Here is a 144,179-nt window from a genome sequence, read left to right as displayed (position 1 = left end):
TGTAAATTTAAATTTAAAAATTAATTCCATTTAATACGGAAATTTAACATTTCTCTAGCTGTTGAAAACTGTTATGCCTGACTCATTTTGCAACCTTGTCTTATTGTACATGAGAATTCAGCTCTATTACTTTTGAAAGAAAAGAACAGAACACTGTATGTAGCATCATAATGATTAATGATGCATTTCCTCTACTGTGATTAATGGTGTAGAAAAGTGATTCTATTCAGTCAAGTGTGATTCTTATCTTACATTTAAATACATTTAAAATCAGAAATACATAAACAATTCAGCCATTTTCTTGGTTTCTAAAAACCAAACTCCAGGAAACAAAACTTACCCAGTTGATGAAATTCCAAGTGCAGCTTTTATTATGAATGGAGGTGCTGCTGCTTGAGTCTTTGTTCATGAAAATTATTAGAACATCAAGAACACTTGATTTCTGGCTCATTCTGACACTTAAATGAGATTCTGCTGCAGTTCCCTTGGTTAAACAAAATGAAACAGGTTTTGTTGTTGTTGTTTTTTTCCTGGCTAACTACTGTGACAAAAGATGCCTATCATAATAAGAGAACATTTCTGTTGTATCTCTCAAATACATTCTATTGATGAATCATTGCTTTGAAACCCAGCCTGCTTTAACAATTATGTATAGAATTGACTTTGTATTTACCTGATTTGCAACTTCCCAGAGCATTTTCCAATTCGAATAACATCTTTTTGAAGTGACACAACACTATGTATGGTTTTGTATAGTAATGACTGTTGAGGGTCGAGGGGAAGGCCAGGCCTTCTCCCCTCCCTGTAAAGTGAAGGGAAGAAAAATTGAAAGGAAAAAAAACCCACAGCCGAATTAGCAAAGGGATTGTGTGCTGTATTTACAAAGCAGTTTAGGGAATGCAGGTTTATATACAGAATTTACAATATTTACAATATATACACAGAAATACACAACAAAGTAACACAGAGATTCCCTTCCCCCCCGTCTGGAGGAAGGGTTTCCCCCTGTATCCCCTTCTCTCCCCTTTTTCCCCAAAGACGGTTAGAAAGAGAGAAAAAGGAATAATTTGTTAATTAAAAGCAGAAATATGGTTAGAGCAAATGTGTTAGCAGAGGCCTTATCTTTTTCCAAGGTCAGTCTGGCCAAAAGCCCAGAAGCTGTGAGCTATGGGAAGGAGAAAGTGCAAGACTGAGACTAGTCTCACTGGGAATCAAAGTTGCTTTCTACCAATCCACCAATGAAATTAGTTTAGACCTGTCTTGTTTATAAAACATTCGGCCATGGTGTCCTTTTGTTAAAGGCACCGCCTCAAACGGTCACAATGAGTCATGAGCCCAACACATGCAAGATTTGTCATAATTTTCATATATTTCTTATGAAATATGGTAAATATTTTTCACATGATAAAAACTTGAAGAAAGATTTTATGTAAAAGATAATTTTCCTGATAAAGATTAGGTAGTCCTTATAGAAGGTTTTAGGGAAGAGGAAGGAAAAAGGCTAAGGTTCAACAAAACCCAGAAAGTTGCTGCTTACTTAGTTTGCTACTCCTCTTACTTACATTGATGTTAACAAAACAGGAAATACAACAATGAGAAGAAACTGAATGTCAAGTTTATAATACAATATTAAAATATACTTTGTAATGCAAGCACACACTGCTTACTTCTCTAGGATCCTACAAAGATGTAAGCCTATGTTTGTGCCAACAATCAGGTCCAGCTGAACCATCCACTCAGGACTACCACACTAGCTAAATACAATTAAAATTTACACCGTAAGCCTTTATTTTTCCAGCATGTCTTCTTTTTAGAAAACTTAATTTTACAGTATATATAAGAATCATAGAATCAACCAGGTTGAAAAGTCCTCAGAGATCAAGTCCAACCTATTACCCAATATGTAACACCTCATAACAACTAAATCATGGCTTAAAGTGCCATGTCCAATCCTTTTTTTAACACCTCCAGGGATGGGGACTCCACCACCTCCCTGGGCAGCCCATTCCACTGGCCAATTACTCTTTCTGTGAGGAACTTTCTCCTCATCTTGATCCTAAACCTTCCCCTGGCACAGCTTGAGACTGTGTCCTCTTGTTCTGTTTCTGGTTGCCTGAAGGAAGAGACCACCTGGCTACAACCTCCTTTCAGGTAGTTGTAGAGAGCAATAAGGTCTCCCCTGAGCCACCTCTTCTGCAGCCTAAACAATCCCAGCTCCCTCAGCCTCTCCTCACAGGTCTTGTGCTCGAGACTTCTCATCAGCCTTGTTGCCCTTCTCTGGACACATTCCAGTAACTCATATTTCCTAAACTGAGGGGCCCAGAAATGGATACAGGACTCAAGGTGCAGCCTAACCAATGCAGAGTACATGGGCAGAATGACTTCCCTGCTTCTGCTGGCCACACTATTCCTGATACAGGCCAAGATGCCATTGGCTTTCTTGGCCACCTGGGCAAACTGCTGGCTCATGATCAGCCTACTATCGACCAGTACCCCCAGGTCCCTCTCTGCCTGGCTGCTCTCCAGTCATGTTGACCCCAGCTTGCAGAGTTACAGTATCACAGTATCACCAAGGTTGGAAGAGACCTCAAAGATCAAGTCCAACCTGTCACCACAGACCTCATGACTAGACCATGGCACCAAGTGCCACATCCAATCCCCTCTTGAACACCTCCAGGGATGGTGACTCCACCACCTCCCTGGGCAGCCCATTCCATGACAAATTAATCTCTCTGTGAAGAACTTTCTCCTCACCTCGAGCCTAAACTTCCCCTGGCGCAGCTTGAGACTGTGTCTCCTTGTTCTGGTGCTGGTTACTAGAGAGAAGAGACCAACCCCTTCCTGGCTACAATCACCTTTCAGGTAGTTGTAGAGAACAAGGAGGTCACCCCTGAGCCTCCCCCTCTCCAGGCTAAACAATCCCAGCTCCCTCAGCCTCTACTCACAGGGCTTGTGCCCTGTGAGTTGTATGGGGTTGTTGTGCCCAAAGTGCAGAACCCGGTATCTGGACTTGTTAAATGCCATCCTGTTGGACTCTGCCCATCTGTCCAGCCTGTCAAGGTCCCTCTGTCCTCCTACTCTCTAACAGATCAACACCTGCCCCCATCTTGGTGTCATCTGAAAACTTACTGATGATGGATTCAATCCCCTTGTCCAGATCATCGATAAGGATATTGAACTGGATGGGGTCCAACACTGATCCCTGGGGGACACCACTAGTGACTGGCTGCCAGCTGGATGTGGCACCATTCACCACCACTCTCTGGGCTCAGCCCTCTAGCCAGTTCCTAACCCAGAACAGAGTGCTCTTGTCCAAGCCATGAGCTGACAGCTTGGCCAGGAGTTTGCTGTGGGGAATGGTATCAAAGGCCTTGCTGATGTCCAGGTAGACTACATCCACAGCCCTCCCCACATCCATCAGGAGGGTCACCTGATCATAGAAGCAGATCAGGTTGGTCAGGCAGGATCTGCCCTTCCTAAATCCATGCTGGCTGGGCCTTATCCCTTGGCCATCCTGCAGGTGTGCACAGTGATTGCCCCCAAGATGATCTGCTCCATAATCTTTTCTGGCACTGAAGGTCAGGCTGACAGATCTGTAGTTTCCAGGTTCTTCCATCTGGCCCTTGTTGTGGATGGGCATCACATTGGTCAGTTTCCAGTCATCTGGGACCTCTCCAGTGAGCCAGGACTGGTGGTAAATGATGGAGAGAGGCTTGGCCATCTCATCTGCCAGCTCTCTCATCACCCTAGGATGGATCCCATCAGGTCCCATGGACTTCTGAGTATCCAATTGGCTGAGCAGGTGTCTAACTGCTTCCTCGTGGATTACAGGGAGACTATTCTGCTCCCTGACCCCATCTACCAGTTCAGGAGGCCAGTTGTCCTAAAGCCCTCCTGTCTTACTGTTGAAAATTGAGGCAAAGAAGGTATTTAGTACCTCTGCCTTTTCCTCATCTCTAGTTACAATATTCCCCTCCCACTCCAATATAGAGTGGAGGTTCTTCTTGCTCCTCTTTTAAGCATTAACATATTTATAAAAATGCTTTGTATTGTCTTTCACAGAAGTGGCCAGTTTAAGTTCTAACTGGGCTTTTGCCTCTCTAATTTTTCTCCTACATGATCTAACAACATCTTTAAACATACCTCCAGTTACCTCCCCCACTTTCCAAAGGTGATACACCCGCTTTTTTTCCCTTAATTCCTTCAAGAGCTGCTTGCCCATCCAGGCCAGTTGCTTCCCCCTGGCAGCTCATCTTTCAGCACGTGGGCACAGCCTGTTCCTGTACCTTCAAGAGTTCCTGCTTGAAGTTGGTCCAACTGTCCTGGGCCCTTTTGTTCTTATGGGCTGCTACCCAGGGTACTCTCTAAATTAGTTGCTTAAATAATCTGAAGTTTGCCCTCTGGAACTTCAAGGTAAGGGTTTTGTTGTTGCTTCTCCTTATTTCCCTGCATATTCAAAACTCCACTGTCTCATGGTTGCTGCACCCTAGACATCCTACCATCACTTCTCCCACCAGCCCTTCTCTATTTGAGAACATCAGGTCAAGCAGGGCCTCACCCCTGCTAGGCTTACATAACAGCTGCGTCAAGAAGCTATCCTTCATACACTCTAAGAAGCTTCTGGACTGTCTCTTCTCTCCTGTGTTAAGTTCCCAGCAGATATCTGGCAGGTTAAAGTCACCCACAAGAGCAAGGGCTGGCAATCTTGAGACAACCTCCAGCTGCTTGTAGAATACTTTATCTACCTCTTCATCCTGGTTGTGCTCTATAACAGACTCCAACCAGGATGCCAGGATGTCAACCTAATTCTTCATTATTGAGTAACCATCAATTCCAAAATGCATAAAAAAGCTGGAAGCAAGAGGAGGGAGTGAATTTATAGCCAGAGCAGTGCAGAAAAAGAGAAAAGCGGTTTCAATAGACTGAAGAACCTGTTTCATGGATTTCCCCTCCCCAAAGGGAGGCATTCATCAGAGCCATTGTGTAATAAACACTCTAGGTTTAAAAGTTCAAACTTCCACAGACATTTTGTGTTTGTGCAGTCAAGCGGAATGCTTCCAGAAGAATCTGGACCCAGAAAAAAATAAATCCAGGTTGAAGGCCTTGGTGGAGTGAGATGGTGGAATACAGGAACAGATGAAGGACTTTATCAATCACATGGAGATTTTTAGGCAGTTGTAAACCTCATCTTTATAGGGCATGAAGTTACATACTAATGTATGGCTCGAAAAAATCATCTTTTTCAGCTACAAGCACAGCACAGTAGAAAAAGATTTGAGTAGGGTATAAGTTTCTTATATCCAACTATTTGAGACATTTTAAGAACAAAAGTAACCATCCTGCAGTAAGTATCCATAAAAGCCCTGGGCTACTTTTTAATTCCCTAATGGTCTCATCTAGGACAAAATCTTTGTATTGCCTTTAGTGTAGCTTTAGGCTTTTCCATTGGACCAAGATTGATTATCTGTTTACAAGTGAGTTGTAAGACAAGTAAATATACTGCAGATCGCACCTGGGTTAACATTATGGAGGTGGTTACAGAAGCTGATAAATAATTTTTCATACTGAAGTGCAATACACCATGCACTCCAGAAGCATAATTGATAATGTATTAATATGTAAGTCTTGGAAGTGAACTAGCAGGAGATTTACAGGCTGAAGCTACTTTTCTGCGGCAGCATGAGACACCTTGCAGAACAGCTGTTGCAAACACAATAAACACTAGAGAAGTCAATATTGACTGATGGGGATCAACATACTCAGTTTCAAAAGGATGTGAAATACTGAAAAGAAATTGTTTGGGTTAAGAAATAAGTGGTGGAAGCTTTCCCATACACACAACAAATAAATAAAATTAATTGACAACACGGTTGTATGCATCCAGAATGCTGGTATTTGAATTTCATCCAGTAATGCTCTAGTGACATGCTTATGTTTTAATAAGCACATAATGTTCTTGTTCTCACTGATTTTGTTTAGTTTCTGGGCAGATATGACATTGCTATCTTTAATTCTTGGACAGCATTCACTTATTTTCAGAGGTTATATAAAATACTATATACACACATTTCAAAACAAATAGTATTAATCAAAATGCTTTTTTTTTTTTTTTTTCCCTACAGTGTAGCACTGGGTCATATCAAATTAGCATGCAGAGGCTGTACAAACTTTCAACAAGTATATTCAGAGTGAAAAATTACCTATTTTATCATGTCACTGTTCCCTCACCAGCTTTACTGAAATTGAAGAGTAACTTTAGAAAGATGCGTTTGCAATCTACCTTTGGTCAGTTCTCATTTTGTAATAATAATAAGGTATGAGGAATCTCGGAATTGGTCTATCATTTAAGCATTGAATGACTTGTACAATTTTTCTGATGTTATACCAAGGGAAATTTAAAGTTAAGAACTCAGTAAGTAGTCTAGAAACTAATGGTAAAGAAAAGTTTACTCAGTTTAGTTTAACTGTCAGAAGCTGGGCTAAGGAAAGGAAACTGGTGATAATCAATCAATTGATTGCACTTGTTTTTGGACTATGTCTATATTAGTAAATAAATATACTGAGGACCATGCTCAGGCTTTGAGGCCAAATGGCAGAGTCTAAGTATACACTACCAACACTTTTAGTTTCCAAAATGCAATGTCTGTGTGAAAACCTCACTTTAGGAAAGGTTGCTTGGTCATTCTGTGATTTGAGGTGTGCCCTGATTTTTTAACATCTCCAGGGACAATTGCTCCACCACGTTCCTGGGCAACATATATCAATTCCTGATGACTCTTTCAGCGGACACATTTTTCCTAATACACAATCTAAACTTCCCCTGCTACAATTTCAGGCTATTTCCTTTAACTCTAGCACATGATACTAGAGAGAAGAGACCAACATGCACCTCAACACAGTCTCCTTTCATATATTTGTAGAGATCAGTGAATTCTCCCCTGAGCCTCCTCTCCTCCAGACTAAACCCAGTTTCCTCAGCTGCTCCTTGTAAGACTTGTTCTCCAGACCCTTCACCAGCCTTGTTGCCCTCCTCTGGACCTGCTGCAGCAACCCAATGTCTGTCTTGTAGTGAGGGGCCGCAAACTGAACACAGTGTTCAAGGTGCAACCTCACCTGGGGTGAGTACAGGGGCAAAATTACTTCTCTAGTTCTGCCCATATTGTTAGTACAATGTCTCATTCCAAGGCCTAGCAATGCTTTCTGGTACTGATTAAAATAATAAAGTGGAACTAACTTTGTATACCAGATACTAAAGGAGGAAGTATTATTTGGAAGAGTCTTCTGTCTATTCCCAACTCTGTCACTCCAGCACTGACAATTGGTACCTTCAGTTCCAGTCCCACTTCAAATTAGGCACCAGGAAGTCTGTATCTAAATGCCTCATTTTTCTGAAGGTGCAGTGAATTGAAGCCTGCCTAGAAATGGACATCTGAACATCCTGAAAGACCAAACTAAGTTAATTAATGTGGCTAATTGTACAATAAAGCTAATGAAAAAGGAGATTTGTAAAGAGCACAACTTCTGAGAAATGTAGAAATCAAATATTTTTTAGGCCAAAAATGAACATGAGAACATCTAGATTGTAATCATGAACTGAGTTTGCCTAGAACACTCTGCTGAGGGCCTTCAAACAGGTAGTGTGTACAACTCTAACAGTGCTCAACTTGCAAAGCCACCAAGTACCTAGTTTACACATACTTAACATTTTTTATGTGAGGATCACAAGACAGATTTTCCAGGTCTCCTGTAATGTGCTTTCATGTATTTTTGGAAACGAGAGGAGAAAAAAAGAGTTCCCGCTGTGAGCTTTACAACAAATTGAAGAGCCTCTTCTGGTTTCACTCAGCTGTATAATGAGATGATCCTGCGTCTAATCACAGAAGAAGAAAGAATGAAATGTACCTACGTCCTGTTATGCAAGATGCTTCATGGATGATCAGATACGTGAAAACAGCTAAATCTGCTTTCATCTGCTACAATAAGCTGTTGTTAATATATATTTGAAATTATTTCCCAGTATTTTGTACACCGATGAATGTTTAATTATTAGGCAGATGTGTTCTGATTTTGTACAAAATCATCCTATAGGAATAAAAATTGTTTGTACTACAGCTTTTGTTATTGTTTTCTTCAAATTTTTCAAATTATTGTATGAAGACTGCCAATTTATTTCAGTAGTAAACAGTCTTATTCATGATTTCAAGCTTATTTTCTCTATATATTATGGATCATGCAATTTTCTCAATTATATAGGAACCAACTCATGAAGTTCAGTGAAATTATATCCACAAAGCCAAAAAGATATTTCTATAGGTATGCTCATACAATTAATGCTCCTGGAAACTGCTAGGGACAACCAACTATCGCCCAGTAGATTACAAAAAAAGACATATAATTAAAAATACTTCATTAAGTGCAAGAAAACCCCCAAGGCAAACAAACAAACAAACAAAAAATAAACACCACACACCAAAGAATCCACTATTTTTGTTTTGTTTTGTTTTTCCATAAAGTTGAGTAATTTTTTTAACTGATTTGAATCAAAAACTTTTAATGAGAAAACAGGTGAGTCCTGAACCAACAGGCAATGCAATTAAGCTAATGCAGTTGAGAGCAGGCATTACCAAAGCACCACAATGTGAGAGCTGCAGCTAACACAGACAAATCACTATTTTAACAGTATGAAACCAGTTATAAACTGTCAACATGTCACTTAATATGCTTTTGCATGTCTAACATTTTTTCAGATTGATTACACAAATGAGTGAAAATAATGATAATAAATGAAATACATATGCACTGGAAATTTTATGTCTTTGACAGAAAATCAAGACAAACATTTCATTTTCTGTATCTTTAAAAAATGAGTTGTAGACAGAGTAAGTTTGACAGCTACAGAAGAAGTCATTATCCTCATTATTATTGGTTTGCTGGATAACACCATAATATCCTACAACACTTTACAGAGATTTTAAGATGTGACACACACTGCCACAAATTATTTCCCATCTAAACAAAGGCTAAAGGAAATACACCCAAGAAAGACAAAAGAATAGAGTGGAAATAACATGTATAATATCTGTGTAGTATGCCCAGAAAGGTTTGAAAAAACAAGGTGGCATTAAGGGTCAGATGGAGGCACCTGGAAACTACAGGCCTGTCAGCCTGACCTCAGTGCCAGGGAAAATTACGGAGCAGAACATCTTGGGGGCAATCACTATGCACCTGAAAAATGGCCAAGGGCTCAGGCCCAGCCAACATGGATTTAGGAAGGGCAGACCATGCCTGACCAACCTGATTTCCTTCTATGATCAAGTGACCTGCCTTGTGGATGTGGGGAAGGCTGTGGATGTAGTCTACCTGGACATCAGCAAGGCCTTTGACACCATTGCCCACAGCAAACTCCTGGCCAAGCTGTCAGCTCATGGCTTGGACAGGAGCACTCTGTTCTGGGTTAGCAACTGGCTGGAGGGCTGAGCCCAGAGAGTGGTGGTGAATGGTGCCACATCCAGCTGGCAGCCAGTCACTAGTGGTGTCCCCCAGGGATCAATTTTGGGCCCCATCATCTTTAATATCTTCATAGACGATCTGGATGAGGCGGTTGAGTCCATCATCAGTAAATTTGCGGATGACACTAAGTTGGGAGCAGGTGCTGATCAGTTAGAGAGTAGAAAGGCTCTCCAGAGGGATCTTGACAGGCTGGACAGATGGGCAGAGTCCAACAGGATGGTATTCAACAAGTCCAAGTACCGGGTGTTGCACTTTGGGCACAGCAATCCCATGCAGTGCTACAGGCTGGGGTCGGAGTGGCTGGAGAGTGGCCAAACAGAGAGGGACCTGGGGGTACTGGTTCACAGTTGGCTGAACATGAGCCAGAAGTGTGCCCAGGTGGCCCAGAAGGCCAATGGCATCCTGGCATGCATCAAGAATAGTGTGGCCAGCAGGAGCAGGGAAGCCACTGTGCCCCTGTACTCAACACTGGTTAGGCCACACCTTGAGTCCTGTGTCCAGTTCTGGGCCCCTCAATTTAAGAAGGACATTGATTCTCTTGAACCTGTCCAGAGATGGGCAACGAGGCTGGTGAGAGGCCTCGAGCACAAGCCCTACAAGGAGAGGCTGAGAGAGGTGGGATTGTTTGGCCTGGAGAAGAGGAGACTCAGGGGAGACCTTATTGCTGTCTACAACTACCTGAAGGGAGGTTGGTCTCTTCTCCCAGGCAACCAGTACCAGAATGAGAGGGCACACTCTCAAGCTGTGCCAGGAAAAGTTTAGGCTGGAGGTGAGGAGAAAGTTCTTCACTGAGAGAGTTGTTAGCCATTGGAATCGGCTGCCCAGGGAGGTGGTTGAGTCACTGTCCCTGGAGGTGTTCAAGAGGGGATTGGATGTGGCACTTGGTGCCTTGGTCTAGTAGGCATGAAGCGTTGGATGACAGGTTGGACTTGATGATCTTTGAGGTCTTTTCCAACCTTGTTGATTCTATGATTCTATGATTCTGTTCTATGACTCAGTGCTACTAAAGAAAAAAGGGACCTCATCTCTGGTGTGCAATGACATAAATGGGTGAGGAAAGAAGACCCCATGAAAGTCATAAAGAGTTCAAGTATAGCAACCCACAACGACAAAGCAGTGAAGGAGCATCCTGAAGCGCTGACTTGAAGGTCATATGGGAGATCCTATAAATAACTGCTGCATACAATGTGTCTGTAATGTTGAAACCAGCATGACTGCATGAAAACCTTTGGGGAATCCCTCCCAGCCTAAATTGTCCTGTGATTTGGGTAGCCTATCTAATAAAGTCTGCCAGCCTGGTCTGTCGTATCTCAAAATCTTGGGAAGGCAATGTGATGTCGTTTTATTCTCTATTTGGGAGTTCCTATGTAGCTTGCTCTCTTGCCACAATGTGGTTTTAATATTTCTGAAAAGCTGACCTGTTTGTGAGTAGACCTCAAAAGGTTGGCAGTTTTATGTGACTTTTATAGTCTCCTAAAAATGCAGTTAGATACTGTCACAAAAAGAGAAAACACTATTTGCTCATTAATAGACATATGTCTGGAAGGAGAAAGAAGTGGATGACAGAAAGAAAAGAAGAGAGTAAGCATAAATCAGTTTTGGAAAAGACAATGTAACTTTGAAGGCTATGTGAATGATTCTTAATCATCTCAGCCTCTCATAATAAGCAAAAGCCTTGTGTACAATTGCAAGACTACAAATACGATATGGAAATCTCTTTTCATCATCTCTGCGCTGCAACGTATCTGTAGGTCTGTGAGGTTTTTAATAGCTGCACTTATAGCAAAGCAAATTAATCTCCATTTTACAGCTAAAGGGAGTTGAATTTTAGCAATAATTTGTTCATTAGCTCTGCACTGAAGCCTGCCTTTGCCTTATGCTGCCCTCCCTGGGAATTTTTATTGTTGTGGTATTTATTTGGTCATAATTATCTCATCTCTACCTACATCAGCCTGTCAGGGAGAGTGCTAGTTTTTCCTCACTGATTTGTAATTCTATTACATAGCCCATCAGCAGGTTGTTTCTGATTACTGCAAGCAGTACACTCTTCTGGTAGCAGCTGCTAGTATTTGCCCCTGCTTTATTAAACAACAAGTATTTGTTGCTTGTCCATAATAATGTGGAGCTAATAATGTTGTCCCAGGCTGATTCTGGGGACATTATATTCTCCCTGTTCCCTTTCTTTATTCGTACAACAGCAGCCAGGTAGTTAACCAACTATTTAATTTATCCATCATCTTGACAAGTCACAGGAACAGAGAAGGCTCAGCAGACATGGCAAGAGCGGCCCTGAGGAGCAAAGACTTCATTAAAAACCCTCCAGTGGGGTTCACAGCCTGTAACCAGCAGGGATTTCAGAGTACCTGGGGGAAGTCATGGCTCATGCTAAGCAGAGAAATGTTGGTGTGCAGGGAGACCTTTTAGACCAGGATATCTCAAGATTTCTCTAACGTTTTGAGAGACGGAGTACCAGGTAAAACAATTTGTCATTTTCTTTTAGGACTCAAAAGACTGAAGGAAAATTTTAGAGATTTATCAGATACTTGTAAGCTCCTTTTGAAGGCTTTTTGTTTGTTTGTTTGTTTTTTCTTTTCTTTCCTTTTTCTTGATTAATGCCATTTTTTTTGACTTTTGGAGGACCTCACCCGCAATCAGAGAATTACAGAATCAAAGAAAATTAGAGGCTGGAAGGGACTTTGAAAGATCATCTAGCCTAGCTACCTTGCCAGAGCAGGCCACCCTGTAAAGCCTAGGAAACATAAACAAAAGTAAACACAAGTGCTATCAGTCTCTCACTCACATGACCTTGCCTGGGTGTTTGAAGATACAGGAAGGAGGCAATCAACCAGACTGAGTGAGGGGACATGTTTTCTGTAGACAGCAATTTATTTCCTCAGGCCTGTAATGTTACTGTTGCACACACTCATGTGAGCACTGAGGCCTCCCCTCACAGCCCCATCCCACTTCCCTCACCACACAGAGAAAAACTTCATTTTATTTAAGATATCAGTGGTGGTCAGAGGAATAGTACTAGTGGACAGGATTTTATCTCCATGTATTTATTCACAGCTGCTGTTACCATCTTTGAAAATTATTTTTACCAGTTGCAAATTCCTGATTTTCAAAATATATCTGTTCATTCTCCAGATGTCTGCAGATGAGGGATTCAAGCTAAACTACTGACATAATTTCTAAGTGTCTTTCCTCCTAGGATGAAGAAGCTTTTCAAGTTACATTCTTCAAAGCTATTTTTAAAAGTTATGCTTCAATAATATTCAAGTCAGTGGAACTGAAGCAAGTATTGACTTGAAAAGACTCAATACTGGGAATATTACAGTTGTTTTCCAGCCAAGCATCCCATTCCTTTCTCTTCCTCATCTTGTCTGCCCTCTAGTCCAGGAGCAGCTTGTCCAGAAGAATGATTTATACAGAGGTCAAAATACATTTTTAGCAAGATTTACTTTATATTATTTTTCCGAGTTTTAACTTCCAGGAGTTCAAATGTCAAGATTTTAAAGAAGAAAATTGTTAGTCAGATTTGTACAGTCTTTCTTTCATAAAGGAGGTAAAGTCTGGAAAAATCCATTACGTTAGTTTTATTGTATATTGCTGAAAGTGCTTCAAGCATCTTTCACATCACAACCTAAAGTATTCTTCCTTTTGGACTGTGGCAAAAACTCTCAGAAGCAGGAGACACTTGTGAGATCTATGAAACTGAAGTTCATCAGGACTTGAAAATAGGAAAATGTACTCTTCTTGGGAAAACATACTAGTCTTCTATCAGTGCTGGAAAGAAATGAGCAACCAGGACAAGAGACTTTTCCAAATGTTTTAAGTAACAACTTCAAATTTTGTTGCTCTCTTCAACAGAGAGCCAGAAGTTATGAATACATGGAGAAACTCAAGAAAGCACATGAAAAACAATAGTGGTCTTCACTTTCTGTTTCGTTTGGTAGATTTGCCTCTGATGTCTACTTCTATATCATCGGTTCCTAGATTGAGGGGAAAGATGAAACTGATATGGCTGCAAAAAAATAGTTAATAACAATGGCTGACTGCTGAATTTATTAGAGTGTTGAGACCTAAGCAATACCTGAAGTCATACTCAGCACTTAGAAGAATACCAACTTCCTGCCTCAAAATCCTATTTTAGCATAGCCCCAGAAAACCTTGTCTTACATAGGAGGATTCTTGGACAAGTAGAAATCAGCACTTCATATTTTGAGCACTGGCTGTGTAACAACAGTAAGTTTGGAGACATATTCTGTAAAGCTATGGAGGTTTATACCCAGAAGCAGTGGGATGAAATTAGAGCAGGAAAACTGCACATCACAGAAGGTTTATTACATTGAGACATGGATTCCTATGGGAAATGGGGGAAGGTCTACTCTGGTAGACTTGGTGCTGAAGTGAACTAAACTTGAATCTTCTAGGACATGCTTTTGATTTTAAGGAATGTAAAATTACCAGGTCTTTGGACTGGATGACTGAATATGCCTCTGCAATATCTAATTGCAATACCTGTATGAAACAGCCCATTGAAGGAATGAGAAAAGGTAAGTAAGGACAAAGGAGAAAGTGCATGAAAGTGCATTGAAAAATGGAAATCTCTCATCTAAAACTTCCAGACTTTATGTAGAGATGTGTCAATGGGGTATCTAAGTTTTTTCCACCCAGACTGAAAAGTTTTCCTTATTGTAAACTAGCAAAGGCCAGGTATCTCCAAATGAATTAACTTCCTGAACATCTTACAAGAAAATTAAGGATTTTAATGTTTTGCTGCACCACTTTGTTGTATTATATGATCACCAGAACTGCAACATACCTTGAGGTACTTCTGGTACTCATTAACAAGAGCTCTTAAAATAGAGTCTAGAGCCAGCACTTTCGTCACATTTCTTCAAGTGTCATGCTAAATATTCACTAAACAATTAATTCAGCAATTGGCATCATGTCACAAAGAGTTATGAATATACAATGAAATGCTGGCAAAGCAGTAATCTGGATTTAAACATCTCACTGTAAATATTTCTGAAAATAGAATTCTTTATGAAATAAATAAGAGTATGAAAAAGTGGAAGGATTGTTATTGTGAATGTGTGTCTGTTACACAGAGTCTGAAAATACTCTTAATAATCTTAAAATGCAGGAAATGTTATTTGCATATTTTTGTGTTGCAGTCATCTATATATCTATGGGCTGAACCATCCAGTCTTCCCAAAATGGGTATATGGTAACAACATTGGAAACATTTGCCTGGGAGTGTTTCATAGAAGGAAGTTCACAGAAAATCTACAACCAGGACCCCAGACTCTTCATATTGTGTTGGGTCTTATTCCAAGGCCTAAAGTCTAATCTGCTCTTCACACACTTTATGAAACCATGAAACTTTGAAACATGTATATCACTTGAGCTTTAAACACTGCAATTTCTGGAGAGTGGGAGGTAAGAAAGATAAAAGGTGCATAAAAGCCTTATCGGTCAGACAGCTGGTTCAAGTAGAGAAACTGCCTTCTCTACAGTCTAGCTTCACAGTCTCTGAAACTATTTGTAAGGATAGGGTTTTACAAAAATCTCACCTTTTCTTTTTCTTTTTTTTTTTTTTTTTTCCCACCTGTTCCTCACCATTTGATAATTGTTGTCGTCAGGCTCCTTGGCTCAGATTCCCCACACCTCTTATCTCTAGGCATCTGATTTTGTGTTCTTTGCAAAGACTCCAGGCTCCCAGTATAGCCAGTTTAAAAAAAATGAGCTTCTTCAGAGGCTATTCAGTACTTGGGAAATGATTTCCCCTCCAGTGAGCTTGGGTGAATGCCCATCTTACTTTGGCCATGGCAAAAGCTGAGAGAAATTAAATCAGAGATGAAAATAATTCTTCTCTCTCCCTCTACTCTGGCTTTGTTTGTGCTGTGTGAGATTTGGAGTTCCCTTGTATCTCCTCACAGAATGTCCTCTTAAGTAAAAACAGAAGGACTGGGAAGACAATTTATAGGCTGCTGCATTTCACCTGCAGCATCATTATTTTGAAATGTTTGAAACGTGAAGCCTAAAATAAAACAGATACAAAGTCCTGCAAAAATCTGAGCCACCATTGCTGGTAAATGTTGCAATACCTGGTATGACCTGTCTCATTCTAGGTAAGTATTTTGATGAGACTTGGGTAAAGCGTTGGAAGGTGATGTGATAAAAGTAGCATCCAGAGAGCTATGTAGCAAATCACAGAATCACAGGATGTTAGGGGTGGAAGGGACCTCTGGAGATCATCTAGTCCAACCCCCCCTGCCAGAGCAGGACCGTAGAATCTAGCACAGGTCTGTCCTGATGGGACAAAGCCTCAGATATGCCCTGAACCAGACAATGGAGCAGGATCCAGAAGCTCTGTTTTTTCAGGAGATTGCCCATGTTGCCCAGGCTTGTCTGAGCATGCCCTGTGGTCCAAGTGGGCCAAGTATGTATGCCTTTGGCCGCATTTGGAGAAAAATTTATTCCATAAGTTAAAATATCAGGTTTCTATCTCCTAATTTTTGTGGCTACTGGCCATCGTTGCCTTGGGAAATCTATAAATACTAGCCCAAAGATTTCTTTGGGTTACCTTCTTGTCCAAGATCTGGGAGAGAAGCCACAAGAAGCCTTGCTTGCCTTGCAATTTGGAATCCGAGCTGTGCCTCAGTTTATGCAGAAAGTGCCCCTTGCAGGAAAGCATAAAAAATAAAAGCCCAGGAGCAGACAAGCATGTCTTGCTGGGCTGAGGGATGAACCCTGGAGGAGCCAAGACCCTGGGACCATCTTGTCTTATTGGAAGAAGCAATAAGAACCGCTGCAAAGATTGCAGCTGAAGAACCTCTCCATAACAGGTAAAACTACAAAGCTGATGAGCCCTGCAAGCTTCAGCAGCAACCACTTTTCTACAAAGTTTTAAGCTACAAAGCCCTCAGAGACAAAAGCCTTCCCCATGTCTGTGCTACAGCAACAAGCTGCAAAAGCCAGCACAAATGAAACTGTATTCTTTCCACTTTCACCTGTTTAATGCCATTTTGGTTTTGTTTAAATCCACATGCGTGCTGTGTGGTACCATAATCTGTGGATTATAAACATAGTAACTGAATACACTGGACTAAAGAGCAATTTGCAGATAGTAACCTATTAAATATGATTTTTATAAGCATCTGTTAAAAGGTCTGTTGCCCTAGAGAATTCTAGAGCCCCCCCTCCCCCTCACCCCCTCCCATCCCCAGTTGTGGGCAAAGCCAGCATGTTGCCAAATTTTTTTTCTTTTCAGTTTAAATCACTGTTTGTTGGTTTTTGAGGTTTCTTGCTAATATTTTTTAAATTGTTACATGTTCCTGATGGTGAGATATCTGTTCCACAACCGAGTATTTTGAACCAGTAAATAGGTTTTATTAGTATTTTCCACATTATTTTTTTATTGATAAAGTTATTAATTTTTTTATCAACTGTTCCACCTATTACATATTTTTATTAGCTGTTCCATCTATTAAATATTAATAACCATAATCACAAGAAGGTCAAACAGGAATGCATCCAGATGGGTCCTGAAAGTCTCCAGAGAAGGAGACTCCACAACCTATCTGGAGAGCCTGTTCCAGTGCTCTGTAACCCTTACAGGGAAGAAGTTTCTCCTCATGTTGAGATGGAACCTCCTGTGCTGTAGTTTATATCTATTACCCCTTGTCCTATCACAGGGTGCCACTGAAAAGAGCCCATCTCTTCCCTCTTGACACCCAGCCCTCAAATATTTATAAACATTTATTAAATCCCTTCTCAGTCTTCTCTTCTCCAGACTAAACAGTCCCAGGTCTCTCAGCCTGTCCTCACAGGGCATGTGCTCCAGTCCCTTAATCATCCTGGTAACTCTCCAATGGACTGTCTTCAGCATATCCTTGTCCCTCTTCAACTGGGAAGCCCAAAACTGAATGCAATATTCCAGGTGAGCTCTCAACAAGGCAGAGTAGAGGGCAATGAGAACCTCTCTCGATCTGCTGAACACACTCCTCTTAATGCACCCCAGGATCCCATTGACCTTCTTGGCCACAAGATCCTATTGCTGTCCCATGAATAACTTGTTATCCACCAGGACTCCCAGGTCTTTCTCCACAGGGCTGCTGCCCAGCAGATCACCTCTCAACCTGTATTGGTACAGTTTATTATTCCTTCCCAGATGCAGGACTCTGCACTTATCCTTGTTGAACCTCATTAGGTTCCTCTCTGCCCAGCTCTCCAGTCTGTCCAAGTCTTGCTGAATGGCCACACAGCCTTCAGGCATATCAGCCAAGCCTCCCAGTTTCGTATCATCAGCAAACTTGCTGAGCAGACACTGTCTGCCTGTCCCCTCATCAATGTCATTGATGAAGATGTTGAACAGAACTGGACCCAGCACTGATCCCTGGGGAACTCTACTAGTTACAGCTCTCCAGCTGGACTTGGCACCATTGACCACTACTCTTTGGACTCTATTTTGTAACCATTTCCTAATCCATCTTGCTGTCTGTTCTTCTATCCCACACTTCCGGAGCTTACTCAGAAGGGTGATATGGGAGACAGTGTCAAAGGCCTTGCTAAGGTCAAGGTAGACTACATCCACTGGTCTCCTCACATCTACCCATTCTGTTTACTACATCACAGAAGGCTATCAGTAAAGCAGAATTTCCCCTTGGTAAATCCATTCTGACTGTTCCTGATCATCTTCTCTTCCAAGTACCTAGAGATGACCTCCAGGATGAGCTGCTCCATCATTTTTTCCAGGGATGGAGGTGAGGCTGACTGGTCTGTAGTTTCCTGGAACCTTGTTCTTACACTCTTTGAAGACTGGAGTGACATTGGCTTCCCTTCAGGCACCTCTCCTGTTTGCCAGGATTTGGCAAAAATGATGGAGAGTGGTAGAGCAACACCAGCAGCCAGCTCTCTCAACACTCTTGAGTGCATTGCATCAGGGCCCACAGACTTGTGATTATTCAATTTATGTAACTGATCCCTAATTGAGTCTTCATTGACTAGCAGAGAGTCTTCCCTCTTTCAGTCTTCTCTTTCATCCAGAGTCTGGAATTCATAGGGGTGTTCAGTCTTAGGAATAAAGACTGAAGCAAAGAAGGCATTCAGCAGCTCTGCCTTCTCTGCATCCTCAGTTATCAGGGCTGCCTCCTCATTCAGCAGTGGGGTGACACCTTCCCTACTTTTCCTTTTTCTACTGATATATTTGAAGAAACCCTTCTTGTTCTCTTTAACTTCTTTTGCCACTTTTAGTTCCAAGAGGGCTTTGGCTTTCCTTGTTGCCTTCCTACATGCCCTGGCAACTCCTCTATAGTTCTCCCAAGTGACAAGTCCCTTCTTGACGACCTGTAAGTATCTTTCTTCCATGAGATTTCCTTCAGAAGGTCCTTGCTAATCCATGCAGGTCTCCTGGCACATCTACCCCTTTTCTTACTCAAGGAAACACACCTATCTAGGGCTCTGAGGACATGGCATTTAAAAATTGACCAATTTTCCTCCAACCCTCCAGAGTGTTAGCCCATGGGATTCCTGCAAGTATATCTCTGAAGAGTACAAAGTTAGCCTTGCAGAAGTCCAGGGTGTGGTAGTTTTAGGCTATGCCTTTAAAAATATTCACAGATCTTGAACAGAAAGCAGTAGAATGAAAATAAATCACCATTGGGTGTAAAAAGGAAAATAATGATAGTTCTAAACAATCCCATTGGAAAGTTAATGGATTTAAGATTTAGTTAGGAAAACAATCTCTCTCTGTGCTTCTTTGGCTTTGGCTGATGCTTCTGGCTTTACTGACCTTGGCTGCATCACTTTTGTCGTGACTGGTATTAACAACTTCTCTGCTCTTTGTCTTGTCCTTTTTGTGTACAGCAGGTAGGGGAGGAGGTAGGGAAGGGAGAAGCTATTAGCTCCAGTGGTCTTTGGCCAGGGGGGTCCTTGTGCTGTTTATTAATTGTAAATATCTGTAAATATTTTCAATACTGTATATTTTGTACATATTCATTGCATTTCATTGTAAATTGTAGTTTTGCTTGTAAATACAGCTTTCATTTGCTTTCAACTGAGCTGGTCTGGCAAATTTGATGTTGTAGCCAGGGGGGGCGGAATTTTCAACCCACCAGAGAGGTTTGTAAATGCCTCAATTGATGAGAACTGGTGACAAATCTTCCAAAAATGTTTTCAGAAATCTGCAAGGCCTGTTTATAGTAGCTATGAAGTAGTATAATCTGGTGCTGGAAAGCTAGCAAAGATTTCAAGGGCACTTTGTATTTCCAGCAAGATAAAATCTCTAGGTACTCTTGTTTGTTAGCTGACTGAAAGAGATTCACAGTAACCCTTTTCCCTGTCTTTTTTTCCCCTCCACATTAAACTGCCATCATGACAATGGCAACTGGAAAGGAAAAGATTGCACTAGTGGGATTTGTTACTGTCCAGCCAAGAGGTAGATGTCAACTTTCCTTCATTTCAAGCTTGTTTTGACTTGCTTCAAACAGAGACAAGGGTCAAAAAAATCACATAAAACAAAGCAAAATCTCTAAACAACACGAGCTGACAGCCACTGCTATCATTCTTCTCATCATTTCACAGTATACTTCAACAAGTCTTTTCCTGGGTGTGGTGGGTTAACACCCATTCTGAAAACAAAAAAACCAAAGCAGGGTGGAGGGCTTGCAGGTACTTTGCACTCCCTGCAGGGCCTTTTCCCCCTCCCAGGGAAGCTGAGTCTGTTCCACTCCCCCCTCCCTGCCCAGCTAGGGTATAAAAAGCAGGGCATTGCAGCTATTAGTGCCTTTTGGCTCCTGCCTCTCCTGGATGAGAGCTACTGCAGCTGCCCTCCTGCTCCTCTGACACGTGGTCGGACCTGATCCTTCTCCCTGCTGCTTCCGTGCCTCTTCAGAGGGAGACTGATTTTGTATTATTCTTTTTTTGTCCCCCTCCTATCCATCCTTGTTTCTTGCCCTTGTAAACCTTAACTGTTATTGTTATATATATATATATTGTTTAAAGAAAACTCTTTACCTGTCTACTTCCAAGCCAACTCCAAATTATTGTTTGGTGGATTTGCTCCTTCCTGTTTTTTTCCCTCTAGTTGAGAGGGAGGAGAGGGAAGTGGGAGAAGAGATTCTCAGCCGGGCAACGTGCAAGATGGTGTGCTTAATCCTTTCCTGGTTAACTGACCTACACGAGACTATAAAGTATTTGGGATTACAGCCTGCATTGATACCATTTCTTTCATCCTGCTCTATCAATCTGATAGCAACTTTGCTCATGACCCTTCTGTTGATGACAGATGAGTTTCACAGGTATCCCATTTTCACTGGGCTCCTTGTAGCTTTCAGAAATCCTGTTGTGCTGAGTGTTTATGCTTAACAAGAGGTGCTATGGTAACAACCTTATTCATACTTACATATTTATTCATATGATAGAAAGTTGAAGGAGTAGTAATTTCTTAAGAATAACACATCTTAGGCTAATAATTACAATTGGCTATGAATAGCAATAGTTAAATGAAATGGTCCACAATAGCAAATAGTTGTATTGCAGGAAGGAAATGCAAGAGGGTAGCAGGGCAGACAGGAGGGAGTATGACCCAGTATTTGGAGAGCAAGGTAATCCACACAGGGTGTCTTGTGCAGTTGGCCCAAGTCACTTTTAAGATAGCATGACATTGGGACAACGGGAGAACACCTCTCAGCACTAATATTTGCTCGACTCACCATCTTATCAAGAGAGAAAGTATCAATGCTGAGACCATTCGCTTTCTGTGGCTTTTCACTCTCCTTCTAGAACTATCTAAAGAATTAAACAATCTATATGAATCCTAACTCCCTGTTCCTAACAGCATAGGGATGACAGAAAATCTTCAGAGAAAAAATGTGAGAAAGAAAACTGAGTAAAAAATAAATTACCCCTGCATTTTTTTAATTCTATCTCCTTCTCACTACAGAAATAGGTGTTACTTGTTTTGAAAAGTCAGATAAATGGTGCATACTTCATTTTTTTTTTAATCCACTCTGCAAGCTAGCTATGAAATAGATGTAGAATATTTATCTATATATGGTTCAGGTGTGAATGCTTGTTCTAAAATGACTTTCTCCCTCCACTTTTGGTATGTAGCAATCAGAAAGAAATGATACATTTTACTAGATATGAAATTCTAATTAAAGGAGGTAGCAAAAGGGTCAGTTAACAAATACATCAAAGTGCTTCATGCAAATTTGTTTTCTATCCCTGACAAGTGTTAGACATTAATTTATGCCTATGGTAAATGATCTATGTAAAAGTATTTCTTCATGCATTATAGACAAATAAAGATGCTGCTGAGGTTGTGTTTTTCAAAATTAATTCTATTTTAGTGAACTTTCCATCACATTTACTCTTCTCAATATGACAATGCCTGAATCTAAGCCACAAATCATAGCACATCATGCTGAGTGCTGTCAGACAGAGAAGTTAAGATGGTTCCTGACCTATTACTTTATTATTTTGCAACCTGAATAGACAAACTGTTTCCTTGACTGTTTAGAAAATGGAAAATGTCTTCATTTTGATCATTAAAATAGACTGACATCTTGATTTATACTTACTCTCTGGCATTGAGGAATGACTGCAGGAAGTGAAAGCCCCAAAAATGTTGGAGGAGACAAGAAGAACCACTTCCTTGTTAATTACAGAAGGAAAGCAAAAAAGATTTTTTCAGAAGTACTAGGAAAAATAGAGTCATAGAATCATGGAATCAATAAGGTTGGAAAAGACCTCAGAGATCATCAAGTCCAGCCTTTCACCCAACACCTCATGACTAGCTACACCATGATTTCAAGTGCCACGTCCAATCCCCTCTTGAACACCTCCAGGGATGGTGACTTCACCACCTCCCTGGACAGCCCATTCCAATGGCCAATTACTCTTTTTGTGAAGAACTTTCTCCTTGCCTCAAGCCTAAACTTCCCCTGGTGCAGCTTGAGACTGTGTCCTCCTGTTCTGGTGCTGGTTTCCTGGGAGCAGACCAATGCCCAGCTGTCTATAACCTCCTTTCAGGTAGTTGTAGAGATCAACAAAGTCTCCCCTGATCCTCCTTTTGTTCAGGCTAAACAACTACAGCTCCTTTAGCCTCTCCTCATAGGGCTTATGCTCAAGACCTCTCACCTCTCTTCCCATGGGACTGGATGTGTGGGAAGGACCCTTGGAGGGCCCAAATCCAGCTTTGTGGAACCTACTTATATTTTCAAACACAGAAGCCTTGCAACAGGAATCTCCTTCAGGCCAAAATGAAGCAGAGCACATCAGTGCACCACTGCACCACCACTCACAGATTTCCTCAGTAAAACTGGACACTGCATCAAGATGCCCAAACATCTTTGATACTTCCCTTTGTAATTGTCAATGTTTTCCTGTGGTTTTTTTTTTTTTTTTTTTCCCAAGCTTTGTTCATAAACAGTGATATTTTTCCTTCTAAAGCAAGTTTTTCAGGGTCACTAGCATGCTGGGTATCAAGACACAGAATTTCTGTCAGTTCTTGGCATGTCCAGGTCCTCCCTGTTTTTAGGGCAATGTTAGGTTGTGATTAATGCAGCTGATAAGCTGTATTGAAGAGCTGTGCATTTTGGTAGTGATTGGATACATTTTAAACTCAGAATATGAGCTCTATCCTGGTTAATGACATTATTTCCAATTATTTGAGCTGGGATATAATTTCAAATAAATTGTCTATATCCAGTATCCAGAAAAGGAAATGTCTACACTACCTAGTAACACAGGAAAATTCGGAGAAGTATAGTGTTTTCCTTCCACTGCTGTGTAATTTTTCTACAGCAAAACTTTGCACATAACCTCCAGTGTCACTTTAAACAAAATAAGATTCACTCTGACACCTTTTCTAGTTGTCTACAATGCATAAATCTGTTGTGGTTGCTTTTTGGTTAATGCCACTCTAAAGTCAAGGCCCCTACAAAGAATTAGAAGTTACAAATTATTCTTATTACTTAAACTACTGTTTTGGAGACCTGTGATTTGTGGCCCTTTGGTGCTTGATGAGAGCACCCACAGCATTGGAGATGATACATGTTATGCAGTAAAAATAGATGGTTCAATAACACTGTGGTCTTTTGGAGAAAATATAGTCACAAAACACCTGCTTCTCTCTGTTTCCAGATGATTTTGCAGACATCTACAGTGTCTACATAAAACTAGTAATAGCTGTAGCCTGGAATTTTTCAAAACTGATGTATTTTTTCCACTGGCAAATGTTGATTCACTTAAAGGTTCTTTCTACAGAAATATGACTTACTGGACAAAAATATGTCAGAGAGCATTCCTAGGTCCAGTATGATAAATAAACATTGGACAATCTTGATGAAAAGGTAGTAGCCTCAATGCAGACACTGCAATATTTTGTTCCATAACTTGGTGCTGCAGAAAAAGTTAAATATAGTTATTCAACATATAACCTACTGCTAGGGAAAGCCTTAATAACCAAGCTAATGACAACAGCCTCTACCCATCAAAAGTTCCTGGAACAAAAACTCATGACAGCCTCTTGCCATCTTAGGTAAACAAAATATAATGTTGTTTTTTTTTTTTTTTTTTTTTTTTTTTTTTTTTTTTAATTCTATCCAGTGCTAACTAGGTTGGAACAAGGAGCTGTGTTTGGTGCCAAGATATGAAAGAAAAACCTCTGTCAAGGATACCAGACAAGAGAAGACCTAAAATACCTAGGAAAATGCCAAAAAAGGGCCCAACTCACGGTACCTAAAACAAGGCAAAAGCCCCAAAAACTGTAATTAGCAAGTCAAATTAAAAAAAAAAAAAAGAGAAATAAAACCATTCAACGCACAGAATTTGTCACAGTGTAAGCTACAAGCCTGAAATGCAAAAATCAGATTTCTTGCTCTGTTATATTATATGGTGTCTTTGGTTCCTAGGAACTGGACCTGAAGTCCCAAGCATCTTAGATGAACATTCTGAGTACCTAATTTACTGGTCAATTTTCAGCATATCTTCAGAAAAGGTGTGAATTTTTATAATATTTTTCTGCTGGCCATGTACTTTTATTTCCCGTGAATGGTGACCTCACACAATCTCACATAACCAAATTACATGCCACATACAGTTTCTCATTCATTTCCACCTTGTTACTTGGACTGAAATTAGAGCAGCCATTTAACTGACAGCTTCTTCCCCCCAGGTTTTTGATATGAAGGTTTTTAAGTTCTTCTCTATTATTACACTTTTTTTCCAGTTATTAAAGTTACCACAGAAGTGTTGCATAATTGAAACAGGATTGTATTTGAGAGCTATGTTGGAAAACGCTCTTATTGGATGTTGTCCATAGCATATAAAATTGAAAAATCAGGATGATAAAATTAAGCTCTTCTAAAAAGAGAATTGTTCATTTAAGTAACAGTGACTTATCCATATGCCTCAAGTCAGAATATTTACATAAATGTGAAGACTTTCAAAATGAACACTGCCTAAAATTCACAGAATCACAGAAGCACAGAATATAACTGGTTGGAAGACACATTCAAGATTGTCCAGTCCAGTCTTCAACCCAGCACTGAAGGGTCAACACTAAACCAGGTCCCTAAGTGCCAGGTCCACATTGTGCTTCAACACCAGGGTTGATGACTCCACCACGGCCCTGGGCAGACCATTCCAATGTTTGATAACCCCTTCAGTGAAGAAATATTTCCTAATATCCAACCTAAATAAACCTCTTCTGATACAGCTTGTAACCATTTCCTCTACTTCCATCACTTGCCACCAAGGAGAAGCGGCTGGCCTCCTTCTTGTTCAAACCTCCCTTCCAGCAGTTGTAGAGAGTGATAAAGTCTCACCTCAGCCTCCTCTTCTCCAGACTGAACAACCCCAGCTCCTCCAGATGCTCCTTGTAGGAAGTGTAATACAAAATTGACTTGGTAAGACTAGTCCTGTTTAATAATTGCATGTCCTTAGAATCAGTCCTCCATATATTGAATTTCATGAGGATCAGATGAAGGAAAGGAATGTAGATATTAATGGAACAATAGTTTAAAGCAACTGCAGTCACCTGGTTTCTGCAGCATTATACTTTAATTACATTTAATCTGACAATAGAGAAAGGAGACCTTGAATCAGAGAAACTGTACTGTAGATATAATGATTGATTGTTGAGTTCCACAGCTTAATGAAAATATCGATGCTCCAATATGGCTATCTGTGCATAAGCACAGCCATAGAATTAGTACTTCTGAAAAGGTTACTTTCTTTGCAAGAAGTTTGTTTTAACTCAGATGGGGTATCATAATCAACAATCCTCCTCAGCTGTGCATGGTGAAGTAGAATGGTTTGCTGTTGCTTATCTAGTGTTGCAACATCTATTTTGCTTATCATACAATTTGAATGTGATTCCAGATGCAAACTGTTGCATGTCACAGATGGCTGAAATTGAATATTTCACTAACAGTTCCAGTAAGACTCTTGATTTAAATAATCAATTTTACTTTTATTCCAATGGGCTTTGGAAGCAAACGTGGTCATTTGCTATGTCTTGACTAGGTTGCAGTGTCTTCTACATATAGGGTTGTATCTTGATTACTTTGGAGCATGCCCCTTTATACTGAGACTTCACTTACTCTTCCAAAAGGAGAAAAAGGACCTGTCAGTGACACAATGAAATTAGAGAATGAATCCCTGACAGAAAATCCCTTGGAATCAATCCAAAGGCTTGTTAACCTCAAAGAGCTTCAGTTTGGTCCTAACTAAACATAGAAACCTGTTCATTGCTCAAAAAATTAAGAGAGTGAGGGGGAACTCGAGTTTCCTACAATTTAAGTAATTAATTGTGTTGTGATTCATTACTGTCTTTCTAGCCTTTAAAGACAGAAATAAGCAGGATGTCATCAGGAAAAAGATCATCACAGTCACATGTGTAAGTCATCTCTAAAAATTGGAACACTTTTTCTTTCCCTAATCAGTTCTATGTATTTCACACATTGTTATTTGGTTAGTTTCATTGAACATCACTGTTGATTAAATGAAGGAATACACTTCACAATGCAACACATTGTGAATTCTATCAATGATTGATAGCTGTCATGAATCTTAAAACCTGTATATGAAATTATTTGCAAACAAAAGCATAACTGTACTGTATGAGTACAATGTACCTTCTATTGTCACTTACACTTGTGCGTCATAAAAACTGACTGAAAAATGTGGGCTCACAAACTGCTGCACTGGTGTAGTGAAGGATGCTTATGATCAGGGTTGTGCCCCAAACATTTGGGTAGGATATATTTCTCTGTGTGTTAACCCTCCTTTGTTCCCCCTCCTTTCTGGAGGCAGTAGGGGGGATCCTGGCACCACTGAGTCCAGGTAAACAGCCTACCTGGGCGTGGTCTCACCCCTGTAGTACAAGAGGCAGGCTATATGTTTGTTTCCCTGGGTATAGCATATACTCAGGCCATATTTGGTAGGTGCCAGTTCATTGGTTAATGTTTGCGTTAGCAACAGATGCTTATTGGACCAGTATTCACTGGGGCAAATGGTAAATAGGGGTCGTTTGGTAAATGAGCCCCCCCCACCTCGGTGTTGGAGCCTGTGTGTGTGCGTGCGTGCCAGCCAGTGTTTCGGGAGGCCTCGTGGTCCTTTTGCCACCATCACCTAGCTGCGTGCGGTGCCACGAACAGCACTCCGTGGGATCAACCGCTGCGTGATCCATCGTAGGACAAAACCTGGTAGACCATGTGAACCAGTGTTGCTGACCTGCCACTGCCCCCCCCTCCGAGCGAGGAACCTTTGTATCCTGGGAGAGAACAGCAGAGCCAAGCGGTGCGGCCACGCGGCCGGCGCCATTTCCTGTCTCCTTATTATGGCACATCCGTGCCACGTTGTCTGGACTACAAACATTATTAAGGAAAGACTCCACGAAGTTCTCAGCTTGTGAGTAAGCCAAGCCCTTTTTGTAGAGCTTCAGTTAGGATAGCGTTTATATTGCTCCGGGTGAAGGGTTGCTGGTCACTGACCAACCCCTCCCCCGCCACTCTCTGACTCAGTTTAGATTATAAGTTCTGTGAATCATTTTGATTTAAATGCCCATACATAACATTCTGTAAAGATAGTTCCACTAACCGAATATTGATACCTGTGAAGGGTGACTGTAAATACCCCGTTACAGAGTTTGTACATATATATAAATAAACTTATATTTTCATTGATGGATCTGCCGCGCATTTCTGAGGGCATATCCACTACAACTGGGTATGTCATTGTTGTAGAACTCTAAAATATAAAAGCCTGGAAGCTCTTAAATCATGGTACTGCTAAATTAAGTTCTCCTCACTTCAGGGACACTCTCTCTTTTTTTTCTTTTTTTTTCCCCACACTCCCTGCCCCCCCCCCCCCCCCAATTTATGGATCTATTTTCAATGTATTTGCTAATGCTATTTAATATTTAATTTGTACTTCATTATACTCTCACAGCTGGAGTTCATCAGCTACCCTTACTTGGAGTGAGGTAGTAATGTTAACACATGGCATGCATTTAAAGAAACACTCCTGTAGCTTTGTTACTGGAATGTAATTACTAACAAATGGTAAGACCAGTTTTATTTCTGCTAAAATATAATTTGGGCTCAATTACATGATACCAAGATGATCAGGTCATTAAGTTCACTACTCTATTGATTCTAGTTTTAGCTGAGCTCTGTTCATTTTTTATTTGAGCTCATTTGCTTTGGCTTGAACTTTGACTGTGTCATTTGATTGAAAGTTAGCTTCCATGGAAATTGTTAAGAGGATGAGGTCTTACACTCCTGCATACATCTCTGAAATCAATTTGATGCTAACTTTCACATGTTTGTTTGGTTTTTTTCTCTTTTAGGGTACTGTTCCACAGCCACAGTGTTCAGAAGAGCACAGGAGTCTCGAGCACTTTGCTCTTCTAACCTGTATTTATGCCTATGGCCTGAAATGGACCTGCTGTCAGAAGGAAAGATTCAAAAAGTAGTCGTATACACGAGACAGTGGGAATGGAAAGGCTGAGCTGTTTTTCAGTTGGGGGTTCCATTTGAGGAAGGATCCTGTGGACTGACCGCTGATAGAGCAACATCTCTGGAGCAGGGGCTGGCACACAACAGCTGGCCACTCCTGGCATAATTCAGCTAAGGGCAACTTTCCTGATGCTGATGTGGTGTTCTGCCCCAGGGCTTCAAAGGCTTTGGGACTGCATTGACATGGGGTGCCTATATGAAGAACCACCACAACTTCCAGTACAGTTCAAAAGCTCTTGGGAAGAGTGGAAAGACAAGGGTTAACTGGGGAGACAAAGCCTTGGTGCTCTTGCCATTTCCAGCCTGGTATATTGAAACCTGCTGGAAAGGATCCTGAAGCCACCAAGTGCAGTTTCTGTGTTGGGGTATGGCATTGCTGAGAATGGGATGAATAAAAAAAATCATTAAACAGAGCATCTATTACAAGGTACAAAATTATCATATTATATGGTCTGGAACTGCTGCCATTGCACACTAGAGTCTTTGTCAGTTGAAAACAAATGTATTTTCCAGATAGCCTTTTTAGGCAAAAAGATTCTTACATGAACTACATACATTTTTACTGTGGAAAGGAGTAGTGATTCTCAGAAGGAGGACCTTCTTTTGACTGCAGAACTCTTCATCTTTTCTGTAAAAGGTGCAAATGACTGCCTGGTTGAAATAATTATATGCAATGTCTTTCCTATCACCATAAAATATGACCATTGGTGATACATGTGCCAGATATAAATGTATAAATAAACACTTCCTGAATAAATCACTCAGTGATCACCTGAAATTTGCCCTTCGTCATGGCAATGACAGGCTGGTTATGAAACTGCAACCCAGAGGGAATACTGTGGCTGTGTGAATCCCTTCAGTTCTTCAGAGTGAACTTATCATACCTTCATATCTGTGAAGGAAGTGCCAGCATCCTTTGCTAAAGACCAGAAGACCTAAGCTGTCCTTCTCATCCTTGTTCATCTAACATTGAAGGTGCTAGCATTCATCTAAACTTTAGCCTTCAAAATGTCATAGACTCCAGTGATTGCAAGAAGAGGTAAGTGCAACATGGGTTATTCTTGTATGGCAATGGGTGGGAGTTGAGGCATAGGAAGGTCCATGTAAGCGTGAGGAAAACTTTTTTCATTGTGAGGGTGACAGAATGCTGGAACAGGCTGCCTGAAGGGGTGTGGAGTCTCCCTCTCTGGAGATACTCAAAACCCTCCTGGATGCATTCCAGTGTGATCTGTTGTAAGTAATCCTGCTCTGGCAAGGGAGGTGGACTAGATGATCTTTCAAGATCCCTTCCAACCCTTCTGTGTTTCTGTGACTCTGTATTAAAGGTGGAGATAGAAGGAAAAGCCTATCTGTCTTGCCATAGTGGTGCTACCTGTAAGAAAAAAAATATATTCAAGACTGGAGGGAGAGGAGTCATGCAACAACATGATGCTATTACTGTTGGTTGCCTTTGCTGCTGCAATGTGATGCTGAGGTCTTTAAGGAAGAGAGGACAAGGGATTTATTGCTTCCAGTTTCTTGCTGAGCACTCTTAGTCTGCTATATAGATTGATAGATCAATTATTAAACTGCAACACAGAAAGAAATTCTCTGTTATAAACTGTGAAAAATTGAGGGAATCACCCCCACACTCTCCCTTCACCTCATTCAATACTTTGAACAAAAGGATATAGCTACTAGCTCCAGGGGTCTATTCTTTCCATCCAGGGCTGGCAAAGAAACCTGACTCCCAGAGAGTACTAGAATTCCATCTTTTTCCTTATCATTTCATACTTGCTACTGCCTACTGATCACGATGACTGCAAGACTGCTGCAGAAGTCTTGCTGCTGTATTTCTTCTGGCCTCTCCATCTCTCCCCTTGCATGGCACAGGCCCTTGTGGCATACCGTCCAGAGTAGCTTGCAATTTGTGAGCATACTCACAGTCCTCTTTCAAGGCTCCAGTGCATTTCTGTGCCTAGCTCTAAAGCTTCATATCATACCATTTGCCAGACAACATCCAGAAGCACTTCTCTGTAAAAGTGATGCTTATGTTGGTACCACCAAAGGTTATGGGATTGCATAGAGATTTACCCTTGTAGAGAAAACTCAGATTTTTTATGTTCGGCAGATTAAATAAATACAGAGAGAGAAAGAAGGGAAAGTGAGCAAGCATTGACAAAAACACCATAAAAAATATATTCCAATCAAGGGATGCACCTAAGTCAAGTATAGAAAAGAACCTCTCCCTAGAGCAAGCCAAGAGTAGCTGCATGATTTCCCTACTGAAAGTTTCTTGTTTCTCATGGAGAGCAACATGTAATGAGCCATATTTCTCATCTACTCCTAGCCTTAGGAATCCTATTGATCTCATCAGTGTTAAATTAACCTTGATAGTTGTGATGGGTTATGCCCATCCTGAAAGCAGGGCAGGGGAGGGCTTGTGAGAGCTTTGCCCTCCCTGGAGGGGGTTTTCCCCTGGGAAACTGAGTTAGTCTGTTCCACTCCCCCTCCCTGTCCAGCAAACCTATAAAAAGGAAGGCACTGCAGCCATTTGGATCTCTTTTGGCTTCTGCCTTGCCTGGATGAGAGGACTGCTGCTGGCTTCCTGCTTCTCTGCCATGTGGTCAGACCTGGTCCTCCTCCCTGCTACATCCATGCCTTTATGAAGGACTTCAAAGGACTGGTTTTGTATTCATATTTTCCCCATCCATCCTTGTTTCTTACCCTTGTGAACCCTTCCTGGTTTATATATATATATGTGTGTGTGTGTATGTATGTAGGTATATATGTATATATTGTTTAAAGAAAAATTTTACCTCTCTACTTCAAACTGACTTCAAATTATTTCTTGGTAGATTTGCTCCTTCCCTTTCTTTTTTCTCTTGATCAGGAAAGAGGATGCGGGAGCGGGTTGTGAGAGACTAAATCTTCTCTCTCCTGATGTGACTCAACAAAGATAAAATCACCTTTGCTGCTGGCCCAGACAATGGACCCGGGACCACTGCCATTTATACCTTCGGGAATATGCATAAGACAAGATCATCCCCACCCATCAGGTACCCCAGAAAGGGAGGATGGTGAGACAATGGATTCACCACCTGACCCCTGATGTGTATTGGGTGTGTGGGCAGGTAAATGGAGAAGGAGGAGGTGGAGGACCCCCCTTCCTGCCAGACCCCTGTCCAAACACAAAGGAATACACAGGAAGATCTCCTGTGGAACAATACCTGGACACTTATCTAAGGACTATTTCCTGGGGGACAAGACTTGAACACATACCTAAGGGCTAAAACCTGTATAAAAAGACCTAGGCAGCTACTGGCTCAGAAGAAGAAAAACACAGGAGAAGGACAATGCCACTGAGAAGGAAAACAGGAGGGAAGGAAAAGCCAGGGGCAATGCTGCTCTGAAGAAAAACGGTGAGAATACCACAAGAGAAAAGAATGACAGAGACATCATCATGGAGTCTGGAAGAAGCAGACCAAGAGGAACCCTCTCTCTGTGTCCTAAGTTCTGCCTGCTGCAACTCATGGAGCTGGAGAGGCTGCCCAGAGGACAGCATCTCCTCTACAGCCTAATATCACAGTATCACAGTATCACAGTATAACAAAGGTTGGAAAGGACCTCGAGGATCATCAAGTCCAACCTATCAACACGTACCTCATGACTAGACCATGGCACCAAGTGCCACGTCCAATCCCCTCTTGAACACCTCCAGGGAGGGTGACTCAACCACCTCCCTGGGCAGCCCGTTCCAATGACGAATGACTCGCTCGGTGAAGAACTTCCTCCTCACCTCGAGTCTAAACCTCCCCTGGCACAGCTTGAGACTGTGTCCCCTTGTTCTGGTGCTGGTTGCCTGGGAGAAGAGGCCAACCCCTTCCTGGCTACAACCACATTTCAGGTAGTTGTAGAGGGCAATAAGGTCACCCCTGAGCCTCCTCTTCTCCAGGCTAAACAATCCCAGCTCCCTGAGCCTCTCTTCATAGGGCTTGTGTTCAAGGCCTCTCACCAGCCTTGTTGCCCTTCTCTGGACACGTTCAAGTGTCTCGATGTCCTTCTTAAACTGAGGGGCCCAGAACTGGACACAGTACTCAAGGTGTGGCCTAACCAATGCAGAGTACAGGGGCACTATGACCTCCCTGCTCCTGCTGGCCACACTATTCCTAATGCAGGCCAGGATGCCATTGGCCCTCCTGGCCACCTGGGCACACTGCTGGCTCATATTCAGGTGGCTGTCGATCAGCACACCCAGATCCCTCTCTGTTTGGGAGCTCTCCAGCCACTCTGAACCCAGCCTGTAGCTCTGCATGGGGTTGCCATAGCCAACGTGCAGCACTCGGCACTTGGACTTGTTGAATGTCATCCCATTGGACTCTGCCCATCTGTCCAGTTGGTCGAGGTCCCTCTGCAGAGCCTTTCCACCCTCTAACCGCCTAACATCTGCCCCTAGCTTGGTGTCATCTGCAAACTTGCTGATGAAACTGATGAAGTAGCATTAATAATGCTAATATAAAGCTGACCAATGTGTGGGAATAAAGAGACATCTGCAGCAAAAGTAGAGATGGAAATATGGTAGTGGATTTTTTTTCTCACATTGGTCTTAACACAGTTTTAACTGTGGAGGGGCAATTGAGATATTAACTCCATAATACTTGAAGAGTTTGTGATGCTGTTGGTCCATTTTCTATCTTCTACTGGTGGAACTGAAAGGCAAAGGAAGGCTGTTTCAAAGTTTTTGCATCTGAGCTCCCCATCTTCTGTTGTCCAATGACTTAAAAGAATTTTATTGGAGAAGGAAATATAAGTAGTTTATAAGATTTCCAGGTATGGTAATACAGTGGGTTTGAGGTGAGCTGCAGTCTTTTTTTGATCCCATACCACCTGTTTCACATATCAGTCAGGTTTTCATCAATGCAGATTTATTATGCACATTACAGGAAGGAGGAAGCCTTGGATACTGGAAGGCTACAGATACCAGAAGGATGTAGATTAAGTGAAGATATCCTTGGAAATGGCTTAGAGTAGAAAGGGGAAAGAGAAGGATCCCTAATGCTACTTCCCAGAATCACAGGTAGATGTTGGAAGGGTCCTCTGAAGATCATCTATTCCTGCTGAAGCAGGATCACCTAGAGCAGGATCACCTGGAGTAAATCACACTTCCAGGCAAGTTTTGAATGCCTCCACAGACTGTCTAGAGAGTCTCTCCTAGTGCTCTGTCACCCTCAAAATGAAGATTTTTTTTTACCTTTAAGATAGAAATCCTCCAGACTGGTAGACAAAGGAAAAGAATGAAAATTAGTGAAAAAAAATGAGAAAGACAGGTAAAGGGACAGACCTAATTTAATCCTTAAGCCCAAAACTTACAATGATTCTTCTCTGAAAATTTTGATATTGTGAAATTTGTTGGTATCATCGTCTGTGATTTTAATCTGTCTTTCACCTGATTCAGATCGTTATCTCTGTCCTTATGGGAATCTCCTTCACCCTGCCATAAGCAGTATTTATGGGAAAGGAGCTAGTCAATGCACCACAGAAACAAAAGTGTTCCTGAGTGAAAACATTCTTGTTTTTGTCTATTCACATGCATCTCCTGGATAATGAGTACATACATACAACAGTGCAAGTCCACGACCAGAGCTGTCTTGCTGCCCTGGGGGCATCATCTTTCCTCATGTCCTCATCCTAGTTACCTGCACCAGCCCTGAAAAATCAGCAGAAATACTAGATTGCTCCAGACTAAGATTCCTGCAGTGTTTAGCTTTCCCTGTAATGAGAGCATTATTGAACATACTGGCATCCAAAGAGATGTATGAACAGTAGTATCATGGAATGGAATGGAATGGAATGGAATGGAATGGAATGGAATGGAATAGAATAGAATAGAATAGAATAGAATAGAATAGAATAGAATAGAATAGAATAGAATAGAATAGAATTAACCAGGTTGGAAAAGTCCTTCGAAATCGTGTCGAACCCACCATCCAACACCATATAGTCAACTAAACCATGGCACCAAGCACCCTGTCAAGTCTCCTCCTGAACATCTCCAGTGATGGCAATTCCACCACCTCCCCAGGCAGCCCATTCCAATGACAAATCGCTCCTTCTATAAAGAATTTCTTCCTAACATCCAGCCTAAACCTCCCCTGGTGCAGCTTGAGACTGTGTCCTCTTGTTCTGGTGCTGGTTGCCTGGGAGAAGAGACCAACCCCCACCTGGATACAACCACCTTTCGGGTAGTTGTAGAGAGCAATAAGGTCTCCCTTGAGCCTCCTCTTCTCCAGGCTAAACAATCCCAGCTCCCTCAGTCTCTCCTCATAGGGCTTGTGCTCCAAACCCCTCACCAGCTTTGTTGACCTTCTCTGGACACATTCCAGCAACTCAACATCTTTCCTAAACTGAGGGGCCCAGAACTAGACACAGTACTGAATCTGTGACCTAACCAGCACTGAGTACAGGGCCACAATGACCTCCCTGCTCCTGCTGGCCACACTGTTCCTGAAACAGGCCAGGATGCCATTGGCCTTCTTGGCCACCTGGGCACATTGCTGGCTCATGTTTAGGCAGCTGTCAATCAGCACCTCCAGGTCCCTCTCTGGGAGCTCTCCAGCCACTCTGACCCCAGCCTGTAGCTCTGCATGGGATTGCTGTGGCCAAAGTGCAGCACCCAGTACTTGGACTTGTTGAATGACATCCCGTTGGACTCTGGCCATCTGTCCAGTCAGTGGAGGTCGCTCTGCAGAGCCCTTCTACACTCTAACTGACTAACATCTGCTCCCAATTTGGTGTCATCTGCAAATTTGCTGATGACTGACTCAATCCCCTCATCCAGATCATCAATGAAGATGTTAAAGAGGATGGGGCCCAGCACTGATCCCTGGCGGACGCCACTGGTGACTGGCCGCCAGCTGGATGTGGCACCGTTCACCACCACTCTCTGGGCCCGGCCCTCCAGCCAGTTCCTAACCCAGCACAGAGTGCTCCTGTCCAAGACACGAGCTGACAGCTTAGACAGGAGTTTGCTGTGGGGGATGGTGTCAAAGGCCTTGCTGAAGTCCAGGTAGACCACATCCACAGGCCTCCCCAGGCCTCCCCATGTCCACCAGATGGGTCACCTGATCATAGAAGGAGATGAGGTTGGAGAGGCAGGACCTTCCCTTCCTAAATCCATGCTGGCTGGACCTGATCCCTTGGCCATCTTTCAGGTGCGCAGTTATTGTCACCAGGATAATCTACTCCATCATTTTCCCTGGCACTGAGGTCAGGCTGACTGGCCTGTAGTTTCTGGGTTCCTCCATCCAACCCCCCATCCAACCCTTCTTGTGGATGGGGACCACATTGGCCAGTTTCCAGCCATCTGGTCCCTCACCGGTGAGCCAGGACTGGAGGAAAATGATGGAGAGCGGCTTGGCCAGCTCATCTGCCAGCTCTGAATCAGTACCCCCAGGTCCCTTTCTGCCTGGCTGCTCTCCAGCCATAGAAGGAGATCAGCTTGGTCAGGCAGGACCTGCCCTTCCTGAATCCATGCTGGCTGGGCCTTATCCATTAGCCATCATGTAAGTGTTGTGTGATTGCATTCAAGATGGCCTGTTCCATAATCTTTCCTGGCACTGAGGTCGGGATGACAGGTCTGTCATTCCCTGGTTCCTTCTTCTGGCCCTTCTTGTGGATGGGCATCATGTTGGCCAGCTTCCAGTCATCTGGGACCTCTCCAGTGTGCCAGGAGTGTTGAAAAATGATGGACAGCAGCTTGGCCAGCTTACCTTCAAGCTCTCTCAGCACCCTAGGTTGGATTCCATCTGGTCCCATGGATTTGTGGCAATCCAAGCAGCTAAGAAGATCTCTAGCTACTTCCTCCTGGATCACAGGGGAGCTATACTGCTCCCTGACTCCATCTGCCAGCTCAGGAGGCCAGTTGTCTTGGAGACACTCTATCCTGCTATTAAAATTTGAGGCAAAGAAGGTGTTAAGTACCTCTGCCTTTTCCTCATCTTTGGTTACTATGTTCTGCTCTGTGTCCTCCAAGGAGTGGAGGTTGTCCTTGCCCCTCCTCTTGTTATTAATATATTTATAGAAGGATTTTTTGTTGTCCTTCACAGCAGAGGCCAGTCTAAGCTCTAAATGGGCTTTTGCCTCTCTAATTTTTTCCTACATGACCTAGCAACATCCTTAAACATTCTATGGGTTACCTCACCTTTTTTCCAAAGATGGTACACCCTCTTTTTTTCCCTTAGTACTTTTAGAAGTTTGTTGCCCAACCAAGCTTTCTGTCTGCCCCGGTGGCTCATCTTCTGGTACACTGGCACAGCCTCTTCCTGCACCTTTAAGATTTCTTTCTTGAAGTAGGTGCAGCCCTACTGGGCCCGTTTGTTTTTAAGAGCTGTTCCCCAAGGTACCTTCTGAGCTAGTTCCTTACTTATGTCTACTTGGCTAGTTCCCTACTTATCTTCTGAGCTAGTTCCTTATCTTGGTACTTTTCCAGCTAAACACTATCCACCATCCATTAGCAACTGTTAGTTTAGGTATACAAGTGAGCTAGTAGTTAAGCTCTCTTTCCAGCTAGCTTTCCATCAAATTGTTAATATGGGCATGGACAGCCCACTCCTTGTCTGTGGAAGCCAGTGGAAGGAAGGCCTCAAATCACTCACACTGTAAACAGTAGGTTACTGTATCACTTTAGCTTTGTGAGGCACTAAAACATGAAACATGAGCCATATTGCACAGATGTTTTTTAACTCACTTCTTTGATTGATCAAGACCTACCTAATGAGCATAAATATGTATGGCTGACATATTTATAGTTTGAGCTCATAGTGATAGTCCCAGCAGACCTCTGGAGCACTGTTTGCTATTATTCTGGAAACCCCCTAACACTACCTGTGGTTAAATGACAACATGACTGCTTGACCACCTGCACTGGCAGCTGATTTGCATGATCTAGATAACAATGCTAATCTGTGTTATTTCACCTATAGGGCTACTTATCTGCCTGACCTGAAAACAAAGAGAGAAAACCAGTTCAGGTTGGTGAGGTAGGACCTGCCCTTCCTAAATCCATGCTGGCTGGGCCTGATACCCTGGCCATCCTTCAGGTGCACAGTGATTGCCCTCAAGATGATCTGCTCCATAATTTTCCCTGGCACTGAGGTGAGGCTGACTGGCCTGTAATTCCCTGGTTTGTCCAACCAGCTCTTCTTGTGGATAGGCATCATGTTGGCCAGCTTCCAGTCATCTGGGACCTCACCAGTGAGCCAGAACTGGAGGAAAATGATGGAGAGTGGCTTGGCCAGCTCATCTGCCAGCTCTCTCAGGACACTAGGATGGATCCCATCTGGTCCCATGGACTTGTGAGTATCCAAGTGGCTCAGCAAGTCCTGAACTAATTCCTCGTGGATTTCAGGGGGACTACACTGCTTCCTGACCCCATCAACCATTTCAGGAGGCCAGTTATCCTGGAGTCCTCCTGCCTTACTGTTGAAAATGGAGGCAAAGAAGGTATTTAGAACCTCAGCCTTTTCCTCATCTTCAGTTACAACATTACCCTCCAGGTACAATAAAGAGTGCAGGTTCTTCTTGCCCTCTTTTTAGCATTAATATATTTATGAAAATGCTTTCTATTATCTTTCACAGAGGTGGCCAGCTTAAGTTCTAACTGGGCTTTTGCCTTTCTAATTTTTCTCCTACATGATCTAACAACATCCTTAAGTATATCACTAGTTGCCTACTCCCCTTTCCAAAGGCGATACACCCTCTTTTTTTCCCTTAATTTGTTCAGGAGCTGCTTGCTCATCCAGGCTGGTCGCCTTCCCCACCAGCTCATCTTTCAGCATGTGGGAACTGCCAGTTCCTGTGCCTTCAAGAGCTCCTGGTTGAAGTATGTCCAACCATCCTGGACCCCTTTGCTCTTAAGGGCTGCTGCCCAGGGTACTTTCCGAATCAGTTTCTTAAACAAGTTTAAGTTTGCCTTCCGGAAGTCCAAAGTGAGGGCTCTGTTAGTGCTCCTCCCTATCTCCCTGCATATTGAAAACTTCACTATTTCATATTCGCTGCATCCTAGACAGCCTCCTACCATCACATCTCCCACCAGCCCTTCTCTAGCTGAGAATAGCAGGTCAAGCAGAGTGTGGTGGTTTAGGTTGGGTGCTGGCTGTGATGCCACTACACTGGCCACACCTGGGATGATCCAAAGGGGCCCCAGCCCAGTGGGTGGTCATAGGAAGCCAGATATTTTCATTCCCATAAATGCCCTGCCCCCCTATAAAACATCAGTGTGGGGTCCTCTCTTTCTCTTTCCTCCCTCACCACTGCCTAGGTAAAATGGCATGAGCTGTCTCCCTTGGGCCTGCCCAGGCCCAAGGCTGGGTTGAGGGGGGGAAGAAAGAGCCCTGGGGGGGGTGTTGGGTGTAACTCCCAGGTGGGGGATGGGACATTCCTGGGTATGTTCTGGGATCTCTCTCTTTTTGTCACAGTGCTTGTGGTTTTCTGTAAAACTTTCATTGTTTTTCCATTTAAACTTTCCATAATTTTTGCAATCCATTTTGTCTGAGTCTTTCTTATGCCTGTAGTAGGAAAATTGGTCTCTCAACCCAGGACATACAGCCTGACCCCTGGTAGGTTCACTTAATAGCTGTATCAGGAAGCTGTCCTCCATATACTCTAGGAACCTTCTGGACTGCCTCCTTTCTGCTGAATTAAGTTCCCAGCAGATGTCTGGGAAGTTAAAGACACCCACAAGGACAAGAGCTGATGATCTTGAGACAGCCTCCAGTTGCTTGTAGAATATTTCATCTGCCTCCTCATCCTGGTTGGGTGGACTCCAATCAGGATGTCAGTCTTGTTAAGTCTCCCTCTGATTTTAACCCACAGGCACTCATTCCTTTCATCCACAACCTCGAGTTCTAAGGCTTCAAGAGATTCCCTAACATACAGGGCCACCCCTCCTCCTATTCTCCCTCACCTGTCTCTCCTAAAGAGCCTGTAACCCCCAGTACAGTATTCCAATTATGCTAATCTTCCCACCATGTTTCTGTAATAGCAATTATATCATAGTCTTCCTGGTGAACCAAGACTCCGAGTTCTTCTTGTTTGATACCCATACTGCATGCATTGGTGTACATGCACTTCAGCTGGGCTCTTGATTTCTCAATTACCCCCATTTTATGTCCCACTCTCTCCTCCCCAGAGAGACTGATTTCCTCACCCACCCCCTTCAGACCTAGTTTAAAGCCCTCCTAATGAGTCCTGACAACTCCAATGCTAGTACCCTCTTGCCCTTTCTAGATAATTTCATCCCATCAAGGTCCAGCAGGTCGGGTGCAGTAAAAGTTACCCCTTGGTCAAAGAACTGAAAATTCTTTATTAGAATAAACCAAACCAGGTTGGAAGAGACCTTCAAGATCATCGTGTCCAACCCATCAACCAATCCAACCCACCCAAACAGCTAACCCATGGCACCAAGCACCCCATCAAGTCTCCTTCTGAACACCTTCAATGACGGCGACTCCACCACCTCCCCGGGCAACCCATTCCATAGCGCAATCACTCTTTCTGTATAGAACTTCTTCCTAATATCTAACCTGAACCTCCCCTGGTGCAGCCTGAGACTGTGTCCTCTTGTTCTGGTACTGGGTGCCTGGGAGAAGAGACCATCATCAGCCTGTCTACAACCTCCTTTCAGGTAGTTGTAGAGAGTGATAAGGTCACCCCTGAGTCTCCTCTTCTCCAGGCTAAGCAGCCCCAGCTCCCTCAGCCTCTCCTCATAGGGCTTGTGTTCCAAACCCCTCACCAACTTTGTTGCTCTTCTCTGGACTCGTTCCAGCAAGTCAACATCTTTCCTAAACTGAGGGGCCCAGAACTGGACACAGTACTCGAGGTGTGGCCTAACCAGTGCAGTGTACAGGGGCAGAATGACATCCCTGCTCCTGCTGGCCACACTGTTCTTGATGCAGGCCAGGATACCATTGGCCCTCTTGGCTGCCTGGGCACACTGCAGGCTCATGTTAAGCCTACCATCAACCAGCACCCCCAGGTCCCTCTCTGCCTGGCTGCTCTCCAGCCACTCTGACCCCAGCCTGTAGCACTGCATGGGGTTGTTGTGGCCAATGTGCAGAACCCGGCATTTGGATGTGTTAAATCTCATGCCGTTGGACTCTGCCCATCTGTCCAGCCTGTTGAGGTCTCTCTGCAAAGCCTCTCTACCCTCCAGCAGATCAACTCTTGCCCCCAGCTTGGTGTCGTCAGCAAATTTACTGATGATGGACTCAATGCCCTCATCCAGATCATCAATAAAGATGTTAAAGAGCACAGGGCCCAGCACTGATCCTTGGGGCACACCACTAGTGACTGGCTGCCAGCTGGATGTGGCACCATTCACCACCACTCTCTGGGCTCGGCCCTCCAGCCAGTTCCTAACCCATCGCAGTGTGCTCCCGTCCAAGCCATGGGCTGACAGCTTGGCCAGCAGTTTGCTATGGGGGACGGTGTCAAAGGCCTTGCTGAGGTCCAGGTAGACTACATCAACAGGCCTCCCCACATCCACCAGGCGGGTCACCTGATCATAGAAGGAGATCAGGTTGGTCAGGCAGGACCTGCCCTTCCTAAATCCATGCTGGCTAGGCCTGATCCCTTGGCCATCCTCTAAGTGCTGTGTTATTGCACTCAGGATGACCTGTTCCATGATCTTGCCTGGCACTGAGGTCAGGCTGACAGGCCTGTAATTCCCTGGCTCATCCAACCGGCCCTTCTTATGGATGGGCACCACGTTGGCCAGCTTCCAGTCCTCTGGGACCTTGCCAGTGAGCCAGGACTGCTGGAAAATTATGGAGAGTGGCTTGGCCAGCTCATCTGCCAGCTCTCTCAGCACCCTAGGATGAATCCCATCTGGTCCCATGGACTTGTGGGGATCCAAGCTGCTAAGGAGAGTTCCAACTACCGCCTCGTGGAACATAGGGAAACTGTGCAGCTCCCTGGCTCCTTCTGCTAGCTCTGCAGGCAACATCCCTTGAGCCAACTGTTGATGGTGTGGGTTCTCCTGTTCCTCTCAGTGTACACCCCTGCCACTGAGGGAACTGGGCAGAGCACCACTTGAGCTCCTGCCCCATCAATCAATTGTCTGAGGGCCTTGAATTCCTTTTTAATCGTCCTGGTGCCCTTCTTATCAATTTCATTGCTTCCTGCTTGGATTACCAGCAATGGGTAATAGTCAGAGGGCTGGATTAGCTTTGGGAATCTCCTTATGATGTCCCTTATCTGGGCCCCAGGTAGGCAGCAGACTTCCCTGTGGGATGGGTCAGGACGACATATGGGTCCCTCTGTTCCCCTCAGAAGAGAGTTTCCAACAGCTGTAACCCTTCTCTTTTTCTTTATGGTGCTGGTCCTTATAGTTGGTGGGGACTGCTTTGCCTTAGGCACCTCCCTAGATGGTTCCTCTTCAGCCCTTTCATCCACATTGCCCTCGGCCTGCAGGGCCTCATACTTATTGTGCAAGGGTAACAGGGGAGGGGGACAGGGTCAGGTGGATTCCCCTTGCTTGCCCTAGCAGGGACCTGTATCCATCCATCCCTGTTTCTGGGGACACCTCCCTCAACAGGGGAGGTCTGGAAAGCCTGCTCCCATATTTCTAACTCCCTTTCACATTCCCATATAGTCCTGAGCCTAGATACTTCATCCTTTAGCTCAGCCACTTTATTCTTAAGCTCAGACACCAGGTTGAGGAGAAAATTCACCTGGTCACACCTGACACAGGTGTTGTCTCCTTTCCCCTTTATTCCAAGTGCCAGGCTCCAGCACTGTCTGCAGCTAGCAGCCTGGATACCTGCATGCTTATGGATCAACTCTGGGTACCTACTGATTTTCTAATAGCCTTTGGCTGAGTTGTTACTATGGTTCAGGGGTTTATTGTTAGTTGTTAAAAATATATATTCCACCTAACTATTGTAATTTTTCTGAGTTACCACAGAGGCTTCTGTACTCTGTCAGCTGCCCTGGCACATGCAGTGGGGCAAGAAGGCTCTCCAGCCAAAATGGTTTCACGTGCTCAGCCCCACTGGGTTTTAAAATTCCTGCGGCTGATGTCATGATCCCGAGCAGGTACATGAGAAGATGACCCTGCTGGTTCTCGCTCTCTGCTAGGGGTCTTTCTGACCCACAAAGCCTGGAAAAGAAACCAAAAGAGAAAGATCTCAGCTCAAGCACACCAGTCCTGATGCTGGTCCCAATCAGCTCTCCAGCTAAAATGTCTGGATGAGATTAAGGATGGTATCTGAGGCACAGAAATGGAATATAATAAATTTCTGTACATCATTGTATCTAGAGCAGCTGCTTACCAAAGGGATAAGAAAAATTTGAGCCTGTTTATCTGGTGACACATCAACAGCAGAAGACTGCAGTTATAACACTAAAAGGCAGCTCAACATAAGCAAGGCAAAGCTCCTTCCTTGGTGATCCCTGAGACGTGTTGAGATACTCATGATACTTCTGCAAGAATGAGGCAGGGCAAGTATATGGTGAATCCTTCAGGAGCTGCAGTGCTAATGTTCAAGACCCCTGTCTGTTTCATACAGATTGGCCAAGGGTTAGGGCTAGACCAACCATTTAAGGAGTGACAGATACTTGCTGTTAATCTCCTTCTCTTCCCAAGGAGAAGAGAAAGAGAATAAGGGGGAGACACTTACAGATTAGAAAACTAAACCAGCTTTAATGAAAACAACAACAACAAAATTAATATATACATATATTGAAAAAAAAAATCAATATCAAACCTAACTCCCCTGATGGCGATTAAGTCACCATCACCACCAATGTGGCATGCACTGGGAAAGTCTGAGACTGAACTGAGTGGCAGACAGGAACTGAATTCAGGTGCTAGATTCTGGAAATGGAGTCAAGAACTCATGGATCCAGATTGAAGGCAGAACATACAAAGTCCTCCTCAGATGCTAGCCACTGAAGAAGAGAGCTGGACCCTCAGCTTTATGTTGAATATGATGTATACTAAAATACCTCTTTGGTCAGTTTAGGGTCACATGTCCTGTCCTGTCCTTCTCACAGGTGCAGCCTTTTACTCTGCAGCCCCATCAGAGTACACAAGGTTTAGCAGTGACTTTGGTCTGCATTCCAATCCTTGGCGCTATCTATAAACATGAAGTGTTAACACTGCTAGAAGCACACACTGCCTGCAAAAACATGCCATTAAGTTCAGGAAGTGCAGTTATTTATAAGAGACTTAACTGAAAAGTAAAACCACTGAACAGAATTAGTTCTGTTCTAACTCAAACCAGGGCAAAGCAATAGTTGTGACCGTAGCTTCCAGAGGAGTTAGGTTGCAAAGTGTCAAAAAGCAATGGGGCAACAACTGCCTTCCCATCCAACCATCCACCCCCTGGGTTTTCTGTACATCATTCAGGACACAATTTACATTCAGCTTAATAATCAGTAGCAACAATTTTACCTTTGTCATGTCCTTGACAAGTAATACAATAAAATGCAAACAAAGTAAACAGCCTTCCTTAAGAAAATGTAATTTGGACATCATATCCAAATTAATAAATTATTCCTGAAAGGCAGAAGCAGTATTACTGGTGAATTAGGGCTGGATATCCTTTTGTTAAATTGTATACAATCAAAGCAAGGTGCCAAATTGCCAACTAACTGTCTGGAGGTCGATTTTTAAATTCATGGATGAGCTAATGCATTTGTGGCAGTGATCATAAAGGGAGGAGTTCACCTTGCATTAGCCTTGACTCTTAACTATAAATCTACTATGTTACCAGAAATAGATGTCCTATTTCTTGTCATTGATCTGCAAGCCATAATTTAAACATTTACATGGCTTAATGTTGAGTCTTCCAATTGCCTGAAACATTTTTCTCCTGGGAATGCTCACCACAAGGACAGGGACTGTAAAAACAGGAGCATCTTCAGTAAAAACTGGGAACCTTTGGCATCTAAATGCTTACCAAAAGTCATGTAAGTCAATGAGAATCATACTTGAATCATTAAAGGACATTGATATAGGTCAAATGAGGATATAGTAGAAGTAAAACAAGTGTACAGTAGATTATAGTGTTGACAGACAAAAGAAATTAGAAGTGAAAGAACTCTGGATGACTATTTAACAAAAAGCTGAAGAAATTGCTACAAAAATAACTCATTATCTTTCAGTAGAACTAACATTGTTACTCATTCATTAATAGGCAAATTGGAGAAAAGTCGTTCTACTTGAAGTGCTATGTGATTCCCTGATGCTGATATTTTCACAACAGTATGTATGGGGAAAAATGAGTCATGAGTTAGGAAAACACTTATTCATTCGGGTGAAATGGAGTACCTGGCAAATTAAAGGAACTGGATTCAAGGCTGTAGTAGTATGAACAGACATCATTTGTAGGGGAGATGAGAGAAAGGAAAGACTAATATCCAGACATATTTACAATACATGATAAATGCACAAAAAAGCCAGTTTCTTGTGAAGTGTTCCTAGTCCCAAAGAGTGGAAATTGCCCTTAGTTAGCTAAAGAAATCAGTGCAGTATGTCCAAACATTAGAAAAAAATGTTCAAATACCAATGTGAGTCTTGAGGTGTTTTGAACTCTGTATTTTTTATTTCAGACATAATTCACAGAATCACACAGAGTCACAGTCAGTGTTGTAAGGGACCTCAAAGACCACCCAGTTCCAACCCCACTGCCATGGGCAGGGACATCTCACACTAGATCAGGTTGCTCCGAGCCCCATCCAGCCTGGCCTTAAAAACCTCCAGAGATGGGCACTCCAGCACCTCCCTGGGTAACCTGTTCCAGTGTCTCACCACCCTCATGGTGAAGAACTTGCAGAATCTTGCACTTGGTCTTGTTGAACCTCATGAGGTTGGCTTGGGTCCACCTCTCCAGCCTGTCAAGGTCCCTGTGGATGGCATCCCTTCACTCCAGCATGTCAGCCTCACCACACAGGTTGGTGTTGTCAGCAAACTTGCTGAGGGCGCACTCAATGACACTATCCATGTTGCTGAGAGACCTAATGGATCAAGAAGCAAGCACCTTATTGTAGCATTTAGTACTTTTAAATCTCATAGTTTTTATATAGGTTTTAATATTTACTGCTCCTTATAATTCCATTTTTAATATAATCTTCAGTAGAAGTCTGCTGAGTTCTGAGACATTTAATTGAGGTTAATAAATACATAGTAATAGAATTTTTAAAAGCATTTGTGAAATTCAGTAAGATTTTTTAGTCTTCCATAATGAAGCCAGTTATGAACATCAGTGCTCCAGGTCTAATGCCTACATGACTTAATTTTTTCAGTTTGCTTTTTGCAGTAGAACAAAACTCTCTGTCTTCTTGTTCAGAAGCACCTGTAGTCTAGCACTTTGACCAGCCTCTAATAGCCTGTAATTTTTAATCAGTTTATTTGTTAATAGTTTCTGGGTTACTCCTTCTTTCACACAGTCCTTTAAGCAGAAAAAAAGGTCTATGTATGCAATGGTGTATCAGTTTTCAAAATGTCCCTGGTCTTCATTAAATACAGAGAAGAGAAGAGAAGAGAAGAGAAGAGAAGAGAAGAGAAGAGAAGAGAAGAGAAGAGAAGAGAAGAGAAGAAGAGAAGAGAAGAGAAGAGAAGAGAAGAGAAGAGAAGAGAAGAGAAGAGAAGAGAAGAGAAGAGAAGAGAAGAGAAGAGAAGAGAGAAGAGAAGAGAAGAGAAGAGGAAGAGAAGAGAAGAGAAGAGAAGAGAAGAGAAGAGAAGAGAAGAGAAGAGAAGAGAAGAGAAGAGAAGAGAAGAGAAGAGAAGAGAAGAGAAGAGAAGAGAAGAGAAGAGAAGAGAAGAGAAGAGAAGAGAAGAGAAGAGAAGAGAAGAGAAGAGAAGAGAAGAGAAGAGAAGAGAAGAGAAGAGAAGAGAAGAGAAGAGAAGAGACGAGACCAGGTTGGAAGAGACCTTCAAGATCATCGTGTCCAACCTATCATCCAACACCACCTAATCAACTAAACCATGCAACCAAGCACCTGATCAAGTCTCCTCCTAAACATCTCCAATGATGGTGACTCTGCCACCTCCCCAGGCAGCTCTCTCAGCACCCTAGGATGGATCCCATCTGGTCCTATGGACTTGTGGGGACCCAAGCGGCTGAGGAGATCTCTAACTACCTCCTACTGGAACACAGGGAAACTATACTCTTTGTTTCCCTTAGTTCTTTTAGAAGTTTGTTGCCCATCCAGGCTGGCCGTCTGCCCTGGTAGCTCATCTTCCAGCACATTGGCACAGCCTGTTCCTGCACCTTCAAGAGTCCTTTCTTGAAGTAGGTCCAGCTCTCCTGGACCCCTTTGTTTTTAAGTACCTTAAAGGTACCTTAAAGGAACCTTCTGAGTTAGTTCCTTGCGTAACCTGAAGTCTGCCCTCTGGATGTTCAGAGTGGAGGTTTTGTTTCTGCCCCTCTTAGATTGACTGAATACTGTAAATTCAATTATTTCATGGTTGCTCGACCCTAAACACCCTCTGACCACCACATCACCCACCAGCCCTTCCCTATTGGTGAAGAGGAGGTCAAAGATAGCCTTACCCCTGGTAAGCTCACGCAGCACCTGGGATAAGAAGCTGTCCTCCATGCACTCTAAGAACCTCCGAGACTGCCTCCTCTCTGCTGTGTTGAGATCCCAGCAGATGTCAGGCAGGTTGAAGTCGCCCATGAGAACAAGGTCAGGTGATCTAAAGACAGCTTTTAGCTGCCTATAGAATGATTCATCAACATCTTCCTCCTGGTTGGGTGGTCTATAACAGACTCCAACCAGGATGTTTGCCCTGATGGTCTTCCCTCTAATTCTTACCCACAAGCACTCAACCCGATCATCCCTATCTCCATCTCAATGGCATCTAGTGCCTCCCTGATGTACAGGGCCACCCCTCCACCCCTTCTTCCTTGCCTGTCTCTCCTGAAGAGCCTGTGGCCATCAATTGTAGTGCTCCAGTCATGTGAGTTGTCCCACCATGTCTCTGTGATGGCAACTACATCATAACTTTCCTGCTGTAACAAGGCTTCCAGCTCCTCTTGTTTGTTACCCATGCTTCGTGCATTAGTGTACATGCACTTGATCTGGGCTGCTGGTTTCACCCCTGGCTCCAGCTCATCACCCCCAGACTCCTGCCTGGGGGGGACTGGTTTCAGCCCCTTCCCCCTTCGAATCTAGTTTAATGCCCTATCACTGAGACCTGCCAATTCCCTTCCTAGAATCTTTTTTCCCTTTGAGGAATAGCCATTCTCGTATACTGTGATCTTTCCCCTCCTCTGGGACAGATGTACTCCATCTGTTGCCAGCTGACCTGGTGCAGTAGAAGGTTCTCCAAGACGAAAATACCCAAAATACTTTTGATTGCACCAGCCTCTAAGCCACTTGTTGATTATAGCTGCCGACCTGTTCCTTCTGGTATTCCCTCCTGCAACTAAGGGTATTGATGAAAAAATTATTTGTGCACCTGACCTCTCAACCAGATCTCTCAGAGCCTTGAAGTAATTTTTGATAGCCCTGGTAGTTCTGGTTGCAGCATCATCATTCCCTAACTGCATAACTATTAAGGGATAGTAGTCAGTGGGCTGCACCAGACTAGGCAGCCTTCCATTAACATCTCTAACTTGAACTCCTGGGAAGCAGCAGACTTCCCTGTGAGAAGGGTCTGGCCGACATATGGGGCTCTCTATTCCCTTCAGGAGGGAATCACCAATAACAATTACCCTCCTCCTTTTTTTGAGGGAGCAAGTCCTGATGCTGGGGGAAGGCTGTTTAACCTCAGGCTGCTCAGCCTTAGGCTGTTTAGCCTCAGGGAGAACGCCAGATGGTGTGTCCTCCGGCACAGAATCACCTCACCCTCGACCTCCAGTGTCCCATACTTGTTTTCCAAGGGCAGTGGGAAAGATGAGGCGAGGCAAGGAGGTTTTACTTTGCTTCTTTTGAGAGCATGCTTGTCATGCACTTGTCATGCTCTCTTCAGATGTACTTGCCTACATGAATTTGTTATGTTTAAACTCTCTGCTAAACTGAGGAATCATAGAATCATAGAATTGTCAGGGTTGGAATGGACCTCAAGGATCATCTTGTTCAAAGCCCCCCTGACATAGGCAGGGACCCCTCACACTACATCAGGTTGCTCAGAGTCACATCCAGCCTGGCCTTAAAAACCTCTGTGGTGGTGAGAGGGATGGGGCTTCTACCACCTCCCTGGGCAACCTGTTCCAGCATCTCACCACCCTCATGAGGGAGAATTTCTTCCTAACATCCAATCTGAATCTACCCATTTCTATTTTTTCCCATTACCCCTAATCCTGACACCCTAAAAAGTCCCTCTCCAGCTTTCTTGTAGGCCCCTTTAAGATTACTATTTCTATTTTCGAGGAAAGAATAATTCAAAGTGGCTGATCTTAACTCCTAGGCAAATGTACCCCAGAGGAGCACTCCCTTGGTGGTGATCTTGGGGAGTCCTGCATACTTGGGCACCTGCAAGATCATTTCCAGGCGCTTGCTTGTCCCCACACCTGGACTCTGCCTAAAGAAAACTCAAGTTCAAGAAACCTGGAGAGCTACAAAGATCTGGATCTTATCTACATCCAGGGCTGGGAAGCACTCCTGAATCCCAGAGCTCAGATGGAGTCAGCAGAAATGTTTCTCAGAGGTGGTACTTAGTTCATTTTGGAAAAGCAAAGCTCATGCTAACACAGACTCAAATGTGACTGCTGGCCATGTCTGCAAGTAGAACATTCATTTTGATATAGTCTGGCAACACCTGTGGTTATGTTTCCTAGCAATGGTTTGTGATCTCAGTATGGCTTAAAGAGACACATAGGAGTTTCAGTCTTTTCAGATTAATCACCTTTTTAATGGAAAGAGGAATGTTTTTGAGAATGGCTGTTAGCTGTAAGGAAAGAAATTTTCTTTGATTGTTATTAGATAATGTCTTTGTGTTTGCTTTTTTGTTGTTGTTGTTTTCATATGTCCTATAGATTTTAATATCATGACTACCTGCAGGAAAAGCTTAATCCTGTTTTAGAAAGTGCGTGTGCAATCTTGTACGGCTTTGTAAGAGAGCGCTTTGGATTTCCTAAACCAGAAATTCCCATCTGCGACTGCTGAAAACATTCTGCGGCAGGCAAATGAGCACAAAGGTGCCCTGATACAAATATCATGGGTAGAATTTCTTTAAAAATAAAGTATGGAGTTCTTTCCATCTTCTGATCTCTCTTTTCTAGCACTGTAACTAATAATGCTCTTATTCCACTTTCCCCTGCAATTCTCCATACACCTGTATAAATATTTGAAAACTGTAACTTTAGCGTTTTACCTAATAATTGATAATACAGGAAAGAACTCTTCTCAGTTTTGACTTTACCATCTTATATTTTATTGACAGTCCTTGTTTTTATTATGAGACCAAGATCAGAAAACCTTGTTATCTATCATACGTCAACTCCAATTATTTTAAACATATTTATAATTTCTTCTTCAGACTGGCTTCTCCCAGGCAACTTGTGACAAGATGAGAGGGCAAGGCCTGAAGCTGAGCCACGGGAGGTTTAGGTTGGATGTTAGGAAGCACTTCTTCATGGAAAGGGTAATTAGACACTGGAATGGGTTGCTCAGGGAGGTGGTGGAGTTGCCATGCCTGAAGGAGTTTAAGGAAAGATTGGATGTGACACGGCCTAGTCAGTGTGGTGATGCTAGGCCATAGGCTGGACTTGATGATCTCAGAGGTCTATTCCAGCACCAATAATTCTGTGATTCTATGGTTCAAAATTAGGTGAGATAGCTTATTGTCTTCTCCCGTCTCCTACCAGGTGCCGAAAGTCTCCAAGCTGTTCCATGACATTCCAAGACAACTTTGTGCAGTGATGAATCATATTCATGGGAAGAATTTGTTCCCCTATATCTGAGTGAAGTTTCTCTTACTGCATTTTGTGACCACCACCTCTTGTCCTTGCACCTTTGGAAAGCATCTATTCCTCTTTTCCGATAAGCTGGATTTACAAAGTAAAGGAAAGAAGCTAGACTCCTCTCTTTGCCTTCTCTTTTCCTGCCTCACACTCAGCATATCCCTGCTCATCTTGTGCTCCCCAGACATTGCAGCGATTCTCTACACATTCTCTTCTATTTATTGATGTTCTATGTGCATGGAGAAGCCAAAAGCTGGACACAATATCCCCTACACACCCTGATAAATACCAAGTAGAAGGGGATACCTACTGGTTATACTCTTGCAAACACAACCCAGTCTGTGGTAGTCTTCCTCATCACAATATCAATTCCTGTTCAGCCTGATCTATATCCAGGTTCTTCTAGGTCCTTTTGGACAAAGCTGCTTCTTAGTCCCTCAACTCCTGACTGCATTGCTGCATGGAGTTTTCCTATTCTAGGTGGAAGGATGTGCATTTGAATTTATTGAAATTTGTAACTGTGATAGTTCAGGCTGGGTGCCCCCTCCTCCGATGCCACTACACAAGCCACACCTGTGGTGTCCCAAAAGGGTCCAGCCCAGTGGGTGGGCACGGGAAGCCAGGTATTCCATCCCATAATGCCCTGCTCCCTTAGAAGACTTCAGTGAGGGTCCTGCACTTTGTCTTTCTTCCCTTACCGCTACCTGGTAACGGGGTGAGCCATCTCACAGCCTCTTGGGCCTAGCCAGGCCCAAGGCCGGGGAGAGGGGGAGAAGGAGCCCTGGGGGTTTTGGGTGTACCCTCAGGTGGGGATGGGATACTTTTGGGTATGCTTTGGGATCTCTTTTGTCACTGTGCTTGTGGTTCTCTGTAAAAATTTTCACTGCTTTTCCATTTAAACTTTCCACCACTTTTGCAATCCGTTTGTCTGAGTCTTTTCTTTTGCCCATGGTGGGGAGGATCGGCCTTCTTAACCTACCACAATAACTTTTTTCAGTCCATTCTTTCACCTTGTTGAAATTCTTCTGAATAATTACTCTGAACACCAGCATATCAAGCTCTCCCTCCAGCATAGTGTCATCTTCTAACTCAATGAATGCCCACTCCTTATCAGGGCTGAGACTGTGCATGGAGATCATCAACACCCAGATTCAGTTCCTGCAGAAATATCTTTCAGTTTTGATATTAGAAGTGTGACATTCAAACAATTCCTTTGTTGTAGATTAACAGTGTAGAGAGATTTATCTTGACCACTTATTCAGGTACATTTGAGACCGTATGGCACTGATATACACAGGATCATCCTTGCTTTGGATGCCTTCATCAGTGTTTTGTCTCCCTAGATTCCCTTAGGTGATGACTCTGTGATTTCAAATGCACTGAGGGAAATCTTGTTCTGTCTTGCTTCTTCTTTTGCTTCATGTTTGTTAGTGTCAGCTTCTGTCACCCTAACCATTTAATTTCCCCCTTTGTCTGCAAGTTCAAGTTTATGTTCAGTTACACAGTTACTCCAAAGCCCAATGTATTCAAAATACAGCTCTGTGCCCATGGAATGCAAGAACATGGTACGAATAAAGTACAAAACATTCAGTAGATTTTGAGACTTTTTTTTTTTTTTGGCTCACCATGGACAAGGTCTGCAACAAAGTTTAAGGATCTTTCAAATGTGCTAGCTGAGTACTCAAAGTTCTGCTATAAACATACAGCAGCTCTTATTGAAAAGTTGTATTTCACAAACATAAACAGTTTCTACTTTTAGCCAGATATGAGTTTAAACTTAGGGGATCCTTCTATAAATAACATGTAGTTAGCTGTGAAATGAATATTTCACTGGAAACACAAGGGTCCTTTCCTTAAAGCTACTCAGTATGTCATATTTAATGCTCAATACATCAGTTATTTAAGCAAAGAGAGAACACACCCTACTTATACATATTTAGCTGAACTTCACCAGCTTTGAGTTTCCTTCTGAAAGCTGTAATGTCTCATGATTCCACTGTGACCAATTAGGATGACAGCCTCCAGCTTGGCTTTGCCATTCAATAAACAAATCTGATGTTTAATTGTTCCCAGACCTCAACATGCTCAGAAACTAACCACCAGCAGCAGTTAGTATTTAAAAATATAGATTCCAAACCCACCATTTTTTTTTTTTTTTGGCCCAAATAGTACAGAAGCAAAGTTTCTGTTTTTATCCTGTACAGGCATAGTTGCCTGCCCTGACTTCAGCACAGCTTTTGACACTGTCTCCCTCAGAGGTAAGCTTAGGAAGTGTGGGTTAGGTAAGTGGACAAGTGAGGTAGATTGAGAAGTGGATGAACACCAGAGCTCAGAGGGTTGTGATCAGCAATGCAGTCGAGTTGGAGGTCTGTAGCTAGCAGTATTCCTCAAGGGTCAGTACCAGGCCCAGTCTTGTTCAAAATATTCACCAATGACCTGGATTAAGGGACAATACAAAACTGGGAAGAGTGGCTGACACATGGAAGGCATTGCTGCCATTCAGCATGACATGGACAGACCAGAGAGCTGAACAGAGAGGAACTTGATGAAGTTCAACAAGGGCAAGTGTAGAGTCCTGCACAAGGGGAATATCAGTACATGTTAGATGTTGACCTGAGGGAAAGCAGCTCTGAGGAGAAAGACATGGGAGTATCACATTTCATGCCTGTTACCAGAAGGGAATTCCTGACATGAAGCCAAACATGAAATCAAGGTTAAGAGCTATACTGAATTCAAAGGACCCCTAGCAATAAATTGTGGCCCCGAAATCAAGGCAGTGCAAATTATAATAATGATTACTGTAGCAGTCTACAGGAGATTTCCAAAGTCAGCCATTCCCCTTCCTCCACAAACTGCTATCTGGCAGCAAGGTGTCAGACAGGCCCTTTTGGTATTTTATGGTTTGCCTCAAATCAAATAGCTCACGTTACTGTCAGTGACTCTGAACCTTAGGTATGTGGTTACACACAGGTCAGAAACAAGAAAACATCCACATTCCACTATCCTTTTTCCTGGATGGACCCAGGAATTACTGAAGCAAAACTAAACCATCTAAAACAGGTGCCAAGTGACTTGCATAAGACTGTTCCAAAAGGGAGCACAAGTCTTATGAGGAGTGGCTGTGGGAACTGGGATTGTCTAGTCTGGGGAAAACAAGGCGCAGGAGAGACCTCATCACTCTCTACATCTAGTGAAAAGGTCTTAGTCAGGTGGGTGTCGGTCTTTTTGCACAAGAGGTATGAATAGAGGAAATGGCCTCAAGTTGTGGCAGGGGACGTTTAGATTGGACATTAGGAAAAATTTCTTCACTGAAAGGATTGTCAAGCATTAGAACAGGCTGCTTGGGCAAGTGGTGGAATCACCATTCCTGAAGGAGCTTAAAAGACATGTAGATATGGTGCTCAGTGACATGGTTTAGTGGTGAATTTCATGGTGCTAGGTTTATGGTTGGACTTGGTCACAAAGCTTTTTTCCAACCTAAATGATTCTATAATTCTAGGGCTACAGGACAGCACACGAGTGCTTAATACTCTGGTATTTTGTTTCTGTTTTCCATCTATGTCCTCTAGCAAAACTGGATGGAATTGAGTTGTTCATAATGGTTCATCTCACAGTATCACAGTATCACAGTATCACTTAGGTTGGAAAGGACCTCGAGGATCATCGAGTCCAACCTATCAACACAGACCCCAAGACTAGACCATGGCACCAAGTGCCACGTCCAATCTCCCCTTGAACGCCTCCAGGGTTGATGACTCAACCACCTCCCTGGGCAACCGGTTCCAATGCCGAATGACTCGCTCGGTGAAGAACTTCCTCCTCACCTCGAGTCTGAACCTCCCCTGGCGCAGCTTGAGACTGTGTCCCCTTGTTCTGGTGCTGGTTGCCTGGGAGAAGAGGCCAACCCCTTCCTGGCTACAACCACCTTTCAGGGTTGTAGAGGGCAATGAGGTCACTCCTGAGCCTCCTCTTCTCCAGGCTAAACAATCCCAGCTCCCTCAGCCTCTCCTCATAGGGCTTGTGTTCAAGGCCTCTCACCAGCCTTGTTGCCCTTCTCTGGACACGCTCAAGTGTTTCAATGTCCTTCTTAAACTGAGGAGCCCAGAACTGGACACAGTACTCAAGGTGCGGCCTAACCAAAGCAGAGTACAGGGGCACTATGACCTCCCTGCTCCTGCTGGCCACACTATTCCTAATGCAGGCCAGAATGCTATTGGCCCTCCTGGCCACCTGGGCACACTGCTGGCTCACATTCAGGTGGCTGTCGATCAGCACACCCAGGTCCCTCTCTGTTTGGGAGCTCTCCAGCCACTCCGACCCCAGTCTATAGCTCTGCATGGGATTGCCGTAGCCAAAGTGCAGCACTCAGCACTTGGACTTGTTGAAAGCCATCCCATTGGACTCTGCCCATCTGTCCAGTCCATTATCTGTCCAGTCTCATTACTCTTGGCTGCCCACAGAAGGCTCTACTTCATCTGAGGATGTTAGTCCTACCTCTTCCACCTTCCCAATGCATGCATTTTAGGTGAAAGGGAAAAAATAATCTAGAATTTTTTTTTTTTTTTTTTTTTTTTTTTAAATTTTGCTATATGGCCATATATTATGCCTGTTTTTACTGCTACACCATTGGTCTCTTTCATAGTTTAGGATATGACTTGATTTACAGTATTCATAATGTTACTAAATAGACCTGCAGTTCTGATCTATCAATATGAAGGTGTGTGTCTTCTTCATTTATAAACAAAGCCGGTGATGAGAACAAATTGGATAAAGTATTGTGGGCTGCAGGAGGTGTGACCAGAATCACTATCAGTCTGCCTTCCTAGTGTAATCTTAATATTTATCACTCCACTAGAGAGAAGTCCCCTCCCTTTACAATATCTGCATTGCAAGGCATTCAAATTGTTAACAATTCCCCTGAGCAGTTATAGTGTACCTTTATTTACTGTGAGAGGTGATGGGGAGGTATGAGGCTTCTACAAATCAACCAATGCCAATAAACTTACCACTTATTTGAACAGGGAGAAGAAAGTCACACACACAAAAAGGTACTTCCTATTGTTTCAAACTCTGTCCAGAAAGAGAGCAACTCTTATTTTGAGTTGAGATTTTACTTATGATATTTTGTATGTTCCCTTTATTTCCTAGAAAATGGCCATTATAATAATTGTTTTCAGAAGAAATGTTCATACTACAGTGCTGCCCATCCCTTGCTTGGTATTGGTAAGGGCTTCAAAATATTTAAGAAATGAATGATAGAAAATAATAGAAAATAACAGCAAAAATTCTGTCATTATTGGATTTTAATGCCTGTTTTTAAATCCTATAGGGATAGACATTATTTGAGGATGCGAAGAGCTGTGAAATGTTACTAATGAGTAATGCAATAATACCAAACTTGCAATCAATTTTTTACAGCAACCCATACCGTTGTAGTATCTGTTTAGCTATATCTTATCTGTAGTTCTTCAAACCCTCCTCCAACACTGAGGCTTTAGAAAGAGTGATCTTACAGAAATGAAGTACCATTTAGTAATCTTATGCCAGCAGATACTGACTAGAATAAATCATTGTACACAGTGGGGAGGCAGCTCAGAAACACGTTAGGATACGTGCTTTGCTGTCTTATAAAATGTTGCAAACTGAAAGGCTTGACTCAAATCACTTCCATCCCTGGCAGATTTTGTAACCTCTCTCTTCTCCTGGTGCATCATGCAGCAAGAGTAGCAGAATCATTAGATGCCAAGTGGAAGTTACTGTTTTATTAAAATGTAAACCTACCAAAGAAAACTTCCATCTTTGGTTCAGGTCAGAAAGCATGTTTAAGGATGGTTTTCAACACAGAGCTAACAGAGACTATGGGTGTCAAACAGCCTGCAGAGCATTTGTTGTAGTATAGCCACAAGCCAGGTCAGAACTAAGGAACACGTGGACAAGAACATACTAAGTAATTTGGAAATTAACCTTTCCTGCCATCTTTCCTTCCACCTTTCCCGCCACCTTTCCCAGAGTTTCATTCCTTTCTGGAGAATCCATTAAAATTTCAGTGGAAGCAAGGAAGGAGTAAGATATTAAAAGCTTCTTAGAATTGTCTCGGGCTTCTCTCTTGTCAGAATGAAGTCAGATAGATGTATGGAAAGCAGTTCTTAAGGCTGACTCTCCAAAGATTTTCAGTAGATACAATTTTTCCTTTGAAAGATACTTCAAAATCTACATTGTATTTTTTGATTGCAAACTGAGCTAGAACTGCCAAGTGTTCCCAGGATATGCTTGGGACTCTTCCAGTTCCTGAACTTTTCTCTTTCCCCCACTTCTTTCAGAACGCTTGCACCAACTGAGAGAGACTTATTACTTTAACAAAAGTAAAAGCATAAAGTGTTTCCGACCTCTTCCTAGTTCGGATTAGGGAACTTGGATTTAAACCAAGCAGACCTGAATTGCAAAACAATACAAAAGTGACACGGTTGAACACCCCTCCCTCTGCCTTTGAATAAATAATGCACCATTTTGAAATAAGTTGCTTTTACTTCCCATGATGAGAACTAAGACCTCTCAAGCCCAGGTGAGCCCACAGGAGTAAGGCAGACAAAAACCAAGGACTTCGGCAATGGTGAAGTTCCCCATGAAGGAACAGAAATAACACAAAAGAGCATTTCTGGAATGAACAAGTCAGAGTCATAGTTCAGATGTTTCCTATCTCTTTGAAATATCACATCTTAAATAATATTGTCAAGTATGTCTGGCTACAATTTCATGTCTAAAACAATTCTGTTTTAGTAACACATGAAATCATATCCATAAATAAAGGAGAGATTGGCCTATCTCACTCAAATACATAAGTTTTGTCTAAAGAGAGCACCGCAGGATTTCAAACAGTTTGTATGTGTTTTGTGACACTACCTAAGCAGCTTGTGAAGAAAAGCATTATTTTAAAACTATGTTTACTCTGCTATATTGCAAATCATGTCCTCTCAATCTGCTGTTAACCTCCACACCCTGTTTATGTCTGCATTGGCGGTCAACCTTTAGAGCTCCCCAAAGGAATACACCTCATTTTTTAAATGGATGAAATCAACAAGAAAAAATATTTGCCTTTCCAGCTTAAAAAAAAAAAAAATTAAGAGCACAGCACAATGAGAACTTCATGCCTTGTGGAATAATTACAACTGTCAGGAGCTTCCTGCTGTGTTCATGGGATTTGTATATTTATTATATAACATCACTATTTAAAAATCAAGGGAATGGTTGTGGCAGTGCAGCAATGAGTGGAAACATGTACATATAAAGAAATGTGCATACATTTATAGCAATAAAATTAAATTAGAGAAGAAGGAGCAGAAATCTGGCAAGTCATAAAATCAGGTGGATTGGTGGGCCAGCTCATACTAAGCACACCTGCCATTTCATCTCCCCGTGAAAGCCTGGACACGAGTGGGCAAGTGATGAGATTGGTCATGGAAGTCCCTTAAGGAAGAACCTGAAGGATTGTCAGGAGGTACCAAGTTCGACATACCTGGCAGTTTTAGGCCACCCACCTTCCCCAAGCAAGATATTTTGGTACACATGAGATCAGTCCCAGGGCCTGCCAGAGCAAGAATAGCATTATATGAACAAGGCCTACTCACTTTGCATAAGAATTAGACCTGGCACAGGGGCAGAGTTACAGCTGGAACTCCTTGTTGACTTCACTGATAATAAAAAATTCATTTGCTCTCAGAAATGATCTTCAGGCTAGGTAATGTGAAGCAACTCAGAGCAGAGTGCCATGGAGTTCCCTCCAGAGCAGAGCAGCCAGGGCCACACTTTAAAGTGCAAAGCTTGGGGTCACTCCCAGGCTGTGTGTGTACCATTTTATTCACTAAGCACAGGTATTGTTTTAGGTGAAGTTCATTGCAGATGCAAATTTCTGAAATGATGTTGGCTGTGTCTCAGCCCTCTGGGAAGATATTTTTATAGCCTGAAATACTTGCTAAAGAATATGCATCCTGTGGCATGTTATGAGGGCCATGTGAGTATGTGGAGGTGAAAAAATTGCTGTGATAATATTGAAGTAGGTTGGGCAGAGATACCTCAGCCTGAGATTGATTCTTCTATGCTTCTATACTGCCTATTGGGAGGAGTCCCTGGGCTGGACTTTCCTTAGAAGCAAATGCATTTTTGTGCCTATTTTTTTTTTTTTAATTATTATTATTATTAATGGGAATACATCAGTTCACTACAAAAGAGTTCCCATAAACAAATTAACATCTCTGCAGCATGAGAAACTATGGAATCAGTTCACCCAGGGGTGAATTGTGGAACAAAATTCTTAGGCCGTGTACAGGTACCAGAGATTCTGATCTGGCTATAATAATATATTTACTACATCTTTCAATTACATTTGGGAATATTAAAACATTATCAGTTAACTGTTTCTTGCTCACTAATATTGTTGAAGTAGGAGAACAAGGATTTTCACACACATGTAGAGTCTCCTTCAGAGAATGACAATAAGAAACAACCCCTGTAAAATCAGAAAGTGACTATCTGCACCTTCTTTGTCTGGGCTCACTAGTGTCTTTCTGATTGTCCTGACCAGGACACAACATATACTTCATCCAGCTTTCAGTAAAAATCATCTGGGTCATTGTTTACTTAAGGTCTTTTAATAAGGAATTGGAACAGAGCAGGTGCAAGGATTTAGGCTGGGGAAGTAGAAGGATTCTGGTGCAGTAACAATGCCATTTTCTGTTCATGAAGCAGTTTCTCATTAATTAAGCTATGCAGTCACTCCTGTGATATTTGTTATGTAAGAATAATTTTTCTCTTTAGTGTGTTTCTGGCAAAACTATACTTTTCCACTGCCTGTTTTTCTAAGGCCAGACATTTGTTACTCTGAAAGCAGAAAAGCATTACTCCTTTCTGCAGTGGAGTTACACATCATGCTTTTCCATGCTCAGCTTGGTTCACCCTCATAATCTCCTGAACGGCATATGAATTGTTCTGTTGAATAATAATACAACCAGTATAGGATAGTTAATAAAAATATGTAACTTCATAAAGAAAAGACTTTGTAATGCTTCTATCCAAAAACAGTAAAAAAATTGTTCTGTGCTGGCATAGGCTGAGAGATGTTGGGTTAGGAACTGGCTGGATGTCTGAGCCCACAGAGTGGTGGTGAATGGTGCTACATCCAGCTGGAGGCCAGTCACCAGTGGCATCCCCCAGGGATCAGTGCTGGGCCCCATCCCCTTTAATACCTTCATCAATGATCTGAATGAGGGGATTGAGTCAGTCATCAGCAACTTTGAAGATGACACCAAGTTGGGAGAAGATGTTGATCTGCTAGAGGGCAGAAGGGCTCTGCAGAGGGACCTCAACGGGCGGGAGGTCAGAGGGAGCTCAGAGGGAGCTCAGAGGGAGTCCAACGGGATGTCATTCAACACGTCCAAGTACTGGGTGCTGCACTTTGGCCATGGCAATCCCATGCAGAGCTACAGGCTGGGGTCAGAGTGGCTGGAGAGCTGCCAGAGAGGGACCTGGGGGTGCTGATTGACAGCCACCTAAACATGAGCCAGCAGTTTGCCCAGGTGGCCAAGAGGGCCAATGGCATCCTGGCCTGTATCAGGAATAGTGTGGCCAGCAGGAGCAGGGAAGTCATTGTGCCCCTGTACTCTGCATTGGTTAGGCCACACCTTGAGTACTGTGTTCAGTTCTGGGCCTCTCAGTTTAAGAAGGACTTTGAGACCCTTGAACATATCCAGAGAAGGGCAACAAGGCAGGTGAGGGGTTTGGAGCACAAGCCCTATGAGGAGAGGCTGAGTGAGCTGGGATTGTTTAGCCTGGAGCAGAGGAGGCTCAGGGGTGACCTTATTGCTCTCTACAACTACCTGAAAGCTGGTTGTAGCCAGGAAAGGGTTGGTCTCTAGTAACCAGCACCAGAACAAGGGGACACAGTCTCAAGCTGCACCAGGGCAAGTTTAGGCTTGAGGTGAGGAGAAAGTTCTTCACTGAGAGAGTCGTTTGTCATTGGAATGGGCTGCCCAGGGGGTGGTGGAGTCACCATCCCTGGAGGTGCTCAAGAAGAGATTGGACGTGGCACTTGGTGCCATGGTCTACTCACGAGGTCTGTGGTGACAGGCTGGACTTGATGATCTTTGAGGTCTCTTCCAACCTTGGTGATACTGTGGTACTGTGATACTGTGATGTGCCAATCATTTGCTGGCTTCCATGCTGCTCTAATTGTGTTAGACATTTTGCTAAAAAGGCTGCAAATAAAGTGAGAGAAGAACAGTATTAAAAGAGAAGAGAGTGTTTAGGAACAACACACAGGTGTATCTGTCCTAAAGTAGTCTATGCATAATGATAGCTGCACAGTGGCCTCCTGAGAAATCTTCAAAGATCCCACACAGAAGGCTTGCCTTCTTGTCTGCAACACACACTTCTTCAGCTGGATAATTACAGGGTGACATGCTGGCAAAGAGTCTGTGTAATCTATATAACAATAACATTAAGAAAAAAGTCAACATTCTGGGGACTATGCCAGTGATCATGGCACTATAATTGCTATAATTAAAAGCAAGGCAAATATTGCAGGGAAAGTAGGTCACTCCTCAGCCTTGTGTATTCCTGATGCAAATGGAACAAAATAAAGAAGATTCTGTAACGTGATCTAAACCAGACAAAACCTCTGTTGTTCTGAGGTTGCTAGTGATCCTTCATTAAATGCCTTAGGTTTTCACATGCCATCCTAGCAGGCGATATTTTCATAAACAGAGTGAAGCTGTTGCAGTCTAGCACAAGAACTATCAGAGGAGTTCATCATAAAATCCTGTGAGTGGAGCATAATTAAGACCTATTTTATACAATAATGGTTTGAAGGAGGCTGCACTACTGCTTACTTTCAGAGCCGCAGTACTTGGGTGATGGTGTTTTTCTGACAGTAGCTATTATATGAGCACATGCATCTTTGCACTTGAGAAACACTCAGTCTCCATCCAGTATTTAACATCTGTACAAGCTACTGGAGAACTGGTTTCTGAGGAAAGGACATGGCACTGTAACAAGAAAACAGGAGGACATTTCCTTGCATCATCTCCAGCACCACCCCAGGGGTGTGCTGGGAATGTCCATGTCTCCCCTGCCATCACTGCCTCATTTTTGCTCACTTCCTTGCATGTAAGTTGCCCAACTTTAAGAATCAAGCAAATAAAATGAGTGGTTTATTCTCATAAAGTCTGATTGCTGTAGCCCCACTGCTCAGCCCATGTAGTTTCCATCTTCTTTTTCCCTCAGTTTTTTTCAGAAGACAATCTCACCACCTGACTTTTCCCTTGTGTAAATTTACTTTTTTTTCTGATACCTACACGCAGGTAATTCTCTCCCATGTGCTAACCCAGAAGCATATAAATGCTGGTGGATCCAGGCATTTTCATTGAGAAATCCCTTGCACCACAAGCATCCCCTCTCCTTCCAGGCTTTTATGTGGTCCCTCTTCCCCACTGCCATATTCCGAGCTCAGGTGTTGCACACAGTGCTGAGCAAACACTATCCTCATGTCAGACTTAGAGACCACCAAACACTGTGTGAGAGAGCTCTGTAAGAATGTCAATGAAAAAAAACCAAAACCAACAACCCCCCAACAACAACAACTGCACAAAAAAACCCCAACATTTGAAATATTTATTTTAATTTTTTAGTAATAAGCTCTCTACATTTCAAAAATCCTTACATTTACCTGCTTTCTCATCCCACTGCAAAATTGATTCTACACTGAATTCAGGTTTACAAGAACTTCCCAGAAGAGTAGGGATATATAAGTATAAATTTAATTCATTTGAAGGAATCTATTAAATGGGAGTTCTCTTCCTCTTAATGGTAAGGATTTATTGATCCTTGGACTTTTTTATCTCTATCCATCTTCATTTTAAACATTTTGCATATTTACAATTTACCTAACAAGTGCCAGAGTCATGAGACACGTTTCAAAGTGTGCAGGTGTTTTACCTTCATACAGCATAGTCATTTCCCTGGGTCACCATGAAACAATGGGATTGACTTAGTTTCATATCCTGTAAGTAAGCTATTTAGATAATTCATGGTAGGCTATGGACCTCCTTTGGTATTTTACTAATCTTTGGGTTACTAATCATAACAATGTGATTCTCTGGGATTTTTCTTTTTCCTGCTATCAAACTCAACTCATTGTAGTCTAAGGTAAAAGCCACAGGTGCATTTCATAATGAGAAATGTATTAGTAACGGTAATTAAGCACAGCAATCATGCAGAAAAATGTGAGGGAATTGGGAAGCTGGCTAAAATTTAGAGATGCACAGCAAGGGCAAATTGATCCTACTAATTTTTTTTTTTTCCATATATATAAGATGTCTTTGTTGTTATTTTAACACATTAAACAAAGAGGAACAGGTAAAGATAAGGAAATAACATATAATTATTTTGGCTACATCTGTGGAAATTATACATGTCACAATGCCCTACAGTAAAAGGCATCCATAGGCAGAACTTGAAAGTACTAAGTAAGTGTGTTGGGTTAAGTTTGTCTGACTTCTGGATGCCTGCCCACCAGCCCACTCTCTCAATCTCGCTCTTCAGCAAGACAAAGGGCACATCCACCTGCTGCAGCATAGGGTTCTACAAGAGCTGTGGCATGGATATCTGCTTCAGCATGGTCCTCCACCAATGCCTCTGCCGGGAGGATCTCCTGTCCTTAGTCTTCTCTCCCTTGATGTCTGTACCACTATTTTATTCTGATCCTATATTCCTCTTAGCTATTGTGCAATGGATTACATGCACACCCATATTTCCTCTGGCAGTTATATAGACTGTGACTATCTTCTGATTATGACTTAGAAGAAGCTTAAAATACATCATAATCTGCTGCTTTCATAATCATTCCTGACTCTAGTGAGCATTTAGGACAAATTGCTTTCCCTGTGGGAATAGCTCTCATTATAAATCATCTTCCTTACTAAATCATATATATCTTGGAGTGAAATGGACACTGATAGAGTGATAGTCTCTGCAAGAATTAATATCCAAAAGTGTTATGCCAGACTTGAACATTTGGTCATTTTCACTGTTTACTGTTGTACCGCCTGACTAAAGCTGGGGAAAAAAAGTTAAGACCAATGGATTAAAGTGCAACTATGGAAGAGAACAACTACAGGACACCAAAACTAATGACTTTAACTACTCTGCTGACAGAATACTGTGCTGGAACTACAAAGTAGTAGAATGTAGTAGTAATACTAGAAAGTACCTGAGGCACTAGAAAAATATTAAGGTACTAGAAAGTACCTCCAAAGATTGAGAATGTAGGTCCCTTGGCAAATCCTTTTATGGTAATCATACTTCACTTTTCTAATCACATCTGCTTGAATTACATGAGCTGCAACAAGCCTTTGTTTCTTGATAAGACTTTTCCATCTGTGCATTATGTTCCAGGGCAAATATTTACACCAGGTCATTAAGTTGTCTCAATTTCTGTTTTAGTATCTGCTGCACATCACTTGTCCATACCTTTATTCATGCTTATAACTTAACTCTGAATGCTGCAATATTTTTTAATCTGTTCATTTAGAGAACGGCATGAAAAAGTTGTTTGGTTTAGGAACTTTCAACTGACAGAAAAATCATCACTAAAATTTTTGGTAACCAGTCATTATCAACTACGTCTTCAAATACCTGGAAAAATGCAGTTCAGAGCACAGTAATGAATCATTGAAGAGCTTTTTCTAAAACAGTTTATGAGGGATGATTTTAGCACAAGACTAGCTTACCTCTGAATTAAAAAAAAATGAGGTACTTGTAGAAACTTTGAGAATGCCTTCATGAGAGCTGGTAAGGGCTCTCAACTTGCTGCCCTGAGTCAAGCCACGAACGATCCACCAGGACATTCTGTGGAAACCGAGGGGAATTGGCACAAGAGGAGGACAGGGCCAGCCCAGCTGAAGTGCTTCTATGTGAATGTGCGCAGCTTGGGCAATGAACAGGATGAGTTAAGGGCCACTGTGCTGCTTGGATGCCACGACATAGTGGCTATTACTGAAACTTGGTAGGATTATTCCCATGACTGGAATGTAGGGATAGATGGGTACAAGCTCTTTAGGAAGCATAGGCAGGGAAGGAGAGGAGGAGGTGTTGACCTCTATGTCAATAACCAGCTGGAATCAGTGGAGCTCCACCTGGGGAGGGATGATGAGCTGGTTAAGAGTGTATGGGTTAAAATTAAAGGCAGGACAGTGGAAGGAGATACTACTGTGGGGGTCTCCTACAGGCCACCTGACCAGCAGATCCAAGCAGATGAGGCCCTCCACAGGCAAACAGAAGTGGCTTCCAGGTCACAAGCCCTGGTCCTCAAGGGTGATTTCAACCACCCTGACACCTGCGGGAGGGACAACACAGCAAGGCACCAGCAATCCAGGATGTTCCTGGACTGCATAGAAGACAACTTCCTCCTCCAAATAGTAGAGGAACCAACAAGAAAAGGTGCTATGCTGGACCTTGTTTTCATCAACAGGGAAGGGCTGGTAAGCAATGTGAGGCTCAGAGACAGCCTTGGCTGCAGTGACCATGAAGCAGTTGAATTTGATATCCTCAGGGCAATCAGGAGGAAGTATTCTAAGCTTACGACCCTAGACTTTAGGCGTGCAGATTTTGATCGCTTCAGGGATCTGCTAGCCAAAGTGTTGTGGGACAAAGCCCTGGAGGGAAGAGGGACGCAGGACAGCTGGTCAGTATTCAAGGACCACCTCCTCTGTGTCCAGGAGCTATGTATACCAACAAAGAGAAAAGCAGGTAAGAATGCTAGGAGGCCTGCCTGGATGGGCAAGGAGCTACTGGACACACTATTACTTAAAAAGAAGTGGATAGAAGGACAGCTAGAACAGGGGGTATATAAGGAAGCTGCCTGAGCAGCAAGAATCCTGGTTAGGAAAGCCAAAGCAGAGTTCGAATTGAATCTAGCCAGGGAGGTTAAAGGGAACACTAAGAACTTCTACAGGTATATTAATGGGAAGAAGAAGACTAGGGAAGGTGTGGGCCCCCTCAGAAAGGAAAATGGTGACATGGTCACAAGTGATGAGGAAAAGGCTGAGGTACTCAACTTCTTTACCTCAGTCTTCACTGCAAGGGCCTCTAGCCACACTCCTGATGTTATGGAAGACAATGCCAGGGACGGGGAGGAAGAACTGCCCATTGTAAGTGAAGATTAGGGTCGTGATCACCTGAAGAACCTGAAAGTGTTCAAGTCCATGGGACCCAATAGGATACACCCACGGGTACTGAGAGAACTGGCAGATGAGGTTGCTAAACCCCTCTCTATTATATTTCAAAAGTCATGGCAATCTGGTGAAGTCCCCACAGACTGGAAAAGGGGAAACATTGCCCCCATCTTCAAAAAGGGTAAGAAGGAGGAACCAGGGAACTACAAGCCAGTCAGTCTCACCTCTGTGCCTGGAAAGATCATGGAGCAGATCCTCCTGGAGGCACTGGCTCAGAAGAATAGTGAAGAAGTGATTGGGAACAGTCAACATGGCTTTGCCAAGGGCAAATCCTGCCTGACCAACCTGGTGGCCTTCTATGAGCAGGTGACAAAATTAATAGATGAGGGGCGAGCAACTGATGTCATTTACCTGGACCTGAGCAAAGCCTTCGACACTGTCCCGCACCACATCCTGGTCTCCAAACTGGTGACACATGGCTTTGATGGGTGGACCACTAGATGGATAAGGAACTGGCTTGATGGATGGACCCAAAGACTGGCTGTCAATGGCTCCATGTCCCAGTGGAGGCCAGTGACAAGCGGAGTCCCTCAGGGATCAGTCCTGGGACCTGTCTTGTTCAGCATCTTTGTGGGGGACATGGACAGTGGCATTGAGTGCACCCTCAGCAAGTTTGCTGATGACACCAAGCTGTGTGGTGCAGCAGACACGCTGGAGGGAAGGGAGGCATCCAGAGGGACCTTGACAGGTTGGAGAGGTGGGCACAAGCCAATCTCATGAGGTTCCACAAGAGCAAGTGCAGGGTCCTGTATCTGGGTTGAGGCAATCCCAGGCACAAATCCAGGCAGGGCAGTGACTGGCTGGAAAGCAGCCCTGAGGAGAGAGACTTAGGGGTGCTGGTGGACAAAAAGCTCAACATGAGCTCTCAATGGGCACTTGCAGCCCGCAAAGCCAATCATATCCTGGGCTGCACCAGGAGAAGTGTGGCCAGCAGGTCAAGGGAGGTGATCCTCCCCTTCTACTCAGCTCTGGTGAGGCCCCACCTGGAGTACTGCCTCCAGTTCTGGAGCCCTGTGGCCGGTTGACGTTGCCCCCTTAAGAAAGGGAATATGGTGGACGGAAGTTGGTAAACGGAAGGAATAGTCTAAACTAATTTCATTGGACGAGTGGGAGGAAGCACTTCTGAGCTGGGACTATACTGGACATTTCCAGCACTTCTCAGTCAGTCTTGCTTCCGCCTCTTCTTCAGGCAACAGCTTTCTGTCCTGGGCTTTCTGCCAACGCCTCGGCCTTGAAAACCAGATAACAGGCCTGTATACTAACTCCCTTCCAATTAACACAAACTGCTTCTAACTTTTTTTTCCTCTCTTCTCTTTCTCTTTCTATCCCATTCTGGGGAAAGGGGGGGAAGAGAGGGGAGAGAGGAGGTGGGGGACCCCTCTCTGCCGAGGGGGGCACTCTCATTTCTGTGTTACTCTGTTGTATATCTTTGTATATATTGTAGATATTGTAAATTTGTAAATATTCCCCTGCATTCCCTACATCGCTTTGTAAATATAGCTCCACTGCTTTGCTAATTCAGCTTGCGAGTTTTTTTTCCTTTCCCTTCAATTTTTTTTTTCCTTTTACTTTACAAGGGGGAAGGGAGGAGGCTTCTCGGCCTTACCTTCCACCCACCACATTTTTTTATTGGCGCCCAACGTGGGGCAGATAATTAGTTTAATTTATTATTTGATTGATTTAGTGTTTTCTAGCTGAATTAGCAAACATGAAGGTATTGTGGTTTGTGGAGCGATTATTCTTTTCAATTTTTGGGGCTCTGGTCTACAGGTATTGTTTGGGTTTGATTTTGGATTACCTGGGTAAATATTTGGTGCGGACAATTTATACGTGGGTTATGTATAGAGTTAAATTATGGTATGGAAAATGTATTAATTTATTATGGCCAGTGAGATACAGGAATGTTACATCCACCACTCTCCCAATTGAGATAAAGAGTTTTAAGATTCCGCCTGAGGAGACAGTAACTTTAGGTGATGCCTGGGATCCAAAGGTGATTTATTTCATGTCTATAATTCTGCTGCTGGTGATAACTAATGTGTTTTCTCTGTATTCCTTGTGGCGAGAGAAAAAGGTGTCCAGGGCGTGTTTTGTTATTAAAACTAGATCAAAAAGAAAACGCCGTGGCTCTCGATCAGTCCCAGAGTCATCTAGTGATGAGGACTGTGGAGAACCCGTGTCAGTTAAAAAGAAGGCTAAAAAGTTAATTGGTAAGGCAGCTCTAAATGACTTTGCTGATTCTGGCAAGCAGCCAAGGGCATCGGCTGGTATCAACATGGCACCTACTCCTTCTCCCATTCCTTCTCCTTCTTCTTCTCCATCGGCCATTAATGGAGCAACGTCACTTCCACCCACTCCCTCGGTGGGACCGGAAGTCACTGCCCCAGCAGCTGATTTATGTCAGGACCTGTCAGCTTCCATTAAGGTGGCTGTAAATTCAAACACAGCTCCAGTTAAGGTGGCTCCTTTAAAGACTAGAGCTGGAAAGGGCAAAGATGGAGAAGAAGAGGAGGAGACTGATCCTGGTGAGGGGCCCTCTACTCTAAAAGATCCTGCTCAGGAGGAAGAGAAGGTTTGTTTTAAAGATCTAGCTAACCTAGTGAGATCAAAGCAAGATAGAGATGAAGCTAGGAAGGCAGCTGGCAAAGGTGGTTCTCAGCTTAAAGAGATCCTTAGGAGAATGACAGCAGGATTTTATGGGCAAAGAATTCAGGGAGATGAAGATGAAGATGATATTACGGACTGTTCGTCACCACGGGAGGAATTGAGAAATGTCCGTAAAGATTTCACCAGGGCAGATAAGGAGCCAGTTCTAGCTTGGCTTAGTAGGTGTTATGATACAGGTGCTTCAGCTCTAACAGTTGGAGACAAGTCAGCAGCTCAGTTAGGAACTCTCTCAAGGGACAATGGAATAGATAGACATCTAGGTGAAGCTCTCGGTAAGGTTAATCTGTGGATACGCCTTTTAATAGCGGTTGCCCTGAGATACCCTTCCCGAGATGATCTTCCATGGAATCCTAAACCCTGGACTACCATAGATGAGGGAATTAAGCGCTTGAGAGAATTACTTGCTCCTTCTAATTATGCAAACATTCTGGCAAGCAGAATTGTGTCAAGAAGTTATGGTGGAGCTTCTCCTACGGTTGGCCAATTCAGTGATCAAATGAGACAATTGGAGGATAGCATGACACGTGGTTCTTTGGTTTCAGCCATTAAAACTATGTCTGGTGATATTCAGAATTGCATAAGAGAGTTAAAAGATTCCATATACCAATTGGCACAGAAGGATAATTTCAATTCTTCCTCCAGATGGGTACAAGTTTCATCTGTGAGGAATACACGTCCTCCAAGGAGGTCATTCCAAAACAGGACATTCCAAAACAGGACATTCCAAAACAGGTCATTCCAAAACAGACCACCAAGGCAATCACGTAGAACTATTTGGATAACTCTGCGTGATCAGTTTGGTGAGAACATGAACCGCTGGGATGGCCAACCAACTTCTAATCTTTTCAGGAGACTGAGGGAATTGCAAAGTGGCAGAACCCAAGGTAGCAATACCAGAAGGGTAGCTGTTACTTCCACAGTTCCCCAGAACGACTCTTATGGCTCCAACAGTGGCTCCAGTTATAACATGCAAAGTTATAACCCTGCACAATATGTGCAATGCACATGTGCGCATGTTCCCCATAACTAGGGGTGCCCTGCCTCCTGCCAGGGGGAGGAGAGGGATTACAGAGATAACAGAATCTATTGGGATGTGTACATCCAGTGGCCTGGCACTTCACAATTTCGGAAGTACAGGGCCTTGGTTGACACAGGAGCTCAGTGCACCATAATACCATCAAATTATCAGGGATCAGAGTCTATAACTATTCTGGGAGTCACTGGTGGATCTCAAGAGTTAAGTAAGGTAGAGGTTAATATAAGTTTAACTGGTAAACAATGGAGGAAGCATACAGTTGTGACCGGACCTGACGCACCTTGTATTTTGGGAATTGATTTTCTGAGAGAAGGGCGTTTCAAGGACCCTAGAGGTTATAAATGGGCTTTTGGAGTAGCTTCTATAGAAATTGATGGACAAAAATTGAAGCTGTCTGCCAGACCTGAACTTTCTGATGAATCTGCAGTTGTGGGACAACATAAGATACAGGACATTAAATTGCCGGTTGCTTCTCAGACTGTGCATCACAGACAATACAGAACCAACCGTGACTCTTTGTTGCCCATTCAGAATCTGATTCGTCAGTTGGAAAGTCAGAAAGTCGTCAGCAAAACTCATTCACCTTTCAACAGTCCAGTGTGGCCTGTGCGGAAGCAGAATGGAGACTGGCGTCTGACGGTAGACTACCGAGCCCTAAATGAAGTGACACCACCTATGAGTGCAGCAGTACCAGACATGATGGAGCTACAGTATGAGCTGGAATCCAAAGAGGCCAAATGGTATGCTACCATAGACATTGCTAATGCATTTTTCTCTATTCCCATAGCAGAGGAATGCAGGCCTCAGTTTGCTTTCACCTGGAGAGGAATCCAGTACACTTTCAACAGATTGCCAATGGGCTGGATCCACAGCTCAAGCATCTGTCATGCAGTGATCCACGATGCTCTGGAGAAAGGCGGTGCTCCAGAACACATCCAGTTCATCGATGATATCATCGTCTGGGGAAAAACTGCTGAGGAAGTCTTCGAGAAAGGTAACAAAATCATTGACATTCTTCTGAATGCAGGTTTTGCCATCAAGCGAGACAAGGTGAAAGGACCTACCACAGAGATTCAGTTTCTGGGAGTGAGGTGGCAAGATGGACGCCGACACATTCCAGTGGATGTGGTAAATAGAGTCTCTACCATGGCAAGTCCCACAAACAAACAAGAGACCCTACGTTTCTTGGGGATAGTGGGATTTTGGAGACTGCACATTCCTGGATACAGTCAGATTGTGAAACCTCTGTATGATGTGACTCGAAAGAGAAACCATTTCCACTGGGGACCTGAACAACAAGCAGCCTTTGACCAAATAAAGCAAGAAGTAATTCAAGCAATGGGTCTGGGACCAGTCCGAGATGGTCCAGACATTAAGAACATTTTGTACACGGCTGCAAGTGACAATGGTCCAACCTGGTGCTTGTGGCAAAAAGCTCCAGGTGAGACACGTGGACGACCTCTTGGTTTCTGGAGTCGAGGTTACAGAGGTTCAGAGGCTAACTATACTCCAACAGAGAAAGAAATTTTAGCTGCCTATGAAGGAGTAAAAGCATCTTCTGAAGTGATTGGAACTGAATCACAACTTCTTCTAGCTCCCAGATTACCAGTTTTGAATTGGATGTTCAAAGGCAAAGGATCCACACCACATCATGCCACAGACTCAACATGGTCTAAGTGGATGGCTCTGATAACACAGAGAGCTCGAATGGGAAATCTTGAAAGACCTGGTCTAGTGGAGGTGATCTCAAGTTGGCCTGAAGGTATCAACTGTGCCAAACCTCCAGAGGAGAAAGTGACTCGTGCTGAGGAAGCTCCTCCTTACAATGACCTTTCTGATGATGAAAAGAAATATGCTTTGTTCACAGACGGTTCCTGTCGTCTTGTTGGAAACAAGCGAAGGTGGAAGTCTGCAGTGTGGAGTCCAACACGCCGAGTTGCAGAAGCGAAAGATGGAGAAGGAGAATCCAGTCAGTTTGCAGAGGTAAAAGCTGTCCAGCTAGCTCTTGACGTGGCTGAACGTGAGAGATGGCCAAAGCTTTATCTCTACACCGACTCATGGATGGTAGCCAATGCTCTATGGGGTTGGCTAAAGAACTGGAAAAAGAGTGGTTGGCAGAGAAAAGGAAAACCCATTTGGGCAGCCAACCTGTGGCAGGACATTGCTGATCGAATCGAGAGAATTCCAGTGAAAGTGAGACACATCGATGCTCACATTCCTAAGAGCAAAGCTACTGAGGAACAGCAACACAACCATCAGGCAGATCTAGCTGCAAGAGTTTCTCAAGTAGACATGGACTCTAATCTTGATCTCGACTGGAAACACCGAGGTGAGATATTCTTAGCTCGGTGGGCTCACGATTCGTCAGGACATCAAGGCAGAGATGCAACATACCAATGGGCTCGTGACAGATCCATAGACATTTCCATGGATGCTATCACGCAAGTCATCCATGACTGTGACATTTGTGCTGCTATTAAGCAGGCAAAACGACTTAAGCCCTTGTGGTATGGTGACAGATGGTCTAAGTACAAGTATGGTGAAGCTTGGCAGATTGACTACATCACTCTACCACGTTCTCGTTCTGGTAAGCAATACGTGCTTACTATGGTAGAGGCAAACACTGGGTGGTTGGAAACTTATCCAGTTCCACATGCAACTGCACGCAACACCATTCTTGGTCTGGAGAGACAGATCCTGTGGAGACATGGAACTCCGGAGAGGATCGAGTCAGACAACGGAACTCATTTCAAGAACAACCTTGTAAAGAGCTGGGCAAAAGAGCACGGTATTGAGTGGATATTCCACATTCCCTACTATGCACCAGCTTCAGGGAAGATTGAACGCTACAACGGTTTGTTGAAGACCACTCTTAAAGCCATGGGGGGTGGATCTTTGAAAAACTGGGAGAAACATTTAGCACAAGCAACCTGGCTGGTAAATAGTAGAGGTTCAGTGAACCGAGCTGGACCTGCACATTCAGATTTGCTACGGAAAGTAGAAGGTGATAGAGTTCCTGTTGTTAGAGAAAAGAATCTGTTAGGTAAAACTGTTTGGGTATTTTCACCCTCAGGAGAGGCTAAACCTGTCCGAGGGGTGGTTTCAGCTGAAGGTCCGGGTCACACTTATTGGGTAATGCAAGAGAATGGTGAAATTCAGTGTATTCCACAAAGAAATTTAACTTTAGCTGAAAGAGGTTAATTTCAAACTGTTGTATAGCTACATCGCGTCCAGAGGAAGAATCAACGAGGAATCTACGGTGCACGAACCCTGAGAGCCCTGAGTCAACTAAGAGACCCTGAGAATTCCCTGTTTTCCTTTTCTTCGCTTCGTCGGTGAAGAAATGAACTGTTTTCCATTTTTCTCATTTTCTGATTTTCTTGGACTTTTGAATCATCTACATCTGAGCATAGCCGGAATGGACTATGAACTTTACTCACGAACTGTAAATATCGTTTTGGATTGGATGGACAGTATGAACAACCAATGAAATTGTTTAGAAGGGGTGGACTGTGGCCAGTTGACGTTGCCCCCTTAAGAAAGGGAATATGGTGGACGGAAGTTGGTAAACGGAAGGAATAGTCTAAACTAATTTCATTGGACGAGTGGGAGGAAGCACTTCTGAGCTGGGACTATACTGGACATTTCCAGCACTTCTCAGTCAGTCTTGCTTCCGCCTCTTCTTCAGGCAACAGCTTTCTGTCCTGGGCTTTCTGCCAACGCCTCGGCCTTGAAAACCAGATAACAGGCCTGTATACTAACTCCCTTCCAATTAACACAAACTGCTTCTAACTTTTTTTTCCTCTCTTCTCTTTCTCTTTCTATCCCATTCTGGGGAAAGGGGGGGAAGAGAGGGGAGAGAGGAGGTGGGGGACCCCTCTCTGCCGAGGGGGGCACTCTCATTTCTGTGTTACTCTGTTGTATATCTTTGTATATATTGTAGATATTGTAAATTTGTAAATATTCCCCTGCATTCCCTACATCGCTTTGTAAATATAGCTCCACTGCTTTGCTAATTCAGCTTGCGAGTTTTTTTTCCTTTCCCTTCAATTTTTTTTTTCCTTTTACTTTACAAGGGGGAAGGGAGGAGGCTTCTCGGCCTTACCTTCCACCCACCACAAGCCCCTATTACAAGAGGGATCTGGACGTGCTAGAAAGTGTCCAGAGAAGAGCCACGAGGATGATCAGAGGGCTGGAGCACCTCTCCTATGAGGACAGACTGAAGGAGTTGGGGCTGTTCAGTCTGGAGAAGAGAAGGCTCCCAGGTGACCTAATTGTGGCCTTCCAGTATCTGAAGGGGGCCTACAAGAAGGCTGGGGAGGGACTTCTCAGGATCTCAGGTAGTGATAGGACTAGGGGGAATGGAATGAAGCTGGAGGCGGGGAGATTCAGGCTGGATGTGAGGAGGAGGTTCTTCACCATGAGAGTGGTGAAACCCTGGAATGGGTTGTCCAGGGAGGTGGTTGGGGCCCCATCCCTGGAGGTGTTTAAGATCAGGCTGGATGAGGCTCTGGCCAGCCTGATGTAGTGTGGGGTGTCCCTGCCCATGGCAGGGGGGTTGGAACTAGATGATCCTTGGGATCCCTTCCAACCCTGACTGATACTATGATACTATACTATGAGACAAGGTGGTAGATGAGCATATTGATGCCCCTTCCAAATTCAGGTGCAAAGGCATAGTTTTGGCTGTGTCCTGGTTTTGCTCAAACAGAGGCTTATCAAAGGTTAGCTGCAGGATGTTAGCAGTTCTGAGTCAGCCAGGACAACTGACCTGGGTTAGCTACAGGTTTTTCCCATAGCATGAGTGCCACAGTCAGTATAGTTTGCTATAAGTTTCCTGAGGAAAGGGCAGCCTCCTCCTTGGCATCCTACTGAACCTTTTCCTCTCCTTGAGGGATGTCTTGTGACTGCTTCACTTTTGCTGGGATGAGTGTAACTGTATTTGGTATTGACATTGGTATTAATTTGTATATTTCATTAAATATGTTTCACCCTGTGGATCTTCTTTTCTTCATTCCCCTTCTCTGCTGGGGAGGGGTCACTGGGTGTGGTTGTCTTAGGCTATACCTAGAAAATTTTCCACTGAACTTGAACAGAAAGTAGTAGAATGCAAATAAATTACCATTGGATGCAAAAGGGAAAATAACGATCAGGTCTAAATAATCCCATTGGACAGATATCCAACATAAAGTTAGTGTGTATAAACTAACTTTCTTTCCTTTTGCTTCCTCTGCTCTGGCAGATACTGGCTTCTGGCTTTCTGCTGGCTTTGCTAACCTTGGCCGCATTGCTTTATTGTGGCTAAGTATTAACAAACAGTGCTCTTTGTTTTTCTCCATTCTTCTCTTGCCCCTTTTACAGAGGGAAAGGGAGCAGGGAAGGGGAAGCTGTTGGTAGCCCCCAGACTTGTCCAGGGGGTTCTTGTGCTGTTTATAAATTGTAAATATATGCAAATAGTATTTATTTTGTATATATTAATTGCATTCAATATTTTAGATTGTAGTTCTATCTTGGTTTGCTTCATTTGCTTCCATCTGAGTTAGTCTGGCAATTTTATATTGGGGGAGAATTTTCAACCCACCAGACTGGGTGATAGAAGGACTGACATAGTTTAACCCCAGGTGTGGGGTAAATATAGACAGACTGGCATAGATTTAATTTTCTTCATATCACCTAATATGGGGCTATGTTTTGGAATTGCACTGAAAACAGTGTTGATGACATGGGGACATTTTAATTATTGCTGAGCAGTGCTTACATAGTATCAAGGCCTTTTCTACCTCTTATACTACCCTGCCAGGCAATAGGCTGGGAGTGACCAAGAAGTTGGGAGTGAGCACAGCTGGGAGAGCTGACCACAAATGACCAAAGGGATATTCCATACCATGTGCTGTCATGCTCAGCATAGTCAGCTGGGGGACATTCAGAGTGATGGTATTTGTATTTCCAAGTAATTGTGTTCCTGATGGAGCCCTGCTTTCCTGAAGGTTGCTGAGCACCCATCTGCCAATGGGAAGTAATGAACAAACTCCTTGGTTTGCTTTGTTGGCATGCATAGCTTTTGCTTTACCTATTAAACTGTCTTTTTCTTGACTCGTGAGGTTTCTCATTTCTACTCTTCCATTTCTCTCCACGCAGGGGGAGTGAGTGAGCAAGCAAGGAGCTCTGTGAGTCTCAGTTGCCACCTGGGGCTAAACAATGACACCAGTAAAGACTCAGGTTGGCTTAGCAGCTTCTGAAGATCACCAACTGATTGTATGCCATGTAAATTTGGCATCATACAAATTTACTTCTTGAGGAAACAGCAAGAAGTGTGACCTAGAAGGAAGAAATCAGAAGAGACAATAAATGAGGATTCTCTGAGAATGGATGAGGAGATACCAGAGGCCTTGAGACAGCTCTAAGGACAGATCTATTTGCTAAAATGGAAATGTAAGTGCTGTGTTAATTGTATACACATTGCAGTAAGGACTTAGCAGATCAGGGCAGCCTAGGAATGGCTGGTCTACCTGGAAAAAAAAAAATATGAACGAGCATAGTCAAGGTGTATGATTTTCAGCTGACTCTGACAAACTTTAAAAGTGCAGATCTGTGGAAGCCTGTCAGATAAAAAATCCTATTCACTTGACTAGTTCAACAGGAACATCAGTTTGGCTGAATGAGTTTGTGTTCTCAAAATCATAATCTCCAAAGTCTGACTCCTGCATAATGTGTTTTTCATGTCATATTATTTATTTATCAGTAGTCCTGCCTAACCAGGGAGGTCCCAGTTGACTGGAGGTTAGCAAGTTGGATGTTCATCTACAAGAATGGCCAGAAGGAGGATCTCAGGAACTACTAATCTGACCTCAGTGCCAGAGAAGGTTATGGAACAAATTGTCTTGAGTTGCCATCACAGAGCATGTACAGGACAAGCAGGTGCTCAAGCTCAGTGGGCATGCATTTATGAAAAGCAAGTCCTGCTTGACTAGCACCATCTCTTCTATGACAAGGGGATCTGCTTAGTGGGCAAGGAAAAGACCATGTACTTGTCTATGTAGAAAGTAGTGAAGCCTTTTATACTGGTTCCCACAGCATCCTCCTGGGGAAACTGCTCATGACTTAGACAGGTACACTTTTTGCTGGGTAAAAACTGGTTGGATAGCTGAGCCCAAAGAGTGGTGGTGAATAGACTTAAATCTGGTTGGTAGCCACTCACAGATGGTGTTCCCTAGGGTTCAGTACTGGGGTCAGTTCTCTTTAATAACATTTGATGACCTGGACAAGTGGATTGGGGGCACCCTTTGTATTTTTGCAGATGAAACCAAATTAGGTGACAGTGCTGATGTGCTTGAGGGTAGGGAAGCTCTACAGAGGAACCTAGACAGACTGGATCAGTGGGCTAAGGCAAATCGTATGAGGTTCAACAAGGCCAAGTGCCAAGTCCTGCACCTGGATTACAACAACCCCAGGCAATGCTTGAGGCTTGGGGAGGAGTGGCTGGAAAGCTGCCTGGCAGAAAGACTTGAGATTATTAGCTGACAGCCATCTGAATGTGACCCAGCAGTGGGCTTAGGTGGCCAAGAAGGCCAACAGCATCCTGGCTTGTAGTAGAAATAGAGTGGCTGGTAGGACTAGAGAGGTAACTCTGCACTTGTCACTGTTGAAGTTACACCTCGAGTACTGGGTTCAGTTTTGGGTTTCTCACTATGAGAAAGCCATTGAGGTGCTGGAGTGTGTCCAAAAAGGGCAACAAAGCAGGTGAGGAGTCTAGAGCACAAGTCTTATAAGGAGTGGCTGAGGAAATCGGGATTGTTTAGTCTGGAGAAAAAGAGGCTGAGGGGAGACCTTATCACTCTCTGCAACAACCTGAAAGAAGGTTGTAGCAAGGTAGAGGCTGGCCTTTTCTCCCAAACAATAAGCAACAGGATAATAGGAAATAGTCTCAAGTTGCACTAGAAAAGGTTTAGATTGGACATTAGGAAACAATTCTTCATAGAAATGGTTGTTAAGCACTGGAACAGGCTTCTCACTGGTACAGGCTTCTCAGTGAAGCATCCCTGAAGGAATTTAGAAGACGTAGATGTGGTGCTTAAAGATGTTGTTTATGGTGGACTTGGCGGTGCTGGGTTAATGGTTGGACTGAGTCTGAAAGGTCTCTTCAAACCTGAATGATTCATGAGTATTTTGTTCTGGACTGAAGCTGGGGAGAGTTGAGTTCCTGAATGATGGATTGAAGGAATATGTGTAATCATTGCATTTGATAAATTAACTTGATTTTCAGTTCAAGTTAAATACTTTTCATATTTTAAGGTTAAATAGGAACAATTTATTATTTTTTTTTCCCTCTAATAGCACAGACTAGTGCAGACTTGGAACAAAGTATGTTGGTTTTGCTTGAGTAAGTCTTCTATCTTCCTGTTCTGGTGATAACCAACATAATCTATTAAAAAAATGACAGAAAAAAGATTCACTAGATGTAGTGCATATTGCAATCAACTTTGCTGCAACCACACCTGTGCCTTTACATGTTCCTTGATGATCCTGACCTGCGTGCTTAGCTTCCCAGCCTGACCTAGGACCTGCCTCATTCCTGTGACTTCTTTGGTCACCTGACATTTATTAGTGATGACAGACCTGCTCTGCTCCGGCTGCTTTTGACTGATGCCATGGTCCAGATCCTGCCTCCCCTCCCCTTGAGGAGCAGCTGTCCTTGCTGCTCCCTGGCTTGGAAAAGCTGATGTTGATCTGCTCTACTTTAGGAAATATTTTAACAGTTAGGTATCCAGTTTCCATAAACATTCTTAAAGAATAGGATAGATCAAATGGGAAAAGTCTAGAAAGGAGTTACAAAATAATCACAGATCAAGAGAGCCGCACTGGCAGGAAGAACTGGAAGAAACAGTTGTTTAGCCTGAGGATGAGAAGAGTCAGAGGAGCAGTCTAAGTATATTTGAAGGACTGCACAAACAGGAGGAGAGTATTCTGCGTATACATGTGTTGGATAGAATGAGAAATCAGAGATTGTAGCATAAGAAAAAGATGATTTACATTTACTAAAGTTATCTAATGATAATGAGGGCAATAGAGTAGAAAAAGTGGCCTTGGGAGGCAGTGGAGTTTTTATTTTCCTAGTGTACACAAATACTAATCAGAAACAATGTGAATATGGTCTTGCCTTAGGATGAGGATGGATTATGTCATCTTCTAAGCTTCATCCTAGGGTGTAAAATCCTTCATTTGTATCACTGAAGACTACTGTTGTGAATGCAGTCATTTCTTGTAGTCCACATCTTGGTGTTCCTCTTCTGCAACATTCCATGTAGGAATCCCATTGCATAGTTCTGCTCCTTACTGTTTGTTCTTTATTGAAACCCTGACTTTCTGAAGATCACTTATGTACAGATGGTCTTTTTCAGTTACACCTGTCATGAATTTATTGAGCTAGATTATCCTTCTTAAGATAGGGGAAAAACAAGGTGAAAATGTTAATGAAGGGAAGAATAATGAACAGTTTTGTAAGAACTATGCTGCTTCTCATCGGTAAAGTATCACACTCATTAAATAGACCTGGGAAGTTCTGTATTTTTGAAGGCACAGTGCCTGCCTCTCCTGTTTTCTGGCTGGTCCATATATTGCAGAAACTGCACCTATCACAATATTTTCAGTGCATGCTGCAATGCATGACAAGCTACTTAATAGTACATATGAGCTCTTATGTTTGTCAATGACTGAAACATAATCAGGGTTGTCTTATGGTTCTTTCAGCTGATTACTTTGCTGGAAGCAGCCATCACAAAAGCAAAAATCATCCTTGTTGAGAAGCATTCTGCCTTCCCAGCAGAAGATGCTGCTCTTTCCCATCACACTCCAGTGTATCACTTACTGAAGGAACTGAGCATATTTCTCTGTATCAATGTTTATCTGGGTAGCCCTGCTATTAGTGTCTGATCTTGCTCAAAGGAAGCAAAGACTCCAGGAAAAGTCTCCAGTGAACAAAGAAGAACATTTAATTCTAATAGCTGAATAACTGCATTTGCTCAGATGGAATCTACTGTGGAAAAAGAAATCACAGTACACAGAGTTCTAGAGAGCTATAATACACAACAAGCAAAAAGCAAAACAAGCAGTACCTTCAGTGGTTTTATTGCGTTAAAACAAACAAAAAACCAAACAAAAACCCAAACAAACAAACAAAACCACCACCCCCCAAAAACAAACAAACAAACAAGCAAACAAACCAAAACCCCAAACACAAAAAAAACAACCAACCCAACAACCCAGAAGGAAACAAACAAAAAACCCCAAACACAAAACACCTTTCAATGATTTCTTGGCTGGTTAAAAATTGCTTTCAGCACACATTAGCAAAAAAGTTACTTTTCCATGCTCTAATACTAAAGGCTATTCCTCAGAATCGAAGTAATCACAGAAGTGATAAATTCTCCTGTTCTCTGGTTTGGAAATCTGAAGAAATGAAAATAAAATGTATTGGAAGATGCATATCTTCTGAAGTTGAAGCATCAGTAGTGCTTCCTCTTTCTTTTCTTTAAAAACACAAGTCAGACCTCCTCCCATTTAACACCTTTTAATGTAGTTGGAGGGTTTTTTTTTCCAAAATCTATTACAAAATAAATGCTGTCTTCTACAATTAACAGAGAACATTGGCGAGTTGCCCAAGTAACTAATCAACATGAAACTTTTATCAAGATGTACTGAAAAGGATATGCATTATTACATGCCAGATTCCAGTAGTTTTCAGATAAGCTGAAATTTCAATCACAAATCAGTTTCTTGCTGTTAAGCTTTGTCTCATTAGAGAAGACAACTAACATCACATTTTATTTTGAGACTCCAGCAAGGAAATGTTTTGCAAATGCTAACATCCTCATAGAAGTATGCACTGTACAGTTGTCTTCATTTATTGCTACCCTGTCCTTCAGATGAAGAAAAAAAAAAAAAAAAGACTTCTGGTTTAATTGCACAGCAACACAGCCAGAAATAGACAAAAATAGTGATATCTGCACGAGAATTTCTCAGCTAGACTGAACATTTCCAGAAAGTGCATAGTACTTTAAGTACCCTATGTGGTAACTGGATGCCAGACCACTTTTGACTGTAGGTGTTCAATAATATCTAATTTATCTCTTTCGCTCTGTTTTCTGTGCTTCCATATCAATCTAGGCTACTAAGGATCCTTTTAGCACCCATTACAGAAGCATTCAGTTCCTTGATCGATTTTCAGTTTATGGAAACAAAGGACTGAATACTTGCTCTTTTTCTTTGTCATGGAGATCCTGAAGCTTAGAACTATGTTAATTTTCATATCACCTTCACAATACTGGGAGCAAGAGTAGGTGCAGTACTTCACAAGCACACATAGTAAGCAGCGTGAATGTGTCCCTTTGTAGACCACAGTTTTGATTTTTGTCCTTATGTTTTACTCAAGAAATAAGGTTTCTAACAGATGCTCCTTCTTTGCTGCTTCTTTTGTATGATAGGCCTTATGATAATTCATCAATGTCATTAGTGGCATCCAGTAAGACTTCCTAACAAACTACAAGTACATAGTCCAAAGAAGTTTGATTATTCAGTTCCTAGAAAGTATGCTAGGTACTCCCTTTGAGTGTCTTCTCAGTTCTCCATCTTCTCCAAAGCAATCACTGTATCCCAGAGACATACTGAGGACTTAGATGTATGAGTGGTCTAGTTATTTGTTGAGGTTTTGGCTTTGTGTCAAATTTTGAGCAGTTATGGTGCATAACTCATTGCTATTTTCTCCCCCCCCCCCCAAAAAAAAAAAAAAGTTATTAAAAAAAATAAATCAAACACAAATACCTGAACACTTGAATCTCCCTTGAAAATCTCCTTGTGACCCTCTGCAGTCAGATCGTGCTCCTTCCCCCCCCCCCCCACTCTAATCCCTCATAATAAATCATTTTTTGTTTGCGTAGCAGACTTTTTCCTCAAGGTGCACCTAAGTCACTGGCTTACACTTCAATAGCTGGTAGTGTGCCCACTGGCTCCAGAGGATCGCAGCTGTTTGTACTCTTTACTGCTCAAACCTGGATGTGCCTACGGGACCTCAAGGTAAAATGTTCATCTGAATATCTGAGGCTGTGTTGTACAATATGTTGTCTAATTTCAACACTGTGGTACACTGACTTCCCTAGAAGGCTTTCTTACTGTAGTCTTTTTGCTTGAAATACTCTGGTGGCTGCAATGCTTTTAGATCCCTGGAATGTGGTAAAGCAAAACCACTTGTAAACAAACATTGCTCTTCATTGACTGGGAAAGGAAGAAGTGAGTAAAGACAGCCCAGGCTGGCAATACGGCAGAATGGGTCAGGCAGATTTTTCTGTTTCAAAAGCACTGACAATCCTCCACTAACCAGGCTGCAAATGCCACCTGGTCCATCCAGCTGTGAAGCCGGTGGTGGCCAGAGCCTGTCTGCAACATTCACTTGCCTTCAGCAGTGATAGCATCCAACACCTTCTATGCACCAGATGAAGGGGGCAGCTGGTCCAAGTGCATCTCTCAAAGAAATGAGAATCTTTTCTTTTGGAGAAGATCAGTAATGCCATAGCAGCATCATCTTCACTGTTTTCACCTGGCAGACACACACACACAAAAAAAAAAAAAAAAAAAAAAAGGAAGAAAAAGAGGTAGGCAGGGCTGTTTCATAATAGTGCTGCTGGTTAAAACCATATTCTGAATCACTGTATCACTGCATGCTATTGCTTCAATAATATATTGCATCAGTATTTCAACAAAGCAGTGTAACTGATACTGCACTGCATCATAAATCTTTCTCCCATCTGCAGCTGTAGAATTTATTGATTATTGGGATGGATATCTGGAAGGAGAAACATACATATCTTGGCATTATTTTTTTTTTTTTTGCCTAATATTTAAGGAATAGGCAGGAAATAAATTCTAGTCTTCCCCTACTCTGCTCACTTATTCCTGTTCTTCAGGTCACTTTCCATCCACCTTCCCCAAGTTCTACTGCAGGACATAAAGCAGCTATTAATTTTCATGCAACAAGGATAGATGCCTACAACCTCTTCTGCCAGTCTACCTAATATTTTCTCCCTAGATATGTCTGGTCTGGGGCCTGAAGGAATATAAAGTTTTCCATCAGATCTGAAGGAAATAGTACAAATCTATACACCTTGGATGGTGCATTCTAATTATGCCTCAGAATAAATTAAATTAAATAAACATGGTCATTGAAAGTCTGATTGTGGGGGGATGATGTATCCAAGGGTCAGACTGTGACTTATGTGAACAATAAAATGAGTTCTGTGGGAGAAAAAGCAGTGGTACTTTGCAGGAGGAAACAAAGTGATGCAGATTTCAAACCAATGTTATGCTACAAAAAGATGAACTTTCCTGGTGGAAATGCTGGGCTGCCTGATATTACAACACTGCCCTCAAGACCTTCTTAACCATACAAGTAATTATTTAAAAATGAATACTCCAAGGAAATAGCCCTGACTATTACCTGGTAATCAGCATGCAATTTAAAGATTCTTTTAATTTTTTTCTATGACCACAGGTAATTTCAATACAGAGTACTCCCATTCTGGACTACCAGTGTCTACACAACTATTCACAGAAATGTTTCGCTCTTTTTCTTGAGAAGATGCATGCCAACTCTCAGACAGAGAACTTCTCATCCTGATACTTGAGAACAAAGAGATTAAAATATTTTTCAGAAGATGAGGAAGGTTGGAATAGGATGACCTTTAAGATTAGTAAATCATCCATTAGGCGGATTCTTCAGTATATTAAGAAAATTAATAAGAGGAGGCTATTAGTGTAGAATAAAAAAAAAAAAAGTTAAGCAAAATGTATGCAAAATAATTGTTCTGAAGTAGCTTCAGATGGATGAAATCCTTTCCTGTGAATGACAAGAACATAAACAGAACAAATCTGAAGAGTTCGTGCATAAAATACAAATAAAAACTAAAAGTCTACAAAGGAACAATCAATTTCAAACAAGTTCTCAATTAGTATGTCATAAGCAAATCACAAACAGCAAACTAATTAAATTACTAGAGAAAATGTTTTCACTGCAATAAGTGAATATAAGTAGCATCTCAGTACTTATTAATTTTAAAATAATTTGTGCTCCTATATTTATTTTCAAAAGTATGAATCTCAGACTTTTATGTAGTTTGACATTTTTGCTATTTTATTCTCATAATATTTTCACTGACCAAAATTTATCAGAGAAGGTATGACTTTGTAAGATACACAGTTTTCCAACTATTTTAGTAGCACTTGACACTTTTTAATTTTGGCAGCAAAATATTAGGTCTCATTATGTCTTCTTCAAATTTAAATATAATTTAAAATGGGGCAAATTTAATGTATTTCAGAGTCTGCCTTTATGTATTTTAATAGTCTCAATTTTTAACTTTGCTAAATGGCCATAGTATAATTCCTTATGGAAAGCACCTTTGCATGTGCTGCAGATTCCCTGTTTTCTGTACAAAACGTGTTCTCAGTAAGGAAGAGGATGTTATATCAGCTTCTGTTATTGTGCTGCTTTGTTCTTACTGAGGCATTTTCAATCCAGAGATATGTCCTGGATGAGGCATTAGCAAGGCACTGTTTTGAGCCACTGCCCCTTTCTCCTCCCTCTCTGTTACAGGGTCTGGATTGAGGTCGAGGAGCCTAATAGGCAGGCACCATTAAGGCTGTCTGGAGGGGAACCTCACACTTCAGAAGAGGCAACCACATTTGTCAGATGCCATGAGAGAAGGCGTGTGCAGTTTACTCGCCGCATAAACTTTTTGAATTGATTGGCGGGATTTGAATGGCTAATGTGCCATTTGGCCGTTCAGTTTTCGAAAAGGGAATTGATAGGGGAAGACCTCCTTTACCTTTTGGATTGCTCATTACACTCATAGCTTGCATGCTTGTAACTCTCTCATCTCTCTCCCCTGTTCCTTAACGGGATTCAAGGCGATGACAAGCACCCTACTTGCTCCTATCTTCAGAGCGATTAGCTTCTTTTGTTTTAGTGGCATAGTGCTCGAGATGGGCCTTCACTGCAGCAGTGTGCTCTCTCATTTAATCTAAATTTATGGACACTGTCCTTTGGACTATAACTATGAACTCAAACACCTCTTCGTTCAGCAAAGGTTTTGGTAGTTAGCAGCTCGGCGGTTCGTGAGTAAATTATGCTATTTTACCTTGTAATTTCTGAGGTTTATAACTTGCTAGCTCTTAGCTCCATTGTGAACTCAATGGCGGTTCATCTATGCCACCCGAGGCAGTAGCGCTATTTGGTTTCGCGCACATAGGGAGATTCCAGTTTGTTCCTCTGTATTCCAAGTTCGCATTGTTCTATACTATTACTCTACTGTTTATTAGCCTTCTACTGTGTGCAAGCAACCTGTCATTGACCAGGCAAATTAACCTGAATAAGATTGGCTCGGGAAAGCAATTTTGATATGTAATAAATAATATGAATATCTTATCATATTTCTGGCAAATAAATTTATATAACTATAGCAAGATACAAAATCCTTCAGTAGATACCAGTCTCTGCAGTGAAAATGTGGACATCCTTTGGTGTCAGTAATCATCCGGCTCCATTGCATATTCGTGTGTTTTTGCAGACCATGGATGAAGAACAATAAAAAAAGCATACCTCTTCTGTTCTCAAATCCCTAGTCTGGTCTGTGGGTTTTATCCAACCTGTGAAGCAATAGGTCAGCTAAACCTGACTTTTATTGACAATATCCTTCAGAAGACACTAAAATAGCTCTTCAAAAGATTCTGCTATTTACTTAATATTTACATACACTTCAAAGGAAATGGGTGCATCATTGTCATATGCTGGTCACACCAAAGTTAGTTTTAGTTCACAAGTTATGACCATTTTCTAATATCCCTCCAGATACACATGTGCAATGTAAAACACACGTGTTAGTTAATTTAGTTCCTGCCTGATGAATTTGTTGGAGAATGGGCTCATGAATTTTTAATAACTTTGCAAACATAAAACCAAATAATGTTATTTTTTTTTTTAAATTATTTTCTGCACAATTTGAGGAATAAAGTAGTTCCTGTACTCCCAACAGAGGGGTCTTCACCAGCTCACTTACTCTGTGTGCCAAGTCAGTACTTCATGATGCTGCCCACATCAATGCCTCCCATCGCAGTGAGAACAGGATAAAGGTTGGTATCTGCTTTGCATTCCAGGTTCATTTTTGCTTTCTGACTATTTGTAGAGAAGAAAGAAACATTATGGCTCTTCTAAGTACTCCAGACTACTTGGAGCCATTGTTCCCTTCGGAGCAAAGATTTTTGAGTGAAAGTACAGGAGGAATGTGAAGGAATTGGTTCTGTTGCTTTCTGGTTTTGTTTGATTTCATTCTATTTTGGATTTCCATGGCTTAAAAATAAGTTAAGCCAATGCCTGCTCTGCAGATTTGACAGCAGCTCTAGTGCAGTCAAGGCCAATGCCCGATTCCTGTGAGATTTAACTTCACATTGCATCTACATCCTATAGTCTGTGCAAAACACAAAAAAGAAAAAGAAAAAAATCCCATTAAGTGTTTTTCTAACTGTATCCACTTCTGCTTTTTCTTTTCACTAAAGCTGCATATTTATGCATTTCATTCCCAGCAATTTAATGTGACTAGGACTTAACATTTTTCCTCTTCTACAAGACAGAAAGTACTGTCACTCTTTAAGAGCTGTTAAAGATAATAATTCCACATCAGCCCCTAGCCATTATTTCTTTCACTGGAATGCAGTTTTCATTCTTGTTGCCCTCTAAGATATTAATTATTCCTCTGAATATGTATGCATTTTCTCAGTGGAAAAAAAACTCCTTTTCATGTTCAACAGTTTAACTCAAGATATTGACTGATTTATTAACTGCGTGTTTCTGATGCCCCACTCATACATGCTGGTCATGCTCACATTCCTGTTTGAGCTGCTGTAGCTTTCCCAGACATTTTGCCCCATCTGGGCTTGGTGTATAGACCACAGTATGATGGGAGGAGGCAAGGTGCAGACTAATTAGCCATGGCTGCACTGGGGTACTTGGCAGCTGAGAAGCTGGGACATGCTGAATCTTGCAGTTCTTCACCAGTAATTTCTGGTAAAGAGCAAGGACACAGGTGAAGTGTCAGCTTCACCCAGGAACACCTGGATATTGGCTGCAGACATAATAGCCTTCACAGGGATGTTTGAATGCTGGGTTTTGAGAAAAATCATCCTTCAAGGCAGTGCTTGAATTACACTGAGAATTTATTGGTTTACTATTATCTCAGACATGTTTTGTTATGACCTCCAGGGAATGAGGCAAGTAGAGCAATTGAAAAGCAGAACAACAATATGGGTAATGCTGATAAGTAGAAAATCCTTGGAGTTGATGAGCAGAAAATAATTTTAAAATTCTTATCAAGTTTAACAAAGAGTTGACAAGAAACTCCCCTTGTCATTGTTACTAGGAATTAAGGAGGGCCTTAAGGAGGGCAAGATTAGATAGATAACCTTTGCATAAATAAGAGGCACCAGGACTTTCTGTAAGACACTTCTGTTATTCTTAGATAGATAACCTTTGTATAGATAGGAAGCACCTGGACTTTCTGTGAAATATTAACATACTTCTGTCATTTTAGATAGATAACTTTTTGCATATAAGTCTATACTGAACCCCCTGAAGACACATGGGTCTTTGGGAAGTATCCCCCCTGAGACCAGTGCTGCTATAAAAGCAAAATATGTGAAACTTACTGAGTTTTTTGCCTTTCTCTGAATCAATTTTGGCGAGCCAGGCAAGAGAACTCTGTTCAGCTGTGGGACCTGTTGAGGAATGGGACCTCTCAGGGTGCCCCCAAGATATTCTCAAAGAGAGCTCCCCTACTCATGAGATCACCACAGGGACAGACAAGACTGCTGGCAAAGAGAAGGCATTGCTTTTATAAAAGGGGTAACTTTGTAAGCCATGAGGGGATGCCCTACACAGGAGAGAGGCATTTATTGCACCCCTAGGTAAAAGAGCTCTTGGGTCAGAACCAGGGGGGTCCCAAAGGTAACTATAAGCATTGTTTATAATTTAAGTTTAGGGTGGCTCCTAAAGACCCTGAAGTATAAGAACAATGTTTTGAATGTGTGGCCAAGTGTGTGTGCAAGTGAAAGACAATAGAACAGAAAATTGTGAATAGGAGTGTGGCCAATAATTTTGTATAAAGGACCGGTCATTATTGCTGTAATTGTCTTTGTTGTGTGTTGTAAAAAGGCAGTACTGTGTTGTATTATGAAATAGGGGGAGACAAAGTAGTGAGATCCCAAGACATATTCCACTTGGTTGTATAAAAAATGAGGCAACTGCAGGCCCTCCAGCAGTGCTTGCTGGCCACAGGAAGGACTGGGCACCGGAGGAGGGGGATTGCCTCAGGGCACAGGAAAAAAAAACCACAAACAAAACCCACCACAAACCACAGGATTTTATTAAAAGCCTTTACATCAGGGTTGTGGGGGTGCTAATTTATGGTAGTAATAATAATGTCAGTTGTGTGCTAAGTGTGACAGTTCTTAATGTGGTGGGTAAGAGCTGTCTTGAGAGGAAAGTGGTGTAAACTTTGCAGTTAATTAGGCAAAGGTTTTTGCTCAGGCACTCTAGCCTGAAAGGCTTTGTGGCTTTGAAAAGCTATGTGTTCAGTAGTTTTGGCAAAACAGAAAGGACATGAAATGAAATTCTGGTAAAGCTGATAAATTGGAGAGTCTAAAGAGGTACCAAATTTTAATTTTGTTTGAAATGTAAATTGACGTGGAAAAAGAAGATGTTTCAGTTGTATGAAGAAAGGCATTCTTTTTGTTCTAGGGTTGGAGGCCCCTATTTGGTTCTGAGAATCTGGGTCTTTAATATTTTGTATATTGGAAAATGATTATTGTTTGAGTGTATTAATTATAAGTTAAAGTTAAAACTATATGGAATTGGACAACACTCCTCCTGAACACCTCCAGTGATGGCGACTCCACCACCTCCTTGGGCAGCCTATTCCAATGAACAATCACTCTCTGTGTAGAACTTCCTTCTAAGCTCCAGCCTAAACCTCCCCTGGCGCAGCCTGAGACTGTGTCCTCTTGTTCTGGTCCCTCATTGCCTGGGAGAAGAGACCAGCCCCTGCTTGTCTACAACCTCCCTTCAGGTAGTTGTAGAGAGCAATAAGGTCACCCCTGAGTCTCCTCTTCTCCAGGCTAAGCAACCCCAGCTCCTTCAGCCTCTCCTCATAGGGCTTGTGTTCCAAGCCCCTCACCAACTTTGTTGCCCTTCTCTGGACACACTCCAGCAAGTCAACATCCTTCCTAAACTGAGGGGCCCAGAACTGGACACAGTACTCGAGGTGTGGCCTCGAGAGGAGGAGACTCAGGGGTGACCTTATTGCTCTCTACAACTACCTGAAGGGGGGTTGTAAACAGGCAGAGGTTGGTCTCTTCTCCCAGGCAGCCAGCACCAGAACAAGAGGACACAGTCTCAGGCTGCGCCAGGGGAAGTTCAGGCTGGAGGTCAGGAGGAAGTTTTACACAGAGAGAGTGATTGCCCATTGGAATGGACTGCCCGGCGAGGTGGTGGAGTCGTCATCACTGGAGGTGTTCAGGAGGAGACTTGACAGGGTGCTTGGTTACATGGGTTAGTTGAATAGGTGGTGTTGGATGATAGGTTGGACGCGATGATCTTGAAGGTCTCTTCCAACCTGGTTTATTCTAGTCTAGTCTAGTCTATTCTATTCTATTCTAACCCATCGCAGTGTGCTCCCATCCAGGCCATGGGCTGGCTGCTTGGCCAGGAGTTTGCTGTGGGGGATGGTGTCAAAGGCCTTGCTGAGGTCCAGGTATACCAGGTCCAGGTCCACATCCACCAGGCGGGTCACCTGATCATAGGAGATCAGGTTGGTCAGGCAGGACCTTCCCTTCCGAAATTCATGCTGGCTGGGCCTGATCCCTTGGCCATCCTGTAAGTGCTGTGTGATTGCACTCAAGATGACCTGTTCCATTAGAGTAAAGGAGAAGCAGTGAATTCAGGTCTTAAGTCTTGCATTTTTGAGCCCTCAACAAGAGAGAAAAACAAAATAAGGGAAAGCATAAAAGACCAAATATATCATTGGGTTTGGGACACTGAGCAGCCTGGAAGAGCTAAAAATGCCCTACCTGTGATAATAGACCTTGAGCCCAGAGCTCAACCAGTTAGGTTAAAACAATATCCCAAGGTAAGAGAATAGGGAAGGAGTTTTGCCTATTGTAGAAAAATGCCTAAAGTATGGGCTGCTAACGGAGTGTGAATCAGCTTATAATACCTCAATTTTACCTGTCAAAAAAAACCCAGCTGGGGTTATTGGTTAGTGCAGGACCTAAGGGCCATAAATAGAATAACAAAAGATATTAATCCGGTGGTGGCAAACCCATATACCCTCTTGATCCAGTTAAGAACAGAATTAGAATAGTTTACCATCTTGGATCTAAAGGATGCCTTTTACTGATTGTGCCTGGCCTCTGAGAGCCAGACACTGTTTGTCTTTGAATGGGAGAACCCAGAAACTAACCAGAAATGTCAATTAACTTGGACAGTCTTGCCCCAAAGATTTAAGAACAGCCCCAATATCTTTGGAAACCAGCTTGCAAAAGAATTAGAAAAGTGGGACAAGCCAGAAGGTAATGGAGTTCTGCTGCAGTATGTAGATGACATCCTGCTGGCCACCCAGACCAGAGCAGAATGTGAAAGATGGACTGTGAGTATGCTGAATTTTCTGGGCCTTAATGGGTATCGAGTTTCCCCACAGAAGGGACATCCTTCACCGCCATTAAATCAAAGAACAAACTGCTTGGATCCACCACATCCAAGTCAAGAAGACTTCAGTGGGAGAAAACTCGAATCCTTGGGACCCGTAATGCTCAAGCTGCATCAATAATTGTGACCAGTTTGTTGGTTAATGCTATTGAGGGATGGGAAGGAAATATGTATTTAAATATTAGTTTTGATTAAGAAAGTTGTGTACTGGGAAAAGTGGTGTGGAATCATACCAGAAGTATAAACATGATAGGCATGAGCTGGAAACAGGAAATTATTTTGAGAAAATATACTATAGGAATACACTATTGGATGTAAGAAAGGGGGGGATCTATAAGTAGAAAATCCTTGGAGTTGATGAGCAGAAAATTATTTTTAAATTCTTATCAAGTTTAACAAAGTAAAAGAGTTGATAAGAAACTCCCTTTGTCATTGTTAGTTGGAATGCAGGAGGGGGAGTGGATAGACCTTAAGGTGGGCAAGATTAGATAGATAGCCTTTGCATAGATAAGAGGCACCAGGACTTTCTGTAAGATACTTCTGTTATTCTTAGATAGATAACCTTTGTATAGACAGGAAGCACCTGGACTTTCTGTGAAATATTAACATACCTCTGTCATTTTAGATCGATCACTTTTTGCATATAAGCCTGTACTGAACCCTCTGAAGACACACAGGTCTTTGTTAAGTATCCTCCCTGAGTCCAGTGCTGCTGTAAAAGCAAAATACATGAAACTTACAGAGTTTTTTGTCTTTCTCTGAATCAATACTGTGAATTGTAGTTTATAACAACTGAAGCTCTCGGTAGCAAGCACCTAGTCTTTAGCACAGGACAAAGTTCAGTAAAAATACTTGCTCAAGTATCTTGCTGAATTTGATTCTTGGTGACTATTTCCTGTTCATTTATATGTATTTTGAATTTTTCTGATCACAGTCACCACAGGACACCAACACAAAACCTAATTCAGCCTCACAGAAGGAAGGTTCACATTCCATTTCTAATTACCAATATGTATCAGAGCCAAAACCAGAAATGCATATGTTTTTCACACATATGCATATCTCTGATAAAATAGTCACTAGAAATTTCTGTTGATATTTTAAAATTGATTTTCCAGGTGTAAACATGGATCTGATCTCTTTCATTCTCCCTTACTTACAGACTGGAGTTACTGGGGCACCCAAATAGTTGTTGTACCTGGTATTTGCAATTGTTCAGGGCAATTACTGTCACCTAGAAGCTATTCTGCACATAAATAACATCTCATGAGTCTCACAAGAGAGGCTCACTAGCTAATTATGGGAAAATAGACCCTGAGCTGGTGTTGTTCTCTCCCTCCAATAACAATGGAAGGTCTGGATACCACTTTAGATACTTTATGTTTAAAGAGCTTAAACAAAAAAATACTATGCAGTCTGGGAACCACAGCCACCCAGATGTTACCATTAACAATCTATATTACTAAATCAGATGAGCTCTCTCTTCCTCCCCCCGCCCCCCTGAAATCAGTAGACATTTTATTCTGATTTCAGTTGAGCTAATAGGAAATTAACTAAAAGCAAAACCTCATGTCTTCCCCTGTTTTATTTTGTGTTAGGTTTACTGGAAACCAGTAATCAAGTACAAAATGCATCAGCAGTTTTTAGACAGTAAAATCTCTACAGTATAAATATCTACATATGACTTTGTATTTAAGCTGTAATTACTGTCAGTTTACTGTTGTCAGTGGACAACAAATTAATACAGTTTAAACAAAACAAGGCTAACATTGGTGTCAACTGATTATCTCAGCTATGAAATTGTTCAGTCTAGATAACGGGAAGATTCATTTGCCTAAGTATTGGTGACATCAGGTATATCCAGCTACTGAGTCAAAAATGGTCAGACCTTTTGCAAATCCTAAATAGCTTTGATACCCTAAATTATCTCATACGGCAGCAGATGACACATTTAGGTAAAAAAGTCCAACATCACTGACCTAGGCACATTGGATACACTGGAAGTTTAGTCACATACTAACACCTGTATGCAGGCACCTGAACTTTGGTCTGTGTAAACTAGAATAGGAGTGCAACCCATTTTGTATGCATAACAATATGTTGTATCATTAAAACTTGAACTACTCTTTATCTCACAGTTGCTTTAGCCTCCCATGTTTTGGTTCTGTGCTTGCTTTTTTATTGATGCCATCTATATCTCTCCAGGAGATTAAGAGTCAGGTCACTCTTCCCAAAGACACAACCACTGATAGGCTAATTTGTCAGGGAGGGGCCAGTGGAGCAAATCAAGCAAATCAAATTCAATGGTTTGTAAATTCTGAGGGCTAGTTAAAATAGATTTATAGACCTTAATGTTCATCCCAGCACAGAACAAAGAGAAGATCATTAGGAAGCAATACAGGTGTCATATCTCTAGGCAAGTAATGGAACTCACAGAAACGTTCCCCTTGTTTCCCAGCCTGTTTAAGAATATAGAATGCTTCAAATGTTAAAAATTTAGTTTCCTTCTTGTCTCTGTAATAACATTAATTTACATTGATTCCTGCTGCTGCATGACATCTGGAGCAGACATCAGTTGGAATGCACAGAAAGTAAGTTGGTCATATATGTTTAAGTTAACCAACCACTCATCCTGCTATAAAAACTAACTGGGTCATCTCGCATGTGGTATTTGCCACTGGAATGTTAAAGACTGTACAGAAGCATCTTGGCTAATTACATCCAACAATAAAAATGGATCCCCCACAAAAAAGTATCAATTAAAATACGCAACTACAGGAAAGCAGTCACTTCTAATGCATCATTTATCATGATAACTTGGTGTTCTGGTCTTCCACAATATTTAGAACTCCTGTTGCCATAACAACCAGATGCAGCCTTTACATGGCATGGGCCAAATCCTGCCCTGGTGACACAGATGCAAATTAAGCATAACTATGGCAAAAAGCCTGGAATAACAGTGATGCAAATACAACATAACAAAAGTAGAGTGGGATTCACTGTCTCCTTTATGTAAGAATTTTCTCCTTCACTTTTGCCTTGTCAGGCAGAATGGATGTTTTTCTCTTCTTCTCTGAGTAAGCTCATAGTATAATGATCAGACATAATGGTGTGTTAAACCCCAAAGGAATGTTACATTCTAAATACCATATTAACTTGAATTTGTATATTAACTGTTATTTAAAGTGCCCAAAGAAACAACAATGGAGGGCCCCATGCAGACAAACTGTCTATTTGCACAGAACTTAATTCAAAGACATCATCCACAAGAAGGCTCAGATGGAGGAACCTGGAAACTACAGGCCAGTCAGCCTGACCTCAGTGCCAGGGAAGGTGATGGAGCAGATTATCCTGGCGGCAATAACTGCGCACCTGAAGGATGGCCAAGGGCTCGGGTCCAGCCAACATGGATTTAGGAAGGGCAGGTCCTGCCTGACCAACCTCATCTTCTATGATCAGGTGACCCATCTGGTGGATGTGGGGAAGGCTGTGGATGTGGTCTACCTGGACTTCAGCAAGGGCTTTGACACCATCCCCTACAGCAAACTCCTGACCAAGCTGTCAGCTCATGGCTTGGAACGCAACACTCTGTGCTGTGTTAGGAATTGGCTGGAGGGCCGGGCCCAGAGAGTGGTGGTGAATGGTGCCACATCCAGCTAGTGGCCAGTCACCAGTGGTGTGTCCCAGGGATCAGTGCTGGGCCCAATCCCCTTTAATATCTTCATCAATGTTCTGGATGAGGGATTTGAGACAGTCATCAGCAAATTTGCAGATGACATCAAGTTGGGAGCAAATGTTGATCTTTTAGAGAGCAGAAGGGCTCTGCAGAGGGACCTCAATCAGAAGGGCTCTGCAGAGGGACCTCAACCGACTGGATAGATGGGCAGAGTCCAGCAGGATGGCATTCAACAAATCCAAGTGTCAGGTGCTGCACTTTGGCCATGGCAACCCCATGCAGAGCTACAGGCTGGGGTCAGAGTGGCTGGAATGCTCCCAAACAGAAAGGGACCTGGGTGTGCTGATTGGCAGCCACCTAAACATGAGCCAGCAGCGTGCCCAGGTGGCTAAGAAGGCCAATAGCATCCTGGCCTGCATCAGGAATAGTGTGGCCAGCAGGAGCAGGGAAGTCATTGTGCCCCTGCACTCTGCATTGGTTAGGCCATACCTTGAGTACTGTGTCCAGTTCTGGGCCCCTCAGTATAAGAAGGACATCGAGACACTTGAACGTGTCCAGAGAAGGGCAACAAGGCTGGTGAGAGGCCTTGAGGACAAGCCCTATGAGGAGAGGCTGAGTGATCTGGGATTGTTTAGCCTGGAGAGGAGGAGGCTCAGGGGAGACCACATTGCTCTCTACAACTACCTGAAAGGTGGCTGTAGCCAGGAAGGGGTTGGTCTTTTCTCTCTAGTAACCAGCACCAGAACAAGAGGACACAGTCTCAAGCTGCGCCAGGGCAAGTTAAGGCTTGAGGTGAGGAGAAAGTTCTTCACTGAGAGAGACATTAGTCACTGGAGTGGGCTGCCCAGGGAGGTGGTGGAGTCACCGTCCCTGGAGGCGTTCAAGAGGGGATTGGACGTGGCACTTGGTGCCATGGTCTAGTCATGAGGTCTGTGGTGACAGGTTGGACTCGATGATCTTTGAGGTCTCTTCCAACCTTGGTGACACTGTGATTATGCAAGACTATACTGTAAAACAATGCAACTGGCCAGGACATCAATTACTTTGTCTATCTACCCAAAGACAAGATTATCTGTAACTGCATGTTTCAAGATATTTTTTTATTCAGCATCTATTTAATGACCTCCAAGAAAAGAAGTTTCACAACCTTTAGCCACTCATTTTTGATGTCTTGTTCTCTTTATTATTAGAAGAACTAAGATGCATTTGAGGCTGACATTCCCACATGGATATGTGTTACTACAGTATTACTACATTATCTTTGCTTCAAGCTGAGGCAATGAAACTGTATTTGCAGTCTGCATTGGCCAAGATTTGACTGGATGTCCATTAGTAGCAATTGAGGCCCACTATACTTTTAATGGTATTTATCATAACCAATTGATCTGTTGTATTTTGTTCCAAATATCTCTCTTCCAGTAGAGATTTTATTTTATTTTATTTTATTTTATTTTATTTTATTTTATTTTATTTTATTTTATTTTATTTTATTTTATTTTATTTTATTTTATTTTATTTTATTTTATTTTATTTTATTTTATTTTATTTTATTTTATTTTATTTTATTTTATTTTATTTTATTTTAGACCATTATGTTTCACAGTTCTCTCACTCAGCTGCCCTGGCAAATTGTTCACACCATGATTTCCACAGCACTTCTGTAGATTTTTTTCAGGTTGATTTGTAATCAGTTTGCAGATGACTGACCAGCACTGTACTGTACAGTGTGTGTACTAGTAGGAAGCAGGTAAAATAACGAGGTGAAGTATTTCTTTCATGTTTAATGGCAGACTAATTTCTGTGAGTCTGTACAATGAGTATGCACTGTATTGTACAAAACAGAAAACTAGTAATTTCAGAAAAGGTGATCCTGGAGTGCAAACTGTCTTTCAAACCATTAAAGGAGAAATGTTAAAAGGAAATATCCAAGTGCAGAATCAAATTTTATAGTAGTACTGGACCAGATGTTAACCATCTCTGACAGTGAGCCCAGTCTCTCAAAGCAAACTGAATATCAAAACAATAGTGGAAGACCAACACAACTTTTTAGTAGTATATTCCTGTTACTATCCTGAGGGTAAGGACTCCTTGGCAGCAAAATCTCTTCCTGGCATCTTACACCTGCACGGTTTAGAGCATCTCTGGATAACTTTACCAGACCCAAAAATTATGTGCAAAGAATGAATATAAATAGCAGTGAATGGAAAAATGATGATTCAAAATAGTTGCTGTAGAAGCATCTGCTGGTAGGGTCTTCATGATAGGCAAGGTAAAAATAAAGTCTGCATTTGATATTGTTGACAAAAGGTGGAGTATAGAAACAGCAGGAAAGAAGGAAGAAGCCAGAGAACCTGTCAAAGAAATAGAGAATGATTCACTTCTTCAACAAACTGTCAAAGACATTAGTCCAACAGCCTCAGAGGTGCTGATCTTCTTATGCTCACTGAGTATAGCACTTAGTACAGTGGCACCATTCTTCATTGGTCATTAGGCAGTGCTGTAATAAAAGTTATTATGGCAACCTTTATTTTATAACACTTAAAACCAAATGAGAAGCCAAATATGAGTCATTACATTCTGTACAGCATCAGTGAGTACAATGATGCAACCTATAGATTAGAGGAAATCATCGAAGGGGGGGTGTCATAGAAAACATGCTTGGAAAAAAATTCCAAAAGATCCTTTAGTCTCCCTTTCCTTCCTTAGTCATTTCTGCTGCTTCTTTTGACATTCATGAAAAATATTCATCTAACATTTACTCTTAAAGGCTGCTACTAATAAAGATTTAACAGCCTCTGGAGACAAATTATTTCCCAAATTAACTTGAAATTCCCCTGCCACAATTTAAAATGATTCTTTCTAACCCTAAGATCTACACACATTTACTTCTTTTTGTTCCCTTTCTTTTGAACCCAACTCCCTATTTCAAGGAACACAAATCTGAGTAAATTGGTAATACATTAATTTATACTCTTCACAACCTTCCTGAAATCAGTTGTTTCCAACAGTGCAAAACTCAGCAAGCAATTAAACATGTAAGATTCTGTCTTAATACTGAAATAAAGATGTGATTTCTTACAGACCTGTTCTTTATGCCCATCTTGATATTTGTTATGTAATTCTGCTACAATTTATCTGCTATGTTTTCTAATATAACTGATTTATAACCATCTACCGCTGAAATGTAAGCCTTCAGTGATTTTTGATTACAACAGAATTTGTCTTCCATATTTATCTTTTCCCTTGATTTTTAATTTTTTTTTTTTACACAAAATTACTTTCAGCTGAACTTCTTTATATGGCCATCTGCATAATTACTACAACTGTTACTGAACCAGCAGCTTGCAGATCATTAACTAGATACTGTTCCTCCTGCCATCGTTGGGAGTTCTGCCATTGACTTCAATGGAAGCAGGGCTAGACCCCTTGAAAGAATGTTATTACTGGATAACTCCAAGCTCTGATGAGAATTGACATTGGTATATTGACAACAGCTTGTTTATTTCTCTTTTTTTTTTTTTTTTTCCCTTTCTTTTTTTTCTTTCCTTTTTTTTCCTTCATTTATAATCTCATAATTAGCTTAACTAGCCACCTTTTTGTGTGTGTGATGATTCTGTATCTCTGAAAGCAATTTTCCATAATTAAATAGGAAATGTTTCCTTCCTCAACTGACATACAAGAAGAAGAGAAAGCAGCTTTCAAGCAAAAGGACAAATTCCAACTTGTATGCTGCAAAAGAATCAGGAATCTCTGAGTGCCAGGAATCTCTGAGTGAAGAAGGAAATACGGTATGTGAGGGACTGCATAGAAGGAAGTGTGAGGAAGGGGGAATTCAGCCTGGGAATTGGAAGTTCAAGAGGAATAAACCCAGTGTATTGCTCTTCCAGGTTCATAGCTTAGGCAGAAACCTAAAGAGTTCAAAAGGTTCCATTTTGTGCTCTGACCAGATGCCACCTTCAAAGGCATGTACTCCTGAAGTCTGTGTGACTCAGTGTAATGCTGTTGGTTTACACCAGCCATGGAGGGACAAATGAAGGCTAATACACAGAAAATATTTGCTACCTGAGCTGAAATTCGGCTGAGGATCCCTCACTCACAGTTCTCTGGGATAGCAATTGGTTCACATGCCTGGAGCTGCTCTGGCTGATCTCTTCATTGAATTAACCAGACTTAAGGTCCTGTGCCCTGAAAGAAAAGTTACTCTCAATTTCCCTTATCAAAAGACCAGACAGGTCCATGCCATGATATAGCAGCAAATTTCTGAGGGGAGATGTGAGAGCCTTTTTGAAGAAAGGCAATCCAAGCTGGCCCAATAGAAGTAGGCTGCAGATGTCCAGATGAGATTCAATGGCAGGTGCTAATGTTCAATTTGTCTTTCAAAATCTAAACAATTTCTTTTCTTTGGGCTGGGCTCCTGGACTCAGGTTTTCTTCTCTGACTGGCACTGAGGTAGTTTAACAAAGGAAATGTTATTTATTGGTCTAAAGGCTCTGGGGTGCACCTTTTCTTTTTTCTTTTCTTTGCTTTGCCCCTTTATATATATTTTATATATACACAAATAATTTTTTTTTTCAAATGTGCCCTTATTTTTAACTGGATTTACATCAGGAAAAAACGTGCTCTAGAGCAACACTAGATTCAGTTTGCACGGTTTTCAGACAGCCATACACTGACCAAATAGTTTTTAAATCATCCATATACTATCTCATTTTTTACCCATAATTTACTCTGAATGATGCAGAAATACTCACCCCAGTCACTTCCTAAGAAGTGAAATGGCAATTAAGATTTAAAAGCATTCATGGTCATCATTTATTCAGATTACAAACAGGGAAGCAGTTTAACAATTGCTCAGATTTGGTAAATTTTCAGACCGGCTTGCTTGAGGTTTTTTGCTCTTATTTTGTTGTTCTTCTAAATAGATCCATTCTGGTATTAGTGACACAGGAAAATAAGTGTTCCAACAGTCATGTAACACATAAAAACCTGAAATTCTACATAAGACATTACACTACCACCTGATCTTCGCTCACCTGGCAGTTTGAAAGGCAAAATAGAATGATATATACTGATTTCCTCCAGTTTCTCAGCTCAGTTACTGGGAAGTCCATCTACAGGAATTCCTTTTAAAGAAACAGACCATTTTTACTTACAACATGCCATGCAACAGAGCACAGTATTTTTAAATGACTCTCTGTTGAAAGAGTAAGAAAGTTGGGTGGTTGGGATTTATTTTTTTCCCAAAAGATACTGCTGCTTTGAGGCATTGTGTTATTGGTTGTGTTGGGCAAATTGTGACATCCATCAATATGAATGTGTTTATGTGCATACCTGGTGACATAGTCTGAAGTGGTATATTGTAGGTATAAAATCCTGATAAAACTTACCTACAGTAAATCTTTGTGCAGTGATTGTATTTCTTCATTCCTTACTGAAATAAGAGCTGCTGCCTGCAAGCATGCAAGCATTTAATTTTGTCACATAATTCCCACAATTTCAGGCCATGGTAACACTCTTGGTACATGTCAGCTGTCAATTCCCATTACAGCATCTAGCTATTACATGATTTATCACTGCCTGGTGATTAATGCTGTGTGTTGTGAACTCATCACTCTGAAAATGGCAGAAGAAATCGAATACTAAGGATTCTGTATGAACTAACCCAACTTGCAAAATTGTATTTATGAAAGCTTTATCACTGCACTTGCTTTTGCTGGAGAGGAGCATACAGCATGCTCTCTGAGCAAGTACAGTGGAGAAACAGATAAAACTCCCTTGACCAAGTGAAGAGAGACCTCTACAGGTTTTTGGTTTTTTCAGTCCAAACACCTTTGGAAGTTGTTCCCTGAAGCTTAAGCAAAAGATGTGCCCAGTGTTCTGTTGCCAAGTCAGAGGAGAAGACCCTGAGCATGCTCCTTAGGGAATCTGCACTGCCTTCCCCTGTGCAACCTATGGTACAGATGCCCCGGGGCTCCTGCAGTGCTGCCCTGGGGACCTCAGCTATATGGGCAAGATGTCTGTAGTGGGGGACAGGTAATTAAGTGGACCCTGGACTGGCAGCCAGAGGGGCGAGAAGCCATGTTCTTTGAACAAGTACAGGGCTCTGCCTTCCCAGGGCAGGGTGTGCTTGGCTCGGCAACAGATTTAATTAAATGCCCCATAAGCATTTAAATGGCCAGCTTCATTATGCTTCTTTGTGAGGCACTCTGAGTCTTGAATTACTTATTATTATAAATGTTTTGCAGTATGCATAAAGGCTCCAGAGAGAGCAAAAACAGAAGGACGCACTCATTCCTACAGTTTTGCAAGAGGAGTTCAATCTGTTTCCATAAGAAGCAGACCCTGCTGACAATACCCTTTGCTGCTTTAGAAGGACAGTAGAGTGTAACCTTGATGCAGCTCTTTTGGTACATTTTGTAAAGTGTACTATCCTCCTCCATAACCAATGTTTATTGGCAAAACTAAAGGCAGCCTAATGGAAAGCATAAACATTATTTACAGCTGTACTTCTTGCACTAGTCTTCAAATTGTTCCCCTCTGCAGGTATCACCCAGACATACATGGCTAAAAGTGCTGGCAAATCAATGAGACATGTAAGACACAGAAATGCTAAATGATAATTCGCTGACAGGAATACTAAAGACAGCAACAGAAAGTAGAGCTATAAGTTGTTGACCCTTTACAGCATTTTGGTGGTCTGAGAGCAAGAATATAGCCTGTAAGAATCTCATCAGCCTCCTTTCTAAATTTTTCCAAGATTGTGAAGTTTTAATCTATAGATTCCAGTATTTTTCCAGAAGTTGTGACTGGGCACAAATGCTACAAAAAGTTAAGGTCAAATTAGGAACAATGTTTGCTTTTCATAATAACTAACTCTGCTTTGAGAGATCAGTATTCTGAAGTTTCTCATGCACACACAGGATCGATGGACACTTTTCAGTCATCAAGAGTAAAAACCTTTATTGATGGAACCACATACTGGAGACTTGAAAAGTAAATGTTCTGTTGCAGAGAAATAAAATGAAAAGACAGTACTCTGGGGAAAAAGACAAACAAACAAACCACATAAACCTTAACTTATAAAAATGAAGAATATAAAAAGCAAAGGGTTTCCTTTTTTCTAAAACTGATTTTGTCATCAACATCACCACAAGCTGTGTAGTGTTGCTATTCCTGCCCTGGATGATATTTGGAATTGCTATGCATGATTATACTCTATCGCTGACTGTCGAGGATGTGGTTGTGCTGGATAGAAATTCACAAGACCTGTGTTACAACAACTCACAGCCATAGCATAGCCTTGAGCAAGCTGCCTAACTAATCGCAGTATCACAGTATCACAGTATAACTAAGGTTGGAAAGGACTTCGAGGATCATCGAGTCCAACCTATCAACACAGACCCCATGACTAGACCATGGCACCAAGTGCCACGTCCAATCCCCTCTTGAACACCTCCAGGGACGGTGACTCAACCACCTCCCTGGGAAGCCCGTTCCAATGACGAATGACTCGCTCGGTGAAGAACTTTCTCCTCACCTCGAGTCTAAACCTCCCCTGGCGCAGCCTGAGACTGTGTCCCCTTGTTCTGGTGCTGGTTGCCTGGGAGAAGAGACCAAACCCCTACCATCAACAACCACCTTTCAGGTAGTTGTAGAGGGCAATGAGGTCACCACTGAGCCTCCTCTTCTCCAGGCTAAACAATCCCAGCTCCCTCAGCCTCTCCTCATAGGGCTTGTGTTCAAGGCCTCTCACCAGCCTTGTTGCCTTTCTCTGGGCACGTTCAAGTGTTTCAATGTCCTTCTTAAACTGAGGGGCCCAGAACGGGACACAATACTCAAGGTGCGGCCTAACCAATGCAGTGAACAGGGGCACAATGACTTCCTGCTCCTGCTGGCCACACTATTCCTAATGCAGACCAGGATGCCATTGGCCCTCCTGGCCACCTGGGCACGCTGCTGGCTCATATTCAGGCAGCTGTCGATCAGCATGCCCAGGTCCCTCTCTGTCTGGGAGCTCTCCAGCCACTCCGACCCCAGCCTGTAGCTCTGCATGGGATTGCCATGGCCAAAGTGCAGCACTCGGCACATGGACTTGTTAAATACCATCCCATTGGATTCTGCCCATCTGTCCAGTCGGTCGAGGTCCCTCTGCAGAGCCTTTCTACCCTCTAACTGACTAACATCTGCTCCTAACTTGGTGTCATCTGCAAATTTGCTGATGACTGACTCGACCCCCTCATCCAGCTCATCAATGAAGATGTTAAAGAGGATGGGGCCCAGGACTGATCCCTGGGGGACACCACTGGTGACTGGCCGCCAGCTGGATGTGGCACCATTCACCACCACTCTCTGGGCTCGGCCCTCCAGCCAGTTCCTAACCTAGCACAGAGTGTAGTGGTCCAAGCCATGAGCTGACAGCTTAGACAGCAGTTTGCTGTGGGGGATGGTGTCAAAGGCCTTGCTGAAGTCCAGGTAGACCACATCCACAGGCCTCCCCACATCCACCAGGCAGGTCACCTGATCATAGAAGGAGATTAGTTTGGAGAGGCAGGGCCTTCCCTTCCTAAATCCATGTTGGCTGGACCTGAGCCCTTGGCCATCCTTCAGGTGTGCAGTTATTGCCACCAGGATAATCTGCTCCATCACTTTCCCTGGCACTGAGGTCAGGCTGACAGGCCTGTAGTTTCCAGGTTCCTCCATCCGACCCTTCTTATGGATGGGGACCACATTGGCCAATTTCCAGTCATCTGGGACCTCACCGGTGAGCCAGAACTGGTGGCCAATGATGGAGAGCAGCTTGGCCAGCTCATCTGCCAGCTCTCTCAGCACCCTTGGATGGATCCCATCTGGTCCCATGGACTTGTGAGTGTCCAAGTGGCTCAGCAGGCCCCGAACTAATTCCTCATGAATTATCGGGGCACTACACTGCTCCCTGACCCCATCGCCCAGTTTAGGAGCCCACTCTTCCTGAACTCCTGCCTTACTGTTAAAAATTGAGGCAAAGAAGGTGTTCAGGACCTCAGCCTTTTCCTTGTCTTCAGTCGCCGTGTTCCCCTCCAGGTCCAATAGGGAGTGCAGGTTCTTCCTGCCCTTTTTCCTTTCGTTAATATATTTATAAAAATGCTTTTTATTATCTTTGACAGAGGTGGCCAGCTTCAGTTCCAGCTGGGCCTTTGCCTCTCTAATTTTATTCCTACATAACCTAACAACTTCCTTGAACCTTGAGAAGCCTTCCCCTCCTTCCAAAGGTGATACAGCCTCTTTTTCCCCCTTAAATCCTCCAGGAGCTGCTTGCTCATCCAGGCCAGTCATCTTCCCCGCTGGCTCGCCTTTCAGCACGTGGGAACTGCCAGTTCCTGTGCCTTCAAGAGCTCCTGTTTGAAGTAGGTCCAACCCTCCTGAACCCTTTGGTTCATGAGGGCTGGTACCCAGGGGACTTTACAAATAAGTTTCTTAAACAGGCTGAAGTTCGCCCTTCGGAAGTCCAAGGGGAAGGTTCTGTTGGTGCTCCTCCCTATCTCCCTGCATATTGAAAACTTCACTATCTTGTGGTCACTGCACCCTAGGCAGCCTCCCACGATCACGTCTCCCACCAGCCCTTCCCTATTGCAGAACAGCAGGTCAAGCAGAGCCTGTCCCCTGGTAGGCTCATTTAACAGCTGCGTCAGGAAGCAGTCCTCCATTCGCTCCAGGAATCTTCTGGACTGCCTTCTCTCTACTGAATTAAGTTCCCAGCAGATATCTGGGAGGTTGAAGTTGCCGACAAGGACAAGATCTGATGATCTTGAGACAGCCTTCTGTTGCTTGTAGAACAATTCATCAGCCTCCTCATCCTGGTTGGGATCCTCCGTTCAGCTGTGAAATAGAGGGAACAGTTCTGCCCTGGCAGCAATTGTTTTCTTTTTTCTTTTGTCATCTGAAGATTTTAGGAAGGGTATTATGAGTACTTAGATAAAGATTCTTGTAAACTTCTCACAAATGTAAATACCAATCAGTAAGCAAGGGAAAAAATATTGCCATAATAAGATAATTACATCAACATACTCCCTGGTCATGGTGCACATTCACAGTTATGCAATACTATATAGTGTCATATTCTCACAGACTGCTTTATTTTTTAATGAGTTTTGTTTAGTAAATCACTCTGCCACACCATCATTAATCACAAAATCAACTGGAGAAAGTCAAATTAATATTTTGATAGAATCATTTGGATCGGAAGGGATCCCCAAAGGTCATCTAGTCCAATCCCTGTGTAATGAGCAGGGATATCTTCCATTAGATCAGGTTGTCTGGAGCCCTGTTGAGCCTGACCTTGAATATCTGCAAGTATGGGGCCTCCACCTACCTCTCTGGGCAACCTATTCCAGTGTTCCACTACCCTCATGGTAAAGACCTTCCTCCTAACACTGATAAAAATATTAATCAGTACAAGCACTAGTAAGGACCCTCAGGAACACCACTAGTCTGCGATCTCCATCTGGACTTTGAGCTATTGACCACTACCTTCTGGATGTGACCATCCAGCCATTTTCTTATCCACTGAACAGTCCGCTAATCGACTTTGAAGAGTCAGGTCTAGAAAGAAGATGAAGGCTCATGAATGTGGACCCAGAGAGCTGATCTTGGGGACCTTCAGACAGAAACATCCACTGAAGCACCCTGAATTACAGCACCAAGGGTGAACTGCCACATAGGAGTGTACCTTGGACTGTCTGTAATCATGAGCCCTATGTGATTGGAAGAAGGGGGATAGGACCTTTCTATTTCAAGAACTCAGATAATGTCTATTTAGGGTTGGTAGTTCTTTGTTGTGCTGCATCTAGATCTCCTGCCTCTCTCAGATACTTTTTCAAGCAAGAGCATGCACTAAGCCAGTGTCAGTGTGAAGTGCGCAAACCTACCCTTTCCCTGCCCATGAAACCTGTGTGGCTGCTGCACTGCCAGATGCTGTCTGTGTTTTCAAGGCTGGGAAAGCTAAACCAAAATCATCACTGCAGAGCAACGATGCTAAGCACAGACGCAGCACATTTCATGGTAACAGTTTACCTGGCTGCTTGCCTTTGAAAGAAGGCTGAAATTGTCATTTTTAGCATGTAACAGCTGATTTGGATCTCTTAGCCCCACAGCAAACAGCTGTGCCGGCCCATGGTGCTGCTTCAGAGACAGATGCGTGTAGTGGTTTGAGCCTTAACTGGGAGTTAAAAGCCCAAATGGGGAAAAGGCTGAGAATCTCTTCCCCACTCCCCCCCCTCCTCCCTCCAAACAGAGAGGGGGAAAAAAAAAAAGGGTAAGGAGCAAATCCACTAAGCAACAATCTGGAGTCGGCTTGGAAGCAGAGTGGCAAAGAATTTTTTCTTTAAACTATATATATGACAATAACAGGAAAAGTTCACAAAGGCAAGGAACAAGAATGGATGGGAGTGGGACAGAAAAAAAGAATAATACAAAACCAGTCTTTCTCTGAGGAGGCGCGGAGGCAGCAGGGAAAAGGATCAGGTCCGGCCACGTGGCTGAGGAGCAAGAGGGCAGCCGCAGTAGCTCTCATCCAGCAGAGGCAGGAGCCAAAAGGAGATCCAACAGCTATGATGTCCTGCTTTTTATACCCTAGCTGGGCAGGGAGGGGGGAGTGGAACAGACTCAGCTTTCCCAGGGGAAACGCCCTGCAGGGAGGGTAAAGTACCTGCAAGCCCTCCACCCTGCTTTGTTTTTTTTGGTTTCAGAAAAGGGTGTTAATCTACCACAATGCGGAAAGGCATCCTGCTGAGGGTAGGTGCTGTGAGGAGGTGGCAAAGAAGCATCCACTTAGTGCTGCACCTTTTACAGTACAGCACAGGGTAGGACCAAGTGTGTCTTTCAGTCTTTTATTTCCACCAACCTAATGACAGGCTGCTGGAGAGTTTGTTTCAACTGCTCCATTGTAACAGAGGAAACTGTGTTCTGTGTCTCCATTTATTTATGCACAATGTCCCTGCAAGCGGCAGGGGTTTTGATCCACTTGCATATTTCATCATGAAATCATAGAATGCACTGGGTTGGAAGGGACACCTAGAGGCCACCTAGTCCAACCCTCCTGCAGTAAGGAGGGACATCCCCAACTAGATCAGGTTGCTTATGTGACAACACTTCTCGAAGCCAATGCCGTGGCCACTTATAATGGTGTAATTATTCAGGATTCAGATAGCTTGGTAATTAATTGTATGCTTCTTGAAATATGACTACTTGATAATCCTGTTGTTCCACTCATTGAAGCCTACTGTTTACATTAAATTCAATGAAATACTTGAATTCATACTCCATGCTTTTATATTCTTGTACTTACTGATTTTATTTTTTGGTTGTTAAAGGTCGGCAACAAAGACTTTAGCATCAATAATGATCTAAATAGAGGCTCCTATATTTGAATCTATAATTCATGGAAAAACTGCTTAAGTGCTTAGGTACTTGAAAGACCAGAGACATCAAAGGTTTACATGGTTTGACACATCGTCACAGTTGGGCTGAGCACTCACTACCTGTTTGAAACCGAAGCATATATGGGATACATGCATTGGCCTCCTAGTGCCTGTATGTCCTGAAAGGCCCACTGCAGAAGACATGTAAAGTATGCCCAATGATAATGTGACATTCTATCACTTACATTAACGAGTGAGCACCACAGTTAACAAGCTGTAACTCCTGAGTTACCCAAAATCTATTTCTCTAGAAGTCAAATAGATCTTCAGTCATCTATCAGATAACTGATATTATTTAAGTGAATTATACTATGATGTCCTAATACTCGCATGACTGGAGCGCTGCAATTGACGGCCACAGGCTCTTCAGGAGAGACAGGCAAGGAAGAAGGGGTGGAGGGGTGGCCCTATACATCAGGGAGGCACTAGATGCCATTGAGATAGAGATTAGGGATGATCGGGTTGAGTGCTTGTGGGTGAGAATTAGAGGGAAGACTGCCAGGGCAGACATCCAGGTTGGAGTCTGTTATAGACCACCCAACCAGGAGGAAGATGTTGATGAAGCATTCCATAGGCAGCTTAAGGCTGTCTCAGGATCTCCTGACCTTGTTCTCATGGGTGACTTCAACCTGCCTGATATCTGCTGGGATCTCAACACAGCAGAGAGGAGGCAGTCTAGGAGGTTCTTAGAGTGCATGGAGGACAGCTTCTTATCCCAGGTACTGCGTGAGCCTACCAGGGGTAAGGCTATGCTTGACCTCCTCTTCACCACGAGGGAAGGGCTGGTGGGTGATGTGGTGGTTGGAGGGTTTTTAGGGGCCAGTGACTACCAGATAATTGAATTCTCAGTATTTGGTCAAGCTAAGAGGGGTAGGAAGAAGACCTCTACTCTGGACTTCCAGAGGGCAGACTTCAGGCTACTCAAGGAACTAACTCAGAGGGTTCCTTGGGATAAAGTCCTTAAAAATAAAGGGGTCCAGGAGAGCTGGACCTGCTTCAAGGAAGAACTCTTGAAGGCGCAGGGACAGGCTGTGCCAATGTGCCAGAAATGACCCGCTGGGGCAGACGGCCAGCCTGGATGGTTAATGAACTTCTAAAAGAACTAAGGGAAAAAAAGAGGGTGTATCATCTTTGGAAGAAAGGTGAGGCAACCCACGGAATGTTTAAGGATGTTGCTAGGTCTTGCAAGAAGAAAATTAGGGAGGAAAAGCACATTTGGAGCTTAAACTAGCCTCTGCTGTGAAGGACAACAAAAAGTCCTTCTATAAATACATTAATAGCAAGAGGAAGGGCAGAGACAACCTCCACTCCTTAGTTGACACAGAGGGGAACGTTGTAACAAAGGAAGAGGAAAAGGCAGAGATACTTAACACCTTCTTTGACTCAATTTTTACTAGCAGGACAGAATGTCTTCCAGACATATGGCCTGCAGAACTGGCAAATGGAGTCAGGGAGCAATATAGTTCCCTTGTGATCCAGGAAGAAGTAGTTAGAGACCTGCTCAGCCACTTGGGTCCCCACAAGTCCATGGGACTGGATGGGATCCATCCTCAGGTGCTGAGAGAACTGTCAGATGAGCTGGCCAAGCCGCTCTCCATCATTTTTCAACAGTCCTGGCTCACTGGAGAGGTCCCAGTAGACTGGAAACTGGCCAACGTGGTGCCCCTCCACAAGAAGGGCTGGCTGGATGAACCAGGGAATTATAGGCCTGTCAGCCTGACCTCAGTGCCAGGCAAGATTGTGGAACAGGTCATCCTGAGTGCAATCACACAGCACTTGAAGGATGGCCAAAGGACCAGGCCCAGCCAACATGGATTTAGGAAGGGAAGGTCCTGCCTGACCAACCTGATCTCCTTCTACAAGCAGGTGACCCACCTGGTGGATGTGGGGAGGCCTGTGAATGTAATCTACCTGGTCCTCAGCAAGGCCTTTGACACCATCCCCCACAACAAACTCCTGGCCAAGCTGCCAGCCCATGGCTTGGATGGGAGCACATTGCATTGGGTTAGGAACTGGCTGGATGGCCGAGCCCAGAGAGTGGTGGTGAGTGGTGCCACATCCAGCTGGCGACCAGTCACTAGTAGTGTACCCCAAGGATCAGTGCTGGGCCCCGTGCTTTTAACATCTTTATTGATGATCTGGATGAGGGCGTTGAGTCCATCATCAGTAAATTTGCTGATGACACCAAGCTGGGGGCAGGAGTTGATCTGTTAGAGGGTAGAGAGGCTCTGCAGAGGGACCTTGACAGGCTGGACAGATGGGCAGAATCCAATGGCATGAGATTTAACACATCCAAGTGCCGAGTTCTGCACATTGGCCACAGCAACTGCATGCAGTGCTACAGGCTGGAGTCGGAGTGGCTGGAGAGCAGCCAGGTAGAGAGGGACCTGGGGGTAGTGGTCAATGGTAGGCTGAACATGAGCCTGCAGTGTGCCCAGGCAGCCAAGAGGGCCAATGACATCCTGGCCTGCATCAAGAACAGTGTGGCCAGTAGGAGCAGGGAGGTCATTCTGCCCCTGTACACTGCACTGGTTAAGCCACACCTCGAGTACTGTGTCCAGTTCTGGGCTCCTCAGTTTAGGAAGGATGTTGACTTGCTGGAACGAGTCCAGAGAAGGGCAACAAAGTTGGTGAGGGGTTTGGAACACAAGCCCTATGAGGAGAGACTGAGGGAGCTGGGGTTGCTTAGCCTGGAGAGGAGGAAACTCAGGGGTGACCTTATTACTCTCTACAACTACCTGAAGGGAGGTTGTAGACAAGCGGAGGCTGGTCTCTTCTCCCAGGCAGCCAGTACCAGAACAAGAGGACACAGTTTCAGGCTGCACCAGGGGAGGTTTAGGTTGGATGTTATGAAGAAGTTCTATACAGAGGGAGTGATTGTCCATTGGAATGGGATGCCCAAGGAGGTGGTGGAGTCGCTGTCATTGGAGGTGTCCAGGAGGAGACTTGATGGGGTGCTTGATGCCGTGGGTTAGTTGTTGAGGTGGGTTGGATTGGTTGATGGGTTGGATGTGATGATCTTGAAGGTCTCTTCCAACCTATTCTATTCCATTCCATTCCATTCCATTCCATTCCATTCCATTCCATTCCATTCCATTCCATTCCATTCCATTCCATTCCATTCTATTCTACTGCCTCCAGAGGAGTTCAGCAATTACATGAAAGATGTCATAATGAACCAAGGGACTCAACAGCTAATAACACGTCATGGAAAACTTCAGAAAGCCATTTAACCCAAAGTACACTATGCTGTGTAAACATACCTAGTGGATATTATTTCTAGTTCTGTAATGAGCTCCATTTATAAATAAAATTTTTATGGTTGTATACAACTATGATTTACAATGTCTATGCTTTTCAAGAGTTTTTCTCTAGCCAGTTTTCAGGGGAAATGTCATCTACTGTGGCTAAACAATATGCTTAAAATCCAGTTAAATATCATCCTGTCTTGTCCAAACCACAGTAAGGAACAGAATTAATGCTCAAGAAGATACCATAGTATTATGTAGAGGATCAGAGGTCTGTACCTGCCAAAGCCCACAAGAATAAACGTGTCTGTGCCAGTTAGAAATGTTACAGTATCACAGTATAACTAAGGTTGGAAGAGACCTCGAGGATCATCAAGTCCAAACTATCAACACAGACCTCATGACACAGTATCTAAACCATGGCACCAAGTGCCATGTCCAATCTCCTCTTGAACACCTCCAGGGACAGTGACTCAACCACCTCACGGGGCTGCCCATTCCAATGACGAATGACTCTCTCGGTGAAGAACTTTCTCCTCACCTGAAGCCTAAACCTCCCCTGGCGCAGCCTGAGACTGTGTCCCCTTGTTCTGGTGCTGGTTGCCTGGGAGAACAGACCAACCCCTTTCTGGCTACAACCACCTTTCAGGTAGTTGTAGAGGGCAATGAGGTCACCCCTGAGCCTCCTCTTCTCCAGGCTAAACAATCCCAGCTCACTCAGCCTCTCCTCATAGGGCTTGTGCTCAAGGCCTCTCACCAGCCTTGTTGCTTTTCTCTGGGCACGTTCAAGTGTCTCAATGTCCTTCTTAAACTGAGGGGCCCAGAACTGGACACAGGACTCAAGGTGCAGCCTAACCAATGCAGTGAACAGGGGCACAATGACTTCCCTGCTCCTGCTGGCCACACTATTCCTAATGCAGGCCAGGATGCCATTGGCCTTCTATGCCACCTGGGCACGCTGCTGGCTCATGTTTAGGTGGCTGTCAATCAGTACCCCCAGGTCCCTCTCTGTCTGGGAGCTCTCCAGCCACTCTGACCTCAGCCTGTAGCTCTGCATGGGATTGCCATGGCCAAAGTGCAGTACCTGGCACTTGGACTTGTTAAAATACCATTCCATTGGATTCTGCCCATCTGTCCAGTCAGTCGAGGTCCCTCTGCAGAGCCTTTCTACCCTCTAACTGACTAACATCTGCTCCTAACTTGGTGTCATCTGCAAACTTGCTGATGACTGACTCAACCCCCTCATCCAGAGCATCAGTGAAGATGTTAAAGAGGACGGGGCCCAGTACTGATCCCTGGGGGACTCCACTGGTGACTGGCCACCAGCTGGATGTGGCACCATTCACCACCACTCTCTGGGCTCGGCCCTCCAGCCAGTTCCTAACCCAGCACAGAGTGTTGCGGTCCAATGTTACTCATTTACATTCTATCTAAACACCTAAAACTACTTCCACTGTTATATGAAGGAAGGCTCCAAGTACAGAAAAGGCAGCTATCATGAGGGGGGAGACTGCCTTTTTACAGAGTCAAATGGTAAAGACAAGGGGTAATGGGTACAAGCTGCTACTGGGGAGATTCAGACTGGATGCCAGACCAAAAAAAAAAAAAAAAAAAAAAAAAAAAAAAAAAAAAAATCACCATTCAAACTATTAACATTGGAATAAACTTCCAAGGGAAGTGGTGGATCTCATATATTACACAGTTTCAAGGCCCAGCTTGACAGGGTGCTGGGCCATCTTACCTTGAAAGATTGGGCTAGATGATCCTTGAGGTCCCCTCCAACCTGGCATTCTATGAATTCTATGAATTGGTTAACCTCTGTTATACTATTAGACAAAAGCATATAGGAATGCCATGCCACCCAAGTTATATGTAGAGTCATGGCTCTAACAAGAAAAACGTTATCAATCTTGTTCATTTCATATCTCATAATGAAGTAGAACAATATGTCTATCTGTGGATTGCTATATTTATCTGTCATGTTTTAAGGATCCAGTAAACAAAACAAAAAAACCCAGTACCTAAAGTTCAGGTCTCTGCTACTTAAAGTTTACAATAGAAATGTGAATCAGAACTGCCGCCATAAGAAGAGAACATGAACATGAACTTAGGATTGTGACTGGTCATAAGTAAAGACAAAAAAAACTCCAAACTTCCAAGGGGAAGGATATTCTAGTCTGACCACTCAGCCTCAGCCAGGAGCAGGAAAGACCCAAGAGCTCTCCAGGACATGCTAAACCCATGACTGATAGCAGAAGCTAATTTGGGCTATCCTGGAAAACCATGGCAATGCTGGAGGCAGCACAGGAATTTTCAACAAATTTGCTGTATTTTTTAAACTTTATTGCATAGTGGCAAATTTGTGTTTTCAAATACAGTAATTTTAGTTCTCAGTCTTGCTTAATGTTAAATCTGACTGAGACTAGTATAACACTGGCTTGACATGACATTCTCCCCAAGTTGTTGAAATCATTATTCCAGAGTGGAGAAGTGTGTCTCTGGCCCACTACACTATGAGATTCTCAAAAATGTCTGGCATCACCCTCAACCCCTGAAAAGCAGATGTTAGAACATTTTTTAAAAGTGTCTTTCTCTGGAGGAGTCAGCTTGAGTGTCAAGAAAGCAGCAAGATAATGAAAGAATGAAATATGTGAGTCAGTGTAAGACAAAACTGTGAATGTCTTGCATCCTCACAACTCTTATTTTCCTAGCTGTGGATGTCATATAAAACTCACAGAAATGTAACTATATTTGAGACCCAGATCCCTCCATCAAATGAGGGAAATAGGCTTGGACACGGAGATCTGTATAACATTTGTTTCCTGGGAAAGCTGAGATGTAAAACATAGACTGGGGGGGGGGGGGGGGGGGGGGAAGATTAAATAGTGCCTTCTTTTTGCATAGATGTATAACTATTACTGAAATGTCATGGAAGACAGCCATGCTCAGTATTTTCATCAGCAAAGTGGAGGCTAGTTCAATTCAATTCACCAGGCTTTGGAGAAGAGAAATGCTCTGCTCCTCCATCTCCCTTGAAATTTAATCAAGACTGAGAAGTTCAAAGAACACGTAAAACAAAAGCAGCTTATTAATTAAATTCTTTCTTGAGGTATTATTCTTTTAACTGCATTTCCAAAGTAATTACATGTGTTTGATCACTGCTTCCGTGTCTGTGTCTCTCCTGTCTCCTAAACATTGTCTGAATCCGTTGGTCGATTTCAAGCAGAGCAAATCTGATTAAAAATTCCCCAAAATTCCCTGGAAGCAGGTGGCTAAGGGAGACATGAGTGGAAGATGTACTTCCTGATACAGCAGGTGGCAGGGCTGGGGTCAAGCCACCCTGTGCTTGGCATCAGCAGAGGCCTTTCTAGGAACACCATGACGCTCCTTACACTTGTTGCACCTCACACCTTCTCAGGCACCTCCCTCAAGGAGAAGAGGGGATGCAAAAAGCAGCCACTGATGCTGCCCCTTAAAACTCTTTTCTATTCTGATGTTTCATGTTTCCTTATCACCTAGATTATGTTTATCTTTAATGGTATCCATTAATTTCTAATGCCCTGGTCCTTTAAACAAGGCTGTCTAAATGTATTACATTCGGTTTTATTTCATTGAAATACTTAAATATTTTTGTGCTAACTTGCAGGCATAGCCCTAGCCACTATACAACTGCTTAATTTAAAGTAAAAATGTACTAAAATAGTTTATCTTTTCTATTTTGAGACTTATGACTTCTAAATTATGAATGTTTCTGGATTGTTTATCATTTAAGATGGCATTCATTATCTGAATATCTAACAATTTTATGTCTGTTGTGTCATGCAGGAGTTCTGAAGCCTCACAAAAGGTTTAGTTTACCAAGGTTTAGTTTACCAATATTTTTTTGGCTATCCTTAGATGATGATCAATGGCCAATGCAAACATTCCTATTTTTGCTGACTCCTACATTCAGATAGAATTATATGCTTTTGAGTAGATGGAAATTTTTTACACATGTAAATCATACTTTTAATAGGCTCATAAGCTCATGTGATCTTTTTTATTTTTTCCCTTTAGGACCATGAAGATGTTTATGCAGTAGAAGTATGCCAGGGTTACATCTTGTTTCAGGCAAGGGGAGAAGCCCTGGCAGAGAGGTCACATATATGTGTGCCTTATTGTCTCTCAGCTGTAGAGAGAAAAGATTTAGGAAGGTACCAAAATCCAGGAGTATCTCTATGGGGGCGACGGAGATTGGAGTCAATACGGCTGACCACTATGATCGAATATTGTTCCTTTATTGTTCCAGTATTGCAGGCCTATGGTGCAAGTATAGCACAGTAAAGTAAAGCGTAGAAGAAGAGGAGAACGCAAAGGCAGAAGTGCATAGCAAGGGAACTTCTACAACTTATATAAACTCAGAGTGCCTTGTTGTCATGGCTTCATTGGTTCCCTATGAGTGACCACACATTGCACTATTATAGATTATTGGTCCAACTACTAATGACACAACGAGGTTGTTGATGCAGGTGCATGTCCTGTTGTTTCAAGGTAACTTTCTATGTTTATAGCTACCAGTGTCCTGTTTTAGTTACATGCTGCAGGCACAGCACTGTTTTTCTGAACTGCTAGCTGGCTCTGCACTTATGCTGAGCATGGCCTACCACCATGTCAGGCTCTAGGCCTGCACTGCCAGATTGCTCACACTGCTCGTCACTGGCATTGCAACAAATCTCCAAGATGGAGTCCCAATACAGTAATTTTATGGCAGAGCAAGGATCTGTCCTTCTTATGTATATAGGCATGTATGCCATGCTGCATGCCTCAGGTTGGAAATGACCCAAGTGAATGAAGCCAAAGCTGAATTTTTATCACAAATATGTTTCTCCTAAAACTCCTATGCTTAACTGTGCAACTACTTCTTAGTAAAATGCAGTAGTTAAGGAGAATAATTTGATTTATATCTGTCCTACTTCATAGTCAGATACACATTTTATTGTTCAAATATTCCCTGCTCAAGATGAGGTGTAACTGGGAAGGAAGAAATGCTGACTAAATGGATCTGCTTCTTGCGAGCAGCTGCTGGCAATGAACTGTTATTAATTTTATTATGTACTTTTTGGTTGGCAGAAGCAAGTTGGACATAAAGGTCTAAATAACAAGGTGTATAGAATGGAAATGGCTTCCCTGTTGCTGAATTCGTCATCTCAGTAAAGACTTTTTTTAGTCCTTCCCCCTTTTAATCTGTGTAAACAGATAGTGAATACTCCTGTCATTCTCAGGATGCCAAAACCTTCTCAGCTTTAGAATCTTCTCTTATGATCTCCCAGATCAGAAATGCATATACTTAGGATATCCTAATAGCCTTTGAAGAGAAAAGGTGACAGTAAATGCCAATCTTCTTCTGGTTTTATTTCATACTCAATCAACTGTGAACTAGATTGGAGTCAGTGAAGCATGATGGAATATTTTGCAAATCAAGCTGCATATGCAGAAATAGGATATGTACAACTTAATTTTTCTAACAAATTCATAAGCTAAAAACTTTGGGGCTTGTACTGTGTTTGTGCAGATCAAATGATCCATTGAAATGAGAAGGAGGAAGATAGCCAACTCATACAACAACAGGCTGGTACTTAGATTTGAAAGATGGTACATTACTGAGGAGTCCCAGAAATGAAGACAGTAAAAGATGTCCAACATGATACCAAATTTCCATTAAGCACATAGGATTATATCTAATATTTTCCTCTACCTTTCTCATGATTGCAAAAAGTTACATACACACAAAGACAAAATGTTACTAACATTCTCTTGTGCATTAAACTTGTGAGTAAGTGCATAGAAGCAAGGAAGACTGAACTAATGTTTCATCAGTTTCAGCACTGTTTCAATGGAATGAAGCTTCTGGAGTGAAATAATCACAATACCCTCATCAAATTTTTAAAACAGATATCTTACTTTTACATGTTGAACAGGAAAACATGCTCTTCAGACAAGTGTCCATAATCACCATCAACATCACCTTTTCTCAAAACAACAGGAAGCAGCAAAAGAAAGAACTCAAATTCAAATAAATAGTAGAGTCCATCTATGTGTCTCACTGCAGAGTCTGGGTTAACTCAGTTCATCCTCTGCCTCAACAAGCAGATTGAAGCTACAGGATGTGAGATGGAAGACATGAAAGTGCCAAGTACAGCAGTACCTTTAGGTCAGCAACAGTGAAGATTATTAACATAGCACCAGAAAGTTCCACAGTTCTGCGGTGAAACTACTGCGGGTGTTGACTGAAAGGTAAGGGTAAAGTAATGCCCTGCCCCTGGAAAATTGTGTCGGTTAAGGACCAGAAGGTTTAGGAACAGACAGCTCATCTTTGTACAATGCTTCCTGATTAAAACTGAAAAAGCAATTTGGCAATGAAGAGTGCCATAGAATAGTGCACTTGATTAATTTAGCTCTTTTTCCTATGCACAGAAAAACTAGAAAAAACTCACAATTACCTCTGATGTATTCATTGTTGGAATTTACATGACACATTGTTGCAAGCCTTTTCAGACCTCTTTGGACTGATTCAATATGAAATTGAAACTACTTTGGTTAGCTGAGTCCCAAATCATACAGTATTGCTGTTGTCTCCTGAGTGGATTAGCATGACTTACAGTCAAGAGAAGGGACTATTGAAAATCCTGAAGGAATTCAAGCTTCAAGCTTTCAAGTATCTGTGCAACAAATCCTGTCCCAAATGCCTTCTTACCCTTCATGCTGCCTCCGCAAAGGAGCATTGCCTAGTGCCTGCCAAAGAGATCACAGTATCACAGTATCACCAAGGTTGGAAGAGACCTCAAAGATCATCAAGTCCAACCTGTCACCACAGACCTCATGACTAGACCATGGCACAAAGTGCCACATCCAATCTCCTCTTGAATACCTCCAGGGATAGTGACTTCACCACCACCCCAGGCAGCACATTCCAATGACTAATGACTCTCTCAGTGAAGAACTTTCTCCTCACCTCAAGCCTAAACTTCACCTGGCACAGCTTGAGACTGTGTCCCCTTGTTCTGGTGCTGGTTGCCTGGGAGAACAGACCAACCTCTTCCTGGCTACAACCACCTTTCAGGTAGTTGTAGAGGGCAATGAGATCACCCCTGAGCCTCCTCTTCTCCAGGCTAAACAATCCCAGCTCCCTCAGCCTCTCCTCATAGGGCTTGTGCTCAAGGCCTCTCACCAGCCTTGTTGCTTTTCTCTGGGCACGTTCAAGTGTCTCAATGTCCTTCTTAAACTGAGGGGTCCAGAACTGGACACAGTACTCAAGGTGCGGCCTAACCAATGCAGAGAACAGAGGCACAATGACTTCCCTGCTCTCACCAGCCTTGTTGCCCTTCCCTGGTGCTGTAGGGTTGAGGGAAAGGCCAGGCCCTTTCCCTCCCCTGTGAGTAGAGGGGAGAAAATTGAAAGGAAAAAAAAACACACAGCCAGATTAGCGAAGGAGTGTGTGCTGTATATTTACAAAGCAGTTTAGGAGATGCAGGTTTATGTACAGAATTTACAGTATTTACAATATATACAGAAATATACAACAAAGTCACACAGAAATGAGTTTCCTCCTCTACTGAGGGGGGTTCCCCACCCCTGCTCCCCCTTCTCTCCCCCTTTCCCTAGAGAGGGTTAGAAGGAGAGGAAAAGAGAAACTGTTAATTAAAAAGAAGCTATGTGTTAGAATGTTAGAAAAGGCCTCACGCTTTTATCTGCTTCAAGGTCAAGCCTGGCCAAAAGCCCAGAAAGCCGCGAGCTGCAAGCCACCGAAGGAGGGGAAAAAAGACTGACCAGAAAACTGCTGTACTCCCAGTTCAAAAGGTACTTCCCCCCAATCTACCAATGAAATTAGTTTAGATCCGTCTTTCGTTTACAAACATCTGACCACAATATTCCCTTTCTTAAGGGGACAGCCTCAAATGGTCACATCCAGACACATTCAAGTGTCTCAATGTCCTTCTTAAACTGAGGGGCCCAGAATTGGACACAGTACTCAAGGTGCGGCCTAACCAATGCAGAGTACAGGGGCACAATGACTTCCCTGCTCCTGCTGGCCACACTATTCCTAATGCAGGCCAGGATGCCATTGGCCTTCTTGGCCACCTGGGCACGCTGCTGGCTCATATTCAGGCAGCTGTCAATCAGCATGCCCAGGTCCCCCTCCATTTGGCAGCTCTCCAGCCACTCTGACCCCAGCCTGTAGCTCTGCATGGGGTTGCTGTGGCCAAAGTGCAGCACCTGGCACTTGGACTTGTTGAATGCCATCCCGTTGGACTCTGCCCATCTATCCAGTCAGTCGAGGTCCCTCTGCAGAGCCCTTCTTCTCTCTAACAGATCAACATCTGCTCCTAACTTGGTGTCATCTGCAAATTTGCTGATGACTGACTCAACCCCCTCATCCAGATCATCAATGAAAATGTTAAAGAGGATGGGGCCCAGCACTGATCCCTGGGGGACTCCACTGGTGACTGGCCACCAGCTGGATGTGGCACCATTCACCACCACTCTCTGGGCTCAGCCCTCCAGCCAGTTCCTAACCCAGCACAGAGTGTAGCGGTCGAAGCCACGAGCTGACAGCTTAGCCAGCAGTTTGCAGTGGGGGACAGTATCAAAGGCCTTGCTGAAGTCCAGGTAGACCACATCCACAGGCCTCCCCACATCCACCAGGCACGTCACCTGATCACAGAAGGAGATGAGGTTGGAGAGGCAGCACCTGCCCTTCCTAAATCCATGTTGGCTGGACCTGATCCCTTGGCCATCCATCAGGTGCACAGTTATTGCCACCAGGATAATCTGCTCCATCATTTTCCCTGGCACTGAGGTCAGGTCTGTAGTTTCCAGGTTCCTCCATCTGAGCCTTCTTGTGGATGGGGACCACAATGGCCAGTTTCCAGTCATCTGGGACCTCACCAGTGAGCTAGGACTGGAGGAAAATGATGGAGAACAGCTTGGCCAGCTCATCTGCAAGCTCTATCAGCACCCTAGGATGGATCCCATCCAGTCCCATGGACTTGTGAGTGTCCAAGTGGCTCGGCAGGTCCCGAACCAATTCATCATGGATTTCTGGGGCATTACACTGCTCCCTGACCCCATCCCCCAGCTCAGGAGGCCACTTGTAGTGAACTCCTCCTGCCTTACTGTTAAAAATTGAGGCAAAGAAGGTGTTCAGGACCTCATCCTTTTCCTTTCTGTAGGCAGTATCTGGCAGCATCAGTTCCAAAAGGATCTTTGTCCATCAGGGTGAAAAATCCCAGCTTCTTCTATGCAGCAGATACTGTGTAAGTATGCTTGTGCACTTGCAGAACAATCTTCTATTCTTTAATTACAACAGTCATACACTAACTAGAGCATCCAGAGCATTTCCAATCTCCTAGGTCTAGGCTAGTCAGCCAGAGTCAAGTGGTGTAAAGCAAAATGGTCCTTAATTGGAGGTGAAAGGAAGATTGGATTTGGGATAGATGCTGCTGTATGTATCTGCAGTTAACTTAGGTTCACTCTATTGGACGACTCATTACAAATCCAGATTTAAGGACAGAATAGCCGTGTTGTCCCTTCTAAGTGTGCAGTTTACATTTAAAAATTCTCATGTGAAATGGAAAAATTAAATTTGAATGATAGTCCTGTAGTTGGAGGAATTGTCAGAGCACAGAAGGCTCATCGAATTGTCTATTTTCCCACAGCATGGCTGACAATTTTAGAGTCTAATTTTGAGAACTGTACCTAGTCATGGATTTTTTTAGATATTAGGCAGACTGGATTCAATCACCTCTGTTTGTGTTTTGGTACAACCATGACAAGAAATTCCCATTTCTTTCCATTTGGAACTTGATTAGTTTCATCTTCTTGACATTGGTTCAATGGATGAATGATACCTACAGCAGCAACAGTTGCTTCTTCATTGAGACACCATGCTCGATTAAATAATCGCTCAAACTACACTTTAAGAAATAAATAAATATAACTTCTTAATTGCCTTCCTGTGTGAAGCAGGCGTTGAAGATTTCTAGATTATTTTCACTGCTCTTTCCTAAGCTTTCTCTAAACTCCTCCCTTCTTCTTGGCTTAAAGTGAACTTACTTAAATAATGAGACCATGTTTTTTCTCTGTAATGAACAGAAATAATACCACTTTTCCAGTTGGTAGCAGTTTAGTTGAGTCAAATTTTCCTCATTGAAAACCCACAAATTATCACAGTATCACAGTATCACAGTATAACTAAGGTTGGAAGAGACCTCAAAGATCATCAAGTCCAACCTGTCACCACAGACCTCATGGCTAGACCATGGCACCAAATGCCACATCCAATCTCCTCTTGAACACCTCCAGGGATGGTAACTCCACCACCTCCCTGGGAAGCCCATTCCAATGACGAATGACTCTCTCAGTGAAGAACTTTCTCCTCACCTCGAGTCTAGACCTCCCCTGGCGCAGCCTGAGACCGTGTCCCCTTGTTCTGGTGCTGGTTGCCTGGGAGAAGAGACCAACCCCTTCCTGGCTACAACCACCTTTCAGGTAGTTGTAGAGGGCAATGAGGTCACCCCTGAGCCTCCTCTTCTCCAGGCTAAACAATCCCAGCTCCCTCAGCCTCTCCTCATAGGGCTTGTGCTCAAGGCCTCTCACCAGCCTTGTTGCCCTTCTCTGGACACGTTCAAGTGTCTTGATGTCCTTCTTAAACTGAGGGGCCCAGAACTGGACACAGTACTCAAGGTATGGCCTAACCAATGCAGTGAACAGGGACACAATGACTTCCCTGCTCCTGCTGGCCACACTATTCCTAATGCAGGCCAGGACTGCTGAAAACCCCCCAAGAAATTAATTAAAAAAAGAAATAAAAAGAAGCTATGATTCGAAAACTTGGGTTTGAATTTACTAAAAGAAAGAAATGAAAATATCAGAAAATCTTGTGAGCTGAAACTGATCTCAACTTCTTAGACCTTAGGCATCAAAGAATGATATTTTTCATCTCACTCAATAACTGAGCCTGTTTACTCCAGAGGGATTCCTTTCTGTCCTGAGAAAAACCATGTCAGTTCCCAAATGTTCTCCAAATTCTGACACAAAAGGGTAAATTAAGGACAGAGATCTTGCTGTAAATTACTTTTTTTCTTTCCTTACTGGATTTAAATGAGATGTTTATTATCGCCTGAACATTTTTGCAGTGGTTTAGTTCTGTAGAATAGCAAAGCCAGTACTAAGTTAATTAAAAGAGCTATAATGTCTGAAAGAAGTCAGCAGGTTTCTGTGGGTTGCTGATCAAAAGGAAAGCAGTTCTTTTTTTAATGGTGTATTTTTCTTGGTCTTTGTGCTGTGTGTTTCTGTAACCATCTACAGTGACAAAATTAGATAATCACCATCATGACAAAATTTGATAAAACCAATAATTTGAAATAAAATAAGGCTAGAAATAGAATTCACACTCACATACACAAAAAAAAAAAAAAAAGAAAAAAGAAAAAAAAGAGCTTGTTGTTGTTGGGTTAGCCTACCTCAATCACCTAGCTTACAAATAAGTAATGAAGGATCAGTAATGTCCTTTCACTTGAGTAGCAGCAATGTATTCATGTAAAAATGACATTCAAGTCAGTGAGATGAAACTATGTCTATATAGCCCTTGAAATGTATGGAGCAGTGTGCTAGTAATGTCCTCCAATCAGTTGTCAAGCTTATGTGCATGTATTTTTAATGCCCAAAGAGTGAGCAAAATGTTTACTTTTCTCCATAATGACTTCAAAAAACTTTAAAAAATATATATACTCTGGAAATATCTTTATACTCTGAAAGTTTCTGACCACCTAAATGATTTTCATAGAATCCTAGAATGTTTTGTGTTGGGAGTGACCTTTAAAAGTCACCTCGTTCTACACCACTGCAGTAAGCAGGGACATTTCTCACTAGATCAGGTTGTTCAGAATTACATCCACCCTGACCTTGAATATTTCCAGGGATAGGATTTCCACCTACCATCTCTATCTGGCAACCTGTTTCCGTGTTTCACCATATTAAAAATACTTTCCTTATATTTAATCTACATCCACCTTATTTAAATTTAAAACCATTGTCCCTTGTCCTATCACAACAGACCTTGCAAAAACTATTGTCTTTGTCTTTCTTGTGGGTCCCTTTAAGTACTGAAAGGCCACAGTAAGGTCTCCCTGGAGCCTTCTCTTCTCTGGGATGAACAACCCAAACTATCTTCTCTCAGCTTGTCCTCACAGTCGAGGTATTTCAGCGCTCTGATCATTTTTGGCCCACCTTTAGACCCACTCCACAGGTTCATGTCTTTCTTGTGCTGAAAGTTCCAGAGCTGGACAAAGTTATCTTCTATGTTTCTTGTTGGAGTGTGAATTGAGTTTGGAAGCACTGGGATTTATTTTTTTTTTTTTTGTGGAGTGGCAGGGGGCGGAAGAAAAGATTGTAATTTGTCATGGATATTAAGAAGAGACACAAAGGTAATTGAGATATGGCTAACACAAGGACAAAAGAGAGATTTTTCTTAGCTTCCTATAATATTTCCTGTGAAGGAATCTGTTGTATTTAAAAAATACTATTAATATATATCTTGAGGTAATCTAGAGAAACAAGACTTCTGAATTTTCATTTTCATCTCTTAAACACAGAGATAAGCCCTGTGTCTGTCTTACCTTTACCTTATCCCCTTTACACAGGTGTTTCAGCAAACACCTAGGACATTTCTGACAAAGTACTCTTTGCTGTTGCAGGTAAACTCAAACTTTTGTAGGGTGATATTATTTAGGAAAGTCTTCAAGAGGAAGATTCTGAGGTCAAACTGGGCAGAGGAAGAGAGAAAAGAAAAAAAAAAACTTCTTAATCTATGAATCTGACCTCTTTGATATCTATAGATACATAAAAAAGACATTTCAGCAAAATTCATGTTTTGAAAACCCTGTAGATATTTACTGGTTTTCTGATAAGAAATGAAGACAAATAGGAAAGCCTGAAAGGTCAAAGCAAGAAAGAATTATCAGCCTCTACATACTTCTTACTTTTGAGTCACTAGCAATTATAAAATATTTTGGCACTAAATCTCCTCTGTGATAAGTTTTTTTTGATGTGCCATACTCATTGGACAAGAGAGCCAAAAGTTGATAAATTTGACACAAATACTACCTGAGCCTTTTGTGTTTTTTGTAAAGAACCTGAAGTAATTTGATTTCCCTCAGAGTCATCTTCAAATGTAAACATATTTTAAGTCACAGTGTGAGAAACAGAACTTTGGCAGTAAGGAAATTCATGAACAGCTTTTCCCAGTAAATGTAGCCCTATCTTGCAGTGATAGAACCTGGTGAATTAGGCTGATTTTTGTTAATTGACTTTGTTTCCACAAATATTCACCAAATCATTGACATTTAAAAGAATCAGCCTCTTGTGACTTTGCACAGTGTTCACTTTATTCATCACTTACACACTGAGATGAGTACTACATGATATAAATATCTCATTGACACTGTACTGGAATATTTCTTTAAAAGCTAAAAATATATGGTTAACAATAAAAAAGAATAACAAATTATGATTAGGAAGTATATTTCCTTCCCTGCATGACTATCTTTAATGGCAAGAGAAAAATGGGTTTCATATCAACAGAAACCTGTGCTGGAGACAATTTTAGAAAGTGCTTTCAAATAGCAAACATTTAATCTGCAGGAAAGAAAAAGATCTTAAGAATTCATAAATGTTCTCAAAGTTGGCACTGGTGTCTTTAATGAGTTTAGATTGGTTAATTTATTTCAGACTGTGCACTGATTAGGAACACTGACTGAAATAATACCTTGTGGCTAGAGTGTACTGGCTGCATAATAAGCCAGGCTCCTGCCATGAAAGACAGAGTCTTGAATATATCTTAAAGCTTTTGGCTGCATCAGGCAGAAAAAGACATACAGAAATGGAGCTATTCTGGAGTAATTTATGAATACTGTATTTTGATCTACATAGAATATTGTTCACGGCAAGCACAGAAGAGGGCTGTCAGGGGAATCAGGCAGGGAGATAAGGAGAATGGCTAGAAGTAAGGCATAACTCCAGTAAATATTTGTGGGCTTTTAAAATTACTAAATGTAAAATTTTTGCTTCCTCAATTGACAGCCTATAGTAGTAGTTTGTGCAGAAAGACCAAATTTTCTGAATTTGCTGTAAGTGAAGGAGCTCTTCTATGGCCAGTGAAGGGTCTTAGGTGAAGGAAATTATTCAGAGAAGCTTGATGAAGAAAGATATACTTTTATGCTTCAGAAAATTAGCTGGTATGTGTAAAATCTCTGGATAATTATCAGTTGTCTAGAACCATATACATAATATTATATACCTAGTAACTAGCTAAAATGCTTCTCTTTCTAGTTGCTTGCATCCTGGGTGAGCATGGCTAATGCATGCACAGCTCCGTGGCTCAGTGTAACATCATGTGAGTATCTCAAGTACAGTTAAGACATACCACCTGGTTTTGTGATGCAAAAGGAGGAAAGGTATTTCCCATGGGTCACAGATATTAGACTATCAAGATTAATAGAGTGTTTCTGTGAAATCCTAAAATTCCTACTTAAGAACTGAGTTTTGAAAAGTACATGTGTATTCTTGAGATTAGAAATAATCCTTACAACTTCATTTATTTGAAGAATTGCAAAGCCATGAAAAGTGGCACGATTGAAAAAAGGGATAAGGAACTTTCTATCTAAAACTATTGAATTCTCTTCTGCATGAAAGCAACTAACTCTCCTGTATGGTTAAGAAAGATGGCATCTTGAAGGTCTCTTCCAACATGGTCTGGTCTATTCTATTCTATTCTAGTCTGCTGTCATATCTTAAGCCAGTATTGAGAACATAGACAGGGGCAGCATGGAAAATAGTTGCCTAATTTAAAGTTCCAAATAGCTAATAATAAATGAGTCCTCCATATATTACACCAATGTACTTTTCTGGAAATTGTCCAGTCCATTCAAACTGCACACAAAGATTGATTCAACAAGTATCACGGACTACATATAAAACCCGTAAGAACAATCCCCTCCGCAAGTCTGTCCACGGAGCTCTCTTAAAGAGTAATACTTCAGTCATTGTATAGGCCATGTTATAGCCAGAGTTTCCAGCAATGGTTGGAATAGGTAATTCTTTTTAGACTCTCATGATTAGTCAGGGAAACAATGTGTGATTAACATCCCACAAGAGCTGGTAGCAGCATGGATGTCAGAGATTACAAAAGCTGGGCCACACAGAGGTCTTGGTGACAAAGAGGTGAAGCAGTCCTAAAATCTTCATCATATGCTGCTGCAGTCCAGTTATTGTGTGTTTTGCTACTAAGCTCAAAACAACAAAGCAAACTGTAGGCTGTGACAGGAGAATATGACTGAAAAAAAAACAACCCTCAGGACATGTAAACTTTGTAAAGTGTACTGAGGAAAACGCAGACGAGTTTATACCTTGACAAACAAACTAATAAATAGAAAGATGACACCACACAAGAAAACACACAGCAAAACCTTTCCCAAAATGTTACCTGAAATCTGAAGCATAGCCTTCTTTGGCCTGGTTATGTTGAGCATTGCTGAACATAAGGATTTGTTTTGCTTCATGGAGGTTTTAATGTGACTGCTCAAAAGTGGAAACAAAATTAAGGCATTGCATTGCATTGCTTAAGAGCAATTGTAAGGTTCTTTGCAGGTTCCTGTCCAATTTGCAGACCAAGCAGGGTGTACGTATAAAAAGAACTGAATGATTTCCACTCTGCAGCAAGCCTAGCTTTTCTGCAAGTTAAGCAAGTTAAATGTCTCTTACATCAGCTTCTCAGCAGCTTTCAGAAGCAATTGTTTCTCTGATAAGGTGTGCTGGGAATTTGGCTCATTCCATATTTCTCTTCTCTTCTCTTCTCTTTGTCCATGTTTTAAGGTATTTGCTCAATTATTTGTGCTGTATGCTGTCAGAGTAGCATACATAATACATTTGGAAGCAGCTTTTGTGGGGGAGCTGCTTTTGTTGTGAACAACTGCAGTTAGATGCATGCACTCTGGAACATGCTGTCTCTTATTAATCTGGATATAAGGATAGGCAAAGTTAGAAACAGTCATCTGTACATTGCAGCTCACCAGAATATAATCTACATAGCCTCATATAGATCCAGAAGCTACTGGAAGCCTTTGGGTTGGATGACAAACCTCTTTTTCCACTTTCATCCTCTTTTAGACCCTTTTTAGTTGCTATTCACAGTGGCACCTGTTGCTGGCCCGAGTCTTGTAGAAGCCATCACCATAATTTTAGTGCCCAACATATACAATCTTATACCCAGAGTAGCCTGTCTGCATTCAAAAAAGCAGACAGTGCTGTAGGGGTGGTTGGATAAAGAATTTGAAAATAAACCCTTTCACTGCATGAAGGAGAGGGTGTTGTAGCTCCCTTGCCTTCCTTTTCACCACTGTCTGCTGCTGAAATGCTGCATTTTTGTCACTGAGATTCAGTGCCAAGCCAAGCATTTGCCACCTATGTAGGAGCTTAAAATAGCACATAAGCTGACAGAAATACCTGAAGGCTGACAGAGGGGTGGTTTTCTGATATATTATACTCAGCTGTGGGAAGATTTTATTTATTTAGAGTGATATAAGCACACTGAGGGGGGATGTGGTTTAGATTTACTCTAGTTTGACCAAACCCCCAGTGTGTGTGAAATGTAAAGTAGCACTGAGTTCTCCCCAAGGGTCTAGAAATGGTGCAGCTCTATTAAATGATAGATTTTTAGCAGTTCTACTGCTTGATGTAATGCTGCTTAAAACAAGCACATTTCCTCTACAGCACTCTCATTCATCCCTCCATAGCCACTTACTGCAGAGACCATGCAGGCTTTTAATTATTTCACTAAACAGAGAACATTTTTCTTGGAAGTGCATCATGAAATGTTAATGACTATGCTTTTATTTCCAATGGAAAGACCTCAAATAGTGGCAAAGCCCTCACAGGTTTGAAATTCCACATAGGTTTTAACTTTCCTTCTGCAGCACCAAAGAGAAGCTGGGAGCCCTAGAGTTAAATGTAGCACTGTTATTCTCCTCTAGTCATAAACCCATGGCTTTGCATTCCATACAGGGAGGCAAAGCTGATTTTCTGCTGCTGCTGTTTCCATGAGTGCCCCATCACACTGTCTTCAACTCAAGTACAGATGAAGAAGAAATGTTCCTGTACAATGAGGTGTTGCAGATTTACAGTCAAGTATACAATGGGAAGGATATTCTCTGCTCACAGCCTGACAGCATGCTGGGTCTCCTTCACAAACAAAAGAGCATTGAGAAGGACAATAGCTGATTTTTTTTGCCACATACAGAAATGTCAAGCATTGTGCTCCAATGTGTGTTTCTGAACCTACATTGTACCCAGTGTAGAGCATCGTAGATAGTAATTTATGTTCTCACTGTTAAAGTGTTGCTGACAGGCAGGTGCTTATAGAGCCAACTAGACTCATTGTCAGCAACTAGAGTATGCAGTTGTACCACTACCATTCTTTGCAATGCCCTTCACTTTAACCATAAGAAAAGGCCTACAAATTTTGAAGGAAGGAACTCAGAAGGAAGGAATGAGGGAATGAGCTTGGAAGGGAGGGAGGGAAGGAAGGAAGGAAGGAAGGAAGGAAGGAAGGAAGGAAGGAAGGAAGGAAGGAAGGAAGGAAGGAAGGAAGGAAGGAAGGAAGGAAGGAAGGAAGGAAGGAAGGAAGGAAGGAAGGAAGGAAGGAAGGAAGGAAGGAAGGAAGGAAGGAAGGAAGGAAGGAAGGAAGGAAGGAAGGAAGGAAGGAAGGAAGGAAGGAAGGAAGGAAGGAAGGAAGGAAGGAAGGAAGGAAGGAAGGAAGGAAGGAAGGAAGGAAGGAAGGAGCAATATCTGCAGGGTTTCTACCTCTAGCTAACTTCTCTGATAGGCCACCACTGGGCATTTTTCCTTGCTCAATGATTCAGCAAAATTCCCTTTCCTTCCTCAAAATAATAATTTTAAATTAAACTTTTTAAGACGTGAAAGAGAGGAGAATAGGAAGGAGATGGTCCCAGTTTTGCTATCAAACAAGAATGACGATCATTCTGTATTTGGAGTTAATTCTCAGAGGTAAAATATCTTCAAGCCAAAGGCAGATTTCTGGCAAAAAGTAGGTCCCATCATTTTTTTTTACTAATGCAAAAGATTCCCTGGGTAAATTAATCTCAAAGCTGGACTCATTCTCTGTCAACAACTTTTACTTCAGTAAATCAAGAAATCATTGAACTCAGAAAGGTTTTCACAAAGATGACCCAGCATATTAAGTTTTTGAAGTGCTTGGTGTGAAGATGCACTTGTGAAGATGCAATATATGAGGTGAATTAGCTACCAGATGAAGTGAATTATAGAGAGGCCTTGGTAGAAATTCAAGAAGACAAAAACAAGGTCAAAAATAGAAATATAAGAATTCATGCTTTGTTTTATTAAGCAATGAAAACTAAAATGTTCTTGCATCATTCCTAGGCCAGCTTAATCCTTTATTACTAATAAAAGGTCATTTATAAAGGGTTTTTAGGTGGACAGAGATAACTGTCTAATGATTTTGATGAAAAGCCAAATTTTTTCATCTTCAAAGTACTAAAATATCAGCATACACCACTAATAATGAACCTTGTTAAGCATTAGTATCCCTAAAATATAATGGGAATAACACTTTCCTAAGAGCTCGCAAAAGAGCTGAGAAAAAAAAGCGTGGTTTTTATCTTTTTTTAGGTTAGACCTTTTATAACTAACTTTATTCATATTTTAATGAGTAATGTATGAATAAGTAGATTTTTAAGTTAACAAATGAATATTTCAAGAAAAGAGAACAGAATAAATTTGTCAATCAGAAGTCTTTCAAATCCAGGTACATGCTCCAGGCGTGATCCTGAAAACATTTATGCACATGAGGAACTTGTGACTCAGTGAGTCATCCCAGTGAAGTCAAGGGTACTAAATTAACCTATTATGAGGAACACATGTTAGGTTGACAGTTTCTATTCCACCCAAGACAGTGGAAAAGATAAACATCTACAAGGTAGGGGCATAATTCAAGGTGATCATCTAGGTTTTGTTACCAAAAAAAAAAAAATAAAAATGGATGGACTGAGGAGCATCTCTGTGAGAAAAGCTCTGAGATGGTGGCAGGCAGCAAGATGAAGGTGAGCTTGCAGAATGCCCTGTCAGTAAAGGCAGCCAACAGTGCCTGTGTGTATAAATATAGGCATGGCACAGACCAAGGAAAATTATCACCCCTCTCTCTATGACACTTATCAAGCCATATCAAGATACTGCATCAAATTTGGAGTCCTGTAATGAACAACTGGAGGGACCATTTTGAGGGCCCCCAGGGCAGTGAGGGCTAGAGTCGTTGGCATGTGAGGAGAAACACAGGTCTAGTTCAGCCCGGAAAGAAGACAGCTTCAACAGCATCTGGGAGATCCCCTCTGCCTATTCAGAGTCATTGAGAAGATGGAGCTAGGCTCCTTACAGTAGTACAGTATGGGAGAATGAAATACAAATGTACATTAAGTGAATCAAGAGAGTTTCAGGCTTGATATAAGGAAACGTTTTTCCCTGATGAGGACAGTCAGAAAGTACAGAAGGCTCTCCAGAGAGGTTGTGCAGTATCCCTTCCTGGAGAGGGAGTTAGGAGGGATGCAACCGGACAAATCCCTGAGCAACCTGGTCTTATCCCATAACTTACCTCATTTTGAGCAGGAGGTTGAACCAGGTCAACTTCCCTGGCTCATTTTCAATCTGATCCTACAATCGAATTACCCACCACTGCTGAAATCATATGAATGTTGAATACCCTCATTCTTCATGATTGGCTGTTAATAGGGAAGAGACTACTTTTTTGTTGCTATCTTTCCCTGTGAAGTGTTATGTTTCATCCTCTTAGTGAAGTTCCCCAAACCCACTGACTACCATGCAGGCTAGCCTTGATCCTCCTGTGGGTTACTGTTATTTTTAATTCCAAGATGCTGCTATCCTGGCATATCACATCAATGTCAAAACAACATAAATGTAATCAACAGATCTTTCTGTTTAAGAATTGACTGAACTTACTTCATCAGCCATCTCAGTTTTTAAATTTTCTCAGCAAAATACTGTGATAAAAAGATTATACACATCACCATGTGAAGCTCTGTGTGTGAGCTCTAACATAATACTTTTGTACTGGTGACTAATTTGGCAGGAAAATACACCAGCACATTTGTAGAAAATGAAGGCAATTAGGATATATGAATCAAGAATCCTTTCTCTTTTCTATGGTCCCACTTACATAGGGTGCCCAGGCATGGGCTATTTTCAGTTACCTAAGTGGTTTATGCCCCACAATCTCATTCCTGTGAGCTAAACCCTGAGCTTCATTATAATTTGAAAATTCCACCTTAGAGTTCCTTAGGTATCATAATTGCCTGCAAGCATGAGCATCTCCATAAGGGTCAAACTATAGACAAGCAATGGTCATGGCTAGGAAATGCTATAGCCAGCCTGGATGGGGTACCATGTCAGGAGTTTGACTCCTGTAGGCTGGGAATGGGCAAGGGCTGCAATGGGAAATGGTTATATCTTACATAGTATCATAGTATCAGTCAGGGTTGGAAGGGACCACAAGGATCATCTAGTTCCAACCCTCCTGCCATGGGCAGGGACACCCCACACTAGATCAGGTTGGCCAGAGCCTCATCCAGCCTGGTCTAAGCAATGACGATTCCTCCTCTGCCCACTTTTAGTGGGCACTGTGACTTTCTGTGGAGGGCCAGATTTGGTGTGTGCACACGTGGTACCACATGATGTTCCACAGAGGACTTGTGGTCTGCCAAGCACCTGGCTCCTAGTAGGTTTTAGGCAGGAGACATGAAGTTATTAGCTCTAGCTAGGAGAGTATATTCAAGCCTGTGGGAAAGATCCAGCCAACATATGGGGCCCTCTGTTCCCCTCAGGAGGGAATCACCAATAACAATTACCCTCCTCTTATTTTTAAGGGAACAAGTTCTGATGTGGGGGGCAAGCTGTTTTGCTTTAGGCAACACCTCAGATGGTGTCTCTTCTGTCTTTGCATTCACCTCACTCTCAACTTCTAGTGCCCCATATTTGCTTTGCCCCATATTTGGCAGCTGGGAAGGTAAGGGGAACTGTGAGGGTTTTACTTTGCATCTCCTAACAGGGACCTGTATCCATTTCCTGCTGCATCTTGGGTCACCCCCCTCTGCTACGGGAGCCTGCAGAGCCTGGTTCCTCAAATCCAACTATCTTTCACATTCCCTTACAGTCCTAAGTCTAGCAACTTCTTCCTTCAGTTCAGCCACTAGATTAAACAGATAATTGAGCTGCTCACACCTAATGCAGGTGTTATCTCCATCACCCTGTATTTCAGGTGCCAGGCTCCAGCACTCGCTGCAGCCAGTTGCCTGGACTCCTGCCTGCTTATGTTCAACCTCAGTCTGGGTCGACACAGATCTTTTGAAACCAGCTTTGCAGCAAGTTTCCACCATCCCTATCCCTGGCCACGGGACCTAACTGGAAAACAATTCAGGAATGAGCCCACGTGACTCAGCACCTCCCTCCCTCTGGTGAAAACACCCGCTGCTGCAGCAGTCTCTGCCCACACCATGCTGGCCTCTTGGGACAGAAAAGCTGGCTCGGGGGGATGAGGGGGACCTTACTACTGTATTTTGTCCAAGCTACCACAGAGGCTTCTGCACTCTGTCAGCTGACCCAGCATGTGTCGCTAGCTGCAATGCAGCCAGAAGGTTCTTGCCAAATGGCGTTGCGTGGCTCAGCTCTCCCGCGTTTAAATTTGCTGCAGCTGATGTCACCCTCTTGAGCAGGCATGCAAGAAGACGACTAGGTGATGTTCTGCTCTCTGCTAACAAAGCATGATGCTCAAATCTACAACCAAATTCATTAGGAAGTTTAATATACAACAATCACATATCCTCAGGCATCTTAAGTACCTCAAAGCTTCTCAAAGGAGCACGGAGTCGTATTTAAAATGACTAGCAGTACCTTTGACATAATCCTTAGCTAATACCTATGTTATGTTCAAGGCTCATTAAAGCCACAGAATGACACTGTTAGTCAACTATCTGTGGTGTGATGAAACTCTGCAGTAAGGATGAAGACCATATAGAAGACAATAGTTGTGCAGGGGTCAAAGCAGTGGAAACTGGCAATTTTGGGAGCTAAGAAATATAACCTTCCTTATCAGCTTCTGCTTGAAATATTGAAAATATGTCCTCTAGAGTGTTTGGAACATTCCTTGGCTTATTATGGGATTATAAAGCATGAGGTACCCCCAAGCAGCCGGAAAAATCCTCAGTGGGCCTTTAGCTATGAAAACTCAACCTTTTCAAGGTTGCAACTAGCCTACATCCAAAAAAACAGCCTAAGTCTCTTGCAAAGGCAGAGTCTCCTGAATACACAAAGGAAATACAAAGGTGATGTTTTCTTTAACCTCATTCAGGAACTGGTTTTGATATATTCACTAAGAAATACTTTTCCTCTGGAGAAATCTCAATATTGTAAGTTGGTACAACTCAAAGCTAAATATTTGCCCTGACATCAGATGCAGAGCTGAGAATGATGAACTATATAAATACACATGAAAGTTCTTCACTTTAACCTCTTGGGTATGCTCCCTAGGTGCTTCATGCTGTGGCAGTTTTCATCTGCTATAGATGTGTCCTAACACTTGGAAATTAACAAATGTAGCTGAAATAAAGCTTCTTAAATACTTTTGAAAGTTATATAATACAATAGCTGACTGAAATAGCACAAAAGCTATAAAATTTCATGTGTTGTACTTATAATTTCTGTGGATATTTTTTAGCCAAAGAGCATGATAGAAGTAATCTTGATGACATTTCTGGTGTTCATGAGCATCTTTTTTCAATACTGGTACCCCATTGTCACCTTTCTTTGCAGAAGTTAACAAATCCCTATTTTGTTTTTGGAGTTTGGTTTTTAGCTTCGGAGTTTGGGTTTGCTTTCTTCTTCATGTTATGTATGTAAAGGAAGTGAATTTTTTCCCCCTGAGATATGAAATAGTTAAAAACATGACACTAATAATCCAGGTCTGTAAACTAACACTAAGCAACAATTCTACCTCTACCTTCAGGATGATAAAGCAATGTGCAATTTGCAATTAACTACAAAGTTGTTAGCACTGAGATTTGTGACTCATACATTTCAGTTCAGCCTCAGCAGAAATTCCTTCCAGACAGAGAAGGAAACAGATCCTTCCTGTCTGTTCCACCATATCTTCAGCAACATCTCTTCTGCAGAACTACTTTGTTGTGGTCATACTTTGAGTGTGGCTGCCCAAAATGGAGCCTGGGTGGAGGCACTGTTGAACAAACCCTTTGGAAAGGTCATTCTTCAAATATTTCTCATGTAAATCTGCCCTGGGATTTTTTTTTTTTTTTTTTTTTGGGTGGGGGGTTGGGGGTTTTGTTTGTTTGTTTGTTTGTTTTTTTAATCTTCTCCTCCTTGGCTTTACAGCAAGTATAGGTTTTTACAAAAAAATATGAAGCATACAAGGGGCAGAAGGTCCAGAAGAAAAACCTATAGAATACCATTGACTATGGGACTTTCACTATGGAAAGGCAAGCCATCATGATGCAGCACAAGAACTGTAAAATTACAAACTCACAAACCTGACATGGCTAAGAGCAGCCTCAAGCCTTGATTGTCAAGTACAGACTTTTTGGTTCTTGATGACTGCAGGAACAAGCACAGAAATTAGTCTGATGAAGAACAGAGGAGGGACAACTGCATACAAGTTCTCTGGTTGTGTCCCATATGCAAAAGCCAGGGCAGAACAGGAGGCTTCCTAACCATGCTGGATACTTTTCAGATGTCAGATAATCCTTCCTTTGCTGGCTGATCCCATGCTACATTTTAGCAGTAATGAAGCACAAAACTACCACTTAATACTTCAGAATCAGGCAGGGAAAACGTAGAAAAATCTCCATCAATCATTGTCCTTGTAGCATAAATTTTGTGGGCAATCTGAAGAAAAACATTGCTCTAGGTAAGAAATAGAGATGTGCATCTAAATCATGTATTTATGCTGAGACTCTCTGCCTTCCCAAATAGTTGTAATACTATTACCACAAAGTAGGATAAAATTATATCAAGGTCAACTTTGCAGAGTGGGTTTAAATGTAATTCTTATTTCTGACTCTTTATTTTTTTTTTAAAGTTTGAATGTATCATTTATACTTGTGTTGTAATGAGCAACACAGAAGGATTGAAATGATTGCAAATGACATGATTATTACTGTAATTTAGCACTCGGTTAATGAAGGCTTGAACTGCTGTCCATATTGCCATAGTGCAGTTATCAAGTATCCATACCAGATACAGTTTACATTTGCAAGAAACTGAGTTAGTAATAGAGGTTAATCCGCTGCCAAATAAATATTTGATCTCACAATGATCCCATTAACCTTTTTTATATCAAAGATTAGGAATAAGCTAGCAAAATACTAACCTTATTTAAAGTTGCAGAGCTCTGAGTACCCAACATTTTCTAATTCTTCCCTGTAGGGGCAGAGGTTTAAAGGCTTCCTCCACTTCTCTGCAAAGTGATCAAGCTCAAAGTCTCGCAGGCTTTATTACTGTATTAAAACAATGTTGCGATCAGTTCTGTGAAGCAAACTTAGGATGTTTTGTTTTGGTTTTGTTTTGGTTTTAAAAGAGGAAAGTTTTCATCTCTGTTGTCTTGGATTAAATCCTATCCTGACTAAAAGAGTGGAGAAGGGTTTGGAGGTGGTACCAAGGTACAGCTAAGAACCTGCGCACTTCCAGCAAGCATCTGTGAAATCAAACCAGCCCTGCAGGTCCTGTCATTTAGTCACATTTGGTGAGACGCTCCCACAGCTGTACAAACCCAGTGCTGGTGAAACTGACTTCAGGAATTCCAGAGTCCTGCTCTGAAGGCAGCTTGTGCAGCTGGTATGGCAGGGGAGCATCAGTTGCTTGTGGCAGGGAGGTAGTGGAGAGTACTGCCATGGTGGTCAAACACCAACACTTGTGACTTCTAGGGTGGCTGTGACTGGCAGCCTTTGCTGTCACACGGGGACTTGTTAGTGCTGCCTGTCTGTGCATGAAAAGAGATGTCCCTCCATATAGGCAGTCAGTCCCTTTTGGTTTTGCTTTTGCTTCTGTTCTGCTTTTATTTTTAACATCAGCTCAAGCAGTTAGGTTTTTAAATGACAATTACTACCACAGTTAATGATGACAGTATGGACAGAAGTCCTTACCATTGCCATGGCTTCTCCTAATGACTCATGTTTATTTCTCTGTTACGGCAGCAGAAATGGCAAAGAAGTAAATGTCTGTACATTTTAATGGGCTTGGCGTAGATTGCAATATATTTGCACTTGCATCTAGCTAATCTGTACTTGCTAGACTGCATGCTTCATAATCTGCAACACAAGTTGGCAGCCTCTCCCCACCTCTCAGCTAAGATTTAATGGAAGGTAATGCAGTTTCCTATTAATAGCATCATTTCTCCTAGCTACAGCGCATAGGCTAGCTAGCATACCATGAAGAATTTCCTGAGTACAGCAGCTAGAAAACATAGCATTGTCATAAATAGTGAATCAGGGATGAAAATGTAAATGAGCTGATCACACCTTTTGACTGATGGCATATTTCCATTTGCTTATCCCCTTATTAATTTGCAAATTTAATTTTTTTCAAAAGCTTTTCCAATCATTACTGCAGATTAGTGAGCTACCATTGCATTACACACTGTTACACAAATCTGACTAACAGGAACAGAATTAAATAGCAGAAAATAGTAGAAAGTCAAAATGCAAAAGGAAATAGAAGGTTTTATAACAAGCATAAAACTACTGCACATTTTCTCACTTTCAGATGTCTTCTGAAGGAATGGATGCCCATTTCATAACTATTTGTCTCCTATCCTTGCCTTTGCCCCACAAAAAGGCAAAGAATAATACATACTATGGTGAATGTCAACACTGACATATTGGTATCACTTGTTTGTTACACGTTGGTGATCCTCTTCCTGGTTATCTAGCCTGTGGTCCCCTGTCAGAGACATCATCCCAGGTTTTTAAGGAAGGTCAAGTCAAAGCCTTGTCAAGAGCAAGTGGTATTTTGTGATACCTGACCCACACTGTAAAATGTCCAGTAATATTTTGAAACAGAAATAATGTTACATCAAGAGGGCCTGCTACAGAACATGAATTAAATTCCAAGCCCCCTTGGCCAAACCAGGAGATAAGCAGTTCCGCCATGTTCAAGTGGATGTGAGGAAGGCAGACCAGCATCCTGCGTATACCATGTTATTGCTCTCCACAGTGCCCATGGCACCATGTAATTCTGATGCACTGGTGTGAGTGGGTCAGGTACCAAGTCAGCATCATCAGCCAGAGGTGAACCACGTGACTGCCCCAAACTGTCAGCATAAACCACGCTGCTGTGCATACTCCGCACTGCTACTACGGCTGGTCCTTTGTGGCAGGAATATTTTTCAAAGGATTTTATATTGTGCCTGAAGAAAAATTAGTACATTTACCCCTTCCATTCTCAATTTAAACTCAGCTTACAGGCAGTTGAAGTTTCCCCCCAGCACTAACTTTTAGCCAGACCAACTCAGTTAGAAGCAAATAAAGCTGTATTTACAAGCAAAACTACACTCCACAATGGAATGCAATGAATATGTACAAGATATACAGTATTTACAATATTATACAGATATTTACAATTAGCAAGCAACACAAACCCCCCCTGTCAAAGAGACCAGGGAAGTTGTTCTGCTGCCCCCTCAACCCCTGTCCCAAAAGAGAGAGGAGTGGAAAGAGAAAGCAGTGGGTTAGACTTAGCGAAGGTCAGCCAGAAGCACTTTTTCTCTCCTGAGCAAAGCAAAAACAGCCAAGGTCAGAAGAGAAGAGAAAAAGGAATGGAAAGAATTGTTATGGCACAGCTCCTTTTATCCCAGACATTTATCTAACGAATTTGTTTAAAATAATATTCAGTTTTTCTTTTTGCACCAAATAGTGATTTATTTATATTTTTCTACTTTTCTGCTTAAAATCTGTAACTAAATTTTAAAGGCATAGCCTAAAACCACCACAACAGCTCAATGAAGAACAAGCTTTCACATAAAATTCAGTAAATCATTCATAAAATTCATTTTCAAAGTTACAAAAATAATGTGTCTTCAAGATAGAAATGCTGAGTATCTTTTCACTCTTTTTATCTCCTCTGTTTGACAAGATAAATAGTAAAAGTATTTGAAGAAATGCTATCCAGGGTGGAAGTTTTTAATAAAACCTTTTTCCTTGTGGTGAGTGCTAAGGGGATGACGTGGGGATCATTGAATTTAGCAGCCGTAATTTACACAGTGGGGAGAAACCACTGAAGCAGACAAGAGACAGCCATGCATAAGGCTGAGCTGAGCTGAGCTAGCCTGAACCTTGATTCACAATCCATCCTGCATTATACTTGAAATGCATTCTCACCATGTCCTACCATAGTCATACCCTCACTTGGTCATGAGACAGATTCATAAAAACAAATGCAGTACTTGCAGATATTTTATCAGGGAAGAGGTTGGAAGAACCTGATTAACAGTGATGTGTTTTCTTCCTGACAAGCAAGGAAGAAGGAGCTCCATGGAGGTAAACTGCTGATTTACTTAGCTACCACGAGGTTACTCATCTACCACAAGCTTTGCATTGATAAGGTGCCACTAGTGGTCTAAGGCTGCTGGAGTTGAGGAGGATTCCCTTTGCAGAAAATGCTTTGATGACTAAACACCAGCAAAAGATTTGCCTAGAAGCAGATCATTATTTCTCTGGTTTGCAGAAAATTAAGCTAAACTGTGAGACAGGGCTTAAAGGTGACTGGATCCTCTGAGGCTGCAGACATGCTGCACTAGAAACATTTCATATCAGACTCAATTAAATTTAATCTGAATCTTCTACCAGATTCCCTGGGATTATTTTGGATTCCTTTTCTTTTTTTTTGGCAGGGGGTTGGTGTGTGTGGGGTCGATGGCAGATCAGCCTGGCTCCACATGCACGTTGCTTCCCAGACCCTGAGCCATTTTTCATCTGAGATACTCTCACTTGCATTTCCTGTAGTGCATTTATGCTTCCTCTTCTGCTTAATATACCACGCTAAAGAAGCAGGATAACACTGAAGGCTTTCCTGGTGCAGACACTTCAGCCAGGGCACAAACTTAACACGTAGTCTACAAACCCAAACATAGTCTACCTGCACTTCAGCAAGGTCTTTGATACCATCCCCCACAGCAAACTCCCGGCCAAGCTGTCAGCCTGTGGCTTGGACAGCAGTACTCTGCACTGGGTTAGGAACTGGCTGGAGGGCCAAGCCCAGAGAGTGGTAGTGAATGGTGCCACATCCAGCTGACAGCGAGTCACTAGTAGTGACCCCAGGGATCAGTGCTGGACCCCATCCTGTTTGAACTTTCCACAGCAGTATGATGATGGTGGGAAATATGCCCAGGTAGAAGCATTCATTCAAGTCCCATTTCTTTTCCATTAGCCAGTTGTATTTAATCTTCTGTTTTGTCAATGAGTTGATTATGCCTATGGAAACGCAGAACTTTCCACCTTTCCTTATTGAGTAGCATCCTGTGTATTTCACGCTAGTTTGTTATATTGCTCAATTTGTCATGAGCATGGTGAGGTATAGTTCCAAATTCCAAAGCATTTTCTATACCCATGTGCTAGGTTTGTGTGTGTAGTGGGGTTTAGGTGCCTACAGGGGTAGCTCTTGTAAGAATCTTCTAGAAGTTCCCCCATCACCAAGTCAGGCCCACCTCTGGCCAAGACCAAGCTCCTCTGCAACAACCAGTGGGAAAACCCACTGGCCAAGTTCTTGGAGAGGGGCGGGACGCGAGAGAAACCATCATGCAGACTGAAAGGTCAGTGGTAAAGGAGGAGGAGATATTCCAGGCAATAGAGCATTGATTCTTTTGCAGTGTGTGTTGAGATGGCAGGCTGTCCCCATGCAGCCCATGAAGATTAATGGTGGAGCCCACCAGGCCATGGAGGACTCCACACCACATCAGATGTCAGGGCCCCCAAAAGGTCATGAAGTTCATGGTGGAGCAGACTATTGTTGGGAAGACTATACCTTACAGAAGCGACCCACACTGAAACAGTCTGTGAAGAACTGCAGCCCCATGAGAAGGGCTCATATTGGAGAAGTTCCTGCAGGACTGTCTCCTATGGGACGGACCCTATGCTGGAGCAGGAGAAGAGTCTGATTAGTCTTCCCCCTGAGGAGGAAGCAGCAGCAGAGACAATGTGTGACAAACTGACTGCAACCCCCATTCCCTATTATGCTGCTCTGTTAGAGGGAAATAGGTAGAGAAATTGGTAACAGAGCTGAGCCCAAAAAGAAAGGAGCAGTGGGGGAAATGTCCGTTTAAGATCTGATTGTATTTCTCATTATCCTACTCTGATTTAATTGGTAAATTGGTAATGGTAGTGGTGTTTAAATTAAGTTGGTGTTGTTTCACCAAGTCTGCCTTTTGTCCATGTCCATAACTGGTGAATGTGCTCTCCCTGTCATTTTCTTGACCCTCAAGCCTTTTGTTATAATTTCTCCTTCCCATTTCACAACTGGAGGAATAGGAACAAGCAGCTGCATGGTGTTAAATGCCAGCAGTGTGGGCCTAAACTTCAATATCCCCTTTCCCTACCCATTTTCATCCCTCAATGTGGTGGTTTCTGCCAGCTTGCCTCTCACTCTCACATATTTAGAGCATTATGGAAATAGTCAATAAAATCAGCTTCAGGGCAGACTCTGTCCTGCATACAGAGGATTTGCTTAAGGTTCTAAATCTTAAACGTCACGTCAGATGGCCTCAGCAAAGTGAGTATTTCCTGAGAGAGGTTCATCTGGCCTGTGCCCAGCACCATTCTCTGGTCTCATGAATCCTTCCAGGGTTGCTGCCCACTGATTTTTGGAGGAGGCCAAGTGAAGGGCTGAAAGCTGTGCTTGTGATCATGTAAGTGTAGCATACAAGTTCTGCCTTTGGGCAGAGTTTATCTAGCTGCCTCACCACCACATCACTGGATATAAACCCATGAGGTGTATGTGCCTTCAGCCAGCCTGGTTGGGCAATGAACTTCTGAGCGAATTAAGGGGAAAAAAAGAGGGTCTATCATCTTTGGAAGGAAGATGAGGTAACCCATGAAATGTTTAAGGATGCTGCTAGGTCATGCAGGAAAAAAATTGAGAGAGGCACAAGCCCATTTGGAGTTTAGGCTTTTCACTGCTGTGATTGACAACAAAAAATCCTTCTACAAATATATTAATGTCAAGAGGAGGGGCAAGAACAACCTCCACTCCTTGGTGGACAAGGAGGGGAATATAGAAACTAAAGATGAGGAAAAGGCAGAGGTACTTAACACCTTCTTTGCCTCAATTTTTAATATCAGGATAGGTTGTCTTAACCTGGAGAAGAGAAGGCTCAGGGGAGACCGAATTGCTCTTTACAACTACCTGAAGGAGGTTGTAGACATGTGGGGGCTGGTCTCTTCTCCCAGGCAACCAGCACCAGAACAAGAGGACAGTCTCAAGGTGCACCAGGGGAGGTTTAGACTGGATGTTAGGAAGAAATTCTTCATAGAGAGAGTGATTGCCCATTGGCATGGGCTGCCTGAGGAGGTGGTGGAGTTGCCATCACTGGAGGTGTCTAGGAGGAGACTTGATGGGGTGCTTGGTGCCATGGTTTAGTTGATTAGATGGTGTTGGATGATCACAGTATCACAGTATCACCAAGGTTGGAAGAGACCTCAAAGATCATCGAGTCCAACCTGTCACCACAGACCTCATGACTAGACCATGGCACCAAATGCCATGTCCAATCCCCTCTTGAACATCTCCAGGGATGGTGACTCCCCCGCCTCCCTGGACAGCCCATTCCAATGACAAATGATGATGGGTTGGACATGATGATTTCAAAGGTCTCTTCCAACCTGGTTTATTCTGTTCTATTCTATTCTGTTCCAACCCTTAAAGGCTGTACCCTGGAGCTCCAGTCAGTGTGAAGCTACAACCTTCTTCATAGATCTTTGCTTCATAACTTCTAATACCTTTTACACTTGCTTCTATTTTTTCCTACTTTCACACCTTTCAAGTTATCACCTTCAGCACTAGCTCATAATACATCAGTACTGTTATCAGGTAACTGTGTCTAATAAATCTCAAAAGCTAAAAAGGCTTCTGAGAGGCCTTATTTTATTTACAGAGATGAAGGGCTTGATCCATTCTTCTGAAAAAAAAAAAAAAAAGATGTTTGGGAAAAGGGACTGTGTCAAAGTTCCTTTACAACTTATTTGCTTTTCAAACAAAAAATATGCCTTTAAATAAACTTGTAAATTGACATAATGTGCTGCTTTCAGAGTTGTTTCTTTTCTCAGTATTATCATGAAAGGGGGAAAAAAGCCCTCAGTAACAGAGGTTGCCCTTCCCAAAAATGTAGATATATTCTTCCACAAAAACCTAATTTCCAAGCTAAAAATATTTATATATACTGACAAGGAATAGAAAATATAAATAATAATGCAGGGATAAATAAGAAATTAATTATTTCTGTAAGCCAATTTTTTTATTAATATGATACATACCTTTCTGAGCTACTATAGCTGCCTTTTTCCCTGGTAATCATGGCATAATGCAAGCCTCTCCATCTAACAACAGAAATTAGTAGAACATATCTTTCAATTAGACAAATGAAAAATGCATTTCCAAACCAAGCCATCATGCAGAGTGCAGCTTTTAGAGATGCAGAGGGTGTGATCTTAATTTTTCTTGACTTTACTCATTCTGTTTACATAAATTCAATTTAAATACTAGTTAATCCTGGTCACTCTACTGCTCCTCCCTGAAAAGACTTTCAGCAGGATTGTCACACAGAGCAGGAGGAAGGTTCTCTAGCAAGGGCAAATTTGCAGTGCTGCACTGTGTATGAATCTCTGGGTATCATTCCCATTTTGGGCAGCCCCTCCTTTTGAAAACAGGGACTTTCCACAGCCCAACACCCCAATAGATGGGTGAGATGCAGCAAGCTGGTTTTCCTCCACATAGAACCTAAGCAGTAAAACCACAAAGGATGCACGAAAATAGAAGGTGGGATACATATTTTTCCTATTCACTCCTTTTGTCAACAGGCATTCAAATGAATCAGAAAAACAAAAACGGACATTTACCTGCTTTCTTGATTGAGATTTGCCAGCAGCTATGTACTGTGAAACAGACTTTCCTGCCTTCAGAAGGTTCCTTGATAAGAAGTGCTCCACTCATTCCTAAAATAAGAAACAGGATCCTGTTTCCATAAACCAAACTAGCAACCGCCTGGGGGCTTGCCACTGATTTCCATGGAAGCAGAATCTTTCTCTACCTGAAGTGTCTCTCCTTTGAGATTATTAGTGAAATAGTACTAATGTAGATTTCACTGAAACAGTTTTGCTGTTACTGGTGTTAATAATGCCTGATTTTGATTACTTCATTAAAGAACATGTTTATAGACAGCACAGAGATACAAAAGCTAAGCTAAGGACTCAGCAGGAGGTTAAATGACCACTGATAATTAACTGCCCCTCTTTCAAAAGGTCAGTGCTTTGAGGATCCTCCTGCTGAGGAAAAGATGAGAAGAGGCATGGCTATGTGTTAATAAATTAAAACAAGATGACACACATACAAGAAAGTATAGTCGTTGGTTTGATACAGTGGGGTCTCGAGATCTGTGTCATCATAAAGGATCAGTCTTGAAGTTTAGCTGGAGTTAACCCATCTAAAAGAACTGATGAATACTCTCTTGATCTGTAACATTTATAGGCTTTGGAAACAACACTGGGGAGAGATTTAAAGCTTCAGACAAGCAAAACCTCGCAGGTATATGCTTAACCTTTAGCACCTACTTCTCTTTAGGAAAGTGGCTGAGCATGTCCTCTTAATCATGACTGCATTTTCTAAATCCTGTTGTCTTCCATGGAGCCCACAGGTATTACTTAAGGGCTGAAGAGTCTTTGCCCTTCCACAGCAATGCTGATCCTTGAGCTTCTGCTAACTTCACCAGCTCCTGCTACCATTTCCTTTTCAATATTTCTCTTTATATTTTTTTTAAGTGAGAGGCCAGAGGCCACCATTAAAATGTATATTGATTGCTTACTTTTCAGATTTCTTTATTTTGAAATCTCAGAGGAATTCACTATATTTTTTCTAATACCTACAGCAAGCCATTGTTTCCACCGATTTATTTTATATGATGTCATTAATGCTTCTAATATACAGTTCCTCAACTGCATTATTTCTGCTCTCTCTGAAAGTGGCACCACTTAGATGAAGGAAACATAGTCTTCTTCTTATGTGAAGGGAATAACTGAGTCTCCTAAACACTAAAAAGTATCTCAGAAAGGTGTTTGAAGCTCAAAGGAACCCAGCAAGCACTCTGTTGGCACAGTTCTTGCCAAGCAGAAAGGCATAGTGCTGAATCCTGCCAGCTTATTTGCTTGTTCCTCTGTCTGCTGCCCACCTTGCCAAGACAAGGAATTGAATAATCCACGGTTGGGTCACCCACCTGGGTACATGCCCAGTAGGGTCTCCACAATTGCCCCTTCTGAGATATTGTAAGCTAAGCCATATTTTCCATCATTTAATCTTTCACAGAAAAGCAGTAGCATCATTGGATTCCATGTCCAAAACCAAGACAAAGCAAAAGGAAAGCCCATGTTTTTGGAGCTCTGAAACTATCATTGCAAATACGGTTTCCTCAGCTTCACAAGTAATAACAAGTTATGCTTTCATATCTATATCCTAAGCCAACACTACTGAAACATTTATCAAAAAGCTAGTATGGCAGGGCTTCTCAGCTCACCAGGATATTCCCCCTGGCTATGTACATAAATTACAGATGCATACTGAAGCACACAGAGGGTATGTTCATTGGAATATCACTCAATTTAAAGAGAATTATGATGGAGGAGAAGCTGACAAGAGAAAAGGATGAAAGTAGTACATTAATGAACTCTCCTAAATCAGTATATGTAACCATCTAGTCTCTTCAAGACAACAGCAATTGGCACCCAGAAAAATAACTCATTGCAAAGAACATGTCTCTTTTTACAGCTGCGGTTATTGCTCTGACTGCATAGGCATTGTGTGCAGCGTACTTGGAGATAACTTTAATATATTTTTTCTTTTCTGATAAAGTGCATTTTAGTCAATGGTATTGATTTATTCCTTTCCTTGCTTAAGTAGGAAATTGTCATTTAATCAAGATTTCCCTGTCAACACAGAGGTAAAGTAATGACACACTTCCCTTTTGTAACAGCTACTAGCAAGCTCTCCATTTCATTGTCCAGAACACACTTTCCTGTGTGTTTCCTGTTCTCTTTTTTTATTACATTCATTTTTGCAGCAGTGAGATGGTTATAGTTTTATTAAAGAACAACAACAAACCCCAGCACATTTGCAAATAAGTATGAGTCTGTGGTGAATGTAGTAATTGTTTTTTTTCTTCCTTCACTTACAGCAGAAA

The 144,179-nt window shown here is 42.5% G+C and overlaps 1 long non-coding RNA gene across 1 annotated transcript; it reads right to left on the bottom strand.

The window, feature by feature from the left end:
* Positions 1–45,127: 45,127 nt before the first annotated feature.
* On the bottom strand, positions 45,128–141,934 carry LOC137441300 (uncharacterized). The gene is made up of 4 exons (XR_010987379.1): positions 141,850–141,934; positions 141,268–141,330; positions 81,868–82,010; positions 45,128–45,542 (listed from the first exon to the last, which is right to left on the bottom strand). It is a non-coding gene; the product is annotated as an uncharacterized lncRNA (long non-coding RNA).
* Between the last annotated feature and the right edge of the window lie 2,245 nt (positions 141,935–144,179).

The sequence above is a fragment of the Melanerpes formicivorus genome, unplaced genomic scaffold (genome assembly GCF_026170545.1).
Source record: "Melanerpes formicivorus ecotype bairdi unplaced genomic scaffold, bMelFor1.0.p_v2 SCAF_1, whole genome shotgun sequence".
NCBI lineage: Eukaryota > Metazoa > Chordata > Aves > Piciformes > Picidae > Melanerpes > Melanerpes formicivorus.
This window is presented reverse-complemented; position numbering and strand designations above follow the sequence as displayed.